Source organism: Aquila chrysaetos, chromosome 6 (assembly GCF_900496995.4).
Source record: "Aquila chrysaetos chrysaetos chromosome 6, bAquChr1.4, whole genome shotgun sequence".
Classification (NCBI taxonomy): domain Eukaryota; kingdom Metazoa; phylum Chordata; class Aves; order Accipitriformes; family Accipitridae; genus Aquila; species Aquila chrysaetos.
In genome coordinates this window covers 23,271,879-23,416,057 of record NC_044009.1, presented here as the reverse complement: position 1 = coordinate 23,416,057, position 144,179 = coordinate 23,271,879, and the positions used below count along the sequence as shown (strand labels likewise).

Genomic DNA, 144,179 nt, shown 5'->3' with positions numbered 1-144,179 from the left:
TCTGCTGTGTAAACAGAGAGCTTGAGTGAGCTCCCGGGTGGGTTTTTAAAATATGTTCTCTTAAACCCCTGGGGGGCAGGAGCCAGATCGTGGAGGGGATGAAGCCCCTCATCACTACCAAGCAATCACATACGTTGGGGACATAGGGAGTGCGAGGAGGAAGCTGCCCAGTGCAGCTGCACAGCATGTAGGTGCTTAGTTTAAGAGCATGGTTGTACCTTCTTTAATGCCAGATCTCTGCTCTCCTGCAGCCTCCTGACACTGCATGACTTTCGTCTGCATCAGGAGGGAGCCCAAATGATTTTCTGCCTAGGTATTTGAATTGCATAGCGCATAATGCTGGCCTCTGTCAGCTGCAGGGGAGGAGGAGGAGGTTTGGAAAATAATGTAAAACCTGATCCAGCATCAACTCTGCAAGGACAAAGTTCCCTCTTTATCATTTTTTGAGTAAATTTGAGCTGGCAAGTGACATCTCAGGCATTTGAGATATATAGTGCTTCATACTGAACTGGCACTGGGCTCTCTCCAGCTGGGCCTGCCTTCCTGTAGAGCCACAGTCTGAGTGGGTTGAGCCTGATGTGTCTGGATCCTGAAATAGCTTCATGGCACAGACTGCAGGTGCCTTCCCTCAGCTGCTGCAAACAGCGGTAACACTGTGCGCTGTCTTTGTATGGATATTGAGAAGAGAGTAAAGAGGTAGGCTGAGGTGTGAAAGTCTACCAGACCTTTTGCAGAGGATAAGGGAAATCTATGGAGGAAATCTATTGTCCCAAGCTACCTGCCTTATCTGTGCTAATTGTTGTTAAGGGGATTTTAATGTTGCTATAAACAGGAATCTCTGGAATTCCCTGGTAAGCGCATACAGCTGACTTGCTCTAGAAATTGCCAGTATAGCAAGTATAGCTGCGGTGCTGCTTAGTTTACAAGAGCTCATGGAGACTTTGGCAAGCCAAGAATGAATGAGATCAATTCCTGCTGGCCCCAACTCTCAGCAAAGACCAAGAAAGCTCCTGACAGCTTAAGAACTGATCAGGGAGTGTATGACTGTGTAAAGGCACCTTTATCCCCACTTGTGCTGCCTTATTCTGGCTTAAATTGTTCCTGAAGAGCCAGATTTAGCATTGCAAACCCATCTGTATAGATTTCCTTACTTGCTTTTAAACACAGCCACTCCGAAAATACGAAGAGTAGACCTGGAGAAGTAAATTTTGCCTGCCTTAGGTCTTTCATTGCAAAGCCATCTGACGTTCTCACCAGGAACCGTGCAAGTGGTGACTGTGGTACACTTGACCTTCATTTTCAGGGGGAAGAGCCTGCAGGCACCCTGCCAAGGCTCTCAGCCCTTTCCTGCCATCCCCACAGGTCACTGATTTTTCTGATTCCTCTGCCTGTCCAGCACTCCCAGAACCCACGTGCTTTGTTAAATCCACACAGGCTGTTCTGCAACACGGACCCAAAGTTTTGGAGCTCGTGGGAACAGGATGGGGTGTTTCTTTAATATAGAGGGGGAAGCACATCTTTGGCTACTGATACAGGCTGAGAAAGGACTCTTTTTGCTCCTCAGGGTCAGCATGGTAAGAAGATGGCTAGATACTTGCCTCCTCTGTCTTCTCCCCTTTTCTTTTATACTGCAGCAGCTCTCCATCTGGTTATTGTATTGTGTGACTAGGAGGCTCTAGCAAACATTTCCCTGCAGCTGTGAATGCCAGTTTTCCAAAGAGCAAGCAAAAGACCCTCGCAACATCCCATCCTTTGTGGAATGAATGGCAACAAAGAGGCAGTCAGCAGCACAATGAGACAAGTCCCCCACTTCCCTGAAGCCTCCCATTCCTGGTAAGGACGTGCAGGCCTAAATCAGTCTTGTTATCTTGGTCTAAATCCCGACAACTCTTGTGCAACATTTTGGGCAGCTGGCAGAAACGCATGTGCACTGTAGGAGCTAGTTCTGGAAGGGCTTTGTAGGAGCTAGCCCAGCTGTATGGGACTGGATGAAATCTGAAACCCGGAAAGCCTGTGACGCACGCAGCTGCGGGCTGCTGCGCAGCTCTCGCAGACCTTGCTATGGCACTCCTGGGCTCTGCCTGCATGCTGGTGTGGCTGCCACTGAAACCAGAAGTAGAGAAGTGGAAAATCAGGCACAGCGTTGTTTGAACTACACATTTCCAGTCATTCTGGAAAGGAATTCTCATACCTGGACTGCTGACTGGCAGTATACCACATATAACCATGTATACGCAGTTGGAAATGAAACACAATATTCTAGGGGGAAAGTATCTAAAGGTGCACAGTACATAGACATCTCGTGGACTGGATGGGTGGAAATGCACAAGTGATACCAGAGAAGAAAGAGTTACAACTGTTCTCTTGGTGAAAAACCCCCTAGAAACTGCAAAGATTAGCAATACAAGCAAGAAGTGATGTGAGATTTGAAGAAGGCTGGCTGGTTAGCCTGAAGAAGACTTAAGCCAAACAAAAGGCCAAATCTTTAACTGGTGCAAATCAGCATACTCCGTTTAGGTCAGCTGGCCCATATTGATTTAGTGGAAGAGGGACTTGAAAAGCTCGTATGTTAAAAGAGAAGGGAATGTGATAGTAGACAGCAAATTGAATATCGTGTGTGACTACAGTGTGTTATGGTAGCAAAAGAAAGTAGCTAATGACATTCTTATCTATGTATGGAAAGGCATAAAATCACAGCTGGCACTGGTTCCTCTCAATGCCTCTGATGAGATCCCAAGCAAAATTTACTGCATTCAGTTCTGGGCTGTATCACAGCAGAAAGGTATAGATAAATCTGGGAGGATTCAGGGAGAGGCACCAAGACGTACTCTAGGACTGGAGAGGCTGATTGCTGAGGAAACAAACAAAAAAAAATGCAACATAGATAACAAGGACCCTGAGAAAATGAGATTACATGTGTCCATGTGCTTGCTGGGTGTGAGTTCCACAAGGGAGGGGAATAATTTAAGTGACTGTAACAGGCTATAACCAGGAATAATGAGATAAAATTATAAAACAGGATTGACACTAATATTAAGTCATTCTTCTCCAGGGTACCACACAGACAAGTCTCCTCTGGGGAGATGGGGAAGGAAGTGCTTTTGCATGGCATACCCACCTGGAGAAAACGTCCTTGGCCCTGATCCCTTCCATGGTAATGGGTCCAAGTAACTGCTGCAGTAAGGTCTTGGGTTTCCCTGCTCTGTTTTTTACCCCTCTGTAATGACAGATATTGATAGCCTTGCCCAGAGCACTTCCCTTCTCCTTGCTCCACTTGGATCCTTAGTGTACAAGTTCGGGCTGTGCTGGGAAGGGTCTTACTTCAGCTGATCTCTCTCCCTCTATTGAGAAGCAGTGGTGCTGGGAAAGGTTAGCATTGGAGGGGAATGTGGGTAGGTGACCGTCATTAGCAATCTGTTGGGAGAAAGTTGCCAGCAGTAGGGAAATAATGGTGTGTTGTGCATGTGATCCTTTGCCCTTTTGGCTGATGAAGGAGCCTCAATCAGTCCTGCCCCTCTGGGTAGGGGATGGGAGTGCACACTGGGCCCTCTGTTAATAGCTGGGAAGAAATTCAAGCAGTCAGCACCACCTCCAACACAGGCAGCCCCTCAGACAGTGGAATAAGGCGTGAGTTTCTCAACTGTAATGAGCTTGTTTTTCCATGAGATTGCTGTAATAAGCTGTAATGAACAAAGAGCTGCAGGATACAGAGTGAGTGGGTGAGAGAATGGCAGATGAAATTCCATGTTGATAAACGTAGAAGTAATGTGGGGAAAAACAGTGATAAGTGGATGTGTATGTACATTAGCTATTACCACCCAGAAGGGAGATCTGGAGCCATCCTGGGGAGGAAAACTCTGCAGCATCAGTTGAAGTGGAGGTGGGGGGAGGGAATGGTTGGGAAAGGAACTGGCAGCAAAACAGAAAACATCATTATACTGCTGTATAAATCCATGCTGCATATGTGTCTTGAATGCTGCATGCAGTCTTCGTCCCCCAGAGAGGACGCAGTGGAATGAGAAAAAGTGTGGCAGTGCTGGCAGGAGTCCTGCAGTGTGACAGGGGGCTCTGGGTGGGAATGAGAGGCAGGGACAGAGCTGGGAGCAGCAACAGGGTGAAATTTTGAAGAGCCGTGGGTCAGGAGTGACAAGCATAGTGGCAACAGGTATGAAATTACTCCCTTATGAAGGGAGAATAACCAGGCTCTTCAGCTTGGAAAAGTGACAGCTGAGGGGATTACACTAGAGATCCACCAAGTCGTGATATAGACGGAGACATGAGTAAGGAATGATTATTCACTATTTATCTCAGCATGGGAGCTAGGAGGCAGGAAACAAAGTTATCAGGCAAAAGTTTTAAAGGAAAGTGAAAAGAATTGCTTTTTCATCAATGCATGGCCAAACCTGGAACTCATTGCCACAGGACGCAAGTCAGTGACACGATTATAGATGAGTTTAAAAGGTTTGGAAAACTCATGAACATAAAGTCTAAAAAGGGATGCTAAACTCAGGGATGCAGATGCAACCTCCAGCTCAGGAAGTTTCTATGCTCCAGATTGCAGGAAATTGGGAGAATCTCCATCCTGTTCCTCTCCCATGTTTTGCTCTAAGCTGCCACATGGGCTACTGCTAGATAGGATGCAGAAGAAGATGGACTTTAAGTCCAAGGCAGGTATGGCAGAGGCTGTGTTACAGATCTAGCTGTGGCTAGATCAGTGCAGACTCCATGTCCTCCAGGAAGCAAGGCCACGCTTAGCAATTAATGTACTTGTTCTTCTGACTGATGCTCTTTCATCACAGTCCTACTCCAGGGAAGGGTTAGCTGTTCCGGAGCATGTGAGATTCATTCCTAACAAAGAATTGTCCAACTGTTTCCTTTAGGGGTGCAGCCACAGAAATATAGACCTTTGTTCTGCATCACTGACTGCTTTAGGTCATCCCCAGAGATGGATTTAAAGCAAAAACTCTTGAACCCTCTTGAACTTTAAGGAAACTCATTCCTGGATTTTCCATCTGGCTCAAAAGCTCCGCAAGGGGCTGAGATTCAAACACCTCTGAACTGAGGGGAAGTCTGGAGCCAGATCCACAGCTGTAGCTCGAGGCCATCCTGAGCTTTTCATGTCAGCTTGCTTTGAGAGCACCAGCTCTGTTCCGCACAGTGCAGCTGGGCCACAGGCCATGTGGCAGATAGAGTAAGAGGAATTCCTCTCACACGCCACTCACACAGAAAATTTACCTTCAGGTAAACTACATTAGGAAGGCTTCATTATATCAGACAGCTGTTTACTCTGCTGAAGAGTGTGAGGAGGCCTTATTTTCTGGTTTTCCAGGACTTTCATCTCCCCTCTCTTTCAGGAAGAGTAGGTGTAATAAGATTTAAAGCTCTGCCATGTAATTGTCATGAAGTTTATATCCCATGATTCCTGTTTGTGAGCAGAAATAAATCAAGCACCTGGATAAGCCCTCTCTCTCTCCCCTCTCCCGAGCACCCAATGTGATGAGAAAACTGCTGAGAAACAACCACAATTAATGATGGGGTCACATTTAGTTCAGCACCATCGGCTGGTTAATTGGCTGATTCCATTACAGTTCCCCTTATCTGCGTGCCAACATAGCTTCTAACAAGCTGCTTGCTGGGTAATTAATCCTGTTCAGGGTTTAGATCCTGAAGCTGGGTCTGCTTTAAGGGACTGTTCCATTACAAAGTGCTTCTTCCTCTGCTAGCAGGGCTACTTCACTCAGAGCTCCTTGCACAGCCCGACTGTGGGTCCAGCTGGCAGAGGGGACACGCAGAGACATTGCTTTCCTGGAAGAAAGCCGGCCTTTGGTTTTGTGAAAAGAATCCAGACTGTATTCAGTTTCCTCCTTGTGCGTGGTGCTGCTTGACAGATCAGTAGTGAGGCAGTGTCTTGAGAAGTGAACTAACTGCCTGCCCCTCCCACAAATGCAGATCATTTTAATGAACAAAACCATAACAAGATGTAATGATCTCTGCTAAAAAATGGAAATAAGTTTAGAAAGTAACCAAACAGAGATCTGATCAACAGAAAGGGCAAGACGAAAGAGCAACAGAAGAAAGAGCAAGAGGAAAACGAAGATGGAGAATCATTCTCCAGGTGGACACTGGCTTGGTGGGAAGGGCCAGGCTTGAGGGTTCATGCACAGGGAAGAGCAGACACTCTCAGAGTCAGCAAACAAGCAGCTGTCAGGGAGGTCTGTCACTCCTGCCACTGTTACGTCTCCTGCCACAGGCTACCCAGGTGGACTTTTCGGGGGACTTTGCAAGAGTACTCTTGTTTGTCCTGGTGAAGGGACAAGGCAGAAGTGCAGATTTTATGTACTCTGATCTAAAAATGTCCTTTCAGGTTTCTCAGATAAGCTGTAACTGAGGAAGCATTCACCTCGGCTTTCCCCAGGCTGTGATGTGCTGGGGTGTGTGCCAGACAGCCAACAGGAGATATGCACAAGGTGATTATGGCAAGAAAATTAAAACATGGTGGAGGTGAATGACTGGAAACATTCATTTGTGTAGCCTCTATGTACTGATTTCTCATGTAAGTACTTCTAAAAATGAGTGCATGGAAAGTAGGTCACTTTGGAATAACATCCTTGGAAGCAGGGACATTGGAGATGCAGATAGAGAAGGCATAATGCCAGGGTTAGCAGGGATGCATCAGGGATGTAGGCAATTGGATGCTCTGAGCTGTGGGGAAAGGGGAGAGGTGCTTGTATTTTTACCACCTATTCTCAGTCTGCTCCCATTTTTAGGAGGAGATTGGTTACCTCCAGTTTTTCTCATGGAAAACTTTCCCGTATCAGGTGCTCTCAGTCCTTGCTTTAACTTGCATTAGTGAAGTGTCAAAGTAGCCCAGCAGTTGTTAACAAAGTCACCCAAATGGTTTTTACTTCTGAAAGTTGGAAAAGAAAGGAGATGGTCTCAGAGAAAGCAAGATCTAAATCAAATAGGACTTAATGAGATGACTCTTGAGATATTCCTCAGAGCCCATTTGCAGCTTGGCCAGTGCAGTAACACCATGTTCCTCATGAGCTCAGGGACCTCTGCATGAGTTCTCCCAGCTAAGCTGGGGTTTGCTTCAGCCAACAGCCTGGTGGGCTTGAAGTGTGCAGGGCAGGTATCCGACCTGAAGCAGACTTCAGAACAGAAAGAAAAGACATCTACCTCCTAGCCAAACAGGACATGAAGGGCTTTGTTAGCTGGGTTACCTGGACCATGAGGAGACAGTGGGGACATGACACAACTTCATAATTGTGAAGGTCTGCTGTAGTGTACATCCATGCACAAAAATCCTCATTATCAATCATTTCATAAATCAAATTTGGATGTTGGTCTGCAAACTTGTCTGCACCTAGCAATTCAGGCAGGTGAAACAAACACACAAGAGGCATGTGATAAAGAAGAGATACCGGTGATGAGAAGGGATTGCTTTAAAAAGTGGTGCCCCTGGAGGAGCTGGGGAAGGCTTTGTGGCTTGAAAGTGGGTGACTGTGCTGAGGAGGGGAGATCAGCATGATAAAGACAGAATTGCTGAAAGGACACAAAGGGAGCTAGGGAGCAGGAAGGGGAAGGCACTGAACAGGGCATGGGATCAGCAGTTGAAGTCTTGAAGAGGAAGGACAGATGGAGGGGAGAGAGACAATATGTGACACGTAATGAAGCAGAGGAAGGCAACTTACTAGTGAGGTTTGGGTGAACTAGAAAGTGGGGAGGGATGAGATTACATGGCAGTAGTGAAAGGAAGAGGTGGACATGCCTGTTCAGTTCATTCTGCTCACAGTCAGTGGCTGAGAAATCACTATTTCTTAACAGCGTAAGCAACCCTCAATTAAGAGAACAATGGAGTTATGAAGGAAAGAGGATGCCTTCAGACACTTGTGACCAAGTAGTGCCTACTGCTCTATGTCCTTTCTTCCTGTGGGGCTACTGGGAGGCAGGACAGTTGATCAAAGAGTTAGATGGTTTTTAATCTGTGATCACTGGTGTCAGAAAAGAAAGGTGTTAGGAATTTCATAGCCCATACTCTGCCAGTGCAGGTTATGATTTTGTTTCTGGTTCCTGACTAACAAGCAGGAATGCTGGAATGTGACGCACTGTCTGCCCTTGAAATGTGTGCCCGTTTGACAAGTCTCCTTTTGGCCTGGAGAGCTGCTCCCATTTTCCAGTCCTGCTGTAGTTTAGCTAACCAGCTCTCTGCATACCTGCTCCTTTTGGGGACAGAGAACTCTGGACACCCGCAGCTCTCTGACATGGCCCAACCCCTTAGCGTGGGGCTCCCAACCCCGCAGCAAGGAGGGGCTGTTCCAGAAGAACTTTGCCAGGTTGCTGCTACCTTCTTTTTTGCTGGCTAACAGTGCCTGCACACTCATTTTCACCCGCATGAGTGCATTAAGGGGATTTTTGCATTTCTGGCTGTACAGCTATGCCACTTCGCAGCTTCAGTTATGGCTGCATTGAGGATATTCCTATTTCATACAACTTTGGAGCTCAGAATTTGGAGGGGCTGAACACTTTTGAAGAAAATTATCTGAGGAAGGCAAGAGGCACACCAATATGTCAAAGAACAGACTGGGACTGTTGATGTGTTTGGTGCCATGTTTTCAAACTGCTGCCTGCTGGGAGCCACATCCATCTGTCTTTTGTTTTTTCTTCCTCCAAAAGTATGTACTAAGTACCATCTGATTTACTTAGAAAGAATGAAACAACCATTGTTCAAGGGAAAAGCTAATGCAATTCAGGTCATCCTAATTTCAATGGATAAGACTCCTGAAGGCTTTGATATTATTACTGAGAATATTAGAATTGGTGAAGCTTTAAATACAGCATTTAGAACCTTGGGAAGTTGTTCAGCCTGAGTGGGAATAGGGTTGATGCAGGAAAATCCTGAGAGTATCAAGACAGAAATTAGGAGTTTGATGATGATGATGATGATGATGATGATTACTATTATTATTAAAACCAGGCTGCCTTAACAAAGGTACCAATGAGAAACCATGTTGGTTTTCCTGTACAACTGCATTGCCCACAAGCATCTTGAATATCAAATGCAATCTGTCGAAATCTATAGTTCTGATGTTCTGCCAGAAGGGAATATATGTATATCCTATATAATTTTTTTTTTCTTTTTCTTCAGGAGCCCAGTGTTAGCCAATGCAATTCTACCTGAGAGGCAAGAATTTTAAAGAGCCAGGCCCACATGTTTCTGATACCATCCATGGAAACTAGCATTTCTAACAGACCAGTGTTCAAATCTATTACTGGTATCTGTGAATGCATTGTGGCTTCTCTTTGGTTGTTAGGGGGTTTTTTGTTTGTTTTGTAGTGAACTGAGCTAACATGCAGTTTCTGTTGATCTGCTTATGCTGTGGAAGGTCTGGATTCTGTGGTGTTGCCTGTACATTATAAATAATGTGCACACATTTTAACCAGATACTGTGCTGCCTTGTCACAGTAGGAGAAGTCCTTGACTATCTCAGATGGGATCATTTGTGTTCTGCGGAGTGCAGCACCTAAGTGGTGTCAGCAGGAAGATGCATTAGACCTCTTCGGCTTGCCTTTTTCCCTAGGTTTGCTCTGTGCATCCCTTCTGAGACAGTCTAAGTATGCTGTTTATGGATGTGATTTTTCGCTACCAAAACAGTAATGCTATCACTAGTTCTACTTAGATGTGCTGATACTAATAAGCCTTGCATTGGTAAAACCATATTTTCCTCCAATAAGGAAGGTTTTGTCAAAATAAGGGTGCTTTTTAACAGTTTTCATGCAAGGAAGGAGAAAGGGATGGAAGAGGGAAGAGATGTGTTGCTTTAGCTACACTGGTCTAGTTAAAGTAGCACCATTTTTGTGTGTAGACAAGAGCTTAGGAAATGTGCAGGTCTTAGTCTGGGGGACGGGACTTTAAAGCAGTCATTGAAGTCTAGCGTCAGTTTTCAAGGCTGAAGAATATTATTTTATTTAGGCTTCCAGACCAGCCTTGCTCCAGGAATGCACTTAGGTTGTTTTTAAAGCAAACATGAAATCAATAGCCTGGTGTTCTGCTCTGCTATTTCTTGCCAGAGCTTAAGGACCACACATGGGTTTTCCCTCCTCTTCGTCACACTGCCAGGCATGCTCTCGGATAACGGCGGGCAGTTCTTGTGGATGAATGCAGAGAGGTTCCAAATGGCCAAACACGCATCGGACATCTGGGCAGTTTTTGCTGCAAAGTATTTTCCGTCAGGCTTCCCTCCAGATATTGCCATGAAAGGACCAACTCACACCACCCTGTCACAGGTTTTACCCAGCCTCTGACTTCAGTGGGAGTTTTATCTGAGTAAAGCTCCAGTAGGAGCCTGTCAGCTTACCTCACCATTTATAATGTTCCTGATGGAACTGAGGGCTGCAGTTTTCATTTTGTCCCTGGCGAATACCAGCCCAGAGAGCAATGGAGCACTGTGCCTTCCTGCACATCACTCTGGTGGTGGGCCTCAGCTCATACTTGCCTGGACCCTTGCTAGATGCAAGAAAATAACTTACTTGCCTCCATCCTCTGCTGGTAACAGGGGCTTCACCTAGAGTAGCAGATTCTGAAAGCTCGTCCAAAAAAAAGCAAGTCCATCGACTTGCAGCTGAGTAGCCACTCCTAACTCCAAGCAGCCACCATCCTCATGAGGTAAATAACAACCTCTGGCCAGCTACTGACCTCTCTCGAACCAGTGACCCAGAGACGAATGCTCCTTCGGCTCTTGGAAGCTCCCTCAAGCCAGGCTAGCTCCTCTCCTTCAGCAGGGCTTGCAGCTGAACTGCGTGGTACCAAGGCAGGTCTCCAGTTAAAATGAAAACACACATTAGCAAAGAGGAGAGAAACAGGCTGGAATTGGAAGTGACCATTTTGTGTTTGATGTTATTCAGAGGAGCCTGTTCTTCATTTAGGACATTAATAGTTGTAACAGACGCTGTAATATTTCAACAACAGTGGTGATTAGGAGCAAAGAGGCAGCTAATCTCCATCTAAAAAGAGCTAACTAGCCCGTCCTTTAGCCCCCACCGCACTGTCACATTTAAATACCATGAATATTCACTGCTTGGCACCCAGCTGGCAGCTGAGCTGTTTTGACACAAAAACCTTCAAACTCAAAGAGTTTTTAATCAGTCTGCAAGAGAGAGAAGAAGAAAGTGAGAGAAAGAAATAGGAACAGAGAAAATGAATCAATGAGTTCAACAGAGAGGGGGGTACCCGAATCCAGTTAACCCCTTCACTTCTCTGCAGCCACAAGCGCTGCCTCTCTGCAGCCCTCTCCCAGGCTGCAGGGGATGGAGGAGGGGCACCCCATCCCTCCTGGGTGCTCCATCCCACCGTGGAGCCCCATAGCCCCAGGCATCCCATCCTTCCTGAGTGCCCATTCGCCCTGGCTGTCCCACCCCACCCCAGTGCCCCTTGCCCTGGGCACCCCATCCCACCCGCCTTCCCATACTTAGGATGCATCCCCTCCTGCTGCCTTTGCTTGTTTCCTGGTGCAGGGCTTTTTTACTCTCACTCTTGGCTGCGTTTGTGACTGGTTACCAATATGCTTCTACTACAGGCAGTACAGTTTCACTCACAATATGTGATGTGCTTTAGAGCAGCCAGTGTTTGGCTGCAAAGAGTTTTCATTTCAGAAAGAGGTTTGGCAGCGTTAACAGCTGCCATCTCCAATATCCTTACTGGAGTCGCACAGTTGCCTACAGCCCACACAAACCCCTTTGCTTCAGTTTTTGCAGCAGGATTAACTGTGCAGCTGCAAACACAGAAAATCTTGCCTTGTCCTGGAAGAAAAAACCCCACAATACACTGAAGGCCCAAGTTTCACCAGCACTGTGGATCTGGGCATTGACAGATCACCCAGCAGTCCCCGTTTAACCTGGATCAGTCCTGTACACACAACTGCATTTCTGTCAAACTACCCCAAGCACACAACACAAAGTTTAGGCAACCTCATGCTGTTATGTCAGCTTTGGGCTGGTTGTGGTGGACAGTTTATACGTGATCTGGCAGGAAAGTAGGGTGGCATAGGCAGGCTGTACCCGGTCTACTGCAATGCCTTGCCATGTAAAGGTGACTTGTCTAAATTTTCTAAATGCATTTAACTTGTTGGAGTGAGTTTATGCTGGATCCATGCTTCATGTCATATGGCTGTGACATTTTTGATCTAATACTGGGAACCACAAAATCAGATGTATTTTCTAATCAAACCGCAGCCTAAGTCTCGAAACTTTGTGGCCCAGACTGCAGACCTCAATCATGTGTGTGGAATCTATACTTGCACCTCAGCTGGCTGCATGTTCAGGGCACAGCGGGGACTTTCCTAACCTACTATGTCTTCAGTGACTCTGTTGTGGGCTTAAACTACACATAAGGTTGTCTCATCTGCCTTCAGGATCTTAAAAACTGAGATGGACCTCAAAAGCCAATGTCCTGGTTTCCTTAAGGAAAACCCATGGAGAAGTGAAGTATAGAAATCTGGGGCTAATTTAGGCAGATTATTATGGCCACTGCAAAGGATACTGGTATCCAGGAGAGGTCTAAATGAGGTGGTATTGTGCAGACCTTCAGAGGCAGGCCAGTGCTGAGGGGAGGCATTGCAGATGGAAACAAGAAGGCAGTTGCTGGAAATGGAGGCCAGTGAGGAAAATAAGCAAGTAGCACTGGAGGAGCGAAGTGGGTAGCTGCATCCTATTGGCAGTGTAACAGATAATCTGGTGGGTGAATAAAAAAGAGCAGGGTTAGAGGGGAGCTTGAAGGCCTTGCTACATGGTGTGATGAAAAGGGTGGCACAGTGGAGGGACTGAGAGCAATGTGGTGGCAATGCTGTGTGAGTCAGATCTGCACTACTCAGATCTGTCTGGACTGGAGGTGGAGCATTATGGATGTCAGGGAAAGACCACAAGGAGAAATTAATGTAACCAAGGTGGGAGATGAGAGTTTGGGAGCAAGTTTTTCCTGTGTGGATTCCCCAAATCTGAAGCTAGTGTAAGATTTATTAGGAGTTGCTGAAGCTGTGGTGGCTTTTACCGAATACAGTCAGGGACTCCTTTGGGAGGATGAAGTAGAAAGATTTGGGTTCCACATTTCATTAGTGCTCTCAAGATCCTCTGATGCTCTTCAGACTCAGAGATCTCACCCAGCACTTTAAAATTTACAAGCATGCACACAATAGCCAAATGTGCTTTGTAATCTATTCCCAGGCAGAAGCCAAAGTGGGGTTTGCATAGATTCGTACTTACTCTATTCAAGTTGATAATTATTTTGAATGGAATACTCCCCATGAAGCATGCCTGGAACAACATCAAACCCTATGGGCTGTGGGAGGCACATCCATCAGCTGTACTCTGGGATGTATTCTGGAAAGGCTCACAGCTGGATAGGAGGATCCATGTTCCTATATACTTAAATGAGAAAATAGCATGCGCTTTTCTTCAGTCTCTTCTTGCCAACATCTGGCCGCTACTTACAATGAATTTGCACAGTTGCTATGAACTATATCTGGGCATGCTTCCTTTGCCTGTGGAAAAATGTGGGAATCTAATCATCCAGTACAAAACCAAGGTGTTCCAGCTAATACGTGTCTCAAAGACCCTGAGGGCATGGATTTGGAATGTTTTAGAGGAGGTGGATCAAAAGTATTTTACTCGACATTCACCTACAGTTTTCTGTTGCCTGACTCCATCATATTTACATATAGTTAATACATTCTCTATTAGGTAAGGAAAATCCAGGCTGAACAGCAGGTAGCAGAGGTGTGGAACCAGCAACACTCACTCACCTGAGTCCACCCTCTCCCCAGCCTGTTGCGAGGGAAGCATGGTGCTGCTGTGGTGGTGCTTTGGGGGTGGGGGGCTCAGATTAGACATAAAACAGAAGTTGTGGCCATCTGTGGTCATTAAAATTCCATGACACCTTTTGGTACTGAAGCAGTTGGTGCTAAAACTAGCCCACTTGCAATACAAGGCAGACAAGCCTCGTGTAGCCCAGCGAGCGGCTGCCTCCTGAGGTTTGCCGGGTGTGTCTTCAGCCTGCGGTGGAGCATGGGGCAGAGGCCCACGCTGCCTCCCCAAAAGTCACTAATCCCAGAGCAGGGAGCAGAATAGCTGCATCCCTATGACCAGAAAACTTGCTGAGAAGGAAAGAACTAAATATGGAATGTGCAGCATGCTAATAACATGGCTCCATTGTTCCTACGACTGGTTTTACTCTCACTCAGTGGTGCTGGATGGTGGCACATACATAGACAAGTCTATTTACAGGAGTTAGAATCATAGAATAGTTTGGGTTGGAAGGGACCTTTAAAGGTCGTCTAGTCCAACACCCCGAAAAAATGTTTACAATTTTTTGGGATCCTGAGGATCCTCGCAGCAAGCTGCACCGTGAGATGTAGCCTGACACTCCAAGGCTATTCTGTGAAATAGGAAGGGTCTCTAGCTCTTGTTGTAGGTTGGATCACATCTCTGTGGAGAAACCTAAACTTGGGGTGAAAGTAAAGGCCCTACGGAAAATGAAGTCTAAACCACTGTGTAGAGGGGTAGAAAGGGGTGGTGGTGGCAGGGACCTTTACTGACTGACAGCTTACAGATCCCATCCTCAGCACTTGCTCTCATCCCTGAGTCACCCTGCTGTGCAGTGACCCAGAGCAGGAACCAATCCAGCTGAAAAATAAACATTTTTTTTTTTTCCTTGGGTTGTTTTTTATCTGGATCAGTTCTCTGGTCTCATTTGCCATGTGCTACACAGATAACATGCTGGCATAGCTGATGGTGCTGAGTGTGGGCAAGGAAGCAATGGGGAGTGGAAGGGGAGCAGGATTGCTTAAACTCATGTAAGCAGCCCTGTTGTCAAAAATGCAACCACAGCCTGATATCAGAGCCTGCCCAGAGCAGCAGGGCTCCTCCTTGGCGTCAAGGCTGGCCTGCAGTTTGCACAGAAGGGGGCAGGGGAACAAATGCCTCTTCTAAAAAAGCTGCAGGAATTTTCAAGTAATCAGGGCAAATCATCCCAAAATGTTGCTACTGGGACTCTGCAGTTGATGCATAAGGATGCTGGAACCTTGTGAAACTTACTGGTGTGGCATCCTGATACTGAAAATCAACAGCAGCACTTTATGTCTTGGTTCATTCCTGACTATCCTAACCCTCTTGCAGAATTGTTTCTTCTCTATCCTTCTCTGGGAGAGGAAAAAAATCTGGCAATTCCCTTTGCTCCTTCCTTGGCTCATCCTGTGTGCCAGGGAGCTTGCTCAATGCTCCTGGTATTGCCCTCTGTTAGGAAGGTGTTGTGTCTGCACCCCAAGGGAAGAGCTGCTTGGTCTGGCATTGTTGGTGGAATCCCACAGCACTGTCCTGCACCAGCTTCTGCCCAGCGAGCAAGCACAGCCACCCTGGACTCTGCACGCCCTTTCTGTCAGTGGCTGCTGTATTTCAGCTCTCTGTGCTGCTTGCTGCTTCCCAGGCAGCATGTGATCCTCTGCGGTATGCTCTGGCTTCTATAGGGAATGGGTTAACGCTATAAAATGGTCTTTTTATGCAACCTCTTGGCAACACAGAAAACTTTCCCATTGCCAGGGTGTTCTTTTTATTCAACAATTTGTTCCCAGAAAGCAACCCATTTAACCAGATTTTCTCTATTAAGGGGCTTCAGCTGCATTTGTTGTTTTTTTGAGTTTATTCGATGTGCTGTAAACTGCAAAACAGTGTCCTACAATAGATTTGTCTGAAGGAACTGAAGTGTGTACTGCTGTGATTCTGCCTGCTGTGGGAGCTCCTTGAAAGCCAGATGTCACATTCAAAGAGTAATCTGTGTTTACAAACACATGGCCACACATAGTCAACACTTTCAGCAGCCACCAAACGAAAATTCAAATCCTGCAGTTTTGCTTCTCTACCCACCTGCCCCGCACCCAGCCAGAGCAAGAGAAAGTTTCCAGAAGTTGGATGGGATCATCTCTTTTATTTAGATGAGGGAAAAAACCTTACTGTTTGCAGAGGGCTGAATTTAACTTCCCAACCGGGGCCTCTCATCTGTAAGTTCTTGCAGACAGAAAAACACCAACTGCTAGCAAGATAATCCAATTTCCCTTCTTTTGCACTCTGAGGAAGACTGCCTACCCCCCACGCCATGCTGGGTTTCAGTCTGGCAGAACTTCTCCCGACCACTATACCCCCGGCAAGATCCATATCAAAGCTTCAGCCCCCCAGGGTTCATTAGAAGGCATTTATTTCTGCATATTCCGGGGAGGGGGGGGAAAGGGTGGAGGAGGCAGATAACTTTATTCACAATGCAAATGGGCTGCCCTTACTTTCAACCCTTCCTTCAAACCGGGAGACATTAAAAAAACATGAACTCTTCTAAAATAATAAATACATTAATTCTGCTGGATGTTATATTGCTGGTGCCTCCAGAAAAGTGCCCTGGCACCATTTGATGGGAAAAGCCAGTGACATCTGTTAACTCCGCTCTTGCCCTTTTTCCCTAAAATGCTGTTAAAAGTTCAGTTGAGTGGGCTGAACCGGTATTAAAGCACTTGGCTCGCGTAAGAAAGATTGTTAGCAGGTAGTTTTGCACAACAGGACTAAGATGCTTCAAGGAATGAGGGAAATTCAACCCAATTCTCTCTGCAAATTTGAAGTGCTAGTCTGTGATTTACTAATGGGGAGCAGTGAGTTATTAAGCTCATCACAACGCAGCATCCTGCTCCCCTAGTCCAGAGGGAGCCAGCTATTAATAAATCAGAACCCAGTGCTAAGCTACAGGGATAAAAGGATCTACATTAATACGAAAATATTAATATCTGGGAGAGCAGATTATCATCTAAATGGGTTAGAATGAGAGAGCACCATTGTTTAGAAGAAATGGCTTGCTTCAAATCTCATTAGAGCTGTAATCATACTAGCAATGGAAGATATCTTCAGACCCTTGAAAGCACTTTGGATGCTTGGTAAATGCAGCGATCATGCTGGAGGGTTCAAACATCTGCCCAAGGCTTGCCTTTCCTCTCAGTGTCAGCCGGAGGATCCGCCTGAAGGAAGCGGAGACCCCAGGTACAACCAAAGGAGATGATACGATACAGCTGTTCATTCTGAAGTGCTCATGGAAGCGCTGCACTCCTCGCTGAAATGGGCATTGCCCAGAGACACCTATGACTGGGGACGAGCTTCTTTGCTCCACTTCTCTCCAAAACTTTATCCAGAGCCACAGGGGAGGTGGGTGGAAATCTGTGAGACGAGGCTGTGTTCTCCCTCCCTCACTTGGGCAAACTGAAGGGAAGTCCACATAGCAGTGCCTGCTGTGAAGGGGCAGAACAAGAGAGGGTGGTATTCAGGAGTTGTTTCCTCCCAGGCCAGGGCCCCAGGGCAGCCCCTTCAGGGACATCTCCTCCGCAGTTGCCTCGGGCGCTGTCTGGCATGGAGCATCCAGCCCTCACTGCTCACAGCATGCTTCCCTCCAGGCCTGGCCATTTTTTCCTCACTCCTAACAAGTCAAGCAGAATCTGCCCCGGCAGAGTACTGTGGTGCAGCCTGGCACATACAGGCAGCTCCCTGTGAAAACACAGGGATGTCTAGTGACCTGCCTGCCTTCATTTGTCACACCCAGACGATAACGGTCCCTTCTCTGCTGGCTGGGCAGCTGCTTTTCTGGGTTTCTCTCTATCACCTTCGAAGAGTTTATGGTTCTCACATTGCCTTCTCACTCAGCCCCCAAGGCAGCCTCATCGTTTTGCTCCCAAGAGCCTCAAACATGGTCCCAAGTTTGGCGCCTCACAGCTATCTCCAAGCTTGTCTCCCGGCTCTTTCTGCACAGGATCCACAGTGGGATGGTCAGCAACCCTGCACCTAGGTCTCTTGCAGAGAGTCTTCTTTCGACTGAATTAAATCTTTCAGGTCTATGTCCAGCTGAATGGCTTCTGAGAGGGTTTTGTATAAAACAGACTTCTAATCACGTGAGAAGCCTTCAGCACCTACCCAGTGAAGCATGGTGCGGTTTGTCTTGCAGCTTTTCACCAACTGCAGGATGCAGGTTTGTGCAGCTTAGCCCACAGCTCACCAGCATCGGCATGGTGACTACTTACTTGCCTAGGAGGAGACCTGTGCAACAGCACTGTGTTTAGCTCACAAGAATTGTTCCCAGACTTCATCGTGGGGATAGTTGGCCTTGGCAGTACAGTCACATGGTGATAAACTCAAGAGCCCTGTTCAGTGGTGTAAAATCTTTTCATCCTTTTCATTTTAAATCCAGTTAAAATGTCGAATGGCCTGAGATTTCACTAGCAGAGAAGCTTCTGCAAAGAATATGCAACAACCATGCCTGATGAGAAGGTCGAAGCCAAAATCAGACTGTGTTGCTCAGAGCTGTTATTTTCCTTTGGCACCTGTGGCACTTCCAGCCTTAGTCACCAAACTAAGGTTTCCAGCACATCCTTCAGAGAAGTGCCCAGTCAGGCCAGCAGTCTAGCTCATGCTTGCTTCATCACAGACCCAGAAAGACCTGTATATCATAAATAGAGACGTTACAAACAAACTATGGCCCAACTGCCTAGGGGAGGCTGGCGAGCAGAGTTTAATCTATTCAAGATATGAAGGACCTTTCATAATGCATGGTTCTGATTTTCACAAATATTGAGACTGTTCTTTGCATTAATGATGAAGTGGATTAAATGTGCCCCATTTTCCTAGATAATGCCCTTCTGGAGTTTCACTGGGACCAAAGCAGATCTGGCATTTAAACTAATGAAATCCCTGTTTAGTGTGTGGGAGTCTCTGGAGAGGCCACAGATCTGCATTGCAGCTGTGAAGTATGGCATCTCCTCTGTTGCTTATCAGAGATCTATGCTTCTCCTGGGAAAATTTTGCCCAAAGGATTCAGCTCTTGCCAAATTTTCAACTGGATTTTGTTTGTTTATTTTAAATTTCTTTTTAAACATCTGAAACCAACAAACTTAAAAAATGCTCTAAATCTATCAACTTGAGTTAATCCCTTAAAATAAAATAATAAAAAAATTAATTCCTCCAGGCTGGCAACTTCTAAGACTTAGTCTAAAATGGATTTAAATGACTGAAATTCTAAACCCTGAAAAAATGGATTTTAATTGAAAAGAATCAATGTTTTTCTTTTCTCCTGTGGTATTGTACCTGTTCATGGCATCTGATTCACCTGAATTTTAAAATGGTTCATATCAAACATGCATGTGTGTGTAAAATGCTGCTATTCTGACCTTTATGCCCACTTTGCAGTGACAGGGAATACAGGTATGCGAAGAGCAAGTCACCCAGAGCCAGCTCTGCCTCATCTCCTCCTCAGTACAGTCCTCCAGGAGAGCTTTCCCCACGTCTATCTTTCCTCCTTCTTCATGTCTATACTCATTTATCAGGCAAAAAAATCAGGGCAGGGATGGAGCCAGATATTTTAGGACCAGAACAACCTCTAATTTTTTCCAAGGTTTCTACTATACTGAAAGGCAGAATTTTGATATGATGCTACATGGACCCTGGAGGTGGTGTCTGGCTACGAATGCAGCTACATCTCCCTCAGCTTCAGGGGTGCTCCAAGCAAGTGGGCGGGCTGGGCTCTATAAATAGTGTGCACTACTCCGTACTCCAGTTTATAGAGAGGAATAGTAGAAAACACACAGCTACATTCTGTTCAGGGAATTTGTTAATATTAGAACCTCAGGGAGCAGCTCTGCTTGCTTCATAGACATCTGCTTGTTGGAAATATCGGTTCAATAAACAATTTTCTCAGCCTCAGTATCTTAGCAGTACAGGCATTACAGATGAGGATGATGTTACAGGCCTTTCCAGTCCTAATGCAGGGTTGTTCTCCCCAGTGCAGAGGTGTAGGTCCACAGTTTTTTCTCATAGCTGGACATCTGCAGCACGTGAAAGACTTGGGTGTCAGCAATCGTAATGAAGCCCCCAAAGTGAAACCTCAAAAAAGTACACTCCCCAAGGAACCCCAGTCCTCTGGATAAGACTCATATTGAACTCTAGAAATGTTAGATGGAGATCTTCCAGTGTATCTCAGCAATAATTTTGTTTGTCCTGGGAATAGTTTCAATTGCATATTCTGAATGAAATCTCTTTCCTTTGGAGAGAGCTAATGGTCAAATATCCAAAGGTATTGGTCCCATGTCATCATCTGGGATCCTGCTGAATGGTGGTAACTGTATGTTACAGCTCTGTATGAGCTGTCTGATGTAATGTATGGGCAAGACTGGAGAATCCCAAGTTTCTGCCTGTTTCTGGTGGCTATCCAGGGAATATGGTATTTACCAAGGAGGACGGTGAAGGGGAACAACCCTCTAATATAAAGTGATGTTTGTATCTGTATCCAGGCTGTTGCAGAGTCTGCAATGGCTATTGTCTTTGAAGAGCTTTGCTACCTGTCTCATTACCCTGGAGAAGACTTTGAGATATTAAATAGAGAACAATCAATCCCACTCTCAGCAAATAACCCTCTAGGAAATAAATACAGTAAAAGAGTTATACTTGTCTTAGCAGATGTTGCTTGTTGATACCATCTCAAATTCAGAGGTTATTGCATTTGAAGATCTTTTCTGGAACTATTCAGAGAATATGCATGTGATGGGGTAAATGGGTGGAATATGATTTAGCTTTGAAAGATCTGGCTCTGTAACAGTACATATCTCTAAAAATTATATTTCATCTTACCACCAGCTGGATGAATGTCTTGCTATGATACAGCAGCAGCATGGTACCGTACATCTTGAAGGCAATGCTAAATTCAGACCCTGGCTCCAGCTAAAAGACTCAGGATGTTGTGATGTGCTGTTTGGGGCCAGCTTGCTGTAGAGGAAAGCAAAATTCAGGGCTGGATCCAGACCCAGAGTCCCCATTCTCCTGCTGCTGGGAGCACTAGTTTTGCCCTACTTGTTTGACTAGGAATGAATGGGACTTCCAGAGTGGTTGTACTTTGCCTCATTATAAACTTCACCATGTACTGTCCTTTCCCCTGCCTTATCTCCCCATCTCCTTCAAGGGCAACACTGGAATGCAAGAGGGGTGCTTTTGCTGGGAGCTGTTCTGAGCTGAGAGGACAGGCAAAAATGACCCTTTCTCCTGCTTGGTGTTTCAAACAGCTTCCGCCTGCGGGGAGGGGATGTATTGAGAATCTGCAAGAGAAAACACTGAAAAGGGAGAAAAGGCACAAAAAGGGAGGGAAAAAAAAGTACAGCAAGGAAGCTAGAGACAAACTTCAAGTTGTGGATTGTTTCTCACCCAGGCTTTAATTAGGAAGCCTCTTATGGGACTGTGAAGCTGTCAGGCTGCCAAATGTCAGCGTGTTTATCGGAGATCAGGCGAGTCTCCCGTCTGCAGCAGCTCCAGTTTGGTGCCATGATCCTCCGGGGGCCTTCCAGCGTGTGCAACTCACACTTGGCACTGGCACCTCTGGGGGCTTCGAGGTGCAGTGGAGGGCTTTCCCGTCTCCCTTAAGAATCCAAAAATAAACCTTTTCCTGGAATTTAGCCTCTTCGTTCTGGTTCTGCGCGGAGAGGGTTAACCATAGGGTGCAGAGCCGCTTTGGCAGTATGTATGTGACTCAGATTCCCAGGGAAATCCCCAGCTTATCTGATGGAGCCTGTTAGTCTGCTAATTGAATAAGCCTCTATTAAAAGTGCAATGTTTTTTAATGACTGCTAACAAAGGGCCAGATTCTGATCTGATCTTTTCGCTTGGGATCATTTTTGCTGATGGTCCGGCCCTGCCCCTGATTGCAGCCGTGCGGGGCGGGAGGGAGGGAGGCTCCGCAGAGCCGGGCCTGGCTCAGCACCGGGGAGCTGAGACCAAAGCACCAGCTCTGGGGCTTTCCTGGTGCGAGGGGGATGCCAACTGGGCATCGAAACTTGTGTTTTAATGAGCCAAGACTTGGTAAAGTGTAACAGGCGGGAAGCTTTCGATGGGGATCTTTAGGAAGGGGGAGGAGGCTGCAGTGCAGCCAGCAGAGGAAAGCATTCGTTGGGGGACTACCAAGGACTCCATGAAACATAGTTGCTGCAAATACCTAATATGCCATCCAAGCCGTGCTTTGAGTAACTAACCTTCCCAGTGTTGAAATCAGGTTGATTTGTTGATTCTGCATATAAAATGTTGTCTGTGTCTGCATAGGAAAAATGCTGTGTATGCTTCTGCATATGCACATTCAAACCTTAATTTTAATTACAATTATGTGCATTATATCTGTATCTCTTGTTCTCTATGGGAATTGACTTTGAGAAGGTATTTGCCTGATAGGAAAAGAAAAAAATGTGGTTAGCATTTAAAGTGAGCTTAGTTGGGTTCCAGAGTACTTCCAAAGGACAGCGTAACAGCTCTGATTTCAGCCAGGCCCCCGCCGCCCTGGGATGGGGTTGTGCTCTTTGGCATGACCCTGTGACCACATTTGCCTTCCTTGTCTCACCTGAAACTCCCAGGGGGTTCCCCAAGCCTATGTGACACCAGAGCCATGAAAAGTTTTCTAATATAAGGAGACTTTTTTTTGTTTTTTCTTGCTAGCCGGGAATGAGATCTGGCCACCTTCACCCCCACATGTCACCACACCCACTCAGTTCCTTTGTGTGTCTCTTTTGTTTTTCTCCTAGGAAAGTTTCTATTAAAATGCAGGAGCTTCTTTTAGAAGGTCCCACGTACTCACGCTTACACTGAGCCACTGCTTTAAAAGTTTCATAAGCAATCCATAAGTGGTGGGTATTTTCCCCACAATAATAATAGCGACATGTCAAAAATCTCAAGCTCCTGTTATCAGAGGCAAAGTCTAAAACTCATTTCTCAGCCTGTTTTCTATTCCCCACTCTCGAGTTGTCAGATGCTGTGACATGGCTCCATCACGCCATGACTAGCAGTCCCAACAAACAGAAAATGATTTCCAACTGGCAAACACACTGTTTACTTTCCAGAAAAATTGCACTTTCCCATCTGACAGCTGATCAAGGGATCTCCTGCTGCTGTCAGCATGAAGAAGTGTTTAAACACAGGGATGGAAGTTTAAACATTTTCTCATTATCACAGAATAAAAAAAAATTAAAAAATAATAAAAAAATAAAGGCATTGAGACTCTCCGACCACCTGCTGTGCCAGTAATGAAGCGGTGTCACATGACCAGCCGGCGAGGACTTTTATCTCTGCCCCAATATCATTACTGAAGTGACACCTGTCACATGACCCGCATCAGGGCTTTCATCTGGGCTCCCCAAATGCAGTTCTAACTTGTGAGGGGGATTTTCCTGGCGCATTTTTCCCCCCTTTAAAGAGCATTGCCCGCTTGCGCCATTACAGACAGGGGTTTGCAAGTATTAAAGCCCTCGGATTTTTTCTTGGGGATATGTAATTTGGCCAACAAAATTGCCCTGGGCTGAAGTAAAACAGAATCTTGGCCTGGGAAAGAAGTGATTTCGTTTACTTCATGATGTTTTTAAAGCAAACATTTAAGTCTGCTGTTAAACTCTCTTTACATAAAAGAGGATGTTAAAGAATTTCTCCAAAATCTCAGATTTGTTTTTAATTTTTTATTAGGTGGTGAGAAGAAACAGTTTGATGACCCTCGAGCACAATGATCTCCATTTACATGCACTTCATAAACTCTCACCTGCTTTACCAAGGCATCCTACCCCTGCCAAAAGAAAGTCTTTTCTGGAAAAAAGGAAAGGTCAGTCCTGCACCTCTCTGCCAATGTCTGGGGTTTTTTGTAAGGTCTTCAACAGCAAACACCTAGATTTGAGACGGGCCCACACACATGATAGCAGTACTGAGCACTTACCAGAACCCATTCAGTTATTACCTCATCCAGATGTGACATCCACATTAACATCCAGATGTGACAGGGGATGACCACCCACACGAACTAGATGTGAGCAGGTTGGAGATAAGAGAGTCTGAACTTCATGGCTTTTTCCTGCTCCTCCTTTCCCACTCCACACTCAGCCATGCATGAAGTCTGGTACTTCTCTGACCCCTTCATAATCTAATTCAGCTCACTAAAGCAATGAAAAACTAACTCAGTAAAAGAGTTAATAGTTTTCCACCTGTTTAGTGAGTTAAATCAGCTCATCAAGGGCTTAGAAAAGTGCAAGAGAGCAAGAAAGACTGTGAAGCTTGGAGCAGGGAGGGAAATGGGGGAAGCAGGACCACTTTTTTGGGTGGCACTAACTTGGTACATGAATTCAGATGTGTTTCTTGTTACCTACTCTTCCTGACTCATTACAACACTAGATCCATTTTCCCTGAGTGCTGTTGCCCCTGAGATTGTGCAGGCCAGGGGATGGAAAATCTACCGAGATCAGTACTCCTGATGTAAATAGTACTCCTGTTAGTTTGGGAAAGGAGTGGTTCTAGGACAATTTCTCTCTCTGATCTGGCATATTTAAGGCATTGGGCCTCCAATGTTGAGTTAATGAACAGAAGAGTGCTGGGTTGCAGCACATCCTTTTGCCAGGGTCCTCCTGGCTTTCCGTCCCTCCAGATACAGAGCTAGAAGGTTATTATTCAACCCTTTGGCAATTTAGCATATGAGCTTTGGCCATTATGAGGTAGCAGCTATGTAAAAGAGCAAAGCCATTCTTGCTGCTGCTCCAGGGCAGAAGAAATTTACAACTGATGTCTGGATAGACACCATGAGGAAAGTGATTCAGTTCCCATCATTAGATCCCTCATTGCCCATGCATAATCTTGAGCATTTAGTGGCTCTCAGTTAGGAGCAGGCATCCAGCCATAACCATCCCATGGCAGGCATTAGAGATCCTGCTTCTTCACCGCTCTTAGTCCAGCCATCTCCAAGAGTGCAAAGGGAATGCAGAACACCCCTATCCCAACTTGGGCAACATTTACAGCTGCTCTGGACATGCATATGACAATGCAGCGTAACTCAGAAGTGGAGAGCTATCTTGTACCCATGCAGCCAGCCATCCACTTTAGAAAAGCTTCTTATTTGTACCAGTTCTTAGAAGCTTTTGCAATGCAACAGCCAGTGCCAGTGTGCTTAAGAGCTATTGTTTTTCTTCTAAAAAGGTTCCAAATGCTCTTCTCTCCACAAATAAAACCTGCACATGGGAAGCTGACGGAGAGATACACGCCTAAGTAGAACTCTATGGGATACTCTAGTCTGAGCTTGCTTATACTGCTGTGAGGTCACTGTAATATTATTCCAGATTCATTGCAGAGCAAATGAAAGGCAGAAGGTCCTAATATTGAGACAAATTTCTGTTCAGTATTGCAAAGAGTGGTCAGGCATTCACACTCACTTTGAGAGTGGATGGTGTTTGGGAGATCAGGGTCCATGCAATCTAGAGGTGGAAAGACTTTTGGGACATAGCTTGCCTTTTCATTAGGGCAGAGAACTTTAAGGACTGTCACGTAACGTAAGGAATACCTCTTGTCCTCTTAACTAAGCAGTGCCTACAGATAGTCTGTGTGCTCTTCTATGTAGCTAGCCTATATGTTCCTGCAATTATGTCTATAGCAAGGGCAAAGGGGAACATAAACAGTTGTGCTGCTTCCTGCCCAGATCTGCAGTGTTTGGGTAGCAAACAATGGACTGGGGTGGGGCTGGAGATGTATCTCCCTTACACTAAAATGTCACCTTCCAGCTCTCTCTATGGCTGCCAACCATTTATCTGGTGTATCCCCATAGCTCCATGATTGGTTTAGTTCCAATGCCTCAATGTTCTGTATAATTCTTGCTCAGAGAAGTTCTCCCAGTCATGCCAGTGACACTACTCAGATGAATAAGCAGTATTCAAGGTTTGCATGCCTGCACCTTAATGATTTATCTTTGTCTTCCTTTTCTTCCCAGATCTGCTGTGATGTTACACCAAGGCTTCTGGTTTCTGATGTCCCAGAGCTGAGAAAAAGTATCCCAGATAACTGAAACCAAGCAGACTAGTACATGAACACAGTAAGTTACTTGCTTTCCTGATTCTTCCAGGAAGAATTCTGTGAGAAATTTCACAGTAACTGTAGTTGGGAAAGAGCTCTCTGATTTCCCCATGTATCCTGATCAGCGCTTACCTTGGATTAGCTTTCCTTCTCATAGTCTGTCAGCGGCCCTGGGATCAAGGAGATTAAAACACCCTGGTAACTCATTAATGAGCCAAGACTCTCTGCAACAGCTGGACCAAAACCGGCCCGTGTTTGGCTGCATCTTAATTCTTTGCCATCTCCCCTCTGCTCATCAACACCTGCACACATTTGGGACCCAATATAAGAAGACCCTTGAATTCAGCTCTAAGCAACCAGTCTGCAATGCACACGTCTAATGCTCTGCTGGTGTGGAACCAGTATGCTGGTAATCCTGTTAGTAATGGCAGAAGCTCCCTCTAGGAAATTATAACAAATAGTCTTAAACAATTCCTTTTGTTGACAACTTTATCCAAGAAACCATCTTCCCTGGAGACTTCACTCAAATTTTGACTAATCCCCTTCTTCCCCCAGGAGCTCTTTTGTTGAAGGAGATTGTAGGCAAACCCCAGGAATGACAGGTCTCTGTAAGCCTTGGATCAGCCTCTACATTCTTTCAATTGTCAGTCCCCATCTGTCCTGTTTGTACATCGATCTTCTGGTCCAGGGATCTCTCTATTAAGTGACACATGGCTGAGTTTATTCTGCAAGTCCAGTGTCCAGACTGTGCTGTTGCATCTTCGTTGCCAAGTCAATCTTTATGACATTGCATTCTGAAAAACAAAAGGCAGGACATCTGCACAATTTCATTGTCTTCTACTGAAAGGTGATTTTTAAAAATACCCCTCCCCAACCAAACTCTGCCCTTGTTTTATACTCGCAAAGATTTTGCTTCATTTTGTCAATATCAAGAGTTATTTCAAAGGTCCTTGGTGTAATGGAGGGTAGAATCTGCCCCTGTTGCAAAGGAATTCTGTTAGGATAAAAATCCATGGCCTAAGTCCTGAATCAAAAGGAAAAATAAATCCTAATTACAAATATTCTGCAGGGCTAGTGACTTTAGCCACTTTATTTGTTAACAGTTGGTTTAAAACAAGTTCTAATCTTCCTGTAGATTCAACTACACTTAGCTAGTACAGTAGCACATACATATAAGAGGCACTGCATTATTTATCTACATTTTGAGAGGCAGCATGAGAACGGAAGCAGATGCCAATGATCCGTACGTTCCTCCTCAGCAGGTAGAGGGAAAGAGGTGGAATAGGGTAGAAGGTGGATGGCATGTTGGCATGGAGTGTGTATCACTGTAGGATAGATGCCTGGCACTATCTCTTCCCTTCCTGAAACCATAAGGAGAACAAGGAGGAGACTGTGATGATGTTTGGTCCCTTGCTGTGTCACTCAGGGCCCATGGATTAACAACTGAGCCTGGTATGTTTAGTTTTTTGGTTTTGTCTGTTTTTGTAACTTAACTGAGGTTGGCCAATGAAGGAAGGCTGGCTGGTTTCATTATCTTCCCAGGAAATTCCATTCTCTCATGTGCCAGTGTGAGGCTGTTGTGCTTTAGATGCCTACCTACCTCTGATTAGATTTGAAAAAGCATAGAGAACTCCCTGCTTTCCATTGGTAGCCTATTACAATGACAAAAAAAATTACTGTTTCATTTATAACCTTGCTTGCCTGTCTGAATGCAGATGCCTTTTTTAAAAAGAGAATTAATAATATGAACACCATCACTTATAGAATGTTTTCCTGTAATGAAGTGCAGAAGAAAACTTGAGTTGACATTTAAGCTTTTTTAGTATGTTTTGTAAGCACCTTAAAAAAGGGGACACAATCACTTTGAGGCCAGGTTAATATAAAAAAAAAAAAAAAAGAAAATGTTTAAAAGTATCTCTTACTATTTTAATGGTTTCACTATTTTAAATTATGTATTTGTGAAATACTCCCAAAATGAGTTAAAACTGGCCAAATCCAAGTTCATTGAACAGTGAAGCATGAGTGCCCTCCTCAAGTGAGTTGTCCCCGAAGCCTTAGTGGAACTGACAACCAGCTTTTTTGGCAGGATTAGTTCCTCTCTGATCACAGAGAGGGAACAGCTGCCCCGTCTGCACTTAGCTGAGCAGGTGAGCAGGGAATGTATTCAGGCTGCCTCCAAAACCCAATCTGGTCACAGGGCTGGCAGTGTCAGGTCCTTCTCGAAAGGACTCAAGGCTGACCTGTCTGCCTGCTGTTGTCTACGTGATGAGGGCAGATGGAGTAGAGAGAGGCTGTGAGACCAGGCACTGAGTGCTGGGCCCTGGTCCTATAGCAGGTACATGCCATCTACATGCATTTGAAAGCACAGATGGGTAGCTGAGGTTTGCCTTGCTAATCACAGCTATATTGCCTTTTAGCTTGGAAGACAATAAGACAGTCAAACTAATTTGGCCTCAAGGTCAGTTTCCAGGTCTGCCCTGTAAGCACAGACCCAGCCAGTGACACTGACTGGACACATGCTGTTAACACATGCACAAAGTAAACAAAGAGACAGGATATAATAAAAGGGTATTTTCTGGTAATTTCTTTCAATAACAGTGATTTTAAGTGATCTTTTGGTCTTCTGTAACAAAAAGCAGATTAAAAACATTGATGCTGAAGCATCATTTTGAGGTGCGTCATATTAAAATAGTGATTAATTAAAACCAAGGATGTTATGAGCTAAGGAGATTTTGCCTAGCTCTGCTCAGGTTCCATTGCATGTGAAATCAAAACAAGTAAGCTATAAAATGTGAACTCAATAGACAAGGACAAAGGCGAACAAAGCAATTTGGTCAGTTTAAGCAACAGGGAAATTAAGCAATATTTTGACTGGGGCGGCATCAGAGGAAAGGGCACTGGTCTGAGACTTGGGAATATGACAAAACAAACCCAAACGTCCCATGATACCACTGAGCATTGTGCATCAGGAGCCAGTGGCTTGCTGATCTCTTCTCTCTAAATGTGAGATTTCCCACCTTGTCCTCAGCCTGGGATGTGGTCATCCAGCCTGGGTATCAGTTCTGTTTTCCCACCTTCGGTACACAAAGGAATTCATGTGCTAAGCATGATGGCAGCAGCTTTGACAGTGGCAACCATGTGCTTACCCAAGAATTAGTCAATATCATCCCTGCTTTCTACCAAAACTTGCTTGAACCTCCTGAGAGATGACCTTTTCGGTAAGAAGCAAACAGGTCACAGATTTCAGGTTGCAGTCTCACTCCTGGAACTGTGAGCACTGATTGTCCTGTGGAAAAATCAGGTTAAAGAGAAAGCTGCAAAACAGTCCTTTTCCTTCATTGTGCTACTTTCCTAATGCTGTCCTGTGACATTAGCCACAATATAAATTAATTCAGGATCCTATTTCTCACACCTCCATTCCTTCTGATTTTTTTTTGAAAATTATTTCTTTAATCTAGGCACACTTCTCTAGAAATCTCATCTGTGGTTTCTTTTCTTTTTCTTGGAGCAACCAGGAAAATATTATTTGGTAGAATGGTGGTAGGAATGCAACCTGCTAATCAAAAGGATTCAAATGGATCTCCATGCTGCCAAGCTCTCTCCTTCCCACCCAGCGGAGGGGGAAGAAAAGAAAAAGAAAAAAGAGATAGAGCGAAGGCACGGGGCTTCTCTCCTTCAGCAATCTCACAAATGCAAAACCTTCCACTCCAGTGACTCCTCATTAACTTACCAAATCTGACAGTCTAATTATCGTAGCTGCTTCACGCTTAGAATAAATAAATACTAAAGTGGGTGTTTAAAGAAATTGAGCAGTGAAATTCAGTCATCTAGACAGTCAATAGAGAGAGAGTTTATTTTAAATTTTTATATTCTTATGTATTTATATCATTTTAGAAAAGATAATGAGATAGTTGTCTTTCAGGCTAATTGAGTTCCTAGGCTCATGGTTGCTTGCTGTCACAATCTCAAACTTAGCTTTAACTTTTGTGCCTTAGAAATCCGATCACTACATCCCCGTTTGCTCTTTTCTGCTGATAACTGGGTGAAGGCAGAAGTGCACCTGAGGATGCAAAATGACTACATGGGAGTTCCAGTCCAGATGTCTTTCACAGCAAATAAGACAAATAAATCTTCTCAGGTTTGCATTTAAGAGTGTTAAAGGGAAAATGGAAAGAAACCTCACATATAACTTGCAATTAGAAAAATACAGAAAAAAATCTGCTAACCTCTGATGCAATAGTGTCTGCCTCCATGAAGGGTATTAACAGCACTCCCCCCCAAAAGCAGTTCATCTCCCCGAACAATAAGACCTTTATAGAGATTCTCTGGCCTGAGATCAATGAGGAGTCAGAGCATTTGATCCATGTCTGTAGGACTTTGTTTCCACAAGTCATGTGGGCCAAACTTTGCGCCAGTTGTGCTTTTGCAAGAGCATGAGCTGGGGAGTGAGCAAAGAAACCTTTCCTTTTCCCATCTTCCCCTTCGCCCTGTGCTCCTAAACAGGGCCCAGCACCTGGCAGCACGATGGCTGCTCCAGGCCAGCGCCTGGGGAAGAGCTTAAGCAGGGCAACATCTCCAAAGGCCTGTGCCCTTGGCACACATCTGCTGTGATGTTGCAATGGCTCTTTCCTAGGGTGGTGGCTTAATGACAGAATACAAAACCACAGTGTCCTGTCAGTATTTACGCAAGCAGACCTTCTACCACTGTGGAGATCGGGCCAGGTGAAGTGAGGGGTATTTTTCCTGAGTTAAGGGAAGATTTGCTTTATCACCTTACAGAAAAGACTGCTTCTGGTTCAGGAGTGACAGCTGATTCGCTGCTCAACACCAACTTTGGTTTATTCCCTTATTAAGACACATTATAGTGTATACACATTAAGTGTATCCACATTTTCTAGGTGGCTGTATCTGATTTGCATTGAAGGATATCCATTTGCTGTGTACAGAGGTGGCAAAGCACAGAGGTTAAAAAATGTGACTATATAAACTTTTTAGCTATGTAGGAGAACCTAGGGAAACCAGCCAATCCAAACAAGATGTCCATGAAAGCCAGCTCTTCTTTCTAAGTGCCCTGTGATAATATCTACCGGTGCTGGCTAATCCCAATAGTAATGGGATTTTTGGTAGGCAATGGCTTGCAGCCTTAACCTCCTCATTGCCTATGCTTGCTTTGCATTAATTTAGATGCAACCGGCATTAAAATGACAGTGCTCTGTCAACATCAAGCCTCCCTCCTCCTCCTTGTCTCTGAAAAGCTGAATAGCGGGCTGTTTTAGGAGAAACAGCACAGTGTCATCACCACCTGGCACAGTGGTTTTGAATTGCTGGGGGGAGGGTAACAATCAGAGACCAACCCTATCCAAAAGGAGCAAGTCCCTCCTAGTCAAAGCCAGGATCACATCCACGCAACACACAATCCTCCTCATGGAGCACAAATTGGACTTAAGGACTAACTGCTATGCTGATGGTATGCCCAGGGTTGAATGTCTCCTGAACTGTGAGAAAGGTGTATACTGAGCCCGGACATCGGTCCTGCGGGGATAGGATCTGAGGTGCCAGCTCAGGCCTCCCTGGCCCATGTGCCTGGGTTGTTTGGCCAGAGCTCTTCTTGCAGTATGTTTTCTTGGGAGCGCACTGGTGCTAAGCCCAAATCACGCTGCTCACCATCCCTGCTTGCGAGTCTGCTCGAAAGCATTCGAGGGCAAAAGAGGGGAAATAACCCAAATCTATAACTAAGAATAATAAGCTGCAATTGTTACTGTGTCTGACCTGTCTGACAGCAGAGTGAGATACCTTCTCAGAAGGCCCTTTGCACTTCAGGACTGACACTGAGTTGAGAGCACAGCTCATGCTTTCTTGATTCAAGGATCTCATCTTTCTTCCAGGAGTGATTAATTGGACAGAAAACATTCTGCTTTAGCAGGTGGCAAAGGGTTAGACTGAAGTTTTATCAGAGCTGCTGCAGTGCAGGGCTGCACTGCACAAAGATAATTGTCTCAGGATTGGCTTAGGCCAGAAAAAGGACAGCAAATGCTCCAGTTTTACGAAAGGCCATCACTGCCACCCCTTAGGCTACTAGCCGCAGTGGAAGGAAGCTGGAGAATCCCCTGCTCCTCTCCTCTGTTGCTATATCCAGAGGTGCTGGTGGCATGTGTAGAATTAAGGCCACCAAGACGATGAGTGGGATTTGAACCTGGGCCTTAGCAGCCCCTTCTAGCACTAGAGGCACAGGAGCAAGCAGCTGTAGGAGAGCTGGCCCATCTGTGGACCAGCCCCACTCAGGGAAGTCTTCGTCTCTTACAGCGTGAGCTACTCTTTTTTTCTAGCACTTTGCATCCAGATGAGCATAAGCAACAGCAACCTGTTCCCCTCTGCAGGAGCTGACCACCAGGAAGCAAAGAGCCCCATGCAAAGAGCCCTTTCCCAGGGGCAGCAGCCAGCCTCCAGCCATTAGCATTCCCCTCAGTAATCAGAAACACGCCATTTGGAGGGGTACTTAACTTTGAAACACTGATTTCTCCAATTATTTTTTCCCAGGAATTGACCTTTGAAAAAATCCTCTAGCTTCCAGCTTGTCATAGCAACTTCTAAAAAGGACAGTAATGGATACAATTATTTCATAAAAACAGAAAATAATTTCTTATGAGAACCTTTTATTTTTTCAAATGTTGTTTCCCTCTTACTCTCTCACACACCTTGGGATCAACCCCCTCCTCCTTTCACCTTTCATCTCCAGCTCATTCTTTGCCCTTCTGCTTTAACTTTCTCCTTCAGAGGATAGGGACTAATAGCCAGCATCCTCCAGAACAAAGTGGGAACAGAATATATTTAAAATCTGCACTGTGTTATCATAGCAATGAGAATTTTAAAATGATACAGTTAAATTCCAAAATAGTGTGATGCCAAAATGACACAAGAGAACAAATGTCTTACACGGTTATGGCAATAGGGATGGCTACATGGGGAATTATTCAGAATTGCCTAATTTTTACAGGCTTAATGAGTCACTCATGAATATGGTCTTGCATGATCATACTGTACTTGTTTCAGCCCTGTGCACTTTGATTCTGTTCCCAACACATCGGTTGCTATGATAACGCCATGCAGTTTCCTGTCCACAAGGTACTTCTCGCCGTAATATGGGGGATAATAAATATGGGATGGTGCATAAACCCAGGTGAAATTAATCTATCCCCTCTCTGGCAGCATGTCAGAGAGATCGACACATTATGCCAATCTGTTTTCTCATTCCTTCTGTTTCTCCTCACTCTCTCCCTTTCTCTCACACTGTCTGTCTCTGTACCTGTTTTTTTCCACACTCTTTCTCTCTCTCTTGGCACTGACACTTTCATCTTCTCCCTTGGGGATTGGAGATGTCACTGCGGGAAGTGCTTGTCCGCCTCTCCGGCAGCAGCAGAGCCCTGTGGCTTTGACAAACCTCATTTAATTGGGAGGAAGCCAGGAGGGTTTGAAAGAACTGAAACATCCACGAAACTCCTTTTATCAGGCATAATTTAAACTCTGCATGGAAAAAACCCTATATGTATAAAGAAAAGTCAACTTCCCTCCTGCTGTGCGTGCTCCCCTCCTCCCCCCCCGGCACAGGCAGGCTCCTGCGAGATTCCATCTTTTCATTTTTCTAAAAGTGTCAAAGTAGATTTGTGCTCTGTGGCTGGGTGAACAGAAAAGGAATGCAGATGTCTCTCACTCATGCACATACACACACAGCACCTTCTGAAGGGCAGCGGTTTGGGAGAGACGCTAGCTGGCCGCTCCTTCACTTGGGATGTGTCGCAGGAGCCAGAAATTAGGTTTTCAAATACCTTGACAACACAGTCCAAGAAGGCTTCTTCTTAACTGCCCCTATCTTAAATAAACCCACCAAATTAACTAGTGTAGCGGGTGCCCAGGAAGCAAGAGGGAATGTGAGGGCTCTCTGGCCCATTGCCTGATAGTTGGGAGCTTTTCCTAGTGAGGAACAGAACCTGTAGCTTGAGAGACCCTGTATCTATTCTCAGCTCAGGGCAGGAGAGGCAGATCTGTGAGTATACAGCTGTGTGCTTAAGAGAAGGGGGCAAGGGAAGAAGAAAATAAAGCAGGTAAAACTGAGGGAGAACTGGTGCGACAGGGTATGAGGAACAGCTGTTGTCTCTGAACATCAAAAGGGAGCAGGAGGAGCAGTCCAAGGGAATTGGAGCTAGCACACCATGCTGAGCAGCTGGGAATTCAGGACATCAGGAGGGACCAGCATGTGAGTTACGCTGAATACACAGTGTGAGCCAGCCCGAGGGAAAGCTCCGGGCCCCTGGGGTTACAGAATGGGGGAGAAACGACCTGTCAAAGCATATACACCTCCACTTTGTAAATGTACCATGGCGGCAGCCCATCCAGGTCCCTTTCTAGTATTAGCACTGTGATCAAGTGGAAGAAAACAGAAAAACAGGCTGTCAGATTTGCAATGGGATGTAAACTTTGCAGCATACGGGAGTGGGGAGGGAGGGCAGGCAGAAGAGAGAAAGACACGCCAGTGAATGGCAGAGACTTTCAAAGTACAGAATAAACTCATAATAAATAGCATGTGAAATAGCTTTTTCTTGGTGAGATGAAATCGAGAGTTAACTTACCAGTAGGAACCTGGTAGAGCTGAGGAGGCAGAAGGCTGAAGAAGTCATGAAGAAGCGCATCTTGCGCAGAGATCCGGCCTCGAGGGAAGGCTGTAAGCATCCTGGAGGCCAAATCCTCTGCTGCTGGCACCCTGCTCAGCCTAGGAAAACAGGAGAAAAAAATAGCATAGGAGATGAACACAAGCAAGAAAGCTGGAACCAGAATTTGACCCAGCCCTTCTCAGAGCTTGAGGCAGAGATAGTGGAGGGACACAGGGGAGCCGGATAAACCCAGCCCAGCTATATAGCTTTCCAGGACATTTGCTTTTCCATGTGAGTTTGATTATGTTGGAGAATATGCATCCAGGATTTCAGCTCAAACTCATGTTTTCAGAGGAATTTTGAAAAGAAATTGTTATTTTGTAAAAAGAAGGTTGTAAGTAAAAGGGAAAATGCTGCTGGGGAGACTATATTTTACATGTCATAACTGAGGTTGAGGTTTACATGTCATAACTGAATATCAGAGGTTGGTGTTACCAGTTTACAGTGACAATGCGAGTGCACAAAATAACCTGACTGGCCCACTGAGCAGACCAGAGGTCAAAACTAAAAAACTAAAGAAAATACCATTTCCCCTTTTCCTACCCTAGTACCTGTAGTGCAGCTGGTTGTAAAATGTGTTGGGGATTCACAGAGATGAATCTGTTTCTCAGGAGAAGTGCTTAAAATAGATGTAATACACACATGCTCCATGCCCAGCAAATACCAATGCCAAGTGGCTGCTTTCTAGAGGAGCACACAGCTGGGGACAAGGAAGTGGAAGAGAGAAAACAAACCAACAAAGAAACAAATATAGCCGTTTAGTTTTACAGCTTTTACTTTGTTTGTTTGTTCTGATCATGTTTCAGCATCAGGAGGCCCGTCGGAGCATGGCCTGTTGTGCTTCGTCCCTCAGCCCCCGCCCGTGCTTCCCCTCCAAGTGACATCAGGCATCGGGATCCCCTTGCCCCTGCACCCCACCTCTCTACACAGGACATTTGACATGCTGACATTTTTGTTTTGAGGAGATAAGATGTAAAAAAAAGAAAGGAGAAAAAACAGAGAGAGAGAGAGGCAGATATCCTGAGAAACAGATTTGTAAAAGGTATCTGGCCTCACTGTGGTAGGTAACTGCTGAATTCTCACCTCCAGCAAAACGGTTTGAGCCCCTGCTGCCTTGGGGAGCAGGGACGGGACAGGGAACCAAAGCATCCAGCCTGAGGCTGTTTGCTAGAGCTGCACCACGGGCTGCCCCTGCCATGGCAGGGTCTTACTGGAGACCCTCTGCCCCCTTGCTCGCTGCTGCTGCAGGCTCCCACACTGGGCAACAACATGGTTCAGTGCTTCCCACCATGTCTCAGGCTTCCTGGTGGTGGCCAAGCTCCGCACAGAGCTCCCCTTTGATTTCTTAATTGGCCATGGAGAGTCATGGCTGAGCGGTCTGTATGAAGCAGTTCTTTCCTTTTCAAGACCCAAGCATGCCAAGGCAGCCATTCGGCCATACCGACATAAGGACTGTGTAACGCAGAGTTGGAGCTGGCTCACATGCAGCCCAGAGTTCTGCCGCAGAGGTGCTGGGCCAGCCTGTCGGTATGGGGCTGTAATGGGGCCTGTCAAGGGATTATGGCCAAAAAGCAGAAGTGCAGTACAGCAGAGTTGCAAGGAATATAGTTATTTCTATGTTCAGGCTGAGAGGGGATTTGTTCTGTTCCAGGACCTGCATTATCAGGGCATCGGACGTACTGAGCTTTGTGTGTTTCTGAAGATGTGCGTGACAATGGCTGGCATTTCAGCAACCTGTGCTTTGCTGAAAACTTCAGCATGTTCAGCCATTCAGAACAGTGTCTGGGAAACCCAGCTCTGAAGGGCAGCACACTTCCCTCCAAGCACCACTGGATCCCAAGCAATGAGCTGAGCAGGTAATAAACAGCAGCGATGAAAAATGTGGTTATGTCCTCAAAGAATATTTGATTCTTGACCTGTGCATGAACACAATCATGAGGACAAATCCTATCTAGTCTTTTCCTACGTATCTATAAAGCCTGTTGTGTGCCTCAAAATCAGTACTGGGAGGCGGATTCGATTTTAATGACTTTCTGAGCTAGGTTAGGGCACTTTGCCTGATTTTAAATTTCTTCTACTGATACATATTTACATTATGTATATGTGTGTGTGTGTGTACATATAGGTGCTTAAAAAATCACATTCTTCAGTGGCCAAAAGCTATGAGACTAGGGCCATGGTTACACGCCAAGATTGGGCGGTGGTGGTGGTGTTGTGCCTGGTCAAGCCAAGATGCGTAACCATGGCCCTAGTCTCATAGCTTTTGGCCATTGAAGAATGCAATTTTTCCCCTCCTAACTAATCACAAGATTATTTCATTGTCTCATGAAAACACTCTCCTAGCACATCTTCCTTACCACTGTGAGCAACATTCCTACAGTCTGTTTCCAGAAATTAAAATTGGGACAGCGTAAAGTCTGTCTTCAGTCTGGGCAAGAGGGCCTAGGAAAGTACGACATTCTGAATCGAACTGTGCCCCACAAAAAGCTGCTCATAATGTCATTGAATCACTGCTTATCTGAGAATAATCACTACTCCTCTGAGAATAATAAACCCACTATATGCCTACCTCTACTGCAATCTCTCGAAAGCAGTTACTTAACTGACATCAGATCTGCTTGTTACTACAGAGCCACCCCGCTCTTCCTGAGCTTGCCAAAAGAGCTCATTTCAAATTAAATGATTACATAAAGAAACAAATAAACCCAGAGGCGATTTTGACATTGCCGTTATAGGTAGCTTACCTGTCACAGATGACTCGGAGTCTCTGAGGTCTCCTGGAAGCAACCAGTTCTAGAAAGTGTAATATGTAATCACAGGATTAAATGAAAATCAAGCCAAAAACCATTCTTTGAGCCCTTAAAAAAAATGTGTGCTCAGAATTTCAAAGGGCCCTATAGAATCTGTCTTCTTAGTGTTTATAAATATACATTATTCCTATAGGACTTGAGTACCAGCATTGATGTTAATAAGGCTGTTCCAGTTCTGTAACCCTTTCCTTTCATACATCTGTGAATATAGGCCTTGGCCCTCCTTCTGTTACAGTGCAAATCTTAGCTTTGACTTCAATAAAAGCAGTATCAGTCCCTAAAGCCTTCACATGAAGGAAGCAGAAAGAGGTTTGCAGGCCTGAATCCCCAGCAATTGTCTTGGCTTACGAAGGGGCTGCTGAGCTTCATGTGTTGCCCTGTGGGCACATGGGGTTTTCTGCATGGATCTGGCAGAAAGACTGGGGACAGAGCAAAGACACTTGGGTCCTACTCTCTTCTTGCCCACTGCTCTTGCTGTCAATCCCTCACTAAGTTTGTTGTTTATCAAGTTAACCATTTTCATGCAGGGTTTGTACTTACTGATTCAAACATCTCTACCAGACTGGAACTTTGCAGAGTTTGCAGTTTTGGGAAGGCTGTGTTGTTGCCATTTTTCAAGGACACATTTCTAAACATTGTGGAAAATGTGGAGGAATACATTCCTCAAATGTTTTCTTACAAAGCATGAATTTTCTCAGGCTTAGATATGAATGAATGGCTTAAGCCTGGAAGATTTCCTCTTAGTGCTGATCAACAGAGACATTTTCTTGCATCAGAAAGGCTGTAGTTTCTACCCAGCTACATTTTCCTGAGCACTGTTTCTGACAGCAGAGATGAATGGTGCTCTAGCCGTGGAAGGGAGAGCAGGAAGGGTGGTGTAGACCCCTCTTCCAGCCCAGCCTGGACAAGCATTCCCCATGGCAGTAAGACCACCAGGAAGCAAACACCATTGGTCTGTTGCCAGTAGACTCTCAGAGCTCGGCTGGGGCTTATCCTGCACCATCTGAGAGCATCTGCCCTCCCTTCCTGCCCAAAAGCACCAGCCACATCATTCAGGGACAGAAGCTGCCAGCTGTGGGCAAAGCAGGAGTCCCCTCTCCCTTCACCTGCATGGCCATTTCCAGAGTGCCAGGCCTAGGGGCTTGGTCACTCAGTATCTGACTTGATGCACCAACAATTTGAAAAAGTGAAAATTACTGAACTTTCAGCACTTAACCTTTCCAGCAGCAATCTTTCACCATTAAGCCAGGCAAGCAGGTTGTTAAACCTGTCTATCAAAGGGTAAGTAACAGTTCACAATCGAAGTGTTCTCCTACACCCAAATACTAAGGTAATTGCTAAAGCAGTAAATGGCAATATAACCTGGAATGCGATTAATGACTGTTTAGGTGCCAGAGCACTGGAATTATCACCCATATATAGAAGTTATATATTAGTATCTTGAATAGCCCCTTCCCAAATCAGTCACTGAGATTAACTCTGGCAGAACGTTCCTCTTGGATCACTACTAACTTTTTCTCTGGATCCTCTTTCCTTCATTTTGCCCCCTTGACTGTAATAAAAGTGTAGAAATAAATTGTCCATACTGAGTAGAGATGTAAAGTTTCCAGGCAGAATATAAGAAAAACAATTTTTAAAATCGTTTGGAAAGGCATAAGATTTTTTTGTATGAGGTAGAAATTTTTACCTCTTCACAGAGCTGGCCAAAAACTTTCAGATGTTGTAACTTTCTGCCAGAAAATTTTCATTTGTGAGATGGAAACATTCCATGACAATATATAAAGTTCCTTTAATATTTAATAAAAATGTCAGGTTTACTTAAATATTGTACTTTAACTCTACTGAAATCTTTTAACCTTAATATTCTTTAATGAGTTTAACATAAAAGTTAAAAAGTGCATGTTCATTTGATAACAGCAGGGCAAAATATTTCAGTGATATCTAAGTGAAATGTCACTTTGTTTTTGTGGAGTGCATTTTCAGGATTAACATTCCAAAGAGGAAATAGGATTTTCTTTACATTACAGACAGAAATAGCAGCTTGCTTACTGGGAACAGGGAGGAATACCTGAATTATAGTCTTCGCTGTCTCGAGTAAGCCTCTTGACTGAAATTCATCATTTATATAACATGGAGATTAATAATTATCTACAAGGGGTATTGTAAGAGCCAGGGAGCCAACTACTGCTGTCCCCGTCCAAACACATCTCTCAGTGGAGAATTCTGCTTGGCTGAGGACTGCCAAACTTGCCACTTTGAGTATACAGAGCTTTGATTATAAATGGAAGATATGGGTAAGAAAACAGTGTGTCTCTGCTCAAGGATTTAATGCAGTTAACTAATCCACTTTAAATCAGTTCAGATTAATCTCCTGACTGACCCCATATAGACAAACCCTTAGAGAATGCTGAGGCCCCTTTGTGTTGAGCAGGGTAAGAACAGAGCAGTAAATATTTTCCCTACTGTAAGATTAAGACCAATCTAAAATTCTAAAACAACGTAAACACCTACTCCTTAAAGGTAAGAGATAAAGAATATTTGGATATCACTCCAAAAAGTGGATGAACTACTGATTTAATTGTCTTACAATGATGATATAGACATTAAATGATGGGATTGTGTAGGGCTGATTGGCTTTTCTAACAATACGAGTAGATCTGAAAGGTAGCACTTGGGTTTGTTATTTTCTATCCGAATGCAAGTCAGCGTGTGCTAATGAGGAAATACCTTCCTGAAAATGAAAACCCAGGTGGAAGTGGCTAATGAACTGATAATGAGGCAAGCAAGCCAGAGGACAAAAGTTAAACTTTCCTAATTGATGAAGAGAGAGAAAGAGGATGCCAAGTGCTGCTGGATGAACGCGCTGGGGTTGCAGGCTCACAGAGAAAATTTCTCTCATTAGTGAAATCTCTGTGGCTGCAGGACAGAAGCCGAGCTCTGTCTGTGTGGCAGGCTGGAAACTGCAGTCTGTGCCCAGTGCCTGACAGATAGGAAGTTTCCCTACAGCCTGACCAGCATATATTGCGCATTAGTTACAGTGCTGCTCTTCCCTTTGGGATCAAAGCCACATGCAGTTTATTATGACAATAAAAATGTCATCGTTTTAGAATTCAGTTTCCAACCATCCGATTTGTTAAATGAAGCATCAGCATAAAAAGTGAGATAAAAAAAAGCGGAAAAAAAGAGCGCACTCGGAGTGCAGACTTCATCTGCATTCTCAAAAATGTCACTTGAAGTTTGCGTTTCAGAGCCTGCTGCTTGTTGCCTCCATCTGCTGGTGACATTTTGGAAACGCAACAGATAATAAAAATCCGTACTCGGGAGCAGAAGTTGATTCTGGAAAGCTTCTAAATCTCATTCAGCGTAGCAAAGCCTGCAGATAGGTGAAAAGCTAGGCTTAATTTAAAAGTCATTGCTGCATCTGAAAAAGCCAGTGTAAAACCCGTGTCTGCTAAGTGAGATGATGCTAGCTGGCATAGGAAACTTCATTAGTCAGCCTGTGCGATAAAGCAAGGAGTAAAGCTCACTCATAGCGAGTTCATCATGTTATAAACAAATAAGCACTGTTCCCCACTCTTTGGAATCCAAATGTCAGAAAAAGGAAACAAAACCCAACTTGGTACATTGGGCGCTCCAGTATTCCCAGTTTGGCAAAAGCACTAGCTTAATGTCATGGGCTGTGATTCCTAATCCTTTCCTGCCCTTGACCCCTGCTGTCTAGATTCAAACTTGTAACCATTAATGGGGCTGGATCAAAACACTGGCCTTCTGGTGTCACCAATGGTGTTTAGAGGGGATTTAAACTCCCTGCTTTTCAGCGCAGTGAAATGAACACAGCAGTAGATTAATGCAAGGATTTGAGCTCACACAGCGTGAGAGCTTTCAAAAATAGTGTTAACAGAGCTACAACTGCCTCTTTCAGGGGAAGCAAAATGAGGGGAACAGAACAAATGAACAAACACAGGGCAAAGCCTTGTCGCTATGGGCAGGGCTCCTAAGCCTGGGGAGCCAGGGAGAGGGCCAGCGAGTGCGCTGAAACGTGGGGCAGGAGCTCTCCCAACCCTTCATGTTCTGCAGGAACTGGTTCTCAAGCCAGGGCTGGGGTAAAACCGTGCTTTCAGGCCCCACGGCTGCATGTAATTCCCTACCCCAAGTGTCTCTCCTGCAGAGAGGGGGCGAGATCACGAGCTGCAGGGCTGGCCACGGAAGAGTTGCTCACCCACCCTTCATGTTCACCTCAGGTCAGGCACAGGTTGAGATTTTGACAAACTGTAGGCGATGGGCATGAGTCCTATTTCTGAACTTCTTTGTGCAAGACGGCACAGGGGCATAGGGTGGTCAAATACTCGTTTGCACATTTCATCCCGTGCCAGTTGCCCATAGATGGGGAAGGGGAGCTGCTCTTGCTCCAGCTGCCCTGCGTGTGCCTGGCTCACAGACCCCACAGCCCATGCTGTATCTCCTCTTCAGACACTGCAGCAGGATGTGCTCAAGCCCACAGTAGGGATAGGAAAACATCTAAAGATTTCCAGCTTTCATTTCAAAGATTCCTACTAACCCACCTGGCCCAGGAACCCTCCCAGTAACAACCTCATTCTGGGGCTGAGCCTACACTGCTGAATCCAGTGGGAGTTTTGCCATCCACTTCAATGAGAATAGGATCACACCTCAGTGCTTTGTTTTGCCCGTGTTAGTTCCTTGCCTCGGGCAGGAACCTGTTTGTTTGTTTGCTGCCTGCGCTCACTGCGAACATCAATAGGACTAGCTAAAAGCATTCAAGCCATCAGATTTGGGGAAGCGCTCCAAAGTTTGTTTGCTTATCTGAACCATCCCAGGCATTCAGATTCGCACAACTGGACTGGAAATAACCTCAAGAGAGAAGGTTTTCTCAGGCAGACTCCACAGCTTCCACTTGGGCTGAGTGTGTCCTGGGGGGGAAACAGCACTTGTGCTTCAGGAAAGAGAGGGGAAGTGCACAGGAGCATGTGAATGGCAAATAGCTTTAAACAAAGAGACTAATTTGCCTTTTTACCAGCAGCCCCATCAAAAACTGACTTGATCTAGTTCATGACTAGGGCAAATAGTCCAACCTTGTATGACTAACCTTCTTCTATCCAGACTGGTTTGTATAATCCAGGTGTGAGCCAAGAGCTTGGTTCCAATACATGGCTGGAGCAGCTCGGAACCCCTTAAGCAGGCTCTGAGGAGAGGAAAAGGGATGCTGCCTCTCCAGCTGGCACAGCTATTGCCCCAAACACTGGCTTAGCACCCCTCTCCCATGTGTTTGCTAGCATGGTGGGGTGTTCCCACAGGAAAGTGTCCTCTAACTCCTGTATTTCTGTTTGCTCCAGCCACAAAAGGCACCAGCATCATAGGATCACAGCACAGCACAGGTCAATTCTGCCCCACTGGAGTCCATTAGGGAAACTTTCTATCAAGCCTGAAAGCAACTCAGACTTGAAAATTGCTTATGATGACTAGATTTGTCTTTACTTTACATGCTGCCTAGGCGCCTGTCCTCTCCCTCCCAGCCCTGCCACTGGCATCCCCCACAGCAGCAGAGGACAGCACTGTTGCTCAGACAAAATAGAACTAAGTGGGAGTCACCGCTCAGGGCAGTTCTGGGCACTCACACATTCTCTGTTGTCTGTACTAGCTTCTTTGCTAGCGTTGCACTTTTAGATTGTCCCTCTATATAGCATCAGGACACCTAATCATCATCGCTGAGAGTTTTTGGCCTTGTATGAGCAGATGACTGGCATAAAAAAAGTTCTTTGTGATCAGTTTGTCCCACACTTGGGCATTTCTTTCCTCCCAGACTACCCTTCCCAACTTGTAGACTATCCAGCCAAGCCTTCAACAACTTAGAGAAGAAAGTGCTTCCTCCAGCTGTCTGCTCTGTGCTTGCTCCCTATCCAAATTAAACTTGCTGTGGACAGCGACACATTCCCATTTCACGCTGGTTTGATTAATGTGTCTCAGCTAATTGTGTGAAAGATTCCAGTCCTTTCGACTGTGAGACCAGGTTATTGTTCAGCCAATCGCGGCTACCATGTGAAAATGGGGGCTGTTTAGTGTTCATGCACCAGAATCAAAGGAGGGGCATCTTGGACTGGGTCACAGAGCAACACCCACTTCTTTGAAAAGATGTTACTATGCTCTACTAAACCTGTAAACCTCTTTCTTAAAGCACGTCTTCTCCCTCCTCCTCTCCCCCCTGCTCTTTTTTCCCCCTTCCAGATAGACAGCCTCCCCCCACCACTCTCTTAGGGTACAAGTGAGAGAGAATGGCTAGATTGTAGATGGGTGGATTTCACATTCTAGGGTTTTTAATATTTCACTTTTATATTTCTCTTACAGAATGATCCTGCTGAGAGGCTGAGAATCAGTGCTCATCATTTCCCCCTCACTGACACTTGAATATATTTTCCCAAGAGAAAACATTAAACAAAAAGAGAGAGAAAGGGGGAGAGAGGGAGGGAGAGGGAGAGTGACTGAGCTAGCTTTTCAAAGCATACTTCTCAACCTGCCCACATCAAAATAAGAGACAACTGGCCCTTTGAAGTCCAGGACACAGACTTCTCTACCAGCCCATGTGGAAATAAAAGAAGCCAGCTTTATAAATCACACAGATTTCTCACCTTGCCCACATCAAAATCAGGGACAGTGACCTTTAAAACTGAGGTTTAAAGGCCCCCAAACCAATCTCCATAAAAATAAGGACAGTTCAGATAAACTGTGTCTCCAGGTACCTGTCAGCTTTTCCAGTCTAAATCAGGAGACATCGGTCCTTTGCACCGAAGAGTGGAGACTTTACATTGTCAGCACTTGCAGCAATGAAATCTTCCATCAGCCTAATATATACCCAGCACTCAGTGAGGCAACTTTGCCACATGTGTACCTTTGCTTGTATACTAGGCCAATCCCAGTGTTGTTGTGGGTCCTACAACAATCATTAAGTAGCTCAAGGGATTTAGTAACACTGAAGCACAGGATTTTTCATAATGAGAATTACTGACCCAAAAATCGAGTGGCTAGTGGCTCAGAGAAAAAGTTGGCATTCTTGTGAGTTAAATCCTACCTGGGTTATAGTTGGGGAGCTTGGAAAGTCCTGGCCAGGTGTCCTCAGTTGGGACCCCCAATACCTGTGCAAAAGAAGAAAGAGAGTGAGACGAGGAATAACCTCTGTCTCCCAGTACTCTGCCTTGGTGTGGAGCTGGAGGAATCACTCTTGATGGAGAGAGACTGGCCTTTGCTGTAAACCAGCACAGATTCACGCTGCCCTGGCTCGTGCTGGATCTACCACTGCGCATAAAGGACACTGACATTTTAGCACTTGATTTTATAGCCGAAAGGGTCCTGCTGAGATTTAATGTTGTTGCTGCTGTGAACATGAGTGAAAGCGTATGCAGCTTCACTGCCAGGTGCCACTCCTGCATGTGTTTGCCATCCCAGGGGTCACATTGTTGAGCCCCTTTCACCGCTGAAGGTGTCTTCCTGCACCAGAGCTGCACTGGGGACTTATTCTGCCCACCTTTGCTGGCAGCAGCTGATACGCTCAGTGGCAGCACAGGCTATGAGCTGTGATAGAAACACCTGCCATTCTGAGGTGACAAAGAAAAGCTGGCAGACAGGTCTACTGGCAGAAGGTAGAAAGCAGTACAGTGTCTCATCCTGAAGGGTCCAGGGCTTCAGTGGTGTCTTCGGCCTTTATTGTGAATTGTGGGGTTCAGGAGTAGGTCTTCACTGAGCAAAGTGTGGGCCAGTAAAGCCTCCTCCAACCTCATTTTAGTTGCTGAAATATGTGAGATAAAGCATATCTGGATTTCTGTGCTGGTTGCAGTTGCAGATGTTTAGTGTTATTATTATTACTTACCACATGAAAAGTGCCTTGTGCCTATTGATATGGATGAGTTGTGCTAAAGAGGTAAAGCCACATATTTAGGAAGACTCCGGAGCATGTGATATGGTATTATAAATCAGTACTTCTAACTCCAAGCATTCAAAGCTTATCATCCAGACAACCCCCAAAATGATCAGATTTCCTCAAAAACTGGTGAAATTTTGACATGAAAAATGTCAGGGTTTTTTATTCTCTTTCTCTTCTCCAACATTAGATTTGTCTCATATTAGTTACACTTTGCATATAATAGACAATTCCTTTCCCTTAAAATGAAAGCTGGGATACATGATGTAGGGAACTTGGCCTCACAGAAACTTGTGATAAGATTGCAAGAAAACAGGCATCTGTAAAAAAATACATTAAAGATGGAAGAAATATAAAGCCTGGTTGTTGCAGTTGTTGTACATCTGGTAGCTGATTCCTTTTCTCACTCAGAGTTGGGAAACAGCTGTGAGGACAATTACAGCTACCTGGAGAAGACAGCCACAAGCAGGGACTGCATCTCACAGCTGGCACATATTAGTATGGTGGTCTGTAGGGGGAAGCAAGCTAGTGCGGCTTGCTGTGGTCCATGTTTCCAAACTGCTTATGGACTCACCCTGCCACAGCAAAGACCAAGGGGTAGGACCCTTGTCTCTGCTCACCTGTAAAATCAGTCTTAGAAGCTGCCCCAAATCAGTCTTGGAAGCTTGAAAGCTCTCCAAAGAGAAGGTATCTTGGAAGGTGGCTTGCACCAAGGGTAATTTGACAGCTCTGGATGAGGATGCATTCTTGACTGGTGTGTGTATCATGTAAGCAGGGCAGGTCTGCCCAAAGCAAACTCTCTGCACAGGAAGGAGAGAACTGGAATCTGAACCTGAATCCAGAATTTGCTCTCTTTTCCTACCCTCTTAGCTTTTTAGGAGGCCACAGCAAACCTCTAAAATGTTCTGTATTGAAAATCCAGGTGTGTGTTCTGAAGTGCCATCCCTGCACTCATCTGGGTTCAACCTCATTCTTCAAGGTTTCTTGTGAGCCATCAGGCATCAGTCCTAAAGGCATCAGAGGGAGCTGAGGAAGTTCAGTACATAGTAAAATCATACTCTTCAGGGTCAGCTCAGCACTCTGCCTCTCTTTGGTGAAGAATTTAAGAAAATAGTTATTTGTGCATGCTTGTACTTTGCAACATAAGGTTTTCAGCAAATGCTTAAACTTTGCTGAGTTGAGGTATGAAAGCATTCAGAGCACCAGTCACTGAATGCCATATGAATATGGATTTATATTTATATTTTCTGAGTCTTTTTTTTTCACAAAAGTTGCTATTCCAATCCATGAATTTGGATCTAGTTTTGCATTTCCAAGGTAACGGGGCAGGTGATTTTTTTTTTTTCTTTTCTCTTTTTTCCCCCTGGACCTTTAGTGAGATTCCTTGCCAAATCAGACAATGAGTTATATTTATTTAATTGAAATTAATTATACTCTGGGGATTGTTTTATCTGTTGTGTATCCACCCTAAATCTAGCTGTTACCTCTCTGGTGCATGCCATCAGACAAAGCAAAACAGCTTCTCTATACTTGCTACTCTGCCATGCTTCTCCAAGAAGGCACCTTTTACTGTAGTGAAAGGTCTTGGTGCAGCTCGGCTCAGTCCACTTTGGAAGAGGCATAGTTTCAGCCAGAAGCATATTTACAATGCCTGTATTTCAGCAAGCACTTTAAGTTGGTGTAAGTCATTGTCCTCTCTGCCTTCTAACTGCTTGCTTCCCCTGTGATGAACCAGCTGAAGGAATCACCCTAGCTGATTTTGCTTAGTTTTGTTGGGAAGTTATATTTTATGTTTTATGTAGAGAAGTCTTGTAGTCATTCGTTTGGCACTTGTCACATGTTCGGCTCAGCCACAAAAGCATGCTGGTGGCATGCTGCAGTCTAATCCAGCCCACATGAAGTCCTTCTCAGCACAATGTTAATCAATATAGTGGAGTTTTTGAATGCAAAACCTATGCCCGATCTCTTGAGATTTGAGTGATGGATCTTAAGTTTGTCAGGTTTGCTTACTCTCCATGCCACGAGAGAACTGGAGACACTGCAGTTTGCATTCCCTCAGGTCGTACTTCCATAAGTAGCACTGCCAGCCTAAGTAAGTACCTCCTTCCTCTTCAGTTCTGCTCCTGTGTCATCCCTTCATGAGTACTACTGGTCATTAGTGCTACTGTTTGTGCAGCCAGATGATGAACTGGGTAAATAAACTGTTCTCATTTAGAGTAACTTGGGAAGAAAACCAAGTTATAGGCTCCCCAGTTCATGTAGCCCCACATGTGAGAGGTGACACAGGAGCAGGAATGAGCAGCCAGGGATAGAGATGGGGAATGGAGGCTGCTTAAGGTGGCACTTGCCTCTAGAAGAAATGTTGGTGAAATGACAGTCAGTCCTGATGATTCAAGAGGACAAACAATGGGGATTTTCCAGCCATATATCTATACGGTGTTTGAACCAGCAGTCCTACGTGGAGATAAGCATGCTGGGTGATAGAGACTCATGCACACAAATGCAGACAGTCTCTAAACCAGTGCAGGGTGCCTCTATTATTAGTACATGAAAGGAACTGATTATTAGAAAACAGTAGGAATCCCCGTTCTGAACCTCACACTCCGCAAAATATCTCAAGTTAGGCATCGAAAGCCTCTAAGGAGCTTTGAAATCTTGGCCTAACACAGACCCTCATTCCAGGCTGTATAATAACATAAAACCTTCTGTGAAAGGCACTAATTATTTCATGGCTCTTAAAGCTTCCTCATGATTTTTAAATAAGTTTTTTTTTGCCTTCTATAGCACAAATCCTATTAATCACGGTATTAGTTATAATACCAGAGAAATGACGATAGGGCTATAACCCTCCAAGTGCAAAACCACAGGAAATGTATCCAGAGATTTCAGAGCCATAAGTGGAAGGATACCCTTCATTCACACTCTGGGAAACTGGGCCCTGCCCTGGCTTTGAACCCTGTTAATTGGCCAAGTATGGATTTTTTTTTTCCTCAATAATTTTTTTTTTTTCACTCTCTATGGAAGAGAAATTCAGCATTTATTTAAATGGACTGAACTGAAGTCTAAGAACTGGACCCACTTGCCTGACTTTTGATCACATTCTAGCTAAAAGCAGATAGGAAAACCCTACCAGGCAGGAGTGTTTCTGGATGAAGGAATTAAGAAGGAAAAGTCTGACTTTTACACAGAGTTGAGGCTATAAAGTCCTTTCTCACCACTTTCCAAATTCCAGTTTGCTGTACTTTTTCCTTCGAAGACCCACGTTTGGGAAACACTCTATGCAGAAGAGTAAACCCCTGGGAGGAGGTGTGAAAGGGCAGACACCTACAGCAAAACCCAATAGGAATCTATAGGTTGACCTTCCTGTCGAATCAGTAACAGGGTCAGCAATGAGCAGTCACAAACATACAGAATCTGCTAGTGCTGGTAACTGCCTCAATTCTACCAAGCGCACTAACGACGTGGCTCTGTGTTTCAGTTTCCCCAGCAGAAAAAATGGCTTAAGAGGCTCCTGAATATGTCTGCTCTCACTGCTGCCTTTATAAAGTAATTTCACACTTCCCATTATGCCAAAGCAGTCTCTAGGGCTGCACCATAAACTGGATGATACAAAATGTTCCAAGTTAAAATGAAGAAGGATCTCTGAAAAACCTCAGGGTCTTGCAATTTTCAAGGTAGTTTAAGAGCAGTATTAGAGCTCCTTTGTGAGAATACGGTGTGCTGTATCTTACAGTAAGTAAAGGATTTAACAAGAAGGAATAGAATTTGCAGTACCTGCACACCTTTTATGCATTCTTCAATTTGATGTCACTTTAATTGGCTTTAAATTTTTGATGAGATGACAAACATCAAAGGAAAGTCATTTGATTTACTCCTGTGTCTGTAAGAAAGTTGCCAAATATAAAATGGGTTACAAAGTCTGCTATGAACGTGGCAGATAGATTGAACCAAATTATTTCTGCTATTCATGGGACTTATGCTCAGGACTCCAAAATTAAGTAGGGGGCTGGAGCAACAGATTCTTTTTCTCTCCCACTTCAGGGTATATTTTACTCACCGCCCAGATCTTCACCAGCTGTTCATGAGTACCAGAAGTTCCTGCAAATATTGGCTGGCCCTGGATCATTTCAACAAATATACAGCCTGCACTCCTGCAAGAAACCCAAGTTATTAACTCATTCACATATATGACATATATAATATGATTGTTGGGATGGGCAGGGGAGAAAGGAAGAGAGATAACTGTTGGAATGGAAATTTAGAAATCCCAATTTATAAATGCAGAAATTCTGATATAACCTGTAAACCCTATATATATTGCAGCTCAAGTCTGAAAAGTACCAGTCTAATGCCTAAGTATTGTACACCCACCTCATGTTGTCTAGTGAGTGTGTGTGTCCGTGAAGCAAGGCAGGATGGGGGTGTGTGTCTGTATATATGTAAATAAATACAGGCTTCAGTGAAGACTGATATACTCTACAGTATGGTGGTAGGGAGGATGTAGCATTATAAAAAACCCTACTGATTATGGGAAGTCAGGAAGGTTTCCTTTGGGAAGGGCCGTCTTATACATCCCTGGTCTTGCAGCACTGTTCTAAGCACTTGCAGCTGGCCCTTGTTGCAAGTTGTATGTAGTATCATTAACCTCATCCAAATCCGACAGATTGAAACACTTGAATTAAAAAGCTGACAAGTCAAATAGGATGGGACCAGACCAGATATACGTCACATTCACATCCCTCCAGGATTTTAGAAAAAATAAAAAAAGCAGTCAAAGTTCCACACAAGGCTGTTCCCATCTCCTTTTTCTCATCAGCACCATCCACTAAAAAAAACCCCGAACTTTCACCAGTAAGAGAAGACAGGTGATATCCTTGGAAAAGAAACCCACTAAGCACCATCTTTTTTTCCAGCACCAGACAATTTGTTTCAGGTCTCTTTCAATGTATCCTGTTACAAATCCATCTAAAAAGATGGTCGTGGCAGAAGCCTGTGGAATACTACATTGTTTTCCATGAGAAAAAGGTGCAAAATTGGAGTGATAACAGCAGGAAAGATAAACAGGGAACTACTACACACTATATTGGCTTGAAGGATACATTAGATGCAGAAAGAACCCAGAGTCACTAACCACTAGAGCGATTTTTCCCTCAGAAGCAATTAGCTCTTCACTGGAAAACTGAAGCCAAGATTTCATAGCATAAAGAACTTGGTGACAACAGCAAGTTAAAGTGTTCTTATTTTTATGCCATCCCCTTCTCTGCACTTGTGCCAAAGCAAATGAGCCAGCTTAAAAAAACCAAGCACGAAACCCTGCAAAAAATGCTTAATTTTACTAAGGTGTATTAGTCCTGCTGGCAAAAATGATAAGATAGTTGTGGTCAGGGTAGACTTACCTATTTGCAAGTATTTCCATCTCTTATTGTATGCTGTAAAACTCTGCTCATTTACTTTTTAAACTTTTTTCTCCAAACTTTTTCTAGGTTTCCTGTCTTTTCACTAAGCCCCATTCCAACTTTTCAGGCTTCAGTCTCAATCTTCTTTGGTTATAGCAAATTTGAGTCCTTTAAGCTCAAATGTTGAAAACCCAGCTTTGCCTAACAGGCTCTGAAAGTATTATTTTCACTTGCTGAGCAACTGGTAATCTTTTCTGGTCATCTGTACTGCTGTGTTACCTCTTGCACCTTTTTTTTGCAATACTGTAGATGCTTTTTCCACCTGGTTGTGGTCAGTTGAAAGCCTGACATGCAGCTCATCTGTGGTATTCATTTTGGTCATCCTTGTGCATCAGGTGATGCCAAGCCTGTTTGCAGATCCATATCTAATGCTGTTTTCACAAACATCTCTGCTGTACTTTCCCTTAGCTTCCTGTACCCTAACCTTGGGTCTTGTGAGCTTAGCTCCTTGCTTGTCTAATGTGCTCTTACAGGCTCCAGGCATCATGAAACTTAACCCACAGCTTTTGTGACATAGATTTTTTTGTATTTCATAGCACTACCACATCACTAGATATTATTTTGGAGCCCACAGATTGATTCTACTGAGACCAGTGTCATACCAACCCTCTGTTTTCACAGCTGATGTACATGCTGAGATGGCTCACCCTATTTTGCAACCACAGGGGCTGCTGTAATCCACTGATTCCATTGCACAAGTTTAACTGTATAAAGCAATTTAGGCACTCTTGATTTGTAGGGAGAAGAGGATCAGTTCCATGTGGTTTTGGAGCAAATGATCCTGTCTTTCACCCAGAGTTTGGGTTCTGATATCCTAGCTAGAAATGGCCATTAGACTGGCAACAGCAGAAATCTTTTTTCCTAGATTCAGGTAGCATTTGCTAAGAATTACTCATGAGCAAAGAGTTAAAAAATTCCAATCTAATGAAACAGACTTTTCACTAATAGGCAAGCTGTCAGTTTGAGGAGAGGAACAACTTGTGGGTTGTTGCAAATGCACCTTCTGGTAGAGCTCTCCTTTGTATTCCTGGTTTATTCCCATTATCTCTGGAAGCTTTTAAACCTCAGTGTGTCCAATAAAGACAAAACTATCAGAGCAACCATAACTGCTGGAAAGGAAGGGCTTTTTGTTTCCTGTAGCAAGACTCAGCTAACCAGCTGCCTTTAATGCCTGCTTGATACTGTATTGATTCATCAATGGCAATTATGACTGTTTCTATCTCTGTTTGTTTCCAGATGAAATATGCTTTTCTTTAAAAGAAAAGGCCAGAAGTAGATAGAACAACTGATGTACGGGCACTCCACTCTTTTCCCAGGTATTTTTGTCTATCTGTTAAAATAGGACTTTAGAAACTAATGCTAGTCATCATATTAGCCTTTCAGTAGAGGCCTCAACTTTCCTTCTGAGATACTGGATTTACAGTTACTGCTCTGACAGCATTATGAGGATCCTTCTGTTCTTGAAGATGATTCAAAAACATTTATTTTTAAATATTTCTAAAGATTTAGACCTAGTGTTGTTTTGTTTTTCCCCTTTTCCTTCTTACCTCTCTGATAGTCATTTCTTAGGTCCTCTTACCCCTTCCAGTCTACAAGTTTCTCAAAAGGTCTCAGTCCCATATAGCTGCCTTGGGAAGAGCTAGGGCAGAGCAGGGGGTCTTTTGGAAAGAGGCCTAGACATGATGTTTCAGCATGTGCCAGATATGCACGTGAATCAAGACAGTGACTGCTAAAGTAGTAGGAGAGGTATAACTGGTTATAGGGATATTTAGTGAGTGTAAACAGAGCTGGTTCAGACAGCACAGTTGCATCTGCCTGCAATCCCTGGGGCAGTTTTGAACACTGCACTTACCCCTCAGCCTGCAGTGCTGCATCACACAGTGGAGAGGCGATTCCATCAGGATTAAGATCTAAGATATCTCTGTGGCATCCCAGAGTTCCCTCTCCACAGTTTTTCTGTCATTGGGAGATTGCAATTCTATATTTAACCAGAAATATATCCTTTTTCTTCTTCCTCACCAAGCGTGGTCTGTACAGGGGAGCCCTTAGCCTGTATGTCCCAGTTTAGCACAGCAGGGCAATGCGAATCAGGCTGGAAAGAAGGCTGTAGTGGGCATGGTAGGTCCAAGTTAAATGACTACACAGGAACTCCTAGTCTACATGAATCTACCTAGGAAGATTCCTGTGATTTTTAAAATTTTTTTAATTTTTTTTTTTTAATGGAAGATTATACAAGGAAAGCCCAACTGAAAAGAAGCCATGACTTAAGGCACTCGTGATGTTAGCAGCTACTAGTGTGGCACGTGCATAAAGCATGGTGGTTTAAAAAAAAAAAAAAGTCTTTCTGATATGCAGTGTAATCGCCCTGAAACATTAGTCTCCCTGAAATCCATTAATTGAATCTTCTAAAGTCCTAAAGAGATAGTGAGGGAGAAAGAGAGAGAAAAAAGATACAGAGAGATTAAAGCAGCTTTTCTAGTTAGTCCAGGAGCGAGTGACTCTCCTTCTGTATCTCTTACTTCATCTATTCAAGGCCTCATTCACTTCCCGTGTGCCTCCCACTGACAGTATTGCTGCTCAAGCACACTATGCATGAATTGCCATAATGTTTTATTTTGTTATAATTGGTTTCTTTAAACCAAGGCTTTAACACCCACTGTCTCATGCCATTACCAAGGGCATTCTGACCTGCCTTCATGTAAATTGCAGCATCTGAAAGACATAGGGTTTTTTTCCCTTTCTTCCCAATAGACAAGTAACATCTGTGTGAATTCACATTATTTCCTAATAGACAAAAATTGAACTTAAATGCAGTGTACATCAAGATAATAAATGACTCTTGTTAGAGGAAGTTACTGAATAGAGCTCACTGAAGTACTCTCTATTCTCTCAGCATGACATCTTTCTTTAGGGCAAACACTTTGAATGTTGTTATTATAAGGAGGCATTATAACAAAGGTGCCTATAGTGTGAATGTAGTTCAGTGGGACCGAGAGTACTGTGCTGTTAGAGCCGCTCAGAGTGCTGGATGGGATCTTTGTATACCACTCCTATGTTGCTATTCATTACACTAGAGCAGAGTTACGTAGTGGGGATGTTGGTTTTGCACAGGCAGAAATGTCAGGCTTTCTATGTGTAGCTGGGGCTTTGGACAGGGGTCAACTTTCAGGGAAAAAAACCCAACAGGCTTATACCAGCATCTGCCTCATACAAACCCTCCAATCTGCTAGGCAGGCGTCTTCTTCAAACTCAGCAGACATTCCTGAGAGACTGTCTGGAGGGGAGAGGTGACAGGTAGAGGGGGAGAGAAAACAGGACTATTTAGACTGGCTTAGCAGCTGGAACCCATTAGAATTTAGCAAGGTTTTCCTCCTTGGAGAAATCTTTAAGCAATTAAATTAGCAGCAGGCCTAGGGAAATGAACAAACTAAAAAATCCTGTTTTCCCTCCAGGCTTAGGCCATCAGAGTCACCGATAAGCTACAGATCTCTGGAGGTCGATACAGCCTGAGAAGACTTGGAACTTTGCTGTTTGTAAACTTACCCAGCCCTCTTCTTGCACATTCTTCAGCCTGCTGCGCTCCCACCCTTTCCCAGCCTTTGACTCTGCAGAGCAGTTAAGAAAAGTCCCGGTGTGTCAGGCACAGGCAGAAAATTACCTGGTCTGGAGAAAGGGTGAAGCAGCAGTACTATCTACAGATGTAAAATTGCCCAGAATAAGGGTGGTCTCCTGCAACTTCATGAGCTGCATTTTGTCCATGAATAAGTTAGGACTGTGGTGCTGGAAGCTGGCTCAGGCTGGTGCAGAAGTGAGCCAGCAGGCAGATGAACCCTAGGGCCCAGCTACACATCCAGGCCAGCCCAGAAGGACCAGTGGGACCCCTGTGAAGCTCCTCCTCCTCCCCTTTCTGCCTGCTCTCAGAGACGGCTCTCCCTTCAGCTCTGCTAACGTGCGGCTTGTTTCCTGCAATTCCCAGCCACATTAAGATTTTGGGATAGAGCTTATAAGGTAAGAAGGCTTTAACAGAACACAGCCCTTCTCCTGTACAAAATGCAGAGTGCATCTGAGACATGTTATTTGAGAAGAAGGACAAAGTATCACAGAAATAATGAAAGTCTCGGACACCTTTCTATCTCCAGACCCATTCAGAAACCCTTTAATGCCACCTTTTGTTACCAAGGCCAAAGTCATTGTTGGTGCGGTTGTGACTGCGTCCATTGTTTCTTCACAAAGCCATTGCTGTAGAGAGCTACCGCTGACTCAGCTGACCACATAGATACAAAACAGTAAGTGCATTAAGCAAAGGTGTTCTGATGCAAGACCTGAAAGTGCTTCATAAATGTTACCAATTGAGATGTACATATCTCATAAATATTATCGGATGAGGTTTATATAAATCCATAACTGAGATGTAGTGGCATCATTCCCCCAAAGTTCTATGAACCCAGCAGTACAAAACTCCCCACTGCTCACACATTTTCTGCTCACAGGCGTTAATTCCTCTACTTATGACTGTATCTGCTGTAACTTGGTTGACTTAATTTAATTCAGCTAAAGATGATTTTTCCCAAGGGACCCCAGCTGCTTTGAAATTGGTCAGTACCAGATATCTAGATCAGAAGAATAATGTGTAGCTCCAAGCAACACATCAGGAGGACGGTACCAGAGTGTCACAACTTCAGAGGAGTATGTCTGTCTGGGGATGGACTTGGCACGAGCAAGGCCTGCAAACAAACCCAAACAAACAAAAAAGTCCTTCTACCTGTGCAGCGCATAGGTGTTAATAATTGGAAACAGGACATTATTTTCTCTTGGATCTTTAAACACAAGCAATCACAATGCAGTTTACAAGCAATTGACAAGGAAAGTGTGTCTGGAATATACCTCTGGGGCACATCAGATCAAGCAATATGCTGTGTTGTGCAGGGCTTTACCATTTGTGACTGAAGCAGCCATCTCAAGCCAATGCCAAGAAAGCCTTTTGGTTCAGCACTTTGTGGTGGACTCTACATGTTACATTATTTTCTGAAGAGACAGGTTGATTCTCAATTCTCTTGAATCAGTTTTGTGTGGCAGTAATTGCTCTGACTTAAACGAGGTAACTCCCTGCACCTATCAGTATAAAGGCAAGAAAGGATGGACTGACCACAGAAATAGTTTCCTGAAGTTCAGTAAGAGGTTTTGCTTTTATGCCTTAATTAGCTGTGGATACAGATCTATATGCATGCTAAAGCTTTGGTCTAAGCAGATATATTAGCAGTATCCAAACTGTGACTCACCAAAGTCAGCTAATTTGAGCTCACCAAGGCAACTGATGAGCAAGTTCTGGGGTTTCAGATCTCGGTGAAGAATGTGTTGTTGGTGGATGTAAGCCAGGCCGCGCAAAAGCTGGAACATGAAGAGCTAGAAAAAGCCAGCAAAAACCTGAAATGATTTAGTGTGACTTTGCATTGATACATAAACTCTGAACTTCAGGAGAACTCCTAGAACAAAGCAGAGACAAAGCAACTAAGAAATTGGTAAAAATCCCCCAAATGAGTAGAGCTCACTGAGGAGGAGAAAACTGTGGTGGGGTATGACTGCCCTGCAGCTTTCTGATGTTTTCGGGGTGGAATATTTGGCCATGAGGGCAGTTATAGTGCAGTCCCTAAGTGCACATTTTGGAAATTTAACTTGTCTTTAGAAATAGACTATTGATTGCAGGAGCAAGCGCAACTTGCCTAAACACAGACCCAGCTTTCAGAACAGCAGATATTCTGATTTCAGTGTTCAAGACAAAGACATACAGCCAAGTAAAATGAAAGTTTAAGGAGCTGGAAGTTTTGCCCATTTGAGCCAGCTGACACCAGCAGAGGGAGTTCTGCGGCTGCTGTACACACCACCTCTTCCCAGTATAAGCTGTACCAGTGAACTGACTTACTTGACAATGTGAACTGTTATCTTCAAGATGGGAGAAAACACAAGGACCTGATTTGAACAGCTATAGCATATAAGATATGATGAATGAAGAAAGGAAGCAAGAAAGCAGGCAAGCAAGAAAGAAATATCAAACTCCAACCACCATGGCAGCGTAAAGAAGCCTGGGGTAAAATAAATTGGGCTGAAACAAGGTATGAAGTTGGACAGTGGATAGAAACAAAACACAGCAAAAGTAATTAGACTTCACCAGAGGAAAGATATTTTTTACCAGAAATTTAATCTGAAGAGGAAGAAAAACAGTGACACCCATAGGTCATTTTTGTACCAGAAAAGTGTCCCTGTAACATACTGCATACTTGCATCTTATTTGATAGGAATCACTCAGAGAAAAAAAAAAAAAATTTGCCAGCAAAAATGAAGCAAGCTAGATGACCCTCCTAAAGGAGTAGTAAATAATTTTGCAGTTCATTTCCTGCTGACAATGAGGATTTTGGACAGGAAAGCAGAGCAGCTGCCTAGTGTTTACTCACAGAAATGCCAGTGAGTACGTGTTACAGCCATGTACTCCCTGTGCTTTACAGTCCTGCCTGGTAGCAGAGCCCTTGAGATCTGTGCCAAAACTACAAGACTGCATCTTGGACATATCTGAGTTTTAAAGATGTTTAAAATCTGAGGCCCCAAGAAACTTCATTAGAATTGGTGTTGCTTAACAACTATCTGGAAAAAGATGTGAACAAGGTGGCAACATTCGAAGATGACAGAAGTATTTAGATTAGCTGTGGTAAGAAGTGACAGTGAGGAACTTCAGAGAGATCTGATGAAGTCAGATGAATAGGCAGTTTGATAAGGTACAAAGTTATTGTTGACAGCTGTAAGATAAATTAACTGAAGCTGCTCAGGAAAAGGACCCAGGCATTTACTGAGGACATCTACACTGAAACCTTAAGTCAGTATGCAGCAATAATCCTGAAAGTTAATTAAATGTGAAGATGCATACAAAGGAGAGTAGGAGACTATTATAACATCAATCTATAATGTAAGGGTACATCTTCAGCTGTGCTCAGGTCCAGTCAACCCATCCCAAAAAGCTGTGGTAGAAACAAAATGGACTTAAATGACTGTAAATATGAAGATAGTTGTAGGAGAGAGTGAGTTTTGAGAGTTTTTAGAGAGATGAATAATATATTCTAATGATAAGAGGATACAAATTTGTGTAGAGGGAGATTTCCTTGCCACAGGATGTCATTGTTCACAAAAGCTGAATGTCCTCTTGCAGGATCAGAAAATGGGAAGAGGGGCTAACCAAAAAAAGGCTTTGGAGACTGAGAGGGAGGTTGTTACATCTTCATCAAAGGCAGCTTTTCTTCAAAGTTTTTGTCATATATGGAACATATAAATATTAGTAATTTACAGTGATCAAGTGGAAAATAACACTTCCTCATGCTTTGAGGGATACTGGTCTTCTAGGGAACTCACCATAACATTGCACGAATGAAGTCCTCCAGGATGCTGGCCCATGTACTGTGCTAGATCTGTGTGCTAAATAAAAGAGGAGAACTTGAGGCAAAGCTACTGGTGTAAAATGCTTCTACCAACAATGCCTCTTCTGTAAATGGAAGAAATATGCAACCACTACAAAGGTGTCTCTTTCACCTTGGTGAACATCTGATCTGATGCAGCACGCAAGGATGTGCTTAAGTGCTGGGTCAAATCAGGAACCTGGCTGACCTGTTATCTCACCCTAGTAGTTTATGACCTGAAGCTGATAGTTAACAGTATTCATACTTGTGCCAGAATTAATCATAGAGCTGCAGTAAGAAGACATAGCCCCTGTATTTTTCTTGTAATTTGGTTGATAGCTATCAGCAAAAGCAACAGAAGTAGCAAGACTCACATGGAGAACTTTTTTATTGGCATCCTACCCTCCCCATGAGAGCAACCTGCAGCTTGGTCATGGTGAGCCGCTGGAGTCAGTGCCAAATCTGACCCCAACTGGGATGTGAGCTCATATCATTATTTCCTGTCCTTGCTGTGGCTCAAGAACAGTACTTTTATTGTGTTGTCAAGGCAGAAATGGAGGTAAATAGTGTCTACCACCCTAGTGGAGACAAGATGTGGCATCATTTTTGCATACAGCTGTCGCATATACAGAAAGAAAAGAGTAAGGCTGTGTGGCTGGGAAACAGGAGATCAAGAAGGAAAATCAATCATTGCACTAAAGGATTACAACTCATTTCTTTGTAGATATCTCATAATGCAGTAAATTCATTATGCAGCCACTTCCCAGTACTTCCCAGTACTAGCTCCACAGGAAGCTAGAAAAACATCAACTCACCATGTACTCAAAGACAAATGTTAGTGTCTCCTTGGTCGGGATAATGTCATGAAGCAATACAATGTTGGCATGTTTCAAACACTTGAGAAGAGAAGCTGGGAAAACACAAAAGGAAGATCGACTTAACCACTGCTGCTGGAAGTGGAAGGAGATAGTGCATACGGCAAGGCAGTGAAAATAAAAAACTGGGGGGAAATAGTCCAAACTTGGCAGTTCTGTGAGAAGCGGCAGCTACTGAGTCTGGAGGAGGATGGAACAGCTCCTTAGAGAAGCAAGCATCGGTGCTCCGGACTTGGCAGCAACCTGTCCGTCCCTCAGAGGTGGGATCTTGCCTCGATCAGAAATAGCAGTTCACAGTTCCCAGCTGTCAGCTTCTCAGCTGAGGAGAAATAATTTCTTCAAGGAAAACACTGAGAGGCAGGGACTAGGAGCTCCCAGAGCCAAAATGCAGCAGCCCCTGGCCTGTCACTGAGCTTCTCATCCTTCTCCCATCTGCCTCCTGGCACGTGCCCTCAGCAGGGCCCTTAGGAGACTTCTGGGGAAAGCTGAGTTTCTATCAGCTTCCAGCTTCACAATATCAGGGTGTGAAAATCTGCCAAAAGAAATCACTGTAGATGCTAAGCTGAATTCTGAATTAAGCTCTGTGCTTCTAGCTTGGAGAAGGCATATTGGTTACTTTATCCGGTTTAAAACTCAAAGAGCAGAGAGGATGAAGTTACTGAGTGAACAGTAACTTGTTCGTATTTATACAACTTTGGCACGTTTTTTCTTTTGGCCTGACCATCTAAAAGCATCATTGCAACTGTGTGGCCCTGGTCCTTAGATGCTGACATGCCTTTGCCAAGCCTCAGCACATCTAGGGCGTGGTGATGGAGTGGGCAGCACATGGAAGAGTCTCTGCCTCCATACAGACCACAGACCGCTGACTGATGCTAAGACAAAAGCTACAGCCTTCTGAGCCTTTCAGCCTTGCGTTAGGTTTCTCATAATAGAGCAGGCTCCAGCCAACACACTCATGAAGGCAGCTTCCCAGCAGAAAGTCTCAAAGATAGTCTTTACGGGGGAACAGCATGCACAACTTCATCATTTGCAACCATAGGTTTGAGACAGTAGTTGCTGTACCTCTGCACAGAGGAGGGACACGGGGAAGTGGTGGAACTGGGATCGCTCTGCCTGCAGATCCCGGGCACTACTGAAGAATCCGAGCCAACTGTTATACGGAAACTGTGCACAGACAGAAGACCCAAAGCGCAACAAAAACAGGGGTCCCTGACTCCAGGTTTTAGTTCAGCTTCTGACATAGAAGATTAGCCTCAGAGTGGCTCCAGACTCACCCTTCCCTGCTGATTAAAACCAAATTAGTTTACTGTCAGACCATGCAGTGCTACAAATTTCATCCAGATAAGGCATGAGCATACAATCTCGTTTCTGCTGAATTAGCTGAAGCACACAATACAGAGCTTGGGCCAGTCGTGGGAGGCCAAATGAGTTTTGGTACTGGATAAAAGCTGCTTTTTGTTTTTCAAACAATCTGCAAAAGATATTTGAAGAGTTTCATGCTGGCAAAGCAAATTTCTACTGGATTAGCACTTTGCCTTTTGTGAGTGTAACAATTTCACCTGGTTCTAAAAGCCCTACAGCCAGATATACTGTATTACACAGCTGTGGCCTAAGCATATGTCAATACTGAGACTGCTGAGCAGTAAGGGATGCCTGATTCAGCATAACTACTGGAAACAGCACAGATTGTAAATAGTTCTTGCACAGAGCTTGGTGCTGCTGCAGCTAAACTGCCTCTAGTACTGATGCTAGTCCATTTAGCTACCACCAGTGTGTTTCCAGTGCATGGCAGTATGAACCTTAAACATGCTCCAGATTACACCTAATTGCCTATGAACCCAGTAAAGATACTCTGGCTAGATCCCATCTGCTACAGAAAGGGGCTGCTAACCTGGCTCTGTGATACCTCAAAAAATCCATATGACCAGAGCTGTTGCTCCAGAGGGTCCACAGTAATATGGAGAATTCAGCCCCTGTGGCTGAATCAGGCCTCTGGGAACTGCTCCTCACTTGGTTGCTTCTACAACCCCCTGCTGGGGTGTCAGGTGCTACAGCCAGAACTGAGCTTTAAATGCATTTCATATCTGTGGGGCTTCCTGGGGTGAAGCAGCTCTTTGTCAGCGGAGTGCCATTCCTCCAGGGTAGCAGAGAATGCACCATGTTAATAAATCTTGTGCTTTGTTTGCGCTACTGACTTACATTGTAAATTTGAGATGTCAGATGCTGCAAAGCTCAGCAGTACACAAAAGATCTATTTAAAGTAGACCCTTCATAGGATCACTCTTGTTTTCTTCCATAATGAAGTTAAGGCTCTCAGTCTGTCCAGTAGAGCATGTTAAAGGGGTGCTGATCTTTAGAGCATCGTTAGTTCTATGTAGATAAAGCTTTTAAGGCTTATTTTACTGGTGGGCTACAGGTGTAAACGCAGAGCAAAAGCACCACAGCAAATGAGTGTATAGGAAACTGTAACACAAGCCATTCTGTAAATAGGCATATTTAGGTATCTCTCTGCTTTCAGCCAGAATTGGACTAAGGACTTTGTAAACTTTCTTATCTTAATTACACTGTTATAATCCTGGAGTGGGTCTACTGACCGACCTCTCGTTATTCTGAGTTGACTGGTATGAGAGTCCTTCTGTGCTAGGGCTGCTCTGTGAAAGCTGGCACTCCATCCCCATGGTGACAAGATCAACCCTAGTTTTGAATTGCAGTAAGAAGTAAAAAACAAAATATGTGTGACCTCTTACATTGATAGCTCTCACTAATACCAGACAACAGACTGGCACAAAGGTTGCATATTTCTGTGCAAGGAAGAAACCAGATTATGATCCTCTTGGGATTGTAGAGCACACGAAAATAGAAGCCTTAATCAACCAGGCAGTTTATGAACTTCATCTGTAGGGACATGTAAATACATTCAGCCAAAATCAAGCACTTAAACAAAAGCATTTCTTTCTCAAAGAAATTGAGAAAGCTTTAGACGTTTTGCCCAGTGCTCTACAAAGTCAACCGATAGAAAGAATTTCTCACTGGGCCGAAATGATAGATGTTATTAAAAACCAGTTTTATCGAAAGCATTTCTCTTCAGGCTGGGATATGTGATGATCCAGGTATCAGCTGCCATCACACAGGAAAGTGGCACTGTTTGTGATAACAGCAAGCAGAGACCCTGGTGCAAAGGGCACTTCCAGTCCACAACTGCCCAATGCAGCAGCACCTGCTGTGCAGTGCTAGTGTATAAAAATGGGAGTGAGAAAGCAACTATGGAGCAGGTAGCAGACAGGAGGTGCAAGAGAGCCCCTACACTGCTAGAAAGGACACGCTCTGGCCGCAGCTGGCACTTTCCTTATCACAAGCTCGGATGCTTCTGTCATGAGGGAATACACTGGCCAGCAGGTTCCCTCTCCGTCCATCACATGCTCACCCAGCCCAGCACAAAGACCTCCTTCAAGAGGGGATAAGGAAACAGTTTTGGGAGAAGGACAGCTGGCACACTGAGTAGGCAAGAAAGGACTTAGGAAGACATCACATGGAGCTTTTTCAGGTTAAAATAAATGCTCTTCAGGAATGACGTCCCTCGCTTTTCACCAATGTTTGAAGAAGGTCTTTATGTCTTACCTTCCCGAATGGCTGTAAAGGGCACTCCCTCCTGTGCCTCCAGCCTGATCACTTTCAACGCCACCAACCGGCCATTGATCCTGTTAGGTCAGAGCGGAAGGTCACACGAAGCACCTCAGTGCTTGGCATGACAACAACATTAACAGTCCCTTGGAGTGCTCCACACTTACCCAAGCAAAATTTCTAGGGCTCACTCCTCCACCTAGGTCAAGCTCAGAAAGGTATTGCAAACCACCTCCATCTTGCCTTCATTAGCAGTGAAATGGGAGCCAGCCTGCCTGGCTGGAGTAGCACCATTCTGCTGACTGGGTATTGCTAGAGCTTGGCTTTGGGCAGTGTTCCCACTCTGCCCTCTCACAGCTTTCCTGCCCCCGTGTGATGGCAGCATGGCCTCACCTCCAATTTTTCCATCATGCAGGGATCCCTCATTCCAAGGAAAATCTTCACTCCCTCCCTGGTGCAGCCAGACAATCCCCTGGCACGCTGCTGCAGAGCAAAGTGTCTTTGTGGAGCCTACATGGCTGTAGTGGAGGAGTTCCCTGAAAAATTGGGGTGGGGCTTTGCAAATATCCTGGTTAAAGGCAAAGCTGGACTTTTGATTTGCCTTTATCTTCCTGTAAGTACTCTGAATTGCCCAGCTTCAAGCTCATTCTTACGGATTCCTGTAACGGGTGTTTTCAGTGGGCACTGGGAAGGCAATAATGGCACCGGTGGTCCTTGCTCACCTGCTGATCCCCTTGTACACAGTTGCACAGGATCCTTCACACAGCTTCTCTAGATGTACATAGGATGTGGTCGCTCCAAACGAGATGCCTTCTCTCTGCTTCATGAAGAAATTGGTATGTGTTTTAGATTGCTGGGTAGAACAAGAAGCTACTAGTATGTCATTCAGTAATTAAATGCTGATTCGTGGCTGGAATAATCATAGGATGAATTATCTCTTGTCTGGCTCTATGGATGCTGCACACTCACCCATTTGAACCTCTCCACAACATCCTGCTCCTGGAAAGGATCAGCGTAACTCCAAGGCCTCTGTGTCCTGCACCTCCATCTCTGGAGGGTGTGGAGCTGCGGCGGCTGCAGTGAGGGTAGAGGAAAGGGGTGCTCTGGTTACATCTGACAGCTCGCACAGGAAAAGAAGGCAAACTGTATCACTGGCAAACCACCATTTTACTGATGTGATTCTTTCCTTTCTCCTTGACTGCACTGACTTTGAGCACTTCATGTCATTTTCATCTCCCTCCCCACCAGTCACAGATCTCTAGTACAGTTTCTCAGCTCCGTCTGTAAGGGGAACAACTGTCTATATGTTCCTGTCTTCGTAAATGGTAGCGCTCAGCCTGAGAACACACAAAGATAAAACTGCCTTAACTGCAGAGGACGCTTCTACCAGTATCATTCCAGATGCATGTTATTCTCTCTTACCCTTGATTTATTCATCTCTAGATAGCAATCTGTTAGGGCAGGGACTAAAAACCAAATGCAGGAGTGAAATTTCAGGAAGTTTAAATTTATGTAATCTTCTCCTCCTTAAGCCCCTTCCCCCCCTCCATGTTGAGCCTTTCTCACCACTGTATAATTTACACAGCCTGTTATTCTTGCCCATACAGCATAACAGTGCCACAAACTATAAAAATAGTGGTAATGAATGGCAGGCAGCCTGCAAGCTCCTCCTGAGCAGCTATATTGGATGGGTGCCTGCATTATCATTTGACTCAAATATAACAAGATTTGTAATCTATGGCATGCTGCCTCCTCCAGAACGGTAGGTTGTTGGCTCCCTCCCTCTTTTACAATCCTTCGTTGGCGTAGAGCTCGCTGGAGTGCAATCTTCTCCCTGTTCATCACATCAAAGGCATTTATTGTCATCTAAGGCATGGAGTCCTCTTTCAGTAGCTTCACAAGCCTGAAGCTGCAAAGTTTGATGCTGTCTGGTTAGAAGCAAATGTGAATGTTTTGCACTCCCACAACAAGTGGAAGAACCCAGGCTTAACCTATCCCAATGCAGAAGTATCCCAGTGTGATATTAAATACCTCTGCTGTAGATGCTGCTTCCATGCGCTGAAGGCCTTGGATATGTTGGGAACCCCTTCTCTCTGAACGGCAGCTGCAGCATCCTGGTCTGACAGCACTTACACACAACATGTCTCCCATGTTGTCCTGTTTCAATTAAAATGTATCTCTTTTTTCCTCCGTTGCTCCTCCTCATCCCTCTGTCTGTAATAACAGTTCATATGACTCGCATGAGGTCTCTGCCTCAAGCAGTCTTGTGATTTCTGCAGTTTTTCTTTGAAAGTCCAACATGCAGTGATCCAAATTCTCCCCTGGAGTAGCTCCACTGATTTCAGCTCATTTGGCACATGCCCTCCAAAAACAGCCAACATTTTTTCATACCTGAAGATGGAGAATTAAGCAATAAATCCAAACTTTCTGCTCGTACAAATTTCTTCCAGTTAAGCAACTTTCAGTGTAATATGTTAGGTAATGAAGTGATAGGTTTCATACAGGAACAGACCTTGACTTCCCTCCATGTCTATAGCAGGTACTATTCTGTGTGCCATTAGGCTTTAAGTTGAGCTATCTGAGCAGTGCGGCTGAGTTGTGCTTTCTGCAGGAGCTGTACATTGACTGTCCATGCTTTGGTATTTACATTCTTAGCCATGATGTGGTGGCAATGTCAGCACGGGGAGCTGTCTGTCCCTGTTGGATCACTTGTCTAAGGGACACGATGAGTTGTAGCTGGTAGAAAATAGTCTTGTCCACATGTCAAAATAGCGAGAGCAAGCTGATCGATCCAGCCCAAAAGAGATTTCATCAATTCTGTACTGAGCAGGCAATGCGCAGTGGATTTACGTGGATGTGGACAGACAAAAGTCCCCTTCTTTCAGTCCTCCATGAGTCGGACTCTCTGTGCAGCTTCCTAGGAGTAACACCCCACCCACACTGAGAAAATGCTGGCAAGGGGTGAGGGAGCAGGCATTATACTGTGGAATTTTTATGCTGACCCCTTAGGTCCTTCAGTTTTCATGTGAATACATGATGTGGAGTCTTCCCTTTGCTTCACTGTTTTGGTGTCTAAGAAAAACGCTCTTTCCTTGAGCAAAAGGATTTTTTTTAAGCAAAAATGTTCTGGGAAGGCAGGAAAAATTTCTGTGTCTCATTGCAGCCAAACTACCCAGCCTTTGCATGGCAAGAAGGAGCTAACATACCTGGGAGGCTTGATTTCTTTCACATGATTTTCTTTTGCACTCCCCAGTTAGCCGTAGTTTGCTAAATATCTATCATCATGGACTTCAGTCTTCTATTTATTTTCCATATACTCTTTGAGCCATCAGAATATAGCAGTAATTTGGATGTGCTGTCCAGGCACGAGAAAGGTTGTCTGAATGCAACATACTCAGTAATAAACTGGTTATGCAAGCATCGTTTGCACATCTGTACAAAGTTTCTTATTCTGGAAACTATTTTTTATTGTTTTGACCATATTTATACAAATGGACTTTTAAAATACATTTAAGCATAAATAATAATTGCATTTTAAAGGAATGGAAAGATAAATGCACAAAAAGTAGACAATATAAAAATATACATGTTAATTCATCTGAAGATTATTCATTTTAATCTTAGATACATTTTGTGTCAGGGAGTAGAGGGCAATTACTCTGTTACAAAGAAAAGTCATCCAACTTTTGCCAGCTAGCAAGAGCTGGTAAATGAAGAAAGTATGGTAATAGCTGGTGGTTCTGATTATTGAAGAAAGAATAAAGGAGTGTTCATTCCAGTTAGCGGAGGAAACACTCTAATATAAATGTTTAATAGTTATCCTTAGAAAATGTAAGAGTTTATAAAGGAGAGCCTATACGTGGTTTTGGAACCACAGTTTTTAAAGGAAACTTCAGACAGCGTATGAAATAGTCTACTAAGTGCTGATATAACATGAAAAGTACATTTTGCAAAACTTCTTCAGGTAGAAACACATATATATAGTATGTATATATACATATAGGTATATGCATAGTGTGTATGTTGAAGAATAACTCAGAGATTTAGGATGGTCTGACTGGTTTGTGTGAGATGTATTTTGTATATATCAAATTAACAAGTAAGGCTGTAATCAGAAACGCACACAGTTGACATTCATAGAGTAAAGACACCCTGGAACAATTAGGCCTTGATGTTTTGAGGATACTTCGTGTGTATTGCCAACTTGGCAAGAATACTCGAGGTCCATCAGAGAGAAAAGAAACGTTCTTGAGATAACAAGAAGGATAATTGGACCTAAGAAATGCAGGCTGTGACTGATGAAAGGAAACATCCAGCTCCAGAAGGTGCCAAGGGCCAGCTGATTGCCAAAGCAGCACGAACTGGGGGAAAGGTAAAGGTGGCAGGGGGAGATCGCGACCACCGACTCAATTCCGGGCTGGAAGAACTTGCCCACCCCACACCTGCGAGGAGCACGCGTGCTAATCTACATAGCAAGTGGGGCTAATTTAAATATCGCTGGCCAATAGTAGATGAGATGGTGACTGCTAACCAATGAATGTAAATTTAGGTGGGTTTTTACTAATCATGTAACAGAATACATACATTGTTTTTCTTTGGTGAGGTGTGCTGGCTTTGTGGAATAACCACCTAGCACCCACTTTTGCACAAATACAAAATAAATAACGTCTCTCCTGAGTGTGTGGTTGTTGGGTTGTTGCACACCGGGTGACGAATCTGCTTTTTGGACAGCATGTATATATACACCAGTCTATTTTAAACATATTCTGTAAAATTTATGCATGTATAAATACATACATAAAATGCATGTGTGCAGTTTGTACACAGGCGTACACTTCTCCATGGACATATATGCGTACACGTGCCTAACTATTTCGAGGCGGCTTGTCCTGTAGACAGGGTCTGTCTACACCAGTGGTGCAGGCCTGCTCCCATTTAAACCAGTAGCTACTCGGAGGGTTTATGGAGCGGGAAGGGATGGCCGGGTATTATTGCTAGTGACTGATCAGGTTTCCTGCGTAGGTTATAGCTTTGTTCTTTATTTGCGCCTCTAATATTTTAAGATACATGTTCAGGTGTCTTTCCTGCACTCTTGGTGCTGGCACCGTAACGGTGGCATTGCCCAACCAGCTTCACCACTCTCCTGTTTACTGGTCTAAACGTGCCGGGAACAGCAACACCAGCGGATCCTGTTTTCGGTTCCGGCTGGAGACCGGAGGGGCCGGGGCCGGGGCCGGGGCCGGGGCCGGGGCCGGGGCCGGGGCCGGGGCCGGGGCCGGGCGCTCCCTTCGGGCGGGTCTCTGCCTCTTTTGTCCCGGGGAGGGACCCGTCGGCGCGAGCGCCGGAGCCCGCCCCCGCGCTGCCGCCTCTCTACCCAACACTCCTGCGCGCGCGCGCGGGTCCACGCTGGGCTCCGCCCCCTGCCCGGCGCAGTCCCCGCCCCGCGCCCCCGCGTGAATCAGCTGATCTGCGCCCCGGGAGCCGGCGGCGAGACCGGCGGTCAGAGCGAGCGCGGCGCTGGGTGAGGAGGCCGTTGGCGCGAGGGACGGAGTGGGGGGGTGGCGGCGCCGGCGCGAGGAGGGAGGTGCGGGGGTGGCGCGCGCCCTGCCGTGGGGAGGAGTGGAGTCTGAGTCACGTGGGGCGCCGACCTGTGCCGGGGACGACGACGACACGTGCACCCCGCCGCCCCCCCCCCCCCAACGGCTCCGCGGTGCCGCTAGTCACCCGCGCGCTCCCTCACCCCGCCAACGGCCTCTCGCAGCTGGCTGCCCCGCCGCTCGGCCCCTGCTCGGGGCATCAGCCCCCCCTCCCCGCCAAGCCTCTCCCCCGGGAGCCGCTCTGGCGGGGCAGGTGCTGCCCTGGCTGCGGGGTAACAACAGGTGGGGAAAGTTTGGGGGGGTTATGAGGAGCGGCGAAGGAAATGGCTACCCGCTCCTGAAGGGAAACGGGGAGCGCAGCGCTGCGGCGGGAACCCGGTTGGCCGGAGCGCCGTGGGCCGGTCCGCCGCGCTCCCTGCGCCTCCCACCCCTGAGCTTTAGGAGAGGAGGTGGTGTGCTGTTGTGCTGCACTGGTGATCAGGGAACAGGCCCCGTCTCAGCCGGGGACTGGGCTTGAGGCTAAAGAACGGCTCTGACCGAAGGTGCTGGCTGTCCAGCTCTTCCCGCTCTCCGAGAGGCTGGTAGAGCAGAGATGTTGAGATTTGTTTCTGGAGGTTCCTAAAGGAGTCCTCTCTTTTGATAGGAAGAGACCACCTAAACTTTAAATAGTACGTCCTCCCTTTATCTCCATCCGTGTTTGTTTCAGAGTCCTTTCTCTTTGCATGACTTGGTTGCTCAGGAGTAAATGCTGTTTCAACTTTCGGAGTCCATTGAGTGATAGTTCTAGCTTGGCCGCAATATTGTGTACAGATGACGTAGCTAGCATGCTGTCGCTCTCGCAGACCTCCTCTTCCAGCACAAAACTATTTTGGTGAGACACTGGGGAGCACCTAGAGTAGTCACAGATGCTTGGTAGTTGATCACTGCTGTTGTAGTGCAGCAACTTATAAAAACTAGCTACACTTACCATCTTTCAGTTTCTGTGGAGTTAATTGTTCTTAGAAAGGGAAGCACCTGAACATGTACTAAATTAAGAAGGTGTAATTTCAAAAGGAAAAAAGAGGAGGGAGGAAGGGATATTCAGAAATTTTTGAGCCTGTTATGAGTTTGGTAAATTTTAAATTATTTGTTATGTGCTATAGCAGATAGTTTTCAGCTGTGTTCTTTCAGCTGATACTAGGCCCTTTCTTTGTTGTGTGGTTTTGTTTTTTTTTTTCCTGACTCCTTTACTGTTATATCTTGTTTGCTACCATCCCTCATTCACTGGAACTGGCATTAAAAGCTCTGAGCCCTCATCTGAAGCGATTGCTGCTGTCTTTTAGTAGCAAGTTGTTTTGTTTTGCTCTGAGCAGGTCTTAACGTTAAGAACAGTAGTTGTACCTTGTCGGTGCTGACCAAAACACAAGGGCTTCTTGAACTGGTAACACATTATATGTGAACCACAGTTAGCCATAATAAATTATACGTATGTAGACAACACTAATGTTGACAACTCTGTTTTGAATTAGGAAGTTTGGCAGTAACCTCTTTCAGAACCTGAGCAGATAATTTTGTATAACAAGCTTGCAGTCTTGGTAGTGTAAGTTATCTCTAAATATGATGCAACAAGTTTATTAAAGGTGTGTTTGTAAATATGTAAGTAAACATGTCTGAAAGTTGTAGAAGTATTTGTAGTTATTTATTAAGTGTAGCAGGTAAATAAGCACATGAGGCTGATGGGAGTTTTAGTATTTCTAAAAGTCAGGGGCATACCAGTTTTTCCTGTTCAGCATTGAATATAAGATTACTTTTATACCTATGATGCTTATTAAAGAATGGTCAATGTCCAGTGAAGGATGCAGTCCAGAGTAATGAGAGTAATGTTTACTCCACCTCATTCCCTGCCATAGCAGTTATTATGGTGTTTGATTTCCGGAGAATTTGAATTAGTATTCTATGCTGTAAGTGGAAAGTATGACATCAGTGTCATGCTAGTGACCATCTGTCTGTAACACAAATCCAGTTCATAATTTGGCACTATTTGGCACTCTTTGCTTTTTCCCTCTTGCAGTGTTGAAGCAAAAATGTGGAAAGTAAATGTATAGGCAGAACAGTGCAGGTGCTGGTATCATACCAATCTTCCATACCGTGAGAATGATGTATTGTGCCTGGCCGTTCAGTTCTATGAATGTTAAAGCTAATAACAATTCAGGTAGTCTTAGTGGAAAAGAAGTAATATATATGTAATGCTACAATGTAATGTTATATAAATGTGAAAATCAGCAAGGAAAATTTCATATTCCTATTGGGAGGAAGAAACTTTCTATTTATAATTACTTAGTTTGTAGCTGCGACCAAATGACTCCTATTTTGTATTAGCTGTGAAATGGGAATAATGTTGTGCTGTCCTAGGAGTGAATGAAAACTTGCATTGAACTTGAAAATGGTTTTAAAATGTCTTAAAGATGTCTCATTTGTGGAAGGAAAACAGTTTGACTAGCATTTTCCATAATATGCATAAATGCTTAGTAGTGCAACCTTAAGTATGAGCTTTTGTAAAGAAAACAAAATGTATTGCCACCATCATATCACTCTTAATTTCTAGTTCACCGGTATTGCAGGTTTCTTACCTAATTATGACATAATCATTTTTCAATTGGGCCTTGAAGGCAGGTCTTGCAAAACAGCTAATCAGATACCTGGCTGTAACTTTGCTTTGTTATAATCAGAAGTTTTTGTGAGAATTACAGTAGACTTTTGTCCAGTTGAAGCTCATGAAAATGAAAGAAATCCTTTGAGCCCTTAAAAAAATAAAAATAATTTAAAAACCTGCCAAGACTATAGAAGCCAAGAATTTTAAGCCTCAATTCCCTGATCTTAAATAAGTATATACAATGTAAATGATACAATCGTTGATACTTTGATGACTTTATCAAAGCTCCCAACTCTTCTTCTGTTTCACTGATCCATTGGATATTTATACGTAAAGCTGGAGTTCTTCACAGAGGAGAAGTGCCAGCATTTTCAAGAAAATGAATTGTAGGGTTAGGTGGTTTTGAGTAGGCTAAAAAAAAACTTCAAATGTACTTACTCTGAGGAAGAACACATCACAAAGCTAGAAGTTCCAAAAATGAGCTTCCATTTTCCTTTGATGTTTCATCAACACCTCTTTTACTGAAGGATTGCATGACAGCTTCCTTGTATTTGTGAGACTTCCTCTGTTAATATTTTAAAAGTTAACTTTTACAGTTGTGGGTGGGTGGGGTTTTTTTTTTCTTTTTTAGTTGAGGAAGGAGAGACAGAAGTGTCTTGAAAGCAATATCTTTGTGGTGACAAGTGTGGCTTTCTGTTCCTGGAAAGTATGCTCTGATATTTTTTTTTTTTTTTAGAGCAAGGTGCATATCACTTATCACAATACTATTCTATCATATTAATTTGATTTCATTTTTTTGTGGCTCTTCATCTTTTTGTGGTAAGTTCTTTGCCAACCCTGAAGCCCAAATTGCTATTTTTAGTGCCCTGTATTTGGAAAACTGGAAACATTTGGTATAACGTATTGCTGTTTCTGTCTATAAAGATCTGCTTGGTACTTCATTATTCAGAGCAGTCTAGTGAAAGTGTTGGAATTTGTGTTAGTTATTTCAATTATTTATCAACTTGATGATTACTATTTCCAACTGTGAGTTGAAACTTCCATATGCAAGTTAGATGTTTGCATACATTGTCTCTTATAATCAAGACTGGCCATATTTTATTTCTATTTTCTGTATGGAAGAGCTTCAGACTACTCATTCTGGATCCTTTCTTGGATCTTGGGTGTATGGTCTTAAAAGACCTTTATATTAAATAATTTATTTCCTGCTTTTGTTACAGTGGATACCAGACAGCAACTATAATGAAGCAAAAGGTCTAAAGAATTTATGTATGAAACATTTTATTTGAATAAATAGGATTACGCACATACATTAATGTAACTAAAATTTTTAATACTTCACCTAGCAAGACAGTAGATCAAGGAAAATTACATTTCTTTCAATATTATAAAGCCAAACAGATTATAAGAAACAAAGATTAACTGTAGCTTTGTTTTATTACAAGAAAAGTAATACAAAGGTATCTTCATGAAGATGGAAAGGTGTGAGGGTGCAAAATTCAAAATCTGAAAGGATAAAAGCATAAATAGATCAGCCACTTTTTTCTCCTTGGCTTCTGTGGTGTTATCATATCTTCATAGATGCTCTGCTACCAGTTGCGTGAAGAAATGTTTTGAACTCTTAATTGGCTTTCTGCATTTCTGCATAGGCTTAATAGAACTGTACCTTTTAATGATTCAGGAATACAGTTATGAATTCAACTCTTAATTCTTTTCTGCTCATACAAATCTGTTTACCTTAAAAATTTAGCTTGAGCATAGAATTCTGTCTTATATTAGACTGAAAATGGATCAATCTGATGTTTCTTGAGTGGTATACTGAGCATTATGGAGAGAGATTGATGTTAATTTCTGCCTTTGAGCTAGGTTTTGTTCAGTCTGTCCTTACAGTAGACCTATTGCGAGATGAGTAGGTAGGATAAGTCTGGCTGTTTAGCTTTTGTCTGCCAACTCAGTGTGAGTGAACTAAATACTTCATCCTAGTGTTGTGGAAGTGCTTATTTATTTAACATGGGCTCTAAAGATTTGCTTCTTGGGTTTTTGTGGGGGTTTTTTTGTTTGTTTTTTCTAATGTTTAGCATTATTTGCAATTAAATAACTGGTTTTTGTGTTTTACAGTTTGTAGAAATTACATTGTTCCTTTTGAAAGAGGAATGATTTGGTGGTGATGGAGTGCTGCCACTGACAGATGGACTCACAGGAAAGAAGGTGAGAATGAGCAGCTAGGTGAAGCCACAGAGGCTCCCTGAAATATGCCAGCTCATGATCATCCTGTAAGATTATTAAGTAATGTCAGCATACTCTTTATGTAACTTATGCTAGAGGGAAGAAGAGGAGTAACTTAGCTTTAGTTTCAGTTATATCTGGAACACTCAACTTATTACAATAGCAAGGTTTTTTTAAGTTGATTGTTGTAACTTGTGGAGGGATAGACATAGGCTAGAAACCTGAAAGTAACATTCTCTGGTGAACAGTAAATTGTATCTGTTACCTGCACCTGCGAATTTTGATTCTAGATCAATAGCCCTGCAGTAGACTATTCTTTTGCTCTTTGTTTCTTCCACTAAGATACATGACAGAGGTCAGATGTTTTTAGGATGGAAAATTAATGTCTTCTAATAAATCCTGGTATGTGAATGTCCAAATTTGTCTTACACTGTTCTCTGACGACCTATTAAATGGATAAAAGCCCAAATATCAGGCTTTGCACTCAATTTAATGCACAGTATTTTGATGAAAACTCTCTATATTATCATGTTGTGTTCTTTGGTGTGCTTTGCCCATCTGAGTAAAATCCATATTTTGATTTTAGGTAAGTGTCCCAACTATGATGTTGGATTTTCCTAATTTCTTGTTTCTGGCCAATATATTACTCGATTGGTTCCTTTTTAATTTAATTCTATTCTAAACACAAGTCCTATGTATTTAAAATGCAACATGGACTCTGCCTTTTAGTACTATGTATGTTGTTTGGATTAAATTACTTATCTGAATTTTAGAAGAGTTCTTGACTGTCACCTTTTTCTTGATTTTTTTTTTCTTTTTTTTTCTTTTTTTTTTTTTTTTTCCCTCTCTTCTGTTATGTGGAAAAAGAATAGAGATTGGGGATGGGTACAGGAGCTAAGAGAGATAATTCCATCTCTTAGTTATTCTCATCTGGAGTATTTCAGAGGCAGATTGTGCAAAGGTATTGTTCATCCTATGCACCACAGTTAGCAAAAATTTTGGTTTAAGAAATCAGTAGTCTGCTTTTGAATGTGCTACTTGGATAAGTTGTCCACAATGCGGCCTATCAGACTAGGTTTTTCTGGGTTTGCTTCAGTTTTGGAATACATTTGATTTTTTTTGTGCCCCTTCTTCTAGACAAAGATTGCTATTTCGTCAAAGCTTTTCTTGCTACCTTATATATATTTAACTTCACAAGTTCATGCAAAGCTGCAAGAACTGATTTATGTGGAGAGTAAATGTCTTGACTGTTGGCAAATAAGGAGCTAAACCTACTTTTTCTTGCAGGGTGGATAACAATCTGTTCTATATAACTTTTTAAATAAATTTAAAGAAAACTCTTAATTTAACTTGAAATGCTGTCAGTCTATATTGATTTTTAAAATGACTTCTTGTGTTTGTTTAAATCAAGTGATTGCACAAAATGTTAAAACTGTGTGCTTGTTGTCAAAGTTCTGAGGAATTTCTTTCTGCTGAATGGGAGAAGTTGCTGACTGAGCATTCAAACCAGAGTGTGTTGAAGTGTTAAACCAGCTTTGGATAGTTCCAGTCACTCCTGCAAGCCCAGATACTTCCGTTGTGTTTCAGGATCATTTTCTATTTTTTCTGGTTCAATTGATTTGAATGACTAGCTCATCTGAATCTGAGAAACTCATTAAGAATTAAAAGAAGAAAAAAACCAAACACCCCAAACCAACCAAAACCTCATTTTTCTCTCTAAAGGTAGAAATGAAAATATATAAAGGATGAGCTCTTAACAGGTGTAAAGTTTTGAAGATACTGTGAATGGGAGCAATTGGTTCATGGTAAAATCTGCACACAATACATCCTTTGCTTAATTACTTACTTTTAAAGCAAATATTATTTGAGACATTTGTGTATTTCCAGCATACTTGATGTTTTATGTAACTGATAAAAACATCATTATAAGGCTGTTTTTCCTACATTTTGACTTCCAAAAGCTGAATAATACAAAACATAAATAAAACTTAATGAACCAGAAATGTTCCTTCTGCTTGCTAACACAGGAGGAATTAACATTATAAATCTTACTGTTCAGATAGGAACAGGGTTGCTTACATGTGAGTAGAACTGATGCAATGATCTCCCTCAGCATACAATGGCAGAATTGTGTCTTAATTTGATCTCCTTGCTGTGAGCACAAATACAATATATACTATAAAGGCTATATCAGTTGTGAGTAAATGTATCTTTAAGTTAATTAGTGACGAGATCAGCTGTTTTTCCGGCAGTAAAGTACAAATGAAAAAGAAAGCCAATGATTTCAAATAGAAGACACTTGTTCTTCATTTAAATAACACTTAAATTAAGATTACCAAATTGTAAATGAAATATGTTGACCTTCTGAAATTAAAACTAATACCTGAACTGCTAAGCCTTTCCTACATATGTGAAAAGCAAACTGTGCATTACTGAACCACAGAAAACTTCAAGCTGATTCTGTATTTCCTCCAATCTTTTTGTAGGTCAGAAGAGGCAGAAGGAGCCAAAGAGAGAGGCCTGGTCTATGTTTGGAAGGCTGGTTCTTGCTCTGTAACTCCAGAAAGGCTTCCAGGTCTCAGTGGAAAGACTGTATTACAGGCAGCCCTTGGCATAAATCATGGGTTACTTCTAACAGAAGGTAATAAACATCTTAATTGTGAAGATTTGAGGCAATAACAAACTAGCTATTGTCAAGTTTTCTTCTTGTAGTTGTTTTTTTTTTTCATTCTGTCTGTCTCTCATACACAACATTTAAATGGTTAGATTTTTAACTTTTCCAGTATTTCCTTCTTAGTTGTAAGTTACTTAAAACTGTGTTGGAATGGAAATTATATGCATAGTGTCTTCTTTCATACTTTTTTTCTTTTAACAATGGCTCTGGATTTCCTGTTTAAAGATGGTAGCGTAATCTGAACTGTGTGAACTCAAAATGACATTTCTTCTGATGTCTTTCATTCAAAAAAGACAGTACAGCAAGAGGTTCTCTTGATGTGTAAAAGCTTTGGTTTCTGTGTGCTTCTGGAAAAATGTGTAGCTAGTAGATGCATCAGAGTGAGTCTTGGTTTGTGAGCAGTTTGGCACTGTGAATCAAAGTATTTCTAAAAGCCAGTTGCTTTAGCAACTTAGCCTGGTCCATACTTGTACTGATCAATGGGCATACAGTTGTAAAGACTAAATTGGAAGTTGCTTCTTTGATTTTTCTCTGATGTTTTTGAAGGAAAGATTCCGGGTTATTGGTGAGCCTGCTATAAGCACCTCTCCTCTATTGGAGTTATGGAGGTCCAGTGTTTTTTTTAGAACATGTTTCTTTCATAATTAAAAGGACTTTTTGCATGTGTGTTCTTGCCCCATGTAGGATGTTGTTTGTTGATATTATTTACCATTTTTCTATCACTGTGAAAACAACTGTTCATTTTAAAACTAGATTTCTGCTTTTCTTTAGAATTAGCAAAGTAACTTGAACTGGCATTGCTGCAATCTTTTCAGGTAAAGGTAATGAAATTTTGGAGAGGCTGCAGTACAACATCAAACTAGTGGCAAGGTACATTTACCCACTCACCCCCACTTTCCACCTGATAGGGCAAGCCTATTTTACTGTAGGGTGGCAAACAGTGCAGTTTGGTGATGCTAGATCTCTGTATGGGAAGACGAGCTCTGTACTTTGTTGTGCTCTTCAAGCATGGTTGTATGTCCTTAATATGTTGTATGTTCTTAACATAGAAGGGACCAATAAATATATTTAACTTGGCTATAGTAGTATTTTTAGCAGAAAAGCTTACCTTCGTTCAACAGTGCATGCATGTACAGGGTAATGTTAACATGAGGTGTAGAACTTAACAGCAGCAATAGCAGAGAGCAACCAGCAGTCTTCATACATCAATAGCCATAGTTTTGCTGAGCCTGGAGTAAGCTAAAAATGGATATCTGTTTATCTGAATCTCTCTTCAAATTTTTGTATTGGTTTAACTTGATTAGACTCATGCTAGGTTATTTGTTGTTTTTGGTTTTGTTTTTGTTTTTTTTCCCCAGGTGGAGAGGTCTACAGTTTTGGAAAACTGCCCTGGAGATCAGGACCAGAGGAGTCATGTGCTAATAGTCCTATGTTAGAAAATACTTTGCTTGGGCATCATGTTATTACAGTGGCAGCTGGTAGCTTCCATAATGGAGCTGTGACAGAAAGTGGTGTGGTGTACATGTGGGGAAACAATTCTGCTGGCCAGTGTGCAGTTGCTAATCAGCCATGTGTGCCAGAGCCACAACCCATCAGTATTTCTGATTCTGAAACCAGTCCTCTGTTATCAGTAAGGATTTTGCAGCTAGCATGTGGAGAGGAACACACGCTGGCACTATCACTAAGCAGAGAGATATGGGCTTGGGGAAGTGGCTGCCAGCTTGGTCTCATAACAACAACTTTCCCAGTGACAAAGCCACAGAAGGTAGAGCACCTGGCAGGACGCGTTGTGCTCCAGATTGCTTGTGGAGCCTACCACAGCCTGGCTCTGGTACAATGTCTGCCTGTGCAGGAAATGAAGCCTATCCCAGAGAGGTGCAATCATTGCAGTCAACTCCTCATTACCATGACAGACAAGGAAGATCATGTAATCATTTCAGATAGTCACTGTTGCCCACTGGGTGTAGCACTGTCTGATAACCAACCAGAAAACCATGTCTTCTGTCCCTCATTGGAGACCCTAGAAAGAAGAAGTGTAACAGGTAGCCAAAGTGAAGACTGTCAGAAACCACTTGTGGAAGGACATATGCTTGTTGCTTTAGAATCTGATGGAGCAAGTATGCTTTCCAGCAACGATGGACAGGAAGACAGTGGAATTTCTAGCCCTGGAAATATCCTGTTCCCAGACAAAAAAGAAGTGAAAGAGTACTTAATCAGTTTATCAGATCACTCATTTAATGAGAGCCTGGAGAAAAACATCTGCACAGAACCTGAGCAGGTTGGTACCTAGTGACTAGCTCTTAATGTGCTACAAGTTCTCATGTATATGTGACAATGTTACTCTTTCCATAATGAAAAATTCTGCTAGTTTATGTAGCTGTGGTGTTCCTATAGTTTAAAAGTGTTTCTTCTCTGCAATGGTTCTTAGCTTTTAAGTGGAAGAATTTTTGTCCTCCATGCTTGTTCAGTGGTAAGCCTTTAATGTGAGCAGCCTTGACAGTGCTGAGTCTCTCCTCTTCATGGTCCACAGTACCAGAACCACGTAAGCCAATCTCCCATTCTCTACCTGCTTTATGATGCATGGGTTTCCCATTTGTGTGGGGCAGTAAGCTGGTACTTGCCTAATTTATCTTTAAGGTAAAACTTTCTTTTCTATACATGGAATGAATCCCTCACAAATCTGTCTAATTTCTCAATCAGTTAAAAATTCTAGATTGCAAGTAAAGATTGTAAAGGTAATGTTAAAAAGTTGACCAAAAGCCTTCTAATGTTAATCACATGGGGGTGGCATAAACTTATAAACAGGGATGGGAAATACATAAGTACTACTCTGTGTGATGTGGAAAATGGTTCAATGACACAGTTTTGATGCTATAGCGGAACAGTAAAATAATAATTTCTTAATAAGCATCAGAAAATGCTTGATATGAAGGTTCAAGAGCTGTTCCCAGCTCCCTGCAAAATACTATGTTTTCCACTTTTTTGAAAAAAATCTTATTTGGGGTGGGGGGAGGAAGTTACAACCAAAAAGCTATTAGACAGAAAACTAATCCAAAATCTTGCAGTGCGTGAGTACTGTCCTGCTGGACGGTTTATGGTAAAGGTAGCATCGGTAAGGAAAACTGGTACTCTGTGGCCCAATATGCAAAGTCCATAGCAGAATTCTGAAAACTTCTTCTGTCATTTCAAGTGTTGTGTAGACTTTGGTTTCTTAATTTTTTTTTTATAGTTACAGTAAAAATTTTTTCACAATGATTCTGGGAGGCAGATTTCACAGTGCCTAATAAATAGTTGATTTTTGTTGTCACCTCTGATTGAGGAAATAAAAAGTATTTAAAAAAAACCAACAACTGTCCAGTAACTTGGGGATTCAGCAAGTTATATTTTCCTATGCTGAGGGAAACCTATTTCAGAGAAATAAACATTGTGTGAACACAGTTGTCCTTCCCTTTGCTTTTTGCTAATACAAATGCATTCTAGCAGTTGTGGGCCCCTCAGCCTCATGCGAGAACTCCTGCCATTAGGAAATTACTGAAATGCATAGTTTCATGCTCCCTTTCTCAACTCCTTGTTCTGGAGTATTTCCAGAGTACTGTTTCCCTTGCAAAGGTCCAGGAATAAACAAGCCTGGAACTGATTCACTGAATCTTAACACAGTTGAGCATACATGTGAAGAGCAGAGATGAGGACTAATGTAATGTTTCAGCATTAGTAAAATCCTTTGCTTCTCTTTGCTTTGCTACAGAAATCACGTTTGCTTTTCTGTATTGCTAGGCATGCCTTTTATAAATAGGAATGAAGTACAAGTAAACAAGACCAATCCCAATCCTTTAGCCTAACTTTTCACAAAGAAGAGAAGTCAGACTGTTTCCCTTCTGGCAGAGTAAAATGAGCCATATTTATAATAATATTATTTTGCACCATGTATTAGGTGGTAAAATGGGGGTTTGCTGTATTTGTTTTAACATTCAAACTATTTGGCAAATATCTTGTGCATTTTTTCTTATTTGGTGGGTAAATTGATTGCTATTATAGGTAATCATGTGCTGGTACTAATAATTGCCTTCGGTCAGTTTGTCCCTAGTGTGACTTGATTATTAATTAAGCTTTATATGGATACAACAGTAGCATAAGGGGACACGTAGCCCAGACTGGTCTTAAGGTAGACCTTGCAAAATGAATACATGAACACTGTTTTCCTTTTAACATGTTGAAGAGAGAGACCTTTCTCTCTGTAAATACAGCATCCTCACTGATGCACTTCAATTGGTGGCGAAGAAGTTGGTAACAAGCCTAAAATGAAATCTCCTTTTATATTTGTTTGCAAAGATCCTTTTTTTTTTTTTTTTTTTTTTTATTTAAAAAAAACAAACAGATCCACGGTGTCTTATGGATGAGCTACAAGACAAGTGCAACAGGGAAAGCCAGGCCATGTAGAAATGGTGCTTGGTCCTACCTTAAAAAATACAATTCTGAGGAACAGATGTACACCTAAGTATAAAAAGCTTCCTCATAATGTATTGTTCAGTATAGCAGGTAGTTTGAATAGTGAATGTGTATATTGTCATCCTACTGTTATGTGCTGTCTGGTATGATAGTCTTCAATTTTTCTTTGGTTTTAGCCTTCTCAAGAAGAACAACTCAGTGCTTGTATCCCTGGCCCTCCAGGTACCAGCACGTCTGCCCTGAACAGCTTGGTGGCCTCTTGTGCATCAGCAGTTGGTGTGAGAGTAGCTGCTACTTATGAAGCTGGAGCATTGTCTCTGAAGAAAGTAATGAACTTCTATGGCACACCTTCAAGTGAACCAGGATCTCAATCTGGTGGCGGTTCCCCAGGGCCTGAAGCTCTGAAAGACAGCCGAGAAGAGCAGGTCAGACTGGAATCCATGCAGGGGAAGAAGAGTTCCAGTTTAGTAGATATTAGAGAGGAGGAATCTGAAGGAGGGAGTCGAAGACTTTCCCTGCCTGGCTTGTTGTCACAAGGTAAAAAAGCATGTTGGGAAAATCAACTGGAAAAGTTATAATAATGCGGAGGTTTGTAACTGAAAATAAAATGTATTTATTGAACACAAATCTGATAATCTACCAAAGGTGTTTATGAATTATAACCTATATTTTAGGACTTGAAAGTGCTGGAGGGAGTGAAGACTAGGAGATACTGCATGTTAAGAAAAGCATAGTGGGTTTAGGAACATTCTTTGTTGGTAAAGTAAGGTAAAGTGGACACATTGTAGTCTGAGCATCTTATTGCAAAATGATAGCAAACTGGCTTTCATATAGGTTGCATAGAAGCTAAAAAGCTGTGTGGCCGGTGTAGACCCTACTGCACTGAGGTGATTTTGAGCTAGGGACCTAGAAATATTCTAATTGCTGCTGCCAGACTTCAGTCAATGACCTTCTTCCTTCATAGATTTTAGTGTTGTTAATTGTTCTTAATGGGTACATGGTTTAGTTCAATATTGATCGTGGATCTGAGGGGAGATTTTAGGAAGTATTGAAATCCGTTCACTGCAAAGATATATTTTCTTTCAAAACATACTTTTTTTAATGCATAGTTTGTTTTGGTTCATTTGCTTCAGTGTAACTGCATAGTTCTCATATGCCTGTTATCCTTTAATAGCTGGTAAAAATTAATTGCGATCTGTCTACTTTTAGCACATACGTTACTTCTGTGTATCAGTAACCTATCTTCTTACATGTCAGCCTTTGCTCTCCATCTTAATTAAGACCTCTCTAAGAAGTCTTGATCAGTTATCTTAAATGGTACTGTTACTGTGTAAAACAGTCCGAGTGATACATTTACCTAAAATGATGAGAAATTTTTCTATCTCTTGGCCTGTTTTCAGTTTCTCCTAGGCTCTTACGGAAGGTAGGGCGGGCAAAAATGAGGACTGTAGCTCTGACTCCAACCTACAGTGGTGAGGCTGATGCTCTTTTACCCTCTCTGAGAACGGAGGTATGGAGCTGGGGAAAAGGGAAGGAAGGACAGCTAGGGCATGGCGATGTTCTGCCAAGGTGAGATGTCTTTGATAAATGGTTTTTTTATTCAGTAGGTCACTAACAAATTTTGAGTATTCAACTTTCTCAAATTCGGTCAACTGCCTTGCACTGTGTTCTTGTTCTTTTAAGTGTTGTGACCGAAGTTCCTCTAAGTAACATGTTTTATGCTGTATTGTTACTGAATGTCAATCAGTTATGACTTTTCCCCTTGTAATCACTAGGCGTTTTGGTGATATTTTGACTTTGTTCAAATTGGGATGAGGTTTGTCATCAACTTTTGCCCTTCATGACCTTTTTGACTAAGCTGGTTTATTGCCAAAAGACTCCATGTATGTTTGTGTTCTCTAATTTCTTGAGGAGAAAAAGTAAAACTTGGAATGTATTTTTGTGTTAATACATCTGATAATTTTATTGTCTTCCTTCCTCCCCCCCTCCCCTGCTCTGCAATGGGTTCTGGGGATTGACAGGCTTCAACCGCTATGTGTGAAAAGCCTAGATGGTAAAGAAGTGATTCACCTCTCTGCTGGTGGCCATCATTCCTTAGCACTCACTGCCAAATCCCAGGTACAAGTGATTGTTATCATTTATTGCTTATCTGTGACATAATTGTCATGTTTGGTGTTTTCTAGGTTTTTGTTTCTTTTGCTTCTAAAGTTTTGTTCCTGTTTGTGGGAGGCAACTTGGAAGCAGTGTGGAATTTTAATTCTATTTCTGCCAAAGTTATGCATGTACTGTCAACATTATGTTTAAAGATTGCCATGACTTGATTTGGTGCATTCCATTTCTGAACTGAGAAGACAATCTGCAAATATAGGAAGACAGTGGAAATTAGGGAAGTGCTTCTTGGTACATGAATCTTATACCCTTGACTTGTGTGTGTTTGCACACTTGATGTGTTGTACCACTATAGTTCAGTATGTGTCTGTGTATATAAAGTTACATTCTGATGTTTACCTATGTTTCTTACAGGTGTATTCATGGGGCAGTAATATCTCTGGCCAGCTTGGTCACTTGAACTCCCCCACAACAGTCCCTCGTCTTGCAAAGGTACTTTCTGTTTTCTGTGTTTTTCTTCTTTCAGTTTAGGGTCTCTTCTTATACAAGTGCAAAGTAATTTCTGAAAACTGACCTTGTTTATGGATCTGTGGGCTGTATAGTAATAGAACCCTTGATTTCTTTGGCTTATACTGTGAATACGATACTTATATGAGCTTGTGAAAATCTACCCAATAAATCCTTTACACAGACTTCCGCTGGTTTTTGACCACACTGAAGTTCTAAAACTGAGAAATGTGACTGGTTGTATCTTCTTGTCAAATTCCATTTCTACCTTATGTTTGGTTTCTCTGATATTGATGTTGCAGTGCTGAAACTTTTACTTTGGAACACTGTTTTTATTCTAAACAACTGCTTCTAGCATTTTTAGCCTTGCTAGACCATGACCATATTTGTTGTTTGTTTCTGTATTTCCAGAGCTGTTTTGGTAGTGGGTTTTCTGTTTGTTTTGAACTTTTCATCACATTGAATGAATAGCCAAATACTGATTTTTGGGTTAGAGCAGACCCTTTCCTATGTTTTCTGGTGCTTGTCATAGTGGAAAACTAGCTGCAGAATTAATGTACAGCATGTTAACTGTCTCTCAAATTTATAGATTTCCCAGTTAAATGTAGAGGGTAGAATAGTGTCCCAACTTTAATCAAGCTCACCTGATGCCCATTTAAAAATAAAACTGATTTATAATTTAAAGGCAGAAAATCAGCCATTGGAAAGAAGACTGGAAAGAAAGATAATTTTCAGTATACCTGCAAGAAATGTATTTGTTATGAGATGCTGAAGTTAAAAAATTACCAGTTATTGCAATACTTTTTTGGCAGGTGTATTATGTGCATGTGTGTTGAGAAGAGTTAAGTACTCTCCTCTTCAGCTTCAGCTGATGACTTCTAATGTCTTTTCCTTCCTCATGAATTTCAGGTGTGTGGTGATGGTGTTTGGAGTACAGCAGCAGGACTAGATTATTCCCTCTTCTTAGCAGATGAGGAAGACTTCCAACCTGGATTATATTACAGTGGCCAGGAGACAACAGAAGAAAATAATTTGTATGAAAATAGCTGTACTAAGAGTCCAGTTTTGTTACTATCCTGTAGTAAGGTGAGTGGTATTTCCTTTAAGTTAGTGCAAATCATACTGATGCTTTTTGGAACTAGCAGAGTGCTGGTTGTTCAACTAGCTTTAAGGGTGTCAAGTCAAGTAACTGGTTCCTAGCAGTCAAATCAGGAGCACAGCTTATGGAGGGCAGAGAGAAGGCCTAGTTAGTATTGTTCTCTTCTCTGCCTGTTTCTTGGTCTTTCCTTCTGTTTGAGGGACAAGGAGGTGTTTCCTGTGTGTCTAATCCATTTCCTTCCATATGTGCATGCTGCGGAAGTGCACCCTTACATTGTGCTGTTTTCACCACAGTCTTCATATGTTTATTCTTCGCTGCTATTGCTCTCCATTTTCCTGTTGTTTCTCAAGTGATTGAGTGCACTGCCTTCTCTGTTCCCTTCTGCTTCCTACGCATCTTGTCTGTGAGTAGGCAGAAGGTCCCCAAGTTCTGCACCATCTCCTTCCCTCTCCCTCCCATTCTCATGGGTGTAAAGGGGGAACTGAGCAAAGGCACTGAAGTGTGCATTTGCATGTCTAGCGGGGAGAGGAGGTGCCCCTATGCAAACTTTTTTCATCAAGCTGAATCTCGTATCTGCCTTGAAGTTAGTGTGAGGTAGGGGAGTGTGTATTCTGCATGTCCTTTTCCAAGTTGTTTGATTTCAGACCGACCTGAGTTCAAGGTAACAAAAAGGAGATGGTGAGGGTAGAAAGCAGCTCTTTGTCTCAGCTCTTCTGGGTCTCATTGCTACTTCCCTAGATTGAGCAGAATAGCAGTTGGAGAGGGGTTTTGAGGAGACACAGGGATTTAGGCACTGGGTACATGCATATGCACGTGCATGTGTGTGCACACGTGTATGTGCATGCAGACATGCACACACTTGTATTCCTTCTGTAAGATTGTTGCTAGCCATTCCCTTCCCTTCTCTTGTAGGGTGACTTGTAGGCCCTTGCGTATCAGAATTGGCCTGTGGGTTGCTTGTTGAACAACTCTGGCTCAACGTTTCTAAGGAATCCTCTATTTAGCAACAGAGGAGATAAAAGTAGAGCTCAAACACTGAATTACTATATAGTATTGCATGGGAACCAGAATTAGTGAGGAGCCACAAAGTATCAGTAGCACTTGTGCTGACCTTAGAGAAGCATTTTCCTTCCAACTACTGTGGAAAGCAAATACCTACTAATACCTACACTAATACCACTTGTGGTGTTAGTATAGTTATTAATATTAGTTCAGTTTATTGATACTTTAATACTATTATCAATAAATTGACATCTTTCAGGTCCAGAAAGGACTATAGTTCAGAGCACAGTCATAATATTAAAGCCTTGTTATTCTCACTTCCTAATTAGTAGGGGAAGTAGCTGATGTAATGATACTATTTAATATCAACATTGTTGATAGAACCATGAAGTATATTGCAATTCTGAAAGTGACTGAACTTAAGGTCACTATCTCTTAAATATGGAATGGTTGTGTGAGTCACCTTAAAAGATGGTCTATTTATTGTCTTTTAGGCTCTGTCAGTACCAGGAAAATGAACAGCATTGACTATAAATGTTTCTTCTACTTTTATCATTCTTGTATTAAGCCAGTATTGAATGCATTGTTTGTCACTGTAGGTAACTAATACTTATTATCACTTAGTGCTCCTAAAGATATGCTTTATTCTGCATTGCCCTATTTTTAAATTGGAGTGTAAAAAGCAAAATATTAAAGCTGCTGTTTTTTTCTTTTCTCTTTTTCATCTTTCAGATAGGGTACATAAGCAATGTGATAGCTGGTGGTGACAACTGTTTGGTCTTAGTAGACAAAAACGTAATGGGATATATTGCCAGTTTGCATGAGTTGGCTTCTACTGAGAGAAGGTTTTATTTCAAACTGAGTGAGATCAAATCTCAGGTTCTTAGACCTCTTTTAGGTTTAGGTAAGAACTTCTTCTAATATTTTCTTTGATATTATTTCCCCTATGTTTCACAAGAAATTTCTTTATGCAAAATTTAAAAGTAATTATATATTTTTAAGATAAAGCTAAGGTCTTACTCTTCTCCCCTGTTTGGATGAACTGGTGAAATACAGTTGCATTTTGACATCTGCACTATGTTATTAGTATTTGCACTTTTCCTGACTGTTTCACCTGAAATAACTTAATTATTTGAGCTGTATTTAGTCTAAAATTGTTGAATTCCTCATTCTGGATAATGTAGCCATGAGGTGAAATTGCCAATAAAACATCTAAACAGCACCTTGTGGTAATTCCCTTTATTAATGGGTGCTGCTCTTTTGTAAGGTAAGCTAAATTGCTTTCTGGTCTGTTACAGATAATTTGGGCAATGCAAGTACAATCCAGTTGTTGCAGGAAATGGCAAGCAGGTTCAGCAAGCTATGCTATCTCATTGGTCAACATGGAGCTTCTTTAAGTAGCTTTCTTCATGGAGTAAAAGAAGCCAGGAGCTTGGCCATCCTGAAGCATTCCAGTCTCTTTTTGGATAGTTACACTGAGCAAGTATCCAATTCCCTCTCATCTTGAGTCTCTGCAGGCTTTATCTACTGACCACAACAAGCCCTGAGTTAGGGGAAAGTAGATCATAAGGAAAGCTACATAAGTAACTGTTGTACAAATTGTATTCTTGCTATTTAAAATGTATGGAGGGTTTTACACAAACTAATTCATTTTGTAGTGAGCTATATATTTCAAAGTCTTTACCAGTGGAGTACACTGGACAGCTTCAGCTTCCCTAATGTAAAACTACATACAAACTCTTCTTTGGTTGCTGCATATATATCTGTAAAAAGTGACGTTTGTTAGTTAATAGTAAGGATCTTGTAATATAATGTAATAGAGTTACCATGGCTAGGCTACTAAGTAAAGCTACCTTTGGGGGTTTTCTGTGGTTACGAAATGCCTTTTCAATAGTCATTAACTAAAAATTGTCTCCCAGAACAACGATTCTTCTGTCCTGATATCTGCTAACTAGCTAGCATTACACCTGTCACCCCAATGACAGAGCTGCTTTAGTGCTCAGAATTAGGTCTGAGTTATCCTGGTTATTATTTTTATTAGCTTAATGCTTTTGGGAGAGGAAGTCTATGCAGTCATGCTCTTTGCTGTCTTTCTCTTCCATAACTTTTGTAGTTGCTGGGTAATTTCATCCAAATGTAGCAGAAGTCTCATCATACTTAATACCTACAAGCTTCTGAAAAACACTGGCTTGACAGAGGGGAGAGTCTAAAAATGTCCTCTCTGAATGTAGTCTTGGTTACCAGACGCCTGAAAATTTCTAAGGGAACAAAATTTCAGGATCATCAACTTCAGTTGTTATGCTGTAGCATTTAGAATGTGCAGCTAGTTGCACTTTTCTAACACAGGCACAACAGTTACAACTTTTACTGGGTCAGTGATAAACTTATGCCATGTCACCCTAAAAGAAGCTTTCTTCTCCATTTATCAAATGGGTTGTTCATAATTGTAAATATGTATTTTCTCCCTTTCTTACTTAGTCTTTGACTTCAGTTTTCTTGTAACCTGGATTTCCAGAATTGGTTCTCGTTACTGAGATTAGAAGGGTTTCATAATTTCTTCTTGTTCCTTGTCAGAGACTGAAATACCTAATTTCTGTTCTCGTTGTTACTGCCTGTCTTCTGCTCTCCCCCTTTGCTTTCTAATGCTTTACACGTTTTTCTGTGTATAGCATTAGAACCTATGCATGCTCCTCAGCATAGTGCCTTGACCATCTTCCAAGGATCTGTCAGGCAACACAAGTATTATCTGTTAATTGGGCTAAGCTGAGACCTCTTCCCTTGGAGAAAGGTGCTTTTCTTTTTTTTCAATTGTTGAAACAGATGGCATATTCTGTACATGCCCAAATTTGGGGGAAACAAACAAACAAAAAAAAAACCCAAAAAAAAAAAAATCAAAGTTTCATTTGCAAAGTAACCCCTCTGCATTGTGCTAATGACAGGAGAAATGTGGAATAGTAACACATGTTCTGTCCTCATGTGGAAAGTGAATACTTAGTGTTCCAGTAACATTGAGTGTTTCACTGTTTAATATTTTCTTAAGTACTTAGATCACTTGTAATAGTAAAAGATACTACAGATCTCATTGGTAAACTGGTGGAAATTACAACAGTTGCTATCTCCAGGGATGTTCTTATTTTGTAACTGAAGCTCATTTTCTTCCCTATTCTAGGTATTGTACTTCAGTAACAAACTTCCTTGTAATGGGAGGATTTATGCTCCTTGCAAAGCCAGCAATGTAAGCAAAGCTTTACCATTTTCTGGAGTTTTTGGTCAACTAGCAAAGAACTGTGCTTTAAAGAATTGTGTGTGTATGTAGTAGTGAGCATGCAGAGACTTGGTCTCAGCTTACTCTAGTACACTAATTCCTTTTCCATCAGGTGAAGAAAAAGTTACTTCTTAACTGTGATAAAAGTTTAGGTTAAAATGCTGCTGAATGAGCAGTTACTTTATCTTGAAGGTGGAGAAAGGAGGAAAAAAGCATAAATTATTGTAAATTCCTTGAAAGAAACATAAATACATTTCAGATAATGATTTTTTTGAAAGCTTAGTCTTCAGGTTGTTTTCATCATCTATTCAGTGTTTGTTAGTATTTTATTCTTTCAAGTGTTGCTGTCAAGAAAATACAGAACAGCGAACTTTTCTGTAAGAATTAGTAAGAGTAGGTAATGTGAATTCACTTTCATTTGAATTCTTTAAGTTTATGGAAGCGCTTTGGAATTATGCTAAAACAACAACATTTCTGTCCATGTATCTTCTCTGCCTCTTCAGGTTGCTTTACTCTATTTCATGCATAGATGCTCTTAAATGTGAGGAAGGAATTGTGCCTTTAAGGCCTGAGAAAGTATATTTGAAGTTTATAGATCATAAAGTAAAGCTTTTTTCTTAGTTCAATAGTATTTTTGTCTAGGAAATAAAGCAATGACACTGTGCATCTTTGACTCTAGTGCTGTAAAAAAGTTGTTGCAGTGAGGGTATTTTTTTAACTCATCTGAGGAATTGCCAGCTTTCCTTCCTTCCTAAATTCTGTAATCTGGGAGTAATTGTTACAGCTGTTTATGGAGCACTTTGAATGTAATGTAACTGATGGTATTGGAAGTTCTTTGAAACACCAGGGTACCTGATGCAAAGAGTCTTCTGCACCTGAGGACCAGTGCCAAAGACTAAATACAAAATCCCTCTGCAGCGAGACATTGAGAATCTTTCTGCATTGGGCAAGATTTTTAGGGTGACTTACAGGAAATCTTAGTTCAAGTATAAGCTTATTTATAATTAGTACTGAAAAGTTCTGGCTGCTGAAATTACTTATACTGAATTCATCACATCAGTTGTCACTGTCAGGTTTCACAGCTTCTCCTACTGTAGCCAGGGTCTCATTAGGTGAATAACACTTTTTCAGGTTCTGAAACTTCAGGGAGGAGATGTCTTAGAAGTTTTGTCCTGTTACTTGCAAAGGGAAGTCAAGAATATCTTTGCTGATAATGATGAATTTCCCCCCTGCCCCCTCCCTGAGGGATCCTGTCTTAAGTCAATGGTTAGCAATGTCAGCCTGTCTTTTATGGATATTCTGCAGTATGAATGCATTACAAATAGTCCCAGCTTTAAAAAAAGTGCTAGCTTCAATAGAAGTCTCCATTGTTGGCAGGTTTTTGAGCATGTCCTCTGAAAGAGTAGATGAGCTATGCTCAGTGTTATGAATCTGTTGTTATTTGACGCTTTTCTACAGAGACCTCCATGTGAGGATCTTGAAGCACTTTAAAAATGCAAGCCATCCAGATGGTTAACTGTAAAATTAAGAAATATGGTCTTCTCTCTAAAGAAGACTTTATTCCTAAGGCTTGTTGAACAGGAGAGTTCTTAAATATCAGTAGCAGACCTAGACAAGGTATGTTATTTTGATGTGTGAAATGGCCTTTTGCTAATCATGTAGAATTCTTAGTGACCCTGCTGTGCAATTCTCTGATCTGTTTCGCTGTCCCTGGGGCCTGCTTTCTCAGCCTCACCTGATTCTTGCAGCTTGTGGTTTAAATGCTTCCCAGCTGGATGTGTTTTAATGCAGATGTGTCATATGTGCCAGCACATGTGTGCACACAGATATGGTGAAGGAGAGGGAAAAGTAGGTTTGTTTTCCTTTTAATGAAGAAATCCTGGGTTTGTGTGCTAATGCATTGTCTTCAGAGTCATTTCCCTCTTCTTCTCTGAACTAGATTAGTTCTCCCTCTTGGAAATCAGACTGAGGATTGAACAGATTTCCTGCCTTTCTTTGAGGTAGGATGTAATTTTTCTAGTTAGGGGAAAAACTGGTCAGTTGCCTTGAACAGCAGGGGTGGGGAAGAGTTTATTTGGATATATTTAGGGAAGTGCACTGGAGCAAAGCTAAAATTCTTTCAGGCCTTTTTGTATGAATCACCAGTCTAAGAAATTTACTACTCTAACACTAATGGGGAAGTCATTCCACCTGTTAGCTTTTTTACTAATCAAGTGTTAAAGGGGAAAAAGGCAGTTAGTTACTCTCCAAGTGGGGTAACTTGGTCAACTTTTTCTTCAACCAGTTTAATGATTGAGCATGTGAGACTAGAAGTAAAAAAAAGTCCTGTGTTGCAGTTGCTAGAGCTACATGTCTATATTACTGTACTTCCTTAAACTAAATTGGGAATAGATTAATAAGCAGCATGCGTTTGTCTTTATAATTTTTATTGGCTTATGGTAATCCAAAAAGGGGCATTTGGAGCTCATTTATGTAAAACATCACTGATGTCTTGCTGTCTTTCTTCTTCTCTCCTCCCTCTGTTCCCCAATGGTCCCATCATTTAGAGACTTCTTGAGTAAAAACCAGGAGCTGTTACAGAAACTGTCTGAGAAGAATGAGGAAAACCTCCAGCTAGTGGAAGTTCTGAATGCTCTGTTTTTCATGCCATTTGGACGACTTCATAATTACGCTAGAACTTTGCTAAAGCTTGCCACGTGTTTTGAAGTGGTAAGCTGGCTTTGTTATCTGTATCTGAATAAATATACACGTGAAACTTATGGCTCGGAAGTAACTGTGTGAAGCAAATGCCAGGTAATTAGAAATAGCTTAGTCCTCAGAGAAGCTACCTCTGACTTGTGTTTGCTGCAGGGAAGATCATGCACGTTTATTTGTGCAATCTTGCACCACGCCTGCACAGATCACATGGCAGATGTTACCCTGCCAGAACTTGTTTGTGTGCCTGAGTACTTAATTGCAAATACATTATTCTGATGTTTGCCTGTTGCTTTTCAGTTCCATTTGGCATCACTACTGTAGCTATCCTTGGCTGTAATGCCACCCATTTGGATGTATGTAATTGCATTCTTTTGAAATGGAAGATGACTAAGCAGGAACAATAACTGCTTGTACGTTTATCCCAATATAGTCATTTTAAGTATTACCCCTGCAATTATTAGCACTACTTCTGCTAGAGCTTGTTAAGCTGCAAGAAGGTAGATCATGTAATTGTATATTATTCATTCTCCTCTTAACGTTCGTGGAACTTCTGTGATTTTAAAAACTCCCAGCACACCAACAGAACATGTGACCAAGAACATAACTTGGCCTCCACTGTTACTTTATTAACCAGACCAACTGCCATGCATTTGGTGCCGATTTAATAAAATGAGCAGTTGCATTGCAGCTTGGTTAGTGTTGTTGGTACAGGTGTTCAGAAACACTCTCAGGTCTGTCTTACCTTGTGCCCTATAGGCATCTCCAGAATACCAGAAGCTACAGGATTGTAGTTCTTGTTATGAGAGCCTTGCTGTCCATCTTAGCAGAAAAAGGAAAGAAGCAGAATACACACTTGGCTTCTGGAAGACCTTTCCTGGGAAAATGACGGTATAATGACAATTATTAGCAGCTTGAATCTCTTGCTGTTAGCATTACACCCCGTGTCTGTTAGTGATGGTACTGTCCCAGTTGCACTTCTCACTTTTCTAATCTGTGTTCCTGTACCACTCTTTAACTTTAGAAAGGTTGGGCCTTTACTATGAAAGACAAGTAGCACTGACCTTAATTTTGTTTTTCACCTTACCTGTAGGATTCCTTGCGGAAGCCAGAGCGTCGTTTAATCTGTGAAAGCAGCAATCGGGGCTTGTCACTACAGCATGCTGGAAGATTCTCTGTAAACTGGTTCATCCTCTTTAATGATGCTCTGGTACATGCTCAGGTAAGCCAGCTTGTGTCCAGGAACAAAATCTTTTCTCTGCCTCAAACAACATGACATATTTTTCATATAGCGAAGATAAGTTTTTGCACCGTTCACTGCAATGTTGCTTGAACACTTAAAAGTGATATTTTTTCATGTTTACATCATTTCAAGTTTATTTGTACTTTTTTTTGGTTTAATGTTTGACTGTTGTTGCCCGGTGATTGGCATGGTTTCTGTTGGCTGTTTCTCAGAACAAGGTGCATGTAAGGAGCCTGTAATGCTCAGTTTTCCCTAGTCCTCAAAGAAAGCGAAAAAACTGTTCAGAAAAAGCATGGGGCAGGGGTAATGGATAAGTACCTGGTGAAGCTTCCCTTTTCCTTCTCCTTGCCTACAGTTCTCAACACACCATATTTTTCCCTTGTCCACACTGTGGGTAGAAGCTCTTTCAGAAGAAGCTGGTAATGTGTGAGTATTCTTGCTTATGATGCTGAAATAGTCAGGTATCTTGGGAGGGAGGATGAGCATTTTGTAACCAACTGTTGTAAACTAGGAGTGGAATTGGCTGGATGCAATCGTGTCTACCCTCTTTCTTGTTTCAGAAAACTTAGTGTATTTTTATGTCTTAAAAAAGTATAAACATCAGAAAGAATAAGGTAGTCAGGAGGGAAGCGAGCAGTCTTTCCTGCTGCTTCTTTTGACTGCCGACTTTAATATTAAAGTGAATGCTAGCTGGGGTGGGGGAGGGAAGATACAATATTCATGCTCTAAGAAACCTTGCCTTTTTCAGTATGAAATTTCACTAGATTAAAATAGTTTTTGCTCCATCATGTAGGAATGGATTGAAGATTACAACACCAGAAGAGCAGCTTGTTCTTGTTTCTTCAACACCACAGGAAAAGGTAGGCATATCTACAAATTTTCCATGGCTTCAGTAATATGAATGAGTTTTTCTCTCCTACTGTGAAACCAAATAGGGAGAAGTATCACCTAAGTATTCACCAAGAATGAAGTCTTCCTACAACTTGGTATGCAGGTTGACTATACACTGTGCTTGAGTGTAGCAGTGCTCCATTTTACAACACTCTACTGAGGAGTGCGATGGAGATTATTGTAGTTGCTGTAGAGGTGAGATTCAAGGCAAAGACAGATGTTAGCTAAATTCTGTGATGAAATGCTTTCTGTTTCAGACCAAGTGGCTGAGGGCAATCAGCCAAGCAGTGGATCAGGCCCTTAGAGGGACTTCTGACTTAGTTCTATATGGAGCTGGTGCGAATGTGCCACGACAGGAACCTCCGATTTCTCGCAGTGCCAAATACACCTTCTATAAGGACCCTCGATTTAAGGATGCTGTTTATGATGGGAGATGGCTTTCGGGAAAACCCCATGGCAGGTAAAAGCGTTTGAACATAACAGTTGAAAACAAAATGAGGTGGTTGCTGTATCAATAAGTAGGCTTACTCACAGAAGTTATTTGGGAAGTGTGAAGTGAAATGATTATCTTATACACATGTACGGCTTTGTATTTTTTCCAGAGGGATCCTAAAGTGGGCAGATGGAAGAATGTATTCTGGGACTTTCCGGACTGGACTGGAGGATGGGTAAGATCCTCTCACTACTTGTGGAGCCAGAGGGCAAGAAATACCTTTTGCTGTAGAAGATAATAACAAAAACCTTGAAAGGGTTTGCAGTGAATCTTACTGACTCAGCGTTATGTATGTTAACAAGATATATCTATATATTGATATATAGATAATTTCTCATTTATCCAGAGGTATGCTGGCTCTCTTCACAACAGACTCTGCAACTGCATGATTAAAAATTTGCTCTTTCATAAAAGCTGAAACTAATTAGGGTAATCAGCTGTAGGATGGAGGAAGGAAATGGTAAAACAGTGGAGGAGAAAGAATGGGTAGGTGGGTGTAAAGCTCTAAGCAGAGGAAGCCAATTGAAAAGTCTGTGGTCAACTTTCTGCTGTACAGGCAACTATTAACTTTTTGTGTTGCCATATTCTTTCAAAAGTTCTGGTATTGTTTTTCTTATCCTTCTAAAAATGCAATGCCTTTCATGCAATGTAGTGATGCATTTTCTCTAATGTTTTCCTTGCTGTATTTCTGGTAGAGCAAGGGTTTAGTAATTCAGGAAGGAGACAACAAAATCTTGAATGAAGATTTCAGGGTTTGGGTGATGAAAACAAAACTAATGAGAGAATGTGATCCTGATGATTAAGATAACTAGTACAGAGGAGTTTGAAAATAGGATGAATGGAAGTTCTGGACATTATCAACTTATCTGGTGAAACAAATAAGACCTCTTGAAAGTAATTTAATAATTTATTACACAGCTTTGAATTAATCTATGGACTTCATTGCTAAGAATCTGCCTAGGGCACTACTGAGGCTAAGAGGTTACCTTCTTTCCAAAGGTATTTTTATATGAATCTTGTGAGCAGACATGTCTGTACTGGGCAGGATAAAAATATATGAGAAGTCCTATTGGCTTCCAGATGTATTTTCAAAGTATTGAGTTGGAGGGGAAATTGAAATGTGGTCTGGCTGCAGACAGCTTTTTAAAGTGCACCTTAGCTATTGGTATAATGTCAAACTATAAAACCAGACTAGAGCTTTGGTCATGTGGTGATTTTAGGGTTGTTGGAGATGGAAATATTGCAAACCAATCCCCACCAGAAATAAATGGATTGGTATTTAGCTATAACTGCTAGGATTATCAAATGCATGCTACAGTCTCAACACTTAATAGTAATGTCTGGTTGGGGTACATGTGCTCTCTGGAGAACCTTCATAACTGGATTTTAATCTCCTCAGAAGATTAAAATCAGTAAATAAAAGTTGTGTGTCTCATTCTTTTCAGGCATACTGAAATTGTGAACAATTCTGTGCCAGTGTTTGAGCATAATTGGAAGCAAGCATCTTTTTTAAAAAATATTGTCTGTAGAGATATATGTTTTCATCTTTCCCTGGAATAAAGGTGTGCTTGAATTATTAAGTCCTGACAACAAAAGTAGAAGCAGTGTTAGGATGTGAGAAGACTTGTGGCCTTCAGAAAGTTGAGAAAAATGCTGTAGTGTGGTAGAGAGGGGAATACTTACAACGTGCCACAATCAAACAGGAGAAAAGCACTACGGACTAAATTGACCTAGTGATGTTGGAATTCCTGCTTTCTCTTAAAAAAAAAAAAATCTGTAAGTGCTGTAGTTGAAAGAGGTGTTCTAAAAATGATATAGAGCATTCTGATTTTAGAATGGGTCTGTGATATATATCTGCTCCTGTTTTTAATGAAATGCGTTAGTATTATAGCTGCTTGTGTTCCATTTCCGTGCATTGACAGGTATGGTGAATACAGAGTGCCAAACAAAGCACTGAATAAGGATGACCATTATGTGGGGTACTGGAAGGAAGGCAAAATGTGTGGGCATGGAGTTTACAGGTAACGTAGTGTTTGTGTTGCTGTCATTGCAGGAGAGCAGGGCTGATGCTCTGGCACACTGCTTACCAAGCCTCTGTATGTCGCTTTCTTGTTACATTTCAGACTTGTGGTTATAGTTAGCTTGGCTTATTTTCTGCTTTGCTTTTGGTAGATGGCTCACGATGCATACTTGTAGTGTTCTGTTATTAATGTCTGTTCTAATGTTGCTACCACCTTTCAGTAATAGAGGATTCTTTCTTCTGAGAAATAAATATAACCTCTCATGGCCTTGCTTGTTGGGGAGAGAGTGGCTTTGAAACAACAAAGCATCAGAAGGCTTGTATTAAAGGCTCGCTTTTATCCCAAATATACTTTTACTATAGTTCCTGCTTGATGTGGCTGTAATGTAATTCCTAGAAGGAAAAAGAGAGGGTTAAGCTGTTTGGCAGGGGTAGGGGGGAACAAAAAAACCAACCAAACAAAAAAAAAAAAAAAAACAAAACAAAAACCACCCAACAAAAAAAAACCAATCAAAGAACCCAAATCAACCAAAAAAACTCCAAACTCACAACAGAAAAGTAGACTATAGGAATCTTACTCTCTTTTTCATTACAGCTATGCTACTGGTGAGGTGTATGAAGGGTGTTTTCAGGATAACATGCGTCATGGGCATGGTCTGCTACGCAGTGGGAAGCTGACCTCTTCCTCTCCCAGTATGTTCATTGGACAGTGGACAATGGATAAGAAGAGTGGTTATGGAGTTTTTGATGATATCACAAGGTAATGCTTCAGTTCCATGAATCCTTAAAACACTGCTATGACATGCAATTGCAAAAAGAGTAGGAAAGGATTTGATCTGTTAGAAGCAGTGGTAGTGCATGTATCTTTTTTTTTTTTTTTTTTTTTTTTTTTTTCTTTCCTTCTTTATAGTAGGCTTTTTGGGTTGATGATCTAAAGAATTGGGTCTAGAGACTGCTTTTTGGTGCTGCTTCTGGAGTAAATGTGGGGGGTTTTGTTTTGCTTTGGTTTTTTTTGCCTTGCTTTCCTATCATACTCCTGCCTGAAAACTAGCACTGAATATGGTATCTTGTTGAGGTATCTTGTTGTGCAAGTGCTGAAAGTTTTATGAATGTCATGTGAGGAGTATTCTTTCATCTCAGGCCTGCAAGGCTGGGTTGTTCTGTGATCAGATGGGATATACAGGACTAGGTAAATTTCAGCTTGTGCTCAGGTTTTCCATTGACTTACTTTGTCAATGCAGCAGAGGGAAGATGCTTTATCTCAGGGCAGATTAGTAAAATGATGGTCTCGGAAACAAAACTGCACTAAATATGTGTGCTAAATGAATACTCTCTGAGCACACACAGATCAATATAGTTTGTTTTTTTCAGTCACCAATTTAATGCTGTTTTTTCCTGAAAAGAGAGCTTTTGTTGAGAGCCCAAGAAAACTGGTTTTGGTTTAACTGAAAGCCCGCTTAAAAAGCAAAGTAGTAAAAAGTCTGGAGGTGAAGGGGGTGTGGGGGAGTGTGTATGTGGATATTTTCCTGAAATGTCTGTAGCATGTCTAGGTTATTTCCTGATGTCAGTTTTGCATCTCGTCTTTCTCAGTGGTGGTGGTTGTTCTTAGACTCTAGTGTCAAGATGTCTCCACATGCTTTATTTAGTCATTTATTTACCTAGGACAAATGATCGAGATGGCAGCTTTCTTCACAGATCCTCTCACCTCCAGAATTTGTAAATGCAGTGGTAGGTCATGGCGGGGAGGAGTGTGGCATTTCTTTCTTTTCCAGAGTTACTCAAATATGAGTGAGCTGCCCTCATGGTAGTTTTCCTTCTGGTCTCAGGGAAGGATATGTGCATATGTTTGTGGCCTAAGGATTCATTTTCTTCACTTCTTATTCTTCAGCCCAGACAAATAAGGAATAGCTGCAGACACTCTATAACTTGCTGTCGTTACTGCAAACCAGTCATTTGAGCAAGTGGGACTTCTACTCTGTTATGTTTCCATCCTGGTAACTGAGTATGCTGCATCTGTCTCTTCAAGAAGCCTTCACCCAGCAGAGACCCCTGTAGCTGGCATGATGAATCAGACCAGCATCCTGCTAGGTTATGGGTCCAATCAGCTGGAAGATACCCCTGAATTTAGATTAATGGCTGGGCTTGCTCTCTTGACTATGACCATAATTTTTCCTGGGTACTAGAAGGAAAATGCTCTGTAATTAGCAGGCTTCTATTAAATCAATCACTATTTTCCCTCTAAAACCAAACATAAGTCCTTGACAAGTTAATTTTTTTTTATTACTTGTATGGTGAAAACATGTTCTTTTTCAGAACAACTGGAAAAATAGATTGTTTCAAAATATTTGGGACTTGCACTTGGTTTCAAACACTGTAGACTGACCTCTGTGGATTTACACACATAAAGTATTTTAAATAGCAGTCTGAAGGAGGCTGATGTTTACTTGTGAGAAATCTTTAATTGTCTAATAATTTTTTTAATGGCGTGACCTTTGTTAGGCTATTATCCAGAAACTTTCTACAATGTGAACCGTTTCCTTACAGTTTTTGCACTCTAATATTTTCAAAATGTCATGCGTGACTTTGTAGGTCTCCCTCCTGTCCCCCAGTAGAACAGCTTGGTTTCTTTCATTTATTACCCTCTCAATTTGAGTCATCTGAGCTTAGGTAAAGAAATCAAAAGCTTTGGCAAAAAAATTGCCAATATAAATCAACTTGCATCTTTTCTAAATAACTGTTAAATACATCGGGTAAATGCCTGATGAATCCAAAGATCGCCTTTCATGTGCAACTTAAGTCTTAGATGTTAGCCGACCTGGATCAGCTAACAAGTTTCCCTGTTTCTTATGTGCTGTTGGAACTGCTCAGGTTCCTTTGGGTAGGAATTGGGCTTAATGGGGCCTCAGCATTGTTTCAGATCATCAGGAACAGTTTGCTTGGATGTGGGCAATTTGCAATGTGAATTGTGAAACGAGTTCATTACAGTATACTTCTATCAAAAAGAGTCTTTATTTCCATGAAGCTAGTGAAACTAGATTGACAGACCTGAAGCAAGTGCTGTATGACTCTCTTCTAGTGGTTTCTGTAATGGTCAAATATCGCAGTAAAGCCAAAGAAAGGATATAAGTGTACTACTTAGACTGTATTCTCCCTACTCATTTTTCTTCAGAGGAGAAAAGTATATGGGAATGTGGCAAGATGATCTTTGCCAAGGCAATGGTGTTGTGGTTACTCAGTTTGGACTGTATTATGAAGGAGCCTTCAGCACCAACAAAATGACGGTGAGTTGAACACTGGACTCTGTGCTGCAGTGACTTTTCCTCTAAGTGTGGTAGCTTTTTGGGGTGGATAAGTGTATGTTAGGCTGTGTAAACCTTCTGTTCTTCTAACCTTCCATTGTCCTGGCTTTTTAAACTGTCTTTATAATCCCTGCTCTGTTTTATCTAGGACTACTTCAGAAACTGCTTTTAAAAAAATAATTTACTAAGAATTAGTAACAGGTTTTTCAGTTTATCTTTAGATCTGTGGTCTGGCCTTCTGTTGTAATTACTACTGTGTATTCTTTATGATTTTCTTTATAGGGGACTGGAATCCTGCTTTCTGAGGATGATACAGTCTATGAGGGGGAATTTTCAGATAACTGGACTCTGAGTGGAAAGGTTGGTATTAACAGTTGTCACTTGTAAACTGTTACCATCTAAATAAAAAGTCTCTTTCCTTGTCAGTTAAATTTTTTATTATCTTCTCTCAAGGGAACACTGACCTTGCCAAATGGAGATTATATTGAAGGTCTCTTCAGTGGAGAATGGGGATCTGGGATAAAAATCACAGGAACCTACTTCAAACCTAGTTTGTATGAGAATGAGAAGGACAAACCTAAAGCATTGTGAGTGTTGAATAAGAAATAATTTCTCATATGGTTCAGTAATACTTCAGAACGTAACTATTGTCTTTTTTCAAAGGCCAGTTAAAAATATTTTTTCCAAAGAAACAGTGAGATTTTGAAAATGTTTTTCCCTTTTCATTCCTCTTCCCTCCTGCTTAGGAAATAAAAATAAGATAAAAAACCTTCTTTATAGCTGTTCTTGCTTTAATTACTACTTGATACCCAAGTAACAGTATGAAATTACAGGATAGCTGACATGCGGCTACTGTCCTGTAGCAGTCTCAAAAATTTTTTTTATTTACATCTGAACTGACTGTTAGAACCGGAGTTCACAGCTGCTGCTGACTTTTGAGGTACTGAGAAGGACTAAGTTACATTTGAGTCATTAAGTCAATCACAGACCTCTCTGCTGTCTGCCAATTATTCTGTTGGTAAATTAATTCATTTAGTATGTCATTTAATAATGCCAGTGAGGATGCATTTGGACAGAATTAGCTAGTTATTACAACTCTTCCAAACAATGCATAAGAAAACAGTAGAAAAATCTGCTGAATTGCAAAAGAGAGCATTTTAACAACCTGGCAAAGATAATTTTGAAAAGTATCCCTATAACTCTATTTATAGCAGATGCATTAGGTCAATTTGCTTAATTATCTCTGGGGAAAAAAGCCACATTCTTTTTATTTAAGTCATAACAGATATCTTTGAGTAGAAGAAATTTAAGTAAATTTAAAGAGTTGTTGGTGAAATTTCAGTATTTGGTAGCACTATATACTGATTTACAATAGTAGTAATTGTTGTACAGGATTCAATATCTTTGAAGCATATTCTCAAATTTCAGATTAAAATGAGAAACACAACTTTAATGTTTTTATATAGATTACTTCTCAGTATGCTTCCTGAAGTGTTCACTGGTAATTTCTTTTGACAGTGCTGACACCTACAACAGGATGCAAAGTTAAGCAGGCCTCCCTGCTGAACTGAACACTTGCAACCTTAGCAGCTGTCTGCTTTTTACCCCAGTAGGGAGTCTATGAATAAATGTATGTACATATTTGTGAAGATTGCTCATGAAATAAGGGTTTCATCTACCCTTTTCAGGCTCTCTTGAAGTTGAAAATCTTCTGGTATAATTTGTGAAAAGGCTTAGAGCTTACTTTTTCTGCTTTGTGAAGCTGGAAGCATGGGACATACCAGCGTTGCTAGTTCTCATCTCAAACATGGTGGAAAAAATATTAACGAAAGGTCTGATGATTTCTGACACTTGAGTTAAATCAAGATAGAACTGTTAACCCTGACAGCATTTGTTTGCTTTACGAAAGCTTTTCAAAGCCCAACATTTCATTATACGTCTGAGATATCTATACCTATATGTAAAGTAGGGAGAACAACAGTTCTTGGTTTTCTTTTTGCTATAGAGGATCCCTCAGCTTTAGCTGTCAGTGAAAAGATGCCTGAGCTTGTTTTACTCTGTACCAGCACATCCCTAACATGTCGTGCAACATCATATGTAGATACTACTTTAGGGGCAGGAGCCATATGCCTATCCTTGGTATTTATCTGTGTAGCTATGCTACTTGTACGTTCCAGGATAGTGAGATATTTGGGACATATGTGTACTATGTCCTTGCTAACATGAATGTGTCCTGAGCCTTCTGAACGAATACCAGTGGTGAAGATAAGCCTAGTCAAGTGCAGTATGTCCTGTTTTCTTGGAAATCAAACCAGTCTTTTTTGTGTTTAAACAAACTGTTTCCTGGAATACTGCAAGAAAGATTAAGACTGACTTGCCTAATGTAATAAGGTTCATAGTTGTTCCCACACGTAGGTATTAAAAATGTTTTAATCTTGTAACATTATAATATGTTACATGGATTAATGTATGTTAGTTAGCAAGGAAAAAAGATTTAAGGATAAGTATAACTTTTTGTAAGTTAAAAGGTGTTGAAATTCAACACATTAATTAAACAGTAGGTTCTAGGTTTATTCTTAGTGATAGACTTGGTTCACAGTGGAGACTGTTAAGTATATCAGCTTTTGGTAAAATAGTATGAAATGCTAGATTGACATTAGCCATAGGTGGTTTTCATAGCTGAATGTGTTGTTTCATGACTGTTTGATTTTAACAGACTGACTGGTCATTTTACTAGGCGGAAACTTGGGATCCTGGCAGTGCCTCCTGATGAGAAATGGAAGGCAGTGTTTGAAGAATGCTGGAACCAGCTTGGTTGTGAGAGCCCAGGCCAGGGGGACAGATGGAAGGCTTGGGACAACATTGCGGTGGCCCTGACCACCAACCGACGGCAACATAAAGACAGGTTGGTTCTCAGAGAATGTAGTCAGCAAGACAAAAAGTATTGAGAAAGAAACTGCAATCACATTCTATTCTAGACTAGAAACTCTGATTGTGAAAGTTCAGTTAAAACACCACCAACAAATCCTAAACAAAATCAGAACTCTCAATACTCTGTACTATAAACCCTTTCAGGGACTTACTGATGTTTAGAATTAGTTCAGTTGTTAGCTTCAGGGTTTTTTTTCTACTGTATGTGTCTCGTAAATAATCTGTACAATGTCTTTGTCCTTTTTATAACTGCAGCCCAGAATTACTGAGCCGCTCACATACTCAGACACTGGAAAGTTTGGAGTTCATTCCACAACACATTGGTGCCTTCACCCTGGAAAAATATGAAAATATAAAAAAATATTTGATAAAGGTATTGTGACTCTCAAGTGCTCATATAGCTTGTTGGTAAGGCATGACGTCAAGCTCACTTGTAGTGGCTTTCCTTAATTCCTTCCATATTTCCATTCTTCTAATCCATGTTGTATTCATTCATGTTTGCTCATAACTTCCTAGTTTAGTGAATTAAAATCCACAACTAAGACTAAAATCATTGTATACCTAATGGATACTGCCTTAAAGTCAGTTTCTGCTCAGTTACTGTTTTAATTCTTACACATTGGATCCCAGCAAAGCATCTTGAAATACTTGCTAATTATGGTATGTTAATTTTAATAGCAGTGGACAGATGACTAGTCCAAGGAGTAGCACACGTTCTTGTATTATCTTGACTCCTCTATGAGCTGTATTCAGCTAATACATAAATTTCATAATCCAAATGGTAATTTGTTAAATATAGCTCATTTTTTTATGTACTTGGGTTTTTTTGGGGTTTGTTTTTTTTTTCAAAGCCTGTTGTTGGATCTCTAATCCATCTCTCTTGAATTCCATTTTTTTTTTTCTTGTCTTGCATTGATCTATCTGCCTGGCCAATTAATATCTTTCACCTCAGGCTTGTGATACTCCTCTCCATCCATTGGGCAAGCTGGTGGAAACACTAGTAGCTGTCTACAGAATGACGTATGTTGGAGTAGGAGCAAATAGACGATTACTACAGGAGGCTGTAAGAGAGATTAAGTCCTACCTCAAACGCATCTTCCAATTGGTTAGGTAATGAGACTCTAATTTTCAAGTCAAACTACTGCTTAATTAATTAAAGATGTCTCATGTACTGAAACTGTCTAGTGTTTATGCAGTCCAAGTGTGGCAGTATCTTTACTTTGTTTTGGGGGTTGCTTTTATTTCCTTAAACTTTTTAAGGAGTCTTGAATATTCTGTCAAAATAGAAAAATTAAAATCTTCACCACAGTGTATTACATCCTACATCATACTTCAAAATGTGGCTGTAAGCAGCTTGTCTTGAATGTGGGTGTCCTAGTTTCAGCTGGGATAGAGTTAACTGTCTTCCTAGTAGCTGGTACGGTGCTATGTTTTGAGTTCAGTATGTGAAAAATGTTGATAACACTGATGTTTTCAGTTGTTGCTAGTAGTGTTTAGACTAATGTCAAGGATTTTTCAGCTTCTCATGCCCAGCCAGCGAGAAAGCTGGAGGGGCACAAGAAGTTGGCACAGGACACAGCCAGGGCACCTGACCCAAAGTGGCCAACGGGGTATTCCATACCATGGGACGTCCCATCCAGTATAGGAACTGGGGGGAGTGGGGGTGGGGGTCTCGCTGCTTGGGGACTAACTGGGTGTCGGTCGGCGGGTGGTGAGCAATTGCACTGTGCATCATTTGTACATTCCAATCCTTTCATTATTGCTGTTGTCATTTTATTAGTGTTATCATTATCATTATTAGTTTCTTCTTTTCTGTTCTATTAAACCGTTCTTATCTCAACCCGCAGGTTTTGCTTCTTTTTCCTGATTTTTTTTCCCCCATCCCACGGGGGGGAGTGAGGGGGAAGTGAGTGAGCGGCTGCGTGGTGCTTAGTTGCTGGCTGGGGTTAAACCACGACAGTGGGTTTCCAATTTAGTGTCTCTAGATATCCATGCTGTGAAAAGACAGAGTTCAAAGGGTATAGAAGAATAGTGAGGACTGTGACTTGCAGTGTATTCCATTAAAGCTGTTACCAACATGGATGAGCAATGTTCCTGTGAAGTGTTTGCTTAGATTCTTGAGAGCAGTTACAGCTTGAATTGGGTCCTGCCAATCTGAAAGCAGAAATACTGCAAATTATTAACTATTAGAAGCCTTGTGTGGAGGCAAGTAAGTGATGGCAAGATAGAAAAGGTATCTTTGGCATTGGACGGGTTGGCCTTCCTAAGTTTTCTTCCAGGTAGATGGTACTGTACATCTGTTAGCTATGCTGTTTTAGTCCACCATGTATTATTTCAGCTGACTTTTCTTTTTTCTCTAGTCTTGCTTTCTAATGCTGTGATTTGTGGAAACTTCTTGAAATGAAGATGTTATTGTGTATATTGCCGTTTAGGTTCTTGTTTCCTGATCTTCCGGAAGAGGGCAGCACAATTCCGCTTCTGCCAACAGAGACAAAAGGAAGGCGATCATTTTGCAGTGGGAAATCTGACTCCAGATCAGAATCTCCTGAGCCGGGGTACATAAAGGAAAAAAAAAAACAACAAAAAAACAACTAATGAAGGCTTCATTTTGTTTCTCTTCGCAGTTTTCTCTCGGGTGGGGGAAGAAAGATATGCATGATTAACTTATGTATATAAGCAGATTTTTTTATTTTTTCCTTTGGGTCTGATGATAGATTCTGATAGGCAAACTTCCATGTAATCACTGTAATAAGCATTTCATCCTTGTTCCATGCAATGGGTCTTTACTTAAGCCCAAACTTGCTTTTGTCTGTTGTGGGTAAACAAGTTCAGGCTTGGGCCTGGGCTTCAGAAAACTATTTGGGATATGAGCACTGGGGGTAATTCAGGTCCAGTGCACACATACTGCATCACAAATAGCCAGTGACGTGGAACTCACTCTTGTGTCCATCATTGTCCTGTCCACAGCAGCCTCAGGCATGGTCAAAACAAGGAAGAGGGATCAGTAGAGATAGGCTCCAGCGACCTGTGCAGATGGTATTAGTGGGCACCTTCAGCTTCCCCTGTTAGGATTACAGCTTGAGGCCAAGCAACTGCTGACTTTATGAAGCCTGGAGTGTGAGTGTGTGGAGCTAGGTCAGGTAATTTAATGGGTTTTAGCCTATTTTCTAGCTTGTGCTTTGAAGGTGAATTTCAGCTGTCAGCAGAGGGGCTCAGATTGGGGGCTAAATGATTAGCATGAAGATACAGGTAAAACTTGAACTATAATATAGTACAGTATTCAGCTTTTACATTATACAAGGAAGAAAGCCAATGTTCTGTTTAAAACACATAAACTACAAAAAACCTGCACCACAACCACTCCTCCCGCCCCAAACCCACCTGTATGTGGACTGTAAAGGAAAATTACTCTTAAGTATTTCTTCGCAGATACTATTTGATGGATTTGTACTTATTTTGTTATTCTTATCCCTTATAGAATAGGCTTGTGCTAAATGAAAGATTTGTTCCAATGATTTCTTTTTCGTTCAATTTTTATAGATAATTAGTTTTTTTTAAAATGTCTTCCTCTTCAAACCACCCCCCTATCTTTTTTTTTTTTTTTTAATAGCTATGTGGTAACCAGTTTCGGCTTGCTGCTCCCTGTATTACTGCCACGACTCTATCCTCCTCTATTTATGTTGTATGCCTTAGACAACGAGCGTGAGGAAGATATTTACTGGGAATGTGTTTTACGTCTAAACAAACAAACTGATATGGCTCTTCTAAGTTTTCTTGGCGTGCAAGCGTGAGTATGCTTCAACAATAAAACAGAACTCAGAAAAAGATTATGGCGTGTAATTAGATAAAGCAAATAAACCCTGTTGTCTAAAGTGTTTTCTTTGATTAAAATGCATCTAAACATATCTTCCAGCTAATTAGTATGGTTAAGAGAGAGGGACTCAAAACTTCCCTCTTCCACAAGGTGGGTGGGGTGGAAAAAAGATGGGCATTGCTACAAAACTAGAGTGAGGCATTTCAAATTAGGCTATTTTCCAGCTAATTGTGCTAGATGTAGTTGATCCTGTAGAAAGAGCTGTTGTATCTCATAGAAGAACATGATGACTTCATTTTCATAAGGTGAAAAACCCTTTAAGACTATGCTCTCTCAATAGACTGTTGCGTTTCTTGCAGGAAATTTTGGCCAGGAACTGTATCCATACTTGGAGAGAGTAGAAAGGTATGTTCATTGGGCCTTGACTTACAGTATGATTTGACCAGGCTTTTTGCTTAAGAGTTGCTGTGCTATCTTGTTTCCTTAAGATTTGTCTGCTACTTAAAAGCTACATTAGTGATTTCTTACAATAGCTGTCAGTCCAGCTTTGTCACTTACTGTCTTACTCTGTAATGAATTCTAATTCAGGAAGACATTTTGCTTGGTCGCCAATTATGAAAGCGTGAGAATAAGAGTCTAGCAAGGAAGTTTTCAAGCTGTTTGATTAAGAGAGTTATACCATTGTATACTTTCTGATTAGGAGAAGAATTGTATAGTTTTTATTCTTAATCATTATCCTGCTGAAAGTGGCTGAACACTTGTCTTAGATGATAATAGTATAGTACTCAATCTCTGTGCTCCAGTAAGAGTGGCTTAATAATCATAACTTTGAACAATGTCAATGTTTACACTATACTTTTAAATCATGTCTGTTTATGAATCAGTATACTATTATTGAAATTTTTGATTTCTTATAGTCATTTAGATACTCCTGCCTTCAGATCTCTTCCCTATTTATAACTGTGGCTTTTGCAAAGTCTGTAATAATCAGAAGTATGGCTTTTCATCATAGTAGTTGCTGCACATGGATGAGCTGATAGTCCTTGATAGGGATTGAGTGTTACAAGTTTGTAATAATAACCAAAGCCGCCACTGAACCCCACCCCTGAGGCTATGGGTTCCCAGCAAGACAAGTCCCCTTTTTTCCCAAATCATGAAATTGAAGATTCACCTGAGAAAACATGATGCAAACCTCCACTCAGACTTTAAATGTTACGAAATCCAGAAATAACACATTTCTTGAGTTACTTCAGATCTTCTGTGGTTTTAGGTATTGGGCAAAATTCTTACCAGCTGTCTGAAACCTTCACGCTTCTGACTGGGTTTTTTTGGTTATAGAGTAGAGCCCCTCCACTGTGAAGTACTATGTGGCATGTGCCTTCTCTGAATTATGCAGTATATGATGCTCTCTGCAGACATTTACCTTATTTGCTGGGTCACTCCTTCAATTAAACAGGATTTTTTAGCCCAGACATGTTTATCTACTTCTCTCCTCTGACCAGTTTCCTCATTTCTGTGAATTTCTCTAGGTCTCTTTGCATCCATCCATTCTCTACCTGCTCTATTCAGAAAGACTTAGGCTCAGTTGCATATTAAGAGCTAACATTTATATTTGTTCTTTTCTGTTTGCTGAAACCTGAGTCTCTGATTATTGACTGCTATGACTTTTCTAAGTTTCAACCGTTCCACTCTTATGGTTCCCTCATGATTGTTAACCATTAAGATTTAATGATTCTCAGTCTTACCTGACCTGGAACATATCCAACACCTGATTCTTGTAATGTACCAAGGAATTCAGTACAGGCTTTTGTGAATTTTAAATGAAACTCATGCAAATTATATGTAGGCAGATTTCCTGGATGACTTAGCATCCAGGCACGTTCCCCTTCCTTTGCACTGGAAAACTGAAAAAAAAGTCTTTTATGCCAGTGTTGCATGATACTCTGCTGTTCTTCTGCTGAATAGTGGTGGTGTTAAACCTGCATGATAAAATCTTCTCATGATTACACAGGTATCATCAAATACAAAAGATGCCTGCTTTGCCTCTGCAGTTGAATGTCTACAGCAAATCAGGTAATTCTCTGAAATTTGTCTTTTAGTGCTTTACTGTTCCTGCTATAGTAGTATGTAGTTTACTTGACTGTGATCCTTTACCTGTCACCTTTTCTTTGTTCACCTTCATAAGAGCGGTCACCAAGAAGTTTCAGAGTTCCTACTAAAAATGTTAGCGAATTCTCCTGATGGGGAATGAAGGACAGCCTCATAAATGTGACTGAGATGTCTCCATAGGACACCATTTAGAATCAAAAGCATGAGGATGCCTAATCAAATATACATGTGAATTTCTAAACAATTATGGCAAAATGACCTCTGCATGGCGAGCTTTTCTGTGTTTGTTAGCTGACATTAAGGAATTCTGCTGTAAGAATTTAAGTAAAAATTAAAAGGGTTTTAGAAAGGAATTTTTTCCACCTTTACCACTATGTTAAAACATCTGAAAATTGCAAAGACAGTCTCACTTGCAGTAGTGTGCCTTGATCCGGTAATTATAGCTTGGGGTACTACACAGCCTTGGCAGCCATGGCTGTTGTGGTGTGAGTGATCTGCCTTATCTTCTTGGGCAGGGGGGGCATGCTAGCTAGCAAATTGTCTTCCTAATTTAGATGCAGATCTGTAACTTCTTACCGTTATCCTGTTTTGCTTTTGCTCTCCAAATAGTACCACGTTTACCCCAGCTGACAAGTTGAAGGTGATCCAGCAGACTTTTGAAGAGATCTCTCAGAATGTACTTGAGACCCTTCAGGAAGATTTTCTGTGGTCTATGGATGACTTATTTCCTGTTTTTCTCTATGTGGTGCTACGAGCCAGGTAGGCACTAAAAGCGGTATCAGTCATAAGCTGAGCATAGGCAGTATGAGTACTTTTACCTGTATTAAACACTCCTGCTTCTCGTTATAGGACTAACTGCTAGCTTTTTGTAACTTAGTAAATTTTCCATTTTGGCTGTTTGCTTTGGCCTGGAAAAATTTTGAGCAGTTAACTGTGAAATGGCTGTGACCTCAGAATGAGGTTAGGGAAAAGCATGGTTTTTGCACAACACCATGTACAAAAAGTAAAAACATTATAATGGCGTCTTTTGTTCACCTACTCTCTTTCCCTCCCCCATGTGACAGGATAAGGAATTTGGGGTCTGAGGTGCACTTAATCGAAGACCTGATGGATCCTTATCTGCAGCATGGGGAGCAAGGCATCATGTTCACTACCTTGAAGGTATGAAAATTATTCAGGGTTATTAAAAGCTTTCTCTGGAAATTAATCAGCTTTCAGCAATGATGATCAGCTTAGGACAATTGTATGAATGTTAGGTTGTAACTTTTTGGATGTTTTTATTGAATTTTTTAGCTAGGATGAGCAAGGAAACTTAACTTGGAGCTTAGGATAACCTAACAATTGCAGGTACTGCTAATAAAATGGTGCAATGTGCAAACATACTTTACTCAAATGTAATATTGGTTGCTGTTGACAGTTCTGAATGCTCACTTGGAGCTTGTCGTTCCCCTGCAACTTAACCTTATTCCCTTTTTAAAAATTGAAATGAAGTGCTGCTTTGGAAATTAGCCATTCCAGTAATGGAAAAGTCTAACATTACATTTAGGTGCTTCAGGAATTCAATTTTAGGGGAAAAAAAAAAGTAAAATTACTGTGTCACTCTCCACATTTCTATTTAGTATTTTTTTTCTTTTTAAGTATGGAAAAAGGAAGAGAATCTGTTTTGATGACTATCCTATTGTACACTAGGACCTCCATAATGGAAATAGGTTGTTTTGGTACCTCAAAACTGTTCAGACAAGGGGGTCTTGTGACAATTCAGCTGTGTGGTGCTTTTTTGTGGGGTTGTTTTGGAGGGAGGCTGTTAATCTGAAACTTAACCTAACAGCTCAGCTTAAGATTTTTAACATGATTGTATTTTCTGTCTGTGCAAACTGGAGATAGTTGGGTGCAGAGGTTTTTTCATACCTGTTATTTTTATAGTTCTGCAAAAAGGGAAGGTTTGAGTTGGTCAAAATTTATCAAAGAATCTATGTAGTAGAAGCAGAATCTTACTTTCTGTGAGTGCATGTGCTGTCTGAGACATTTATATTAAGTTTCTGGTCATGGCTAACCCAACACGTATTTGTACCAGCATTAAGGGATGAACAGCTATTAGCAGCGGGTCAGGGTATTTATCTAGGTGATAGAAACCTTTGCTTTTCAGTCTGAGTGCTTTTGCAATGCTTAATCCCTGCATCCTTGTCCTATAAGAAAATATTTTCTTTTTTGGGCCCTTCTGTCAAAGGGCAAAGAAAGACTTGTGAGCAAAAAAATGTACTTCATCTTGGCAAAGCTGGGAGCTGTGAAAGTATTTAGAGTCCCAAATCATGCTATCTTGCTTCATTAGGAGTTGGACCTAATTTGTAACTTACAATCTCCTGTTGTTCTTTTTGCTAGTTTATGTATCAGAAGATTCTCATGTGTTGAGTGTCACTGTATTGTCACTGTATCATCACTGCTTGTAGAAAGCTTAGTCCTCTGTTTTCTGGCATAGAAAAAAAAAAAGCAACCTTTTTGTGTATGATGCTTTATCAGCTTGCTGAGAACTGGTATGTATGCTAAACTGAACTTTGTTTTAATTCAGGCATGTTACTACCAGATTCAACATGAAAAGCTTACCTAGACCATCATTTACGACCTGACTCTGTGGGATATTCTACTCTGGAACTTCACTAATACCCACTTTCTTCCCTGAAATGGCACTTAGAAAATACTCTGTTACAGTTTTGTTGTTACAGATGAAAATATTCAGTTGTTTCTTCTGAACTTCCAGTTTTAAGATTGGAAAACTGCAGCCAGAGGCTCTCTATGAAGTGGTGATGAAGCTAGAGACTTGGTTTGTCAAGTACTTGCCAAGAAGAAATAATTTCCAATTCTAACAGAAAGATTATTTACTCGTTTTAAATTAACAATGCTGCAAAAAGGCATGGCATCTACTTAGAGTACCTGTGAAAGTCTGGACTGCATGGCTTCTAAAGCAGTGGGTTTGTTTTTATTATTCCTGGTTTGTCAACAGAGATGTTTAAAGAGAATGAATTGCACCACAGAACCATTCAGTCTTCCTGAATGAAGCTATTATGTTTATTTAAAAAATAGAAATATGTTAGTATTTATAATGGGTAACCTATAGTGTGTTCAGCTGTAAAGGTTTTGAGGCATCTGTGTTGAACAGCATTGCTGAATGCAGTTATTAATGTACTGTTGTGGAAATAATCACACTGTTATGGACTTCCCTGTTTACTAGAATTATAAATATACAGGCATTCACCATTCTTTCTGTTTATGAAATAAATAAAAGGCACTGACCACCTTAAATTTTGGCACTGAATGAAATACCCGAAATCTGTAGTGTTTAGTTTTATTACCCTGAGGTCAGAGGACAAATGCTTTCTCTGGAAGCCCATGTGATAGGAGAATGGGAACATGCTCCTGAACAATCTGACCATGGATTAAGTTTGAGACTTTTGCCTGTTAACTTATGTGTCAGAGTGAAAAAAGCTAACCTTGTTGCATTTTTGAACGTGTAGAGAAAAAGTAACTTCCCTGGGGGATTTTTGAGTGTGTGTGTGTGTGTGTTCTTCTGTGGTTTATGGTTAACTTTATTTATACCAATAACACTAGTGGATAACTTGGGTATTGTAGGTGCTGTTCTTGACCGTGGCTGACTCAAAAAAGGGGGACGGAGGGATAGATTATAGATTGTTATAATGGCTTAAGTTATGTCAAACTACATTAGATAATGCTAATCATATTTTTGAAATAGTAATCATGGCTTCTGTATTGGCACCTAAATGGAAAGAAACCATATGTCAAAATACTGTTTTGAACAGTGACTGTAATGTAGCAATTTTCATAATAAAGTAAAAATGATTGGTCTTTCTGAAATTATTTTTAGTTTTATCAGAGAAGGGGAAAGAGTAATTCTGGCAAGATGATGTTTAAAACTATTGTTATACTTGTTATTACTATAGTCTGTTGCAAGTGTAACAGACTTCATGTTTGCAAACAGTTTTTTATTAGCTTAATCTTTTTAAATTATACTGAATAATTTGAGGAGAGAGAAGCAATAATATGAATAAAAGGGAAGCTATAAAAAGAAGCTAACTGGGGGGGGGTACACAACTAAGGGTGGAGACTAATGAAGTATAAGGCAGGAATTTGAACACTTAATCTTTTGTGCTAGATGCAGTCTTTCCATGCCATCATCTCTTTGAACTCGATGTACAAAAAATATTTAACTGAAACCTGTAGGAGCAGAACTGCTCTTCGAAAGGGAGCTATGCTGAACAGCTGAGTAAATCAATGGCAATAATTTTCATCTGCAGAGATCTGAATTCAGGATTTTTCACCTTTTGTAGGAGTGTAATCATTAAAAACAGATTTGGGCTTTTTTTTTTTTTCCCTGCTGTAACTGTTCAGTGTTAGTGTCTGTTGTCTTCAGATGTTTCAGAAGAAAGGAAGGATTTTCATCTTCAGCTTTGACATGTGAAAAGCTTTGTTCCACATGACCTTACTCACACATTGATTCTGTGCCTTAAACTGAGAATGTAACTAGAGATGGGAAGTTTTTCCATGATCTTCCTGCCTTTCAAGAAGGAGGTGTATCTACAAATATGTAGCAACTTCAAATGTTTAACTTCATGCACTGTGAATGATGCAAAGTTGAGAGCTAAAAAACCAAAAAATATATCTGCTTTGTGTGTGTGTGTGTGTATATATATATATACATATATATACACACACACACACATATCTACATCTACACAACCTCTTATAAAAAGTAGTGGTATCACATATGAATTTAGCTTGCTGATTAATGGAAGCAGACAGCCTGGGCTGGATTATTTTTGGTCTTCCTGATATATAGCTTAGTTATTAGCTGAAGAGAATCCTAGGATTAAATGTGCTTCTGACACAGATTCCACTTTACAGCCTATGTGGGCTGTGATGTATTAGGAAATCGGTACAGACCAGCTTCGATTTGCAATTTGTGTATTTCTGTAGCCTACAAAGAAATGAGTTAACCTGCAGGACTTCTCCAGATGTATTGCTTCATGGTAATTACTTTTTTCTCATCTTTTTTTTTTAATCCCTAAATTGAAAGCTGGCTATTTCTTGTGCTGCAGCAGAAATCCTGTAACCAGCAACAGAAGATCAATGTTACAGTATTGGAGATTCTCGTTGTAATTGTAGGTATGGTAGCTGAAGACAGACCTTAAGAGATGAGTGCCCTGTTGGCTGGGAAAGTTGCTGAGAATAAGAAACTACTTAAGTGAGAGACAACTTAAAGCAGGCTTTTTATGCAAGAAAAGGGTTAAGGGGATTTGTTCTCTTCTCCTTGGTAATGAGTAGTTCTAAGGTTAGGTTCCTGCGGATTAGAAAGGAGAGGATGTCCATAGATTAGCTAGGGCAGTGAGGTTACTTGTTCTACTAACATCCAGCAAATACTCTTTTCTTCTGGAAATTCTGCATGAGCTGAACATGGTGTATTCCATGGCATTTGCAGGTAAGAAAATATGCACTGTACTGAAACCATTGTACTGCACAGATGCATTTCCCCCATGCAACTGTGAAATTAGTTTCTTCTCATAGCTACAGCAAAGCTAATTAAACTTGTGATATCTGTTTAATTCCCGTTAGCTAAATATTGGAGATATGTATGAATGGGGAGTAGGGGCTCAAAAGAGAATTTTTTCCTTGCTCCTAATCTTCACAAAGTATTCTGACTTGAGTGCCAGGTGCTATACATTATCAACTTATTTTGCTGCAAGTAGGTTTGCTTCCTAACTGTACTTGTTTTTAGAAGCAGTTTTGGGAACTACCTGTTCTGGTATGTTGAGAGAGAATGTAGAGGAAAGATATGTGACTGATACGGGACTGTAGAACAAATCCTTTCTTTGAACTACCTAGCCATGTACTTCTAAGTTGGTTTAGTATCAGTGTGTTGATGTTGTCAGGTGGTGGTGGTTTGGGTTTGGTTGTGGGTTTTTTGGTTTGGGTTTTTTTTTTTTTGTACACCCAAGCTGTTGGCAGTAAACAGCTGGAAGTAAAGCTGGCTGCCTCACATGACTACGGTGTGCTGCACATAAGTATTTTTCTCTGAATGCGCCGCTCTTTTAGGAAGCGATGCTTTCGAGTCATTTACTCTCATGTGAACAAGGTACTCGCACCACCACTGGAGCTGTAAGCTTTTGTTTTAGAGGGAGGCAGAACAAATCATCACTGAATATATCTGATTACAAAGAGTAATAGCATAAATTGTTCCATCAGCAACCTTACATGTGCGCAGGTGTGATTATCTAAATCTCACAGAATGCCTTACATGAACATAAAATGTATTCAGTCTTTTTTTAACCTGTACCACCTCAGACTTGCAATAAGTGGTTCTTGGGTCAAGATAAGGATATATGGTTTCAAAGGATGGGTCTCTACCTTTGCTTAAAATGCATCAATTTATTCCAGTACTATTTAGGGTTGTTTTTTTTAGTTAAAACACTTTCAAGCCTCAAAAAGTGTACAAGCAGCAGGATGGTTTTTTACACTGACTAGAAGAAGCTGACAGACTTCAGTGATGAGACTTGCCTAATTAAGTTTATTTAATGCAGAACAAAAGTCCTGAATAGAGCACGTCATTTGAGAGATGCTGAATGTCTCTTATTACCATTTTTTGCCTAATCAGTTTGCTGACTTATAGTGGCTTATTTGCAACAAAAGCGCTCTCAGAGTGTTCCCTGCCCTCAAGCTAATTTGCAGTCTTCAATATGCCAAATCATTAATTTTGACAAACTTAAAAGATAGGAATCGCTTTCCTTGTTAAAAGTGCTCAATAACCTTGTCAAGCATATTAGCCAAAGAAGCTTATAAGAGCAGGGGGATTGATGTTCTCTGGTGTTGTCCCCTGTAGAGGCCTCACAGCATCCAAAATTGTCCACTTGAATACAGTTTTTAGAACCGTCTTTAAAGCAGGGCTTGGGATCCCTTGCAACTCTAGCCTTGTATCAAAAGACCTTCTGGTCTGTCTGACAAATAGGGTAAAGGTATTTCATACTCTGCTGCTGAAGGAAGTAAGCCCTGTAGCCCACATTTGCGCTAACTGATGTTTGTAGGCATGAGGTGACAGACTTCTTTTGACTCTAAATTTTGGCACACTCAGCACGGATATCTAGTTCTGTCCCTAATAATAGAAGACATTTCTCTTTGCCTGTTAATGAGCATCTATAATTGCGTGCAATACATGTGAATGGGAAGGACCTTACACTGGCTGGGAGATTAGTCAAGTAAGCCTTTTAGTAAGAACTTCCACCTAATTTACTTAGATCCCTGGGATGAGGAGACCCTGAGCTCTGGCCTTATAGTCTGTGTAGGTATAAGTCTTAGGAAATGAAGGCACAGTAGTAGTTACAAGTTTGTTTGAACTCTGACCTTTCCCCTTAAGGAAGCAATTTAGTGGGTCTTTTTCTACAGAACTGCACAGAAGCAAGATACTATTCTTCCTCTCTTCTAGTAATAACTTATTCATCATCTATTGCTACTGACAGCTGCTGAAACCAGGCTTCACAGTTGGAAACTGCTTTCCTTTTGTTGTGTGAAAATATGAAACAGCTACTACTTTATGAATGAGGTGAGCTGTGTTGTTAAGAACTTGACAGGTTTTGATGTTTAAATGCTGCTTCTGTCAGTGTGAGCATAAACTCTGTAGTTTAAAAAGGCAACAATGGATGGAAGGGTTACTAATGCCGTGTTTATTACTAAACCTAGCAGCTCTCTGATAGCTATACCCAAGGATTTCACCCAAAAAGGCAAGCAATCAGCATTCAGTAGCTTTCCCAGTTTTTCTTGGAAATCCAAGGTCGACCTTTAAGACAGTGTGTCTAAAACTTCTAAACACACTCAAGTTAATCCCACATCTGTTCTCTATGGAAGCAGTAGTGATACCAGAAGCTACAAGGCTCCATGGAAGAAAAAAAATAAATTAATCTCTCCAGTATTTTAAAGGGGTAACAGTATTGTTAGTATTTTAGCAGAATTTGAAGTATTTTAGCATCTCCAGAAATGTTGTTCTTTGTCTCTGTTTGCACGATGATTCTCAGTAGTGTATTTAAAAATGAAGTAACTCTTCAGTAGAAGATTGTAGAATATTTTTTCTTTGACAGCAACAGGGTAACTTGCTTGCTTTGGTTTAGTTCTTTCCCCTTCTGAGTCACTGTGCTGTGTAAGATCTATCCTAGCTGAGGAGAAATAAATATGATCCAGCTCCCAAAGGCTAAAAGGGACCTTGATAAAGGTATTCCTAAGACTATACTGGAGACAGCTGTGGGTTTTTTTTTTTCTATTTTCCTTTAAACTCCTCTGTTTTGTAATAGAATATAAGCAATGCTAATTGTCAATATGGTGACAATGCCAGTTTAATAGACAACACTACGTGAACAAAGCAGGTCTTAAGATTATGGTAATTTCACTACAGTTATCAAAAGAGAGAAGATTCAGTTTTCAGTATGCATCTGAGCAGTCTTCTACAAAAAAATTGAGGGTTTTTGCTTGTCTATTTTGAGGTTAAGGGGTCTTCTAAACTTTATTTTAAGTAGTTAAATCAAAAAGCTTTTGGAAATATTTCCTGTCTTTCACAGGTTTCCCTGCATGTGTTTGTAGGGTCTCACCCTACCTAAAAGGGCATGCAGTCTGATGCTTTGAAGCTAAATAGGACAGAACATAGGAAAAGCCAGATCTAGACTTGAAATAACTCGAGTTTTATTCTGGAGAGAACTGGGCTTTGAATGGGAAGTTACTGTAAGTACAATGTGTTGAGAGCCTTCTGGGTGACAGAGTATCTTTATGGATAAAAGTTGTATATGCTTTGAGTGAACAAACTGCTATAAAAATCATACATCTGTTACCAGATGTATAGTAATAACTAAAGTTGATCACAGCTGACAACCAGAATATATCTTTAGATGTGAGATGGCCAGACAAATTCAGTTAGGGTTAGGGGAGTTGTCCCAGAAAGCCCAACTATATTATAACAGGGATTTTACTAATTTATTCTTTTTTGAGGGTGCGAAAAAGATGGGTTGTTTGGGGGGCTTTTTTGAGGGATGTATATGATGAGATTTTTATATCTGGACTTTCAGTATGTGAAATAAAACATATAGATCAGGAGTTGGCTCCTTTATAGTACATCTGAAATGTTTGGACATGCTCTTTTCTTTTGTCTTCAAACATCCTTTACCACAAAATTGTAATCGGGATTTTGAATTGGGAGTATGCTGTTGGATGTGTGTAGACTATATAAAGCAAAGTAAACAACTGTAGTACGTGGGAATCAGCAGACGTCAGCAGGGTTTGTCTTTAGTTCTTGAAAAATCTGAAAAAAAACATAAAAGCTAAAGAAGCTTTAGAATTAGTAATAATAATAGGAAATGGGGCTTCTGAAATGTCGCTAATGGGATAAGCTGTCAGAAGTTTCCTTTTAGAACATAACTTGCATATTGAGTACTATCTCTTTATAAATGCTTCTGCAAGTGAATCTGGATCTACAGACTCTTAGTTTCCAAAAAGAGGCAGGGGACAGAGATCAGCCAAGCTGAGGGTTACTTGTGTTTGCATATTGCTGTTATTCAGGGAAAACCAGGAGCGTCACTGTCCTGAATTTACTTTGCAACATAGGGATTCCTCTTTCCATGTCTATACCATCCCACAGTAAAGACTTGTGTTCTACTCCTAATGTCTTCAGTAATTAAGAAACAGGTATTCATGACTAGATTTATGTGGCCTGCTTTGTTAAATCCATCATTAGGCAGATCAACTAAGCTTAAACAAAGGGGAAGGCAAACTCTTAAAGGAAAAGAACTCGGACTACTGAAAAAAATAAAATAATTGCAGCTCAGAACCCAGTTGCATTGGGTATTGGGGGAGGATCAAACTATATTTTTGTTAGTCTTTGGAAGAAGAAATCATAATTTTAAAAGCAGTCTTTGGATTGAAATTTCAATAAGAAGTATCACTGAGTGTGCCCTGTAGAGGTAACTTGAAATGAATTACCAATGCTCGGTAATAAAGTGTTTGAATCATAATCTCCTAAATTCTGATCTTTTTTTTCCTCCCTTAATTTCCATTGCCTTCTGAAAGCAATTTTATGATCTAACAGGAGAGAAGAAGCATGTTTTAAAAATAAGTATTAAGAAGTGCAGTAAAAGTGACAGTAATGCCTTCTGCTTTTATAAGCAGATCAAGATAATACTTTTCCTGCTTGTACCTTTGATGTTTTCTGTCCACAGAACAATCTAGAGGAAAAGGGTGCCTTTCTGCTTTACTAATCCAGGAGATAAACTACTGTATACTTAACAGAATTTGGTAAGGCATTCTCTGTGCAGACAGTGTCACACTGTGGTTCACTATTGGCTAAGGTGCTCAGTTTCCTGATGTTACAGGTTTTTTTAACTTGTACTCTGAATCATCTCTTGAGTGACCTGTTTAAATATTTAACTCTTTAAGAGTAATCTTACAGTACTGGTAATCGTGGCAATATCTTCAAACTTGTATCAAATGTGATTTGGAGTTAGATCAACTAGGATGTAATGAAAATTCTGAATTACTTCAGAACTTTCATAGATAGATTCCTGATGCTTTGGGGTATAAATGCACCTTATGCTGTTCCCTGGGGAATTTCTATACTTGTTTGCAAAGAAGACTTCTGAGAATTCTCTGAAGCAATCTTGTACTGCATTGTTGCCTGTTAGCAGTAGGTTGGAGAACTTCCTCCATTTTTAGTCTAAGGGAACATTACATGTTGTCACAGAATTTTAAGGGAGGGAAGGAATTTGGAAGAAAATTTTAGAAGGCTTATGTTTTATATGTGAAAAGTTCAGTGCGGCACAGATACAGATTAATTAGTGTAAGTGTTGGCTTCCTGCATTACTTAAAAATTAATATTTTAAAACTTAAAGGAAAAAAATAAGGTAGTATATGCTGCTTTTTATAATGAAAGATATTGGAGGGTTTTTCTAGATTAGCAAGAAACTTTGCCTCTGTCTCTAAAAGTAGCAACCAATTATAAATTGCCTGAGAGAGATGATGATACCAGTAAGGTATAGTTGTTTTTTTTTTTATTTGAGTTTGGGGTTTTTTGTGTTGTCCTAGTTTCAGCTGGGATAGAGTTAACTGTCTTCCTAGTAGCTGGTACGGTGCTATGTTTTGAGTTCAGTATGTGAAGAATGTTGATAACACTGATGTTTTCAGTTGTTGCTAGTAGTGTTTAGACTAATGTCAAGGATTTTTCAGCTTCTCATGCCCAGCCAGCGAGAAAGCTGGAGGGGCACAAGAAGTTGGCACAGGACACAGCCAGGGCACCTGACCCAAAGTGGCCAAGGGGGTATTCCATACCATGGGACGTCCCATCTAGTATAGGAACTGGGAAGTGGGGGTGGGGAATCGCCGCTCGGGGACTAGCTGGGTGTCGGTCAGCGGGTGGTGAGCAATTGCACTGTGCATCATTTGTACATTCTAATCCTTTCATTATTGCTGTTGTCATTTTATTAGTGTTATCATTATCATTATTAGTTTCTTCTTTTCTGTTCTATTAAACTGTTCTTATCTCAACCCGTGGGTTTTGCTTCTTTTCCCGATTTTTCTCCCCCATCCCACTGGGTGGGGGGGAAGTAAGTGAGCGGCTGCGTGGTGCTTAGTTGCTGGCTGGGGTTAAACCACGACATGTGTTTTACTTCACTATGAGGAAATAGAGGAAAATAATGAAATCTTTGTGGAATGAATCCTTCAAAGACCTTAAATTCTAACAATGATAGAAACAGGGATCCCTTTTTTTTCCAAAATATGTCTTTGCTCAATGAAAATTCAGTATAAACTCCAGAGACTTTCAGTTTTAATATTGCATCAATAACACGAGGAATTAAATGTAATATGTTTTTGAATATGATCGTTTTCCAAGCTATATTGATGTAAAACAAGCTTTAAAAGTCTTTGGAAAAAATTACAACTTTCCGTTGTAGTGCACGTAAGCTGGGGAACAGGAGATGTACCAAATAGCTTGTTAATTTAGATGGCTTAATGAAGCAAGCTAATGACAATTCCATGAAGGAAATTAAAATGTCATATTACAGTTGAGGTTGGTCTGTCTGCATTTTGGATGCTGGTGGGTAACTGCATTTACAGGTGGGACTCATGTATTTAATTTATGCTTGCAACCTGTTGTGCACTTAAAATATGAATGGTTGCCCCCTTCTTTTAATTTCTGCTTTCTTCAATCTAAAATACCTGACAGTGTTCTGATATGAGTGTACTCTTTTCCCTAGTTCAGCATCTATCTTTGTGAAACCTGCTTGGTGTGAATGCAGTACTCAAAGAAGTGGGAGGAATCTCCTTGAATAAAGGAAAAGATGGAGGTGCCAACAGTCTGCAGTCAAGATAATGGTACTCCTAACTTTGCATCTCTTTTTCAAAGAGAAAGAAAACTGACAAAAGTTTTATTCCTTGGTCTCTGTAACTGTTCTTCCATTGAGTCATGAGAGAGATGAACATGTCTGGAAGTATTAATGCTTAGTAATTGGAATGATTCTTGATGTTTAATGGTGTTATGCAGTTAATTTAGAGAGTGTCAGAACAGAATACCTGGCATTTGTTTCTGGCTTATAGTCAAGGGTCTCTGCAGCTGTATCAAGAATGACTAATAACGGCAAGAGGGTTTTTTTTTGCTTAAGGAAATGATTCTGTGTAGTTTGAAGGTTTGTGCTTCTGTATGGAACATCTTGGTCTATTTGAGCCCAGTTTGATGTACGGATAGCATTCTAGGAGTTAATTAGTACAAGTCATCTCAAAAAGAGACAACCAGTAATGAGGAAAAGATCTTAAAAAGTGCCTCCGTGAAAGGTAGTGTTCTATTAGGCACTAGGAAGTTCCTGTAGAATAGAATCATTTTAAGAAAACTGTGTTTTGGGAGATATTTTCCTGTGGGGCTCACCATCAGGGTTCGTGGAGTTTATCTGTAAGTGCTTAGATGTCTGCTTTCCAGAAACAGATGATTCTTTTGATAATGAGGTACATTTCCAGGCTTTCCCAGTTTGGATACTCAATAATTCTGCCTGACGATTGAGGCAAAAGTCCCATCTGCAGAATCTTAGCAGGCAAGTACCTGTATAAATTCATGCATAAGGAAAATACCTCGGTGAAACTAAAGTCGAAGATAGATCTCACATAAGTGTTGGTAACGTTGAGGTCTAGAGCTGATACAGGAACCAATTAACTGTAATAAAAATTGTGCTTAGGAGAGAAATAAGTAAAGAAGGGCTTCCATGTTTAGGTTAGCTGTGGTGACTGGATGATAGTAGCTGATGATATTGTCTGCAGTAGAGAGTACTCAGATATTCTGGGTCTGCTGGATGAGCTTTAGTTTTAAGAAATTATTATTTTGACTTTGGCTGGTATAACCTTTGAAGCTCCTAATGTCTTCGTTTTATTCAACACTTCTTGTATTACTATTATTCATTGAAACATGCCAAGTTTAATGTTGTAAACAAATAAATTTAAAGGAAAGTCTCCAGTTGCAATCATATTCTATGATTACTTTGGCACTAAAAAGCAAGAGACAGCTTGTGCTTACCAAAGTACACAAGAGTTGAGCACTTACTTTCCTTTGACATGCAATGGGAGTCAGGCATCCAACTCTTAGTGTCTCTTTAAGAACCCTTAGAGCTTAATAAATCCAACTCCTAGCATTTGGTATGGTATTGTATTAGTGCTGTTATAAACATTGTGTTTCTTGGGAAGGGTGTCACGTAAGAGAAAATGATCTGTTGTCATTTTTGAGATAAAATTAAATTCCACGCACTCACAAAAATCCAGTTTATATCTAGGCCTGACTTTGTGTAACATCTTACCTATTTGTCACATCTTAGTTTCTGCCTCCTTGAGATTTCAGAAAGACACTGGATTTTTTTGGTTTTCCACTGTATTAGAATACTGTTCCTAACAGATCAAGTGCTGCTTCTAATACTAGGAATGGCTCTTCCCCTTTCCTGGGACATGTGGGTGTCTGTGACAACGGTATGTATTTAACAAGAATTTGCATTTTCGTTAGTGATATTCTCCAAAATGTCTGCACTTCTAAAGAGTGGAGAAAAACAGATGGTCCCTGGCCTAAACAGGGTATCATCCAAAAGAAGAGCCTATAAAATGAACACGGCAATTTTTTATGTTTACCTCTTCTCAAGTAGGAGGTACGAGCCTGAACCCAGACTGATTATGTGTGAGACTCCCTGTGTGTATTTCTCACAGGTCTGTTGAAAATTGCTAGTATAGACCTAGCCCTGCTGGTTAATAACATAATAAAATAAAAGTTTTATGCAACAGAGTAGATTGCAGGAAACAAGTAAAGCAGACAGGAAATGAGTGCATTTCTTGGAAGTATAAACTGAGGAAAGGTCCTTTTCAAAGACCTGGGTCACTGTTTGGCTTTAGTTGGTCTTCTATTTGTACTGAAGTGTCTTGCGCTTTTCTGTTTCTTGGGCTCAGGTGTATCTCATGTTCTGACTCTAGTGCTACAAGAACTGAGTTTGCTCTGTAAAAGAGATGTCAATGGCGTTGGCATGTTATATGACCTGCTCAGATCTCGCTGGCTGCAAGCACTTTTAAAGGTAAAGTAATATTCAGCTGTGAAGGCAAAGGTTTGCTAGAGGGCAGTCTCTAGGGCATAGCTACTTTATTTTGCCGTATCAGGACAATAAATGCTTATTTACACTAAGTGCTGATACTCCTAATGTCGGTCCTAACATTAGCAATGAAAGTGAACAAAACCACTTTTGCTTTAAAGAAAAAAAGTATTCTCTTTCATAATGTCCTAGACGTTAAAGCTCTTCTACTTTACACATGTGTATTAAGGCCAGGGGGATGGAGATGTAGGCTGAACACAGTACTGCTTAGCTGTCTTTTCTGTTCTTAGATCTCTGTATGGCTATGCATCCCACTTTTTGGTATGGATGCTTGTGAAATTATATTTTTTGGCTTTGCCCACACTGATCTGATGCGTAGTTGAAGATTTTATGTTGTTATAGAACAGTGTTTTGGCTGGTGTTTCTCCCTTGAAGAACTGTATCTCTGAGACAAGTTCTGTACAAATTCTGCTTGAATGAGGATTTTTGAAGTCTTTAAATTTAAAGGAAGAAAAACTTGCAGTGGATAAGAATGTCCATTAAGGCCATTTTACATACAGCAATTTATTTTTTTCTAAGTTAAATTTACTTTGTTAATCATGCCTGCAACTAGAAGAAGGAAGCAAGCTACAAGTCAGAGAATTGACGCTATCAGGCTATTGTCTTGTGTAATCAGCTTTTCTTACTGGAAAATTTAAAACTACAGTGTAACTGGCTAGCTGGATGATAATATGGAAATACAATGAATTATAGACTCAATTCCAGATGCATTAGACATTAAGGATTGAGATTGCAAGCTCTTTGACTCTAGTTGGACTGAGAAATTCCTAGAAATACAATATTGTCCATTGTGTGCTGTGTATGTATCTATATAATCACGTGAACAGATCATACCATCATTGCATTGTCTTGTCTATCATGGCATGCAATAGATTTATGAATGTCTCCAACACTATCTTGGAAAAAGACCAGTTCCTGTCATGCTGCAGGCACGTGCATTGAATCGTGAGGTAAGACTCTGTGTACGTAGTGTATTGCTTTACTTATACCAAATTAGACAACTTAGCTGCAGATAACAGCGTTCGGGTATTTTTGTATCTCAGGTCTGAGTACACTATATAAACTTGAAAGATTCTCTCCTCACACATTTGTCAAACTATTTGATAACTCTTACTGTGTTAAGGGGTGCGGGGGTGTGAGAAATGTGTACGGCTGTGGTCACTAGACTGCATGAGCCCTGGCCAGTGTAATGAACACATACGTTATTTGTTTTAACGACTGGCCATGTGTTTTTCTTCTCATGTAACTGTGTGGCTACAATCAAGCAGTCTGACATGAGGATTTTGAAAAGCTTTTTGGATTTTTCTAATCGTAATAGCTGATTAATTCTTAAATTTCTGAATTAGTGGGAGAGTTAATGACTAAGTGGAGAAACTGACACTAATGATGAAATTGGTTGAGGCATAGGAGAAAAAACTAATTTAGCGCACATGGCACTGTGTCTGAACTAAATTAAGCATGGCTGAGTGTTGTGCAGCTGTGGTCGTGTTGTCCAATTCTAGAGGAAACTGTATAGATATGCTCCGAGTCACATAACATTGCAGGGCTTAACACTCTCACCATACCATATTCCTCTAAATTCAATTTAGAGCTTTCCAAATCACTTGTCCTCCAGAACCAGTCTCTGTGCTTTCTCTCTTACATTTATCAGGTGGTAGAGTTACTGCGTGAAGCCCCTCAGTCTGGAGAAATCAAAGAGCTAAGACGACTACTGCGTGCTCCACACTTAAAGGCAAGTCCTGCATCAGGAAAGAAGAAGTTTGCTCATAGAGCTGTCTGCAGTGGGAATGGAAAAGAGATGGCCAGCTGTTCACAAGAACTGGCAAAGGAGCCAGAAGAGACATAGTTTCCTAGTCATGAACTAGCTGTGAAATAAGATGTGGACTCTGTATCTGAAGTAGCTGCAGTGGGCTGCATTTTACTTAAGGGCTATGTTTGAGAGAGATGTTTCTTACAAAGTTAAATTCTGAGCAGTCAATGCAGACATAAAACCAAATTTTCCTTGTAATTGCAAAACCTGCATTCTTTACCCTAGAGCTCCAAATAGAAATGTTTCATCTTTTGTAAGTTTTCCAGAAGAAGCAGAGCGAAGAACTGTTCTTAAAACTTTATTTCACAGTTTGAATTTTCAAGTGGAAAGAAGAAAATGTCAATGTGTGAAGGGGATCTATGTTCATATAGAAACTTATTAGCTGATTTCTGTTTTCTGACCAGTCACTGTTTAAAGCTGTTCAATTGTATGATCTTTGCTCATTGGTTGGTTGGTTTGCTTGTTTTTGTTTGTAAAGGCCTTGCTATCTGCTCATGATACTGTGGCCCAGAAAGATTTTGAACCAACCCTTCCACCTCTGCCAGACAACATACCTGAAAATGAGGAAGCTATGAGGATTGTCTGCTTAGTGAAAAACAACCAGCCGCTGGTGAGGGAGCTGTCTGATGTCTGTCAAATTATTTTAACTTACACAAGCATCGATAATGCATCACATGCATATTGGTTTCTTTCCAGGAATGTCACAGACATTGTGTGCATTCTTGTCCAGTTTTTACAGAATCACAAGAATTATTGGGGTTGGAAATGGCCTTGAGACCATCTAGCCCTGCTCAGTGTGGGTACAACTAGAGCGGGTTGTTCAGTGCCTTGTCCGCTTGGCGTTTGAACATTTGGCAGATGTTTTTATCTAATAAAATGAAAATGCAAACTGGATTGAGAGCTATTCCCTTGGCCAAAATAGTAAGGAAGGAAGGAGAGACTCTGAAAGGTTCTTTAGAAATCATTTGTGCTTATAAGTGGAAAACATTGTATAGCTTAACTAATCTGTTTTAGAAAAAGATAGCTTTAATATCTGAGATAGAAAAGATTTCTTACAGTCACTCAATGAGGTTATTTTAGTGTGATGGAAGTTGAAGACACTGAAGGACTTAGTACTAATAATGATAACATTATCACTAGATCCGTGTGGTGTTAAAAAGGCTGTATCTTTCAATGCCTTTTTGTCATTGCAAAGATCAGACTTGTGATGTGAAAGGAAACTTGCTGGGGTTCTTCAGTGATCAGTGTGTTTTTTCTTTGTTTCTATTTGCCAGGGTGCCACCATTAAACGCCACGAGATAACAGGTGACATAACGGTTGCCCGTGTGATCCATGGTGGGCTAGCAGACAGAAGTGGTATGTGTAATTCGAAACAAAGTGATACGAAAAATTGAACTTGAAATAAGGTATTTGAAGTAAGATAATAGCTTAGCTTCTACAATTAGTCTTCCATTATAGAGCAAGATGATGTGTACATTGGATAGCGCTGTAAATAGTGGTATGTTGCAGTGACCTTGATTCTGGTTTCATTAATTTTCATATGAATGTGCTATGTCTGAGACTGAATTGAGGTACAAATCCAGTTTTCATTATGTATTCTTGGCAGCAATACCTGGATAAACCTGTCATGAGATTAATCAGGAATATCCCAAATTGCAGTGTGGTTTAAATACCAGCAGCTCATTCCCTAACGGAGAAATGGAAAACATCAGTAGTCCGTGATTCTATAAGATAATCGGCTTTAAGGAATACGTAGTAATGCTTTTTGGCACTAGTCTACTAACCACTTTGGTAGCATTAGTTGCTAAGCAATATTCCAAGGAGTTTCCTTGGAAATATCACTACTTTGTCATCCTAGAATTGAAAGTGTTCCATGCTCCTTGGGAAATGTAACATAACTAAAATGTAAAAAATCAGACTAAAATTGAACTGTAATCATTATAGAATAGTCCCTTTTAGTATTTTCTGGCCTTTGCATAGAGAAGAAAACGCAGACTGTAGACAACAGCTGATTCAGTTCCTAGTTTGGTTAATGTTTTAATTGAGCTGAAGGAAAACGTAAAAGTAAACAATATTGTGAAGACTTTGTAAAGGACAGAGAGGAGTCCCAAGGCCTCCCACTGCACCTGGAATTTTTAAGGGTCTGAGTCCAAGTCTCAGGGTCTATTAATATAATGGGTTTAGCTAGAATAGGTTCAGAAATTACTTTGGGAAATTGAATTATATTAAAATGTTTCTGCTACTTTTAAGGCAATCGCAAGGCAATTTACATCAATAGATTGTAAACATGTTGATGGGGGAGGTGGGAGGAAATAAGAAAACTGAAGCATGCAAGCTTCTTGTGACCCACAGAAATCTGCAGTCCTATCCAGGGGCAATACAGCCTAAATCCAAAATGCCTTCCTGCATGCCTGGTGTATGGAAATGTTTGATGCTGACTTCCAAACCTGTGGTACATCTGTGTGCCCCTGCTTCACCTACCCAAGATAATCCGTGCTGTGATAAAACTTCTGCTGCTGCTTTCATCCTTGTTTTCGCTGCAGGGTTGCTGTATGCTGGAGACAAACTGGTGGAAGTAAATGGTGTTCCTGTTGAGGGACTTGAGCCTGAGCAAGTTATTAATATTCTGGTATTGAATATTTTTTGAATCTTTTTTCTACTTTGTACCTTAAGAGTAACTGTTTCTTTTATGCACACGCACTCTCTTAGACAAGACAGTCTGAAATTTTTAACAAAATTCAGATTGTTTCCTTACTATGGAAGAAGTTCACAACTGCTTATGAAAGCAGAATGTATGAAACCAGAATTGAATCTAACCCCTGTTCAGGACAGAAATTAACTTAATTGTGACCATTCCACCTGCAGCTTCTGCGAAAAATACTCGTTTATTCAGACATTACTGATTCATAATTTTTCTGGAAGCTCTACTCAGTTAATATTCCACAAGAAACTAGTGGAAAGGTGCTGCTCTAATAAGAGTCCATGTTACAAAATGCACTAAAGCGGAGTGAATGAGCTTGTAAGCTATATACCTTGCCTTGCAAAAAAAGGCAGTGGTAATTACTGTCATCAAAATTCTCATGAAGAAATCTGTTGAGCTGTCCCTGTTACTTGTCATTTTGCCCACAATCTTTCAGGGTTCTTCACTGCAAAGTGTTAGTGCCATTCAGTAAGGTATTGCAATATGTAATCAATATCAAGTCTTTCTATGTGTTATTTCCTTGATTGTACTATTTCTAGGTATAAGAAATACAAACTCTATTGGAATGCTTAATTCTTAAATATTTATATTTTTCTCTTCCCCCCTTTACATCACTTGTCTAACCAGACCCTGCTGCTAATTTAAATTAGATTTCAGTAGAAAAGTTTGGTATGAATTAATGTTGAAATTATATCTATTTATAATGAAACATAGATTTCATTGAATTAAAAATATTTAGCAAGACTTTGACATTTCTTTCTTGAGTTTCCTTTTGAAAAAAAATACAGTAATGTCACACTGACTCTGTCTCCCTGAATTCTATTTGTAATATAGACATTATAGAAACCTCAAAGCCATGCTGTGTTAAGCTTGTGCTGCCAATGTTTTGTTATTTGTGTTGAATACCAGTCATATTTTAATCCTTTTCTAATCATTTAGGCCCTGTCTCAGGGGACAATTATGTTCAAATTAATTCCAGTTTCTGATCGGCCTGTCAGCAACCAAACAACGGTAAGACACATTTTTGTTTTTCTGGATTGTTACTGCAAACAGTTACCCCAATAATGTCTAATGGTGTGATACAAAAAAATGGCATTGCTTAGAAGCTTATTGCAACCCCTAAAGTGTTACTTGCCTTTATGGCTACCTCTCAGCTGACATCAATATGCTGTTGCTGAAGCAGTAAAGATAGTAAGCTGAAATACAGTTGTGTTAAAGGTAATGAAGACATTTTCAGAGTGATCTACAGGTTGAAGGTCAATTCTTTTTCACAATGTATAAGACAAATTTTTATTTCTCCCTTAGTGAACAGATAGGGTTTGGAGCTTGATCTGGTTTTTAAAACTTGACTTCATCATGAATTGACTTAAGTAGCAGCAATATCTGGCCCTGTGATTATAAAGCTCATGTTGTATCTGTTCTAAACTTGGCTTCCCCTTAGTCTTGTATATTTTCTTTACCAGCTCTATGTGCGAGCAATGGCAGATTACTGGCCCTTGCAAGATCCTGCTATACCATGTGCCGATGCAGGTTTGCCTTTTAAGAAGGGTGAAATACTCCAGATTGTGGACCAGAATGATGTTCTCTGGTGGCAGGCCAGGAAAGTTTCAGATCTCAGTGCCTGTGCTGGACTTATACCCTCAAATCATCTTCTTAAAAGGTAAAGAAGTTGTAATTTTTCTGATTTCCAGTTCAAAAATTGGCCAGTTAGACTTTGCTATTTAAAATTTTCATAAGCTATATAGCAGTATGATTCAGAGTGGCATCTGACAAACATCTTTCCTCTCTCTGTTCTCCAACTTCTTGCTCTCCTTTCCTTAGGAGTACCTATGTGATGACAAGCTTTTGAAAGCACCTGTATCATCTTAAATTGACGTCTAAGTAGTTCACAGCAGTTGCCTAGTCTCTATGCTAGTTGCTAAGATATCTAGTGGAGTGTAGCAGCTGAAAGATGGGTAGAAATTAAGGGCCCCAGCTGTTTAGGACCATCATCTATGATTTAAAAAAAAGGGGGGGTGCAGGGGGGAAGAGTGGGATAATATGTGTATAGTATAAGTGCATAGCTGTATCAAGAAACAGTATTTTTTTTTTAAAGATGACCTGTGAGGCATGAGGGACCTCTTCAGCTTTGGTCAAAACTGAGTAGACCAGATTAAAAGAAAGGAGAGGGGGCGGAAGAAAAAAAAAACCCAAACCAAAAAAACATGCTCAAGGAAGAACAAGGATCCCTTGCCCATTATTTTTACGCTACACGCTTTCAGAACCAGAGTACTTAAACTGCTGTAGCACACTTTTCAGTTTGATCCTCTAACCACGTCCCATCTGTGTTACCCTCAGGAAAACATAAGGCCACACAATTGTAGGTGATAAGCTTCGATTTGTACTATATGTAAACCTAGCTGTGGTCCATATAATGAAAGCTGAAATCAAACTAGGTTGTGATTGAGGCTGCAAGCAAGAGGGTCTGTGTAGTAACAAAGGTAGTAGTACTACTACCCATAGCAGTAGCACACTATTCTACTTCCAGGAGTCTGTACCACAGTATGGCTTATCTTCCTGTCCTCATATATAAACTCAAAATACTCTAAGTACTTCTGGGCTGCTGATTTGGAAATTGCTTTTAAATAGTTCTGATAGCATGTCGGCTTTCTTTCAGGACTTTGCAGTGGGCTAAAACATTGGTAATGTTTCCAGTCTTGGTGTTTTCTGTCAGCTCAGTACTGATTGATCTTATATGTAAGCATTGAATCTGACTGGAGCATAACATGCTTGTGGACTGTTTCTTTAACTGATAAATTTATTTCTCTGTAGGAAGCAGCGAGAATTCTGGTGGTCTCAGCCTTTCCAGCCCCATCTCTGTCTCAAATCATCAGTGTGTGAGTGAAAATTTACTTGAATGGCAGAGTAGGAAAGAAAGGTCTTCTCTCTGTTTCCAGGGTTACTGAAACAGAAGCTCATACAATTCAGTTTAATTCAAAGACATTGTTTCTGGAGCCATATTGTAACCTCAGAAGTATGTTAACTATCTCCAGGAAATTAAACACTTAATAGTAGTTGTACCTGGAGTACTGATGGTGGAGGCTGTTGTCTCCAATGTACTTGGGATCTGACTGTGAGAGAAGCTGCAAATTCAACTCCTTCTGAAGTCTGTAAGATCTAGGAGCTCTCTAGGAGAATTGGGCGTTAATAAGTCTTGAGTTGACAATTGTACCAGCCTGGCTTTCCAGGGACAGAGATAACAGTTCTGCACTGAAAGATGCCATGCAATATGTTTAGAATGTTTCTTTGTCATCAAAACTTTTGAGAGAAAGATAGAACTTTTCTCCTTGACGTGTAAGATAAGCTATGCTGCCCATGAGTTTATTCGTGGTGACAATCCAGAAACATTATCCTCTGCCAACTATAACTTTCTGTAAACGTGCAATTATTCCCCGACAAAGAATGTTCTTCCTGTTTTCGCTCTCCCTGTTTTCTTCTATGGTTCTTTATACTAGTATAAAATTAATTTTTCTCTTGTGGTAACTCCCAGATTGAGTGTGTTTCATTGCCTAGGATTCTTCTTGAACCGATTGCTTTCTTTGTTAGAGCCGGGGCTCTCTTTTACCATAATTTTATTGCATTTTAACTGCTTCAATGGATATGCTGTGGGCAGTAAGCACTGTGGAAGAAGGTAGGAGATCATATCTGGACAACATTGCATTCCTGTACCTGGAATCAAGATAGCGCATAGTTTTACAGGCTTTTTAAGAAGTTGTCAGAAATGAGGCAGTTTGTTAAATACATGCAGAAGAAACTCAAGTTCTTGTCATTTTTTGTGCTTAGCATAATCAAAATCAAGCCTTTTTTCAGTTGAAATAGTAGAAGCTTACATTGTCTTAAAGTGGAAACTTAAGCTATGCATTATCTTGTAGGGAACTGACAGTTTGGATGGGTTGCTTTGAGGAAGGAAAGACTACATTTTATCTTTTCCTCTCCCTCTTTCTCTGCCATCTTCAGCAGCTGACCTGAGCAGCTCTGAGAGAGTATTTCTTTAAAGGATAAATATAGGCAGAATACAGTTGACAGATGCCCTGAGAATTGCCCTGTAACTGGAAAATAGCTCCTACTGGGCCTATCTGGAGGGGCACGCAAGAACAGAACGCACGAAACAATGCAGTACTGTGAGCCCATGAGATTGCCTCAGCCCCTGAGATTGTATTTCAGGGACGTGAATTGATGTGGTCTGAGGATGGAGAGGGAGCTGAATCAATCTTTTCTTTTCCTGTTCTTCCTTGTAAAAATAGTAATAAAACCAACCAAACAAAACACTTTCCTTGAGTGAAGCATATTAGAAAGATGCACACTTTTAAAAGCTACAGGAGAGAAGGGAGTGAGTGGAAAATTATATTCTGTCATGGTTATAATAGATAGATATCTACAGGATAAATAGAGCGCCAGCCATGTTAAACCTTTTATAATTTCAAAAGGAGAATTCAAGTTAGATGTGTTTGCCTCTGACACAAGCCCTTCAGAGCACTAGTTTAAGAAGAGCCTTTTGCTCACTAAAGACAGGGAACATCAGTAAGTTGGAGTTAACAGTTAAAATCCTTAAAGATGTCTAAAGCTGATCTGAGCTTCAAATATTTTCTTTCTGATGTCTGAGTTCAGTCTTGTAAGATCTGTAAGGTTTTTTCCTCCTCAGTGTTTCTCTCATTCAGATGAATTTTTTTCCTTGTGTTGATCTGTAGAGGATGACATGCAGATTGATGAGAAGTGTGTCGAAACAGGTAACTGAATTCACTTGAGATTATTCTATTTGCTTCAGGGTAGTAGCTAGTTAAAGCCTTGTTTTGTTCTCCAGATAAAAACACTCATTCTCCTAGTGAACTTAATGGTAGAAAATTCTATTTTTCATACCATGGAAACTTCATCCTATATTAGTGTATTAAAATGAGCTGTTTGCAGCTCTAGTGTACAGTGCTTATAGTGAAGTGTTGTGCTGAAAAGAGGAACCACCCCCAAAATACCTGCCTGAATGAGATCCAGCCTCTTTAATTCAGGCTTTTGACTGCGACTGTAACATTACCATAGTTTTGGCCTATTGTAGATTTAATGCCACAGATGATTGTAGTCTTGAAGAACCCACACAATTCATTGCCAAGAAACTGATCTCGGGAGAATACATTTTTAGACACTGAGCAAGAATAGGTTTTTACACGTAAATAGTACTTGTGAAGACGCTTAGCTTGACTTGCTCCTTAAAGCAGTATAGCTAATTCTTCCTTCTCCTGAGGTAGTTCAGAAAGCTCTTGTGGAGGGATGTGATCTTGTAGAACTGGGTGGAGAGAGACCAGGCAGTTCATTCAAGTATGGCAAGCTGTATTTTGCCACTTCAGTGTAGAGGGAAGTGGGGAAAGTATGTGTGAGACAGACTGATAGGAGCTGGAAAATTGATTTCTGATCCTGAAATTCTATAGGAGGAAAATAATTAAATTTTGAATTTATTTTAATATCTTTGCTATCTGGATTACTAAACAAGATGAAGAAACATTTGAGTCTGGTAAGTTCCTCTGACCTATCTCCAAATTCCTTGCTATTGTTCTGCTGAGAAAAGGGTGTCCAGAGACAAGCATCTTAAAAACAAGCAGGTGACAAAAACAGAATGCCATTTTAGCTTTAGAAGCCATTCTGGCTTGAAAAGCCATTATGTAAAATCCTGTTGCCTTAAGTCTTCCTCTTGCTCTTTGATTACTTTAGTAGTAATGTTTTTGTCCTGTTATCCCACAGTGTGAGTGTTTCTTCTCGTGCATCAGTACCAGATCTGTTTATCAAATCCTAATCAGTTATACCTGTGCAAGCTGTGACAGCAGGGCCTGCACTGATGTCAGTGGATAATTGGATTACCTTAGGGTAACGGAGGCCTGAGAATCCCCAGTGCCTGTAGGAGTTGATGTGGTAAAGAGGAGAACTGTTTTGGATTCCTGATTGTGTGCATGGCTGGCATACATGAAACAAAAATGCTTAATGAATGATTTATGTGTAAGATATACAATCAATCAGTGCTTTTTTTTTTTAACGAAGCTGGTTTGGGGGTTGTTTTTTTTTTTAGGGAACAGCTACCTATTTACAGCATATTCAGAGTTCTGCACAACTGAAGTCTTCTAAAATAAATCATTCTTCCACTAAAATAAATCTACTACTGCTAAATTTCTTGTTTGAGATATTTGGTAATCTTGTGGAGAAGATGTCATTCCACCTTACACTTGCTCTTCTCCACAAGGTTCCTACTTGCCAATCAGATCTTCTCCTCTTATCACAAGTGGTTCGTTCTCTTCCACCTCTTAAGCAATGCCCAAAGCTTTTAAGACAGAACCAGCAGGTCTACAGGGCAGTCTTTTGTTTTCAGGCTAGGATGTTTCTGATAACTGTACTTGGGGATTACTCTTGCAAATCCTATTCACTACTCAGTGGTGAGTCAGCTCTCTGCTATATCCAGTCAGAGGAATGAAGGTGCAAATATTTGCTATCCTACATTTTACTTTAACCAGTAGTTGAACATTTGTGTGATGTATTTTGCAAGTACAATACTGACGTAGATGCTGTAGCTGAGTGTCTCATTCTTTGGGAACTGAGAATTTATGCTCAAACAGGCATATTTTAGATTTAAAGCCTGCAGTACCTGTTCCCTAAATTTCCTAAATGCATTGGATGATGCTGGTTGGATTTTTTTTTTAATCTTAGTATAGACTGTCTTCTCAAAACTAATTGTTTTATATCTGTCTCCATCTAAATGTGCAGAGGAGCTTAAAGAAGGTAACACAAACTTTTTTCTCCCTGTCTCCTGTAAGCAGTAATCTATTAGAATTTATCTGTGTTTATTGCATTACCAGGAACTACCACTCTTCTTACAACACCCAGTAGCTGAATTGCTTGTTCCCTGTAGGATTCCACACTGCACTCCATACCATAGGACAGAGGGTAGATAAAGCAGAAATGCTCAAAAAGATTTGAATGACGGCTCAAAAGACCTGAAGATAGAAATGATACAGGCATATGTCAGCTGAATAGTACTCTGAACTTTGCTCTGAACGAGCAGTTTTGTGCTGAGTATTTTTTTCTACAGTCATAAACAAGGAGTTGTTAGTACATATAGAAATGTAGGAATAAAACTGTATTTTAAAGGAACAAGTAGTGAAGAGTGTACAGATGTGAAAGAAGAATAACTAAGATGCATCTAATTTTGTTTTGATACTTGCATGCTTATAACTGTCAATCAAAAGAATGTAGTGCTAAAAGATGATATGTTTCGTGCTTTGCAAATGAAAATAGTGTTCTTGCCTTGGAACAATCACTGCCTTTAAAGATATGCCTATGTATTCTGTATCTTATTCTTGCTTTAACAAGGCCTAAATAAAAGGAATACACAGCTTGGATAACTACATGCCCGATTACAGGAAAATTAGGAGTCCTTTTTGAAGTGAAATCTAAACACTGCTGACACCATTTTTTTTCCTTAGTTGTTTTCAAATCACCTTTATAAAATAGTTTCTAAACTGTTACAGCATTGATCTATTGGGAAATGGATATTTTTGAGCCTTATAGGAGATATTTAATTTAAAAAGAACCCCAAACCATATAGAGATTTAGAAGGCTCACCTGAATGGTTAAGCCTTCACAAGGAACAGCATGAGAACGGGGACAAAGAATTGGAGAAACAGATTAGTCTGGGATGTTGGAGTACAGATATTACTGATCCAAAGATAATTAAAAAGAAGTAATAAAATCAGGTCTTCATTCTGCCTGAAAGGTCTGAGCAGATACATGTTGCATTTTCCAAGCATGCTATTGGGCAGAAACTGAGTTATAAATTTTTTATTTCTGATTTTGCGCTACTGACTTGTTGGTTATTGTAATGTTTAACTAAATAATTCTTGTAAGCTAGGTTACACCTGAAAAGCTTAAATTATGTGGAGGTTTTTTTTACTATAAGTATTTCAAAACATTGTCTGGTATCTAGTTATCTTAGGAATGAAACAAATAAAATCTTGAGTTTCAAATCTAATTTAGAAAATACCAAGACTTTCTGAGTTTAATTTTTCCCTTACATAAATATTGGTCCTTTGAATTGGTCATTGATCATGTCAAATATTTGAGTATTTCATGTTATGGAGTATTGTGCTTTTTTTATTAGATTAGGCATGGTACTTCCATATGTTTACTGAAACACTTTCCTTTGGGATCAGCAATAATTGTTAGCCATCTAACTCTTAAGCTTTCATTGTTCCTTTTTTTTTATTTCATGAATATTTGTTCTTCCTATTCTAGAAGAGGAAGAATTTGGTGAATTTGGTCAACGAATCTTTATTGGTAAGCAATGACTAAAGATAAGTAAGATGTTTGGGGTTTGATCTAGATTAAGTGCTTGTCTGAAGTTAATCTAAAGACATACTGCACTGAATTCTACTTACTCTGTTTTCCAAACTTCAAGAAGTCGCTTTCCTCCTACTAATGCTTGTTCTCTCCATTTAAATCTCTCTTCTGTTAGGCTTCTACTGAGACCTGGCCACCACTATTTTAAATTGACTGGCTGTTAAGATTTCCCTTACTTCATGATTTATTTTGCTAGAGCGTAATGTTGTCTGTCATCCATTAAGAATAATCATGAGGGCTTTCATTAGAAAAGTAGACCTAAAAGTGAGGTTTTCAGAGTTGGATGGTACAGTGGAGCAACAAACCTATCCCTGTTACTAAACCATAGTGACCTTTAAAATATTTGGATTCATTCTGGAGGCTGGAGCAAGCATTCCAGACTTGCTTTAGGAGAGTAAACCAGCTACACTATCAAAAAACAGTTGACCTGTTCCCTAGTGATGATTTACGTGGCCAGAAACTTCTCCTTTGGCTTGTTTTGGGGGATCTTTTGGGGGTCTTTGATTCTGGGTTAATTTTCAGGTGACTTTCAGTGAGATTTGACCTCCTCTTTAGCTGTGTTTTAATGCTCACCGGTTCTACCAAGTTGACATACCAAGTGCAGCAATGAAATTCACCGTGCAAAAAGCTAACAAAAACAGTATGTTGTGTGGCTTAGAAACAGACACTCTAGACTAAAGAACTAGTTGCCTGCATCTCAGGTGTATTTTCCAGTACTGATGTATTTGCCCCTTACAGCTGGTTTCCGTAGAAGTATGCGCCTGTGTCGCAGGAAATCCCGGATCAACCAGCAGTCATGTTACACTCGGTGCCCCAGCAGCTGTTACAGCACCCTTGCAGCTCCATATGAAGAGGTGGTTAGGTACCAGCGGCACCCAGCAGACCGCAACAGACTAATTATACTAGTGGGTAAGAGGTTAATTACTTTCTTATGCAAATTTCAGAACCTGTAACAGAGGGGAGGAAGCAGTCAGTCATGGTCTGATCCACTGAGGTTTCCTGCTGCTGACTGCAGTGGTTGCAGACTGTGCAGGTAGCTCTCAAAGAATGATTGTAATTTGACCCCATTATTGGTTTTAAAGTTTGATGTATGTGTCATCTTCTTTGCTTGAGATAGCGAATGTTTAAAAAAAAAAAAAATCCTTAGAAGAAGCCATACAGTTATGAATGCTGATTGATAATGAATTTTATTAGGGAAATGGTTCAGTTTTATATTCAGTTGGGACTGGTACAGAAACTGATGAGAAAACATTTGTAACTTACATGGAGGCATTTCTACAGTCAGTGTTAAATGCATGGATATGGCAACGGTAAGAATGTTTAAAATTAAACTCCAGACTAGAAAAATCTCTATCTTGGGCAGTAGGGAAAGTTAAAAAGATGCCTTTAATAATGCTTGCTATAGGAAATAATGTATTAAGTGGGCTGCAGGCTCTCAAGTAGTCTTTAATGATAGTGACTGAAAGGAAGCTGCTGTTCTGCAGTGTTCCATGATCCTGATAAAGCAAACTGGATAAAGGCAAGTCCATTGTCCTTTCTAAGTCTGGAAGTATTTGATAATAATTTTTTCTTTTAAAATGGTATTGCTGAGTTGCCTCCTGGGTATGACTATATTGCTGGGAAGTTATTTGTACCCTGAATCAATCAAGATGCTTCAGTCACTTCTGGTACATTTTTTTGGAACTTATTTACATTTCATTTGTCTGTGTGCAATGTGTCAGAAAATGGCGGGGTGTGCATGTAAAAAGTGCCTCTGTCAGTAATAGTCGCTTTTCCAACTTTTCAGGTCCTGCAGGAGTTGGTGTGAATGAGCTAAGGCGAAGGCTTATCGCAAGTAATCCACGGGAATTTCAAAGTGCCATACCTCGTATGTAACGTTCTTCCTCTTTCTCCCACTACCTCCTTCAAACATGATTAGGAAATGTCAGGTACCTCCCTCTTGCCTTTGTGTATTCATACACTCTTTGCTGTATGGCTGTTTTTTCAGCTCTACTGCAGGCCAGAGTAATTTGCTTTTATAAGGGTTAGTTTAAATACGATCTTTCTCCTTATTTTGGCAAATCAGCCAAAGCTATTTTCAAGTTACAGCTCCTGAAACTGTTAAAGCTTTATGTAGCAGTAGATTATCTGCATGATTTTGTTTAATCTTGATGTTTGTTTTTCCTAGATTTAAAAATGTTTCTTAGGGATATTGTAAGTTCATAGTGTTTAAGTGACCAGATATGCGAGTGAAGGTAACAGAAGTTGGTGCTTAATAGGCTTTGCAGCTTTCCTTATTAGCCTTCCAGTCTCAGATGAGACTTACACAGCTTAATTTCTGACGTAATAACTGAAATTGTTTCTACCTGTGCTTATTTGGTTCATGCGATTTGGATAACCAAACAGGAAATGTATGAATCTGAAGCTGGCTGAAAATTCAGGAATTCTTTTGTGCTTAAGATCCCAGATATGGGGAAGGTGCAAGTGTGGGAAGGCTTGTGGGATTTTTCCGAATGAACTTTAATCAATTTTACCTCAGAGGAGTAAAAAGTTGTGCAACTGGTTCCAAAGCAGTTCCTGATTGGTTTGAGTCGCAGATATTTGGATTAAACCACTCTCCTTCCATTCCAAGAAATACAGATGTGCTTTGCTGATTTTCAAGGACTTGCCACTGGGCAACCAGTAGAGTAGACAAAGCTTTTGCTCTGGATTAACAAATTGAAACAACTGACTTTATTACTTACAAAAATACTGATTTATCGTCCTTCATGAAAGTTGTCTCATTTTCGTTTATAAAATTACAGGAATTTACTTGCAGTTGATTTTGGTTTTGTATGTGTGTGTCTGCATATCTCCTTTCAGACACCACTCGTGTTCAGAAGAGTTATGAAATGAATGGTCGTGAATATCACTACGTATCAAAGGAAACTTTTGAAAACATGGTGTATAGCCACAGGTAAGTAGGAAAGATGAATTAAACTTTTGTTACTTAAAATGTAACATGATCTAAGAAAAGACAGTTTTGTAGTTAGGTCCCAAGTCTGGGCTCCTCCACTCATACTTACTATGTATGTGTGGTGTAAATTTGGGTAAAACTACTTGAGCCCGTTGCTTCAAAAACTGTGTTTGTGCAGTTCCAAATAAGCTCCTCTACAATTAATCTCAGAATCCTAAAAGAAAGTGGGATCTCCAGTCCTGAGCTCATTTGATGTGCTTGTAAGCTGAGTTTAACTCTCCTAGAAACCAGACAGTTCTCTAAAATTGAGCAGTGAGTCAGACCTGTTCCTGATCTACAACTCCATTGCAGAATCTCTGCAGTGATGGCATCTCCATGTAAGCAGCTGAACTGTAAGGGCTAAACTTTCAGAAGTGTCTGCTCCTTACTATGCATCAATAATTTCTCTAAGACGGACCAGCTCAGCACCTGAAGCTACACACCCTGAGCTGTGCCAAGTGCTTTCAGATCTTCTGATTTATGAAGTTATTTGTACTATATAAATGACAAGCATTTTATCATTAGAATCACAATCTCTAAAGATATAATTTGTAACAACAAGATGAGTAAAAAACACGTGCTTTGGAGATGTCAAACTGTAATGGTTCTGATTTTGTGCCCAGTGTAGTGGGAAAGAGCAAAGGTGGAGGTTGTTCATCAGTGTTCTCTATGTTCTATGATCATGCAGTCTTGATCACTGGATTACATTTGAAGATTTCACCCTTAAATGGAACCTTTTTGAGACTCAAGTGATCTTTCATTTTCCTTCTTCCTCACTGCTGTTGCAGAATGCTGGAATATGGGGAATACAAAGGGTACCTGTATGGTACCAGTATTGATGCAGTGCGAACAGTCCTTGATGAAGGGAAGATCTGTGTAATAGATTTAGAACCACAGGTGAGTTGTAAAGGGGCAGGGAATCTAGATTCCCTATCTCCTGGAAGGAAAAGTAATTCTCTGTACATTCTTGAGCTATTGGAACAGTGTTAGTTGCTTTGTCTTGTTTTTCACTCTAGCTTATGGTGCTTATTATTAACAGATTATTCTTTGCATGGGTCTTGGTGGGGGGATACTACAGTGACAAGTATGTACAGGTCAGTATAGTTCATTTGTTTCCAAGTCAGCGGCTGCATTATCAGGTGGAATAGTACAGAAATGAGTTTTCATACTTGCTTAAAGCAAGGATTATTCTTTCATGTGGAGACTGTTGCATGGGATTTCCTCCTCCTCCTACAAGCCCTCTTAGTTGAGAGTTCTGTCCTTCCGTTAGCAATCTCTGAACACCCTTTGGTAAAAGCAGCAACTATTAAAGTAATTGAGCAAAAGCAGGGATTATATCATGCATCTATTTCTCTTCAGAAGCAACTTAACAGCTGGGAGTAGGCTGCTGGCGCACATGACCAAACAGCTCTACAAGAACCTCCAGCAAGTGCTTGCTGTGTAGACCACTGCTCATCTAGGGACCACAGTTTGTAAAAGTTTACTATTATGAGAAAGGGCAGCTTGCACATATGCCCTAGCAGACATTGGCAAGAGGTGCTTCAAATACTAGGGTGATTACCAGATGTTTCTATACTGGGCATTGCAAAAAAACTTCAAATGCAATCTTTGCATTCTTCTTTTTTTTTTTCTTAATTACTTTTATTACCTCTAACACTTTCAGAACTACTTACCATGCTAATCTTTTCACTTAGACACTATTCACTTTTTTTTCTTCTATCTTTGCATTGAATTTGCTGATGAAGATAAGACTAATAAAGGCCTGAGTTTGTAAATAGCTAAGAGACTTAAAGCTGTGTCTAGCAAAATGTTACAACTTCTCTGAATTACTTGCATATTTAGTACTTAGGAGTTAGGCTACTGGGTTTCAACATCTCTTCTAACAATGTAAAGAGACACCGTAACTCAGTAACTTTTAGAGACTTCCCTCTAATTATGCAGAGCCAGTGTAGTCAGTCTTAAGTTAGCAGTGGTTTGTGCTGTTTAAAATAGAAGTTAAGTTACAAGACCTGTGGGTTTCTAGTCAAAATCCAAACCGCTATAAGGGGCAGATTAGGCCACACTTTAATCTTCACTTCAGATCTAAAAATGTCCTTGGATTTCTTCTGCTACACTTCTAAACAAAAGTGAGAAGGGGGAGGGGAAATGTAATCTTGTATCCTGGTTTCAGCTGGGATAGAGTTAACTGTCTTCCTAGTAGCTGGTACAGTGCTATGTTTTGAGTTCAGTATGAGAAGAATGTTGATAACACACTGATGTTTTCAGTTGCTGCTAGTAGTGTTTAGACTAATGTCAAGGATTTTTCAGCTTCTCATGCCCAGCCAGCGAGAAAGCTGGAGGGGCACAAGAAGTTGGCACAGGACACAGCCAGGGCAGCTGACCCAAAGTGGCCAACGGGGTATTCCATACCATGGGACGTCACATCTAGTATAGGAACTGGGGGGAGTGGGGGTGGGGGTCTCGCTGCTTGGGGACTAACTGGGCGTTGATCGGCAGGTGGTGAGCAGTTGCACTGTGCATCATTTGTACATTCCAATCCTTTTATCATTACTGCTGTCACTTTATTAGTGTTATTATCATTATTAGTTTCTTCTTTTTATATTCCATTAAACCGTTCTTATCTCAACCCACGAGTTTTATTACTTTTCCCAATTTTCTCCCCCATCCCACTGGGTGGGGGGAAGTGAGTGAGTGAGCGGTTGTGTGGTGCTTAGTTGCTGGCTGGGGTTAAACCATGACATCTTGCTACTTGAACAGATGTGCCACTATCAGTGTTTTAGGCTGTGAGTTTAAAGGACAAGTTTGGGGAAGGCTATGAAGTAATGGCTCATAGCTATTCTTCAGTAACTGCTGTGAGGTAGGAGAATTACTGCCAAGTTGCATACTTGTATTTTAAATTTGGTGGCTTGGCCAACTTTACATGCTGTGCTTTTTTTTTCTTCTTTTTTTTTTTTTTTCCTATTCCCTCCACAGCTCTGCAGTAGCTTATTAGCATCAGGGAATGTTACACACACAAAGATTTCCGAAAGCAGGATACTTTCTTCCCGTATGGAGCAATAAAGGTGTACTTGTTCCAAAGGTAGCTCCCCAGCACTTAAAAAAACAGATTTCAGATTCATTTTTAATGTTGTTGATTGTAGAGATCTGTTAATGACAATGTCCAATCACTCGCTGGAGTTGAAAGCATCTCCTAATAAGGTTACCAAGCAGAATTAATTGATTGGTATACTACAGTTGCTTAACAATGTCTGGTCCAGGGATTATTAGTGAGGTCATTTTAAAGTAGGTGTTCCTGAAAAAGATTACTGATAGGTCTGGAGATAACAGCATGTTGTAAACAATTGGCTTTTTATGGGAGTAAAACTGGGATGAATACACTTGAAATACTTTAACTTTTTTTTACTCTTAATTTGCAGGGCATACAAGTAGCCCGGACTCATGAATTAAAGCCCTACATTATATTCATCAAGCCATCCAGCATAAACTGCATGAGGCAGACTCGTAAAAATGCCAGGATCATTACAGATTATTATGTGAACATGAAATTCAAGGTGAGATTTGGGAATAGAAGAGACTCAGTTTATTATTCTGGGATTCTGTGTTTAGAACATAATGCATTCTACTGTGTTACTATGTTAACTCTTTTAAAAAAAGATTATTGTGTCTTTAGGATCAAATCTAAGTTATTCTTGTCTTTTTCTGTTTGGTTTGTTGGGATTTTTTTCCCTGTCCAGATTTGCTATGAAGCGGAAGGGTTGTAATTTGTACCTGGGGGATTGGGGCATTTTGCTTCAAAATGTCTTTAAAGGAGAGGCTATTTTTTATATTCTTGTTTTAATTAACTGCCTTGTGACAAGATTTGAGTCAACACATACATTTACTGTTTGCACTGGAATACCTGCAATGCGCTTCATTCAGTAATTAAATTATTTTTTCATGTAGTTATAAGAATGTATTGTTATTTCATGTATGCTAAATGACAGTATCAATATCAATTCTATACTAAGTTCTATAGGTAAAAAAAATCCTGCTTGTAGGAAATGCATATCTTGTATTTACAATGTGTCTAGTACATTGTCACAATTGTTTCCATGAAATTATAATCAAGTTTAGCATCTTAAAATTTTGGAGACCTCAGTCCATAACCATGGAAAACATGGAAATGAATCATGATTGCTATGGCAGAAACAAACATGAACACTGGGGAAATAAACTAAAATGTGGAATGAGAACACAAGTGTTAGTGGATTTGCCTTTCAGTCCCTAACATCCTCTGCCAGCAGGATAACCTTTTTGGGGCAAATGGAGCATACTGAGACAGAAGGTATTTCCTTGAGAAGGATATGGCAGTCAGCTCTGTTTGGGAGAGTTGGAACTGACTGCAGCAGGCATACTTTTACTATAGCAAATTGTAAATGAAATAAAGTACACAGGCACTATCTATTCACCTCTTGTTTACATGGCCCAAGGTGTTCTGCAGATGCCATGCAGGTATGTTTCTCTACACAACACAAAAGCTTTTATAGACTTACTCTGTCTCGCAGGAAGAAGATTTACAGGAGATGGAAGATTCGGCTAAGAAAATGGAAGCTCAGTTTGGTCAGTTCTTTGATCAAGTGATTGTGAATGACAATTTACAAGAAGCATCTGCGCAGCTGCTGTCTGCAGTCCATCGTGCACAGGATGAGCCCCAGTGGGTCCCTGCAATATGGATATGCTCAGACACTCAGCCCTAATTCTGAGCAGCAGGCAGCTTCAGAAAGATTACAGCTTATGTTTTACTTGAATAATCCTAATGTCAGGATTGCAAGAATTTATCTTTGTATGTGAGGGATTTGAAAGAGGATTAGCAAAGAAGCTGCTACAGGAGATATAATCATACTATGTTCTGTGTAGCTCTTCAGCTTTTTATGTTACAGTTGTATCCACTTTTGTACAAAAAAGGAAATATTGTGAGCGCTCAATTACAAGAATAAAGAAAAATCTATTTTGTTGCATGTATGTGCATAATTTACTTGTACATAGCGACGGAGAAGTCCTTTCCTTTCTTTTTATTATGGTCATTCTGGTACTGTGATACCTGTACATTCTGAAAGCCTTACTGATAAATGATACTCAGTCAATACTCAGTCTAGAGCATGCTCTTTTAGCATGCTGTCTTTGAGCAAAGAGTGTTATTTATGAAGGTACTGCTTTGGTGCTTATCCTTTTTACCTTTTAAGACAGGAGCAGAGTGGTGTTGTCACAATAAAAATTACTCTAGAACCTCTAGTTACCTTCACAATACATGTAGCATGTATTTTCTTTTGTTCCATCAACTCAAGTGAGTAAAAGCTCATAGAATGTAGACTTACCAAAGAGAGAAATTGTCAGAAGCCCCATTTCCTATTGGCTTGCTGTATGGTAGCATGCTCTTCTCATCAAATGGTGCAGTGCTTGTGGCAAACAAGTTCCTCACCCTCTTCACCTCATGTTGCAGCTGTCTTGTCCCCTGAGGAACACAGATGATTCTTCTGTTGGCCTACCTCACCTTGAAGGAAAATCAACAGAAGCAATTTAAAGAGTCTAGAAAGAGATTATTCAAAGCCAAATATTGCAGCTACAAACATACCTTCTTGTTCTAGTGTCAGGCCTAGTAGTCCTTGTTTAGAGGTAAAATACTGAAGAGACCAGAGTCCCAACATGTCACTGGTGTGGGGTAAGTACAGGCAGAGGGTGAGACTGGTGCCAGCTCTGTGCTGCTGGTCCATAACCAGCTCCCCATTTCTGCTGCCTAGTCCGGCATTTGTCCACT

General features: G+C 41.2%; 3 protein-coding genes across 8 annotated transcripts; 2 read left to right on the top strand and 1 right to left on the bottom strand.

Annotated features, from left to right (window-relative positions):
• Positions 1–29,084: 29,084 nt before the first annotated feature.
• Positions 29,085–65,235, bottom strand: CDK15 (cyclin dependent kinase 15). Its single transcript, XM_030018473.2, is given in 14 exon segments — positions 29,085–29,194; positions 34,533–34,672; positions 37,358–37,406; positions 44,505–44,568; positions 49,408–49,501; positions 55,410–55,530; positions 56,086–56,209; positions 58,202–58,264; positions 59,061–59,155; positions 62,739–62,818; positions 63,464–63,561; positions 63,711–63,833; positions 63,835–63,861; positions 64,773–65,235. Coding segments are annotated over 14 exon segments (1,308 nt in total). The 5' UTR covers positions 64,893–65,235.
• A 2,937-nt stretch (positions 65,236–68,172) lies between these two features.
• ALS2 (alsin Rho guanine nucleotide exchange factor ALS2) lies at positions 68,173–120,168 on the top strand. 6 transcript variants are annotated; one of them, XM_030016907.1, is made up of 34 exons: positions 68,173–68,262; positions 73,089–73,178; positions 75,683–75,837; positions 77,229–78,148; positions 80,493–80,853; positions 81,717–81,885; positions 82,338–82,434; positions 82,840–82,917; positions 83,842–84,018; positions 85,766–85,937; positions 86,332–86,512; positions 88,203–88,268; positions 90,845–91,007; positions 91,752–91,883; positions 92,086–92,214; positions 92,591–92,661; positions 93,029–93,095; positions 93,384–93,586; positions 93,729–93,794; positions 95,542–95,640; positions 96,235–96,399; positions 98,809–98,920; positions 99,221–99,298; positions 99,392–99,525; positions 101,655–101,843; positions 102,125–102,242; positions 102,822–102,979; positions 104,302–104,424; positions 105,480–105,656; positions 106,043–106,088; positions 107,695–107,756; positions 108,402–108,551; positions 108,857–108,953; positions 110,359–111,659. In XM_030016907.1, exons 2-34 carry the CDS (start codon positions 73,159–73,161, stop codon positions 110,395–110,397), a joined length of 4,974 nt encoding a protein of 1,657 aa, XP_029872767.1. In that variant the 5' UTR covers positions 68,173–68,262; positions 73,089–73,158; the 3' UTR covers positions 110,398–111,659. The 6 variants fall into 6 exon arrangements, with proteins under 6 accessions (XP_029872767.1, XP_040980272.1, XP_029872770.1 ...); XM_041124338.1 differs by lacking the exon at positions 110,359–111,659 and adding an exon at positions 120,080–120,168 and having other exon boundaries at positions 68,176–68,262; XM_030016910.2 differs by having other exon boundaries at positions 68,176–68,262; positions 101,676–101,843.
• MPP4 (membrane palmitoylated protein 4) lies at positions 120,085–143,382 on the top strand. Its single transcript, XM_041124348.1, has 21 exons — positions 120,085–120,197; positions 122,295–122,416; positions 123,364–123,441; positions 124,143–124,223; positions 124,780–124,911; positions 125,576–125,657; positions 126,845–126,930; positions 127,942–128,013; positions 128,466–128,662; positions 129,814–129,878; positions 130,655–130,672; positions 131,730–131,768; positions 132,521–132,541; positions 133,780–133,794; positions 135,307–135,348; positions 136,150–136,320; positions 137,198–137,278; positions 138,253–138,346; positions 139,174–139,282; positions 141,802–141,936; positions 142,930–143,382. Exons 1-21 carry the CDS (start codon positions 120,164–120,166, stop codon positions 143,119–143,121), a joined length of 1,866 nt encoding a protein of 621 aa, XP_040980282.1. The 5' UTR covers positions 120,085–120,163; the 3' UTR covers positions 143,122–143,382.
• Positions 143,383–144,179: the final 797 nt, after the last annotated feature.

Coding starts and splice junctions, on each gene's coding strand:
- MPP4 (XM_041124348.1), top strand. CDS start 120,164: ATGGAGGTGCCAACAGTCTGCAGTCAAGATAATG. Junction 120,198..122,294: donor AGTCTGCAGTCAAGATAATG/GTACTCCTAACT, acceptor TCTTGGGCTCAG/GTGTATCTCATGTTCTGACT. Junction 137,279..138,252: donor ATTTCAAAGTGCCATACCTC/GTATGTAACGTT, acceptor ATCTCCTTTCAG/ACACCACTCGTGTTCAGAAG.
- ALS2 (XM_030016907.1), top strand. CDS start 73,159: ATGGACTCACAGGAAAGAAG. Junction 88,269..90,844: donor CTCCTTGCAAAGCCAGCAAT/GTAAGCAAAGCT, acceptor CCCATCATTTAG/AGACTTCTTGAGTAAAAACC. Junction 101,844..102,124: donor CGACGGCAACATAAAGACAG/GTTGGTTCTCAG, acceptor TTATAACTGCAG/CCCAGAATTACTGAGCCGCT.